We start from the raw sequence: 110,326 nt of genomic DNA, 5'->3' as shown, positions 1-110,326 counted from the left end.
AAAAAAAAGGCATAATATTTATACTGCAGCCTGGATTGGCTTCAATCATGTGCATAATACATTTATTTGAAAACATCCTAATTATGTGTTTACCTGACAGAAGGAACCATTACAATCACCCTGGCACATAAACCCATTTTATAAATCTGCCTGCTTTTTCCTTTACCCAAGAGACATACACCAACTGCACATTTATGATTATTTATTTTAATCTGTGAAATATATAAATAGTAGTATTCTTAAAGGATATCATTAAAACATTCTGGATTTCTTTTTTTTCTTCTTTCTATATTGCTGGGCTTTTTTCTTAGAGCTTTTCTGAGCAGGGATGTTGCATTTCATAGGCAGGGAATAAATGCATTCCTAACACTCTAGAAATAATAACAAGCCCCTTGAAAGATTTAAATTAGTTTGTTCCCTGAATTAAATGTCCCATCTGCTTCCCTTCCCTCCCCAAACCTCTTCTCGCCACCCCCTGGTGCGCGTGCACATGGGTTTGCGGTTTGGTTTTTTTTCTGGCGTTGCTTCTGAATTCCATCAAATGCACAGCTATTCCAGCCTGCTGGGGTTGTGCCTTGAAAACCAGGTTTGGAGTCTGTGCTGGGTGTTGAGTGCAGGCACTGAACCCCCTGCTCAGGGGCTGTGCAGTCTGGGGTGGGAACAGGTGTGCTTGTGGCTGCTGGAGTGAGAGAAACACCGGGGCTTGGGTTGTGTGTTTAGTTTAAACTAAGAGCATTGGAGCCTTTTGTAGGGAGGAAAGTGAGTATCAAGAATCCTAACAAGTTTGCAAACAGACATAAGGGGGAAGGGCAGTGAGGCAGGAGCTCAGCAACCTTGACAATATCTTTCTGAATAATGCTGGTTGTCTAATGTACTCACAAGCTAAAGGAAATTCTAATTTAAGACTAACTCCATTCTATACTCATAGGGCTCTCTCTCAGTCTCTGTTTCTCTCTTCCCCACCCTCTGTCTCTTATTTCCCTCTTTGTAAGGAGAATACTTCAGTCATATTACAGAATGGCCTGGCAGCCTTAACTGCACATCATCTCCCTCATTAGAGACGAAATTGAACATGTAAATATTTTCAAACATAATGTTTTGTTGAATATTTTCTTGTAACTCATGCTGATCATTAGCTTGTATTTTAGGTATTTATAATGAAAATTAATTCATTTAAATTTATCCATGTTTTTGGGAAATATCTGATTTTAATTTTAAGAAAAAGGGCAGTAGACGTGGTTCTTCTTGCTAGCTGCATGTCCTGCCAGTCTGATTATACAATCTGTTATAATTATGCTGAGCTCTGCAGACCTTTGGGGAGCCAAGTTATACAGTAGAATGACTGCTAATTGCTAGGGGTAAAACCTTGGGCCCATTGAAGTCAATAGCAAAATTTCTACTAATTTCATAGAGAGTATTTCTAAGACCATCTTCAGAATTATAAACATCAATATTATTTGATGTACTAACTTAAATGAAAGGAAACCTAAATCTACCATTAATGTTATATGGAGGCTAATAAACTCAATTTCTTGAACACTTAAGTTACATGAAATTTAAAATTTAGGTCATCATTATTGAGGAAAACAGAGTTTCTTAATTTAAACTGACCAAGATCATTCCTTCTAATACAATTTGTTATGCCTCTGCAAAATTTATGATGGAAAGCTCTATGTCTGTGTGGTTTTTATGCCTGGGCAAAATGCAAAATGTCAGGATGGATTTTCTGAAAGACTTAAAAATGCAATTTGAGCCAAGATTCGTCATCCAACAGAGTTTGGTTAAAGTCAATTACAAACTCTTGAAAGGGGTGAGTGAGGTGTAAAATGTATTTCAGTGACAGCAGCTGGCTTCCCTTTGCCATAGTGTGAGGGGTGACACTGTACTTTTGGGATAGTTGAGACGTGTGGCTGGTGCCCAGTTCCCACCTCCTCAGAGAGCCACGAGGTGGGAACTTCCATCTCCAGCTCTTCCAGCAACTCCTGGCCATGCCCATCTGCCTCCATCCCACTGCTGAGCTCCCTTCTGCATGGCCTCCCTGTGACTAAATTCAGAGAGCTAATTTACAGAGCTAACTGATGAATTTATTAAACTTCATATACAGTTTCTAATCAGGTAGGGAGAATTTGACAGAGGAATTGAAAATCAGAACCATGCTCAGAAGTGGGAGAAAGCTCTTACCAGTACTGACCCATTTGCATTCTTTCTTCCAGTTCATATGTATTTCAAATTATCATGTAAGTTTGCATTGAGCAGTATTTTTTTGTTGCTGGAACATAATATTAAGCCAAACAAATTTAAGAATCAGCATAGAAGACTTCATATTCTTAGAAGAACATGAAATCCTGACTAATCTTCATAATTTTTTAAACAGAGAATCAGTCAGGATGAAACTGTAAAACTATGCCTAAGATAATTAATTTTTAAAGCCTTTTTTTTTTTTTTTTTGAGAAATGTATTTGGAATGAAAACAATCCTAATGGTAATATTGGTCTATTACTAGAAATGATGAAATTGTAAAAGCACAATTTTTTATAAAACATCATCCTCTGTCTTCAGAGGAAAAGATAGATCACACTGTCATGTAAAATGATGGTGGGACATAATTAACTGTCGTTGATCATGGAAGGCAATGCACAGCACCATTTTTAAACCGGTAGCTTAGATAATTTCCATCAAGAATCTTTTAGAAGCCAGTCAGGAAGCTGTCTGTATGATTACCCTTGGTTTTCAAGAGGTTTTAGAACTAAGGAGAGTTCAGGATCTGTTAAAAAACGAATACTATTTGAGTATTTAGGAAAATACACATTTGTACACCCTTCATCTTGACAACTAACCACAGCAAAAGAATTAAATACAGCACTCTGGTGAAGAATTAAAACTGGCAAATATAACTCACCCACACTGGATTTATGTAAAATACCAAGCTAATTTGATATACTTTTGAATAGCTGACAAATTCAATTTTAAAAAGCAATAGTCTATTAATACCATCTACAGCTAGACTTCTAATTGCCTAATACCAAACATTCTCCTTAATAAATTAGAAACATGCAAGCAAACATGCTAAAGATTAAGTGAGTCTGAGGGTGGCTCCTCAACAGTTCTGGCACATGTTTGGCACTGTAATGGCAAATGAGGAATGCTCACAGGAGATGTGACTAAAGAGTCCAAAGCAATCAGTTCCTGCCCATGCACGTTTTGAACATTTTAGCAGTGAAGAAAACAGAAAATATGAATTGTTAATCATTAGTTTGTCGATGGCACAAAAATTGTGGAAGTGTTGAAATGCAGAAAGCCATGATAGAAGATGAAAGAAGACAGTCTGCACCAAAGGCTTATCTTGGCAACATGCCTTCTTCACAGTATGCCCTAAAATAGTATTTTCATTTTCCATCAAAGGCTATGAATATACCAGAAACCATAAGCTTACACTTAATACTTTTTATAATATGTATGCAGAACATTATAGAGTTTATAGAAACCTAAGAACATGTATTCAGCCACTCAGGTGAGGGAGGAATTATCTAGAGTTGTAACACATCCTCACTTTTCAGTTTCTAAAAGAAAACTTGCAACCACAGGACTGTGTTCCATAGCCACAAATGTGCCTATCCTTCATGAATTTGTCTAATCCCATTCTATGCCCATTTATACTCTGCAGTATCTCATGACAATGAATTCTACAAAATTTAATATATATATATCTTGTGTGGAAAAGTGCTTCCTTTTGTTGGTTTTACACCTGTGACCCATTTCAGCTGGGAGCTTGCCAGTTCCTGTGTAGCAAGAAAGAATGAGTAGTTCATTTTGGATCACTCTCTCCACATAATTTTTGATTTTACAGACTTCTATGGCATCTCCTCAGCTCTGTCTTTTACAGGGTGCATGATCCTAATTGTTCCTTGCATAGGCATTGTTCCATGACTTGCTGCCCTCAGAGGCCTCAAGAAAGTTATGGGGAGTCAAGTTTGTGGAGACCAAGCAGGGGACAACAGCAGTATGTACCTTCCTGGTCTATTCTCCCTCATCCCACCATTCACAACTCAGGCTTTTCCTAATCCAGAAAAGATAAGCATTATTCTGCTCAGTTGCTTCTTGAATGCTGTGACCCTTCATCATGCTCAGCATCCTCTGGCAGCAAAGTTCCTCATCTCATTTGCTTCTCCTCTGAAGGGGCATCTCCTCTGCTTGGTTTTGTACCTCCATCTGGTTGCTTGGCTCATGCCCCAACCTCTGGTATTGAAAAAGTCGTTGGAGGGTAAATTCCAATTCATCTTTTCTGGCCTGTAAAGGACCTTATAAACATTCAGCATGGTTTGTGTCAGTTCAGGTCAGGAGTCCTAACTGCTCAGCCATTCCTGTACCCCTGTGTCCTTGGGGTTCTGAACTGCCCTTGGTACTCTACTCCCATCTTTTCCAGCTCTGCTCTCTGCTTTTCCCAATGTGGAACCAGAGCTGCACCTAGCATCCGCAGTGCTGCTGACCTGCTGCTGTTCAGTGGTTTGGTCTGTATTCCTTTCTCAGTTTTCTATCGCTTTTCTGATCTCTGCTAACACTGCGATGACATTTCCAGGCATTTCTCTGTGATAACCTCGAAATCTTTTCTCTGTGTGGTAACAGTCAACTCACAGACCAACGCATGTACTTGAAATTAGATTTGTATATTCTCATTACAACACTTTGCAGATATCTACATTGGTTTTAGTGACATTTTATTGTCCAGTCATTTTGAATTGTAAGATCCTTTCTAATCTCTTCCTGGTAAATTCTTGTCCTTTAACCTTGAATAACTACTGTCAACAAATTTTTCACTGTTAAACCTTTCTTTTCCAAATGTCTGGTGACTCTGCTGATAGCACAGGCTTTTGTAACTCTCCCATGATCTTGAAGTAGGGAGGGAAAGGAAAAGAAGAAGAAATAAAAAGAAGGAATCAGTTCTGGTTGGAGCATTCAAAATATGGCTGTAAGGTGGATTCGTCTGAAAGGTAGACTTAGAGAATGACAGTGATTTCCTAAATAATTAATAATCTCAGATTTCCTTTTCAGACTGGTGCTAAGTGGTGAGGTATTGTTTTCATGGAGCCATCTGCAGTGACTCCACAGTCCCTTACAAACAGCTCATTCAGGGCCCATGATGTGTTAAGGTTGCTTTTTCCGTGTATAATTTTGCAGCTACAAATACTGAATTTCATTTTTAAACTCACTCACTTGCTCAATATTATGAGATCACTCTCTACTCTTTGCAATCATCTTTGGTTGTGTTTAGCTTCATTTCAGTAACCTGAATAATCTTGTATCATCTTCAGACTGTGCCACCTCACTACTCACCCTCGGCTTCCAGACTCCTTCGAAGACGCCTCGAGAAGCCTGCGTGCCCGTGACAAAGTGAGGGAACCTAGCAAATGCTGTTTGCCAGCCTGCCAGGGGTAAGTGGGTGGTGAAGGAGGAAAGCGAGCGCTCACGTTGCCAGTTTCCTGCTTTGGGAAAGAAGGTCCCTCCAACTGGCATGAACTGCTGTGCTGCCTGCCAGGAGCGGCGGCTGCCACGCCACAGCTACTCTTCCAGCCATCACAGGTGATGAACAGCAAAGAAACATTTACTGAGCCAGCCAGAATGCAGTGTATAACACAGGAGCAGGCAAACAGTATCTGTTTCAGTATAAGCAATTATTTGTCTAAAAACAAAGGATGCCTACAAGTAAGGAATGAGGACTTTGGAAGAGGTGACTCTGAGATGGACTCATGGGTCTCAGCAGGGAATCACTTACAGATGAGCTGCCAGTGTGGTTTGGGGCCAAAAGAGCAGGGGAAACTTGGGTATGTAGAAATAGAGCAAGCAAGTGCTGGCCAGGAGTTCCCATTGTCTCTGTGCTTGGCTGTAGTGTGGCCTCTTTATTACTTATATAATAATATCTACATTGCTTTATTATATAAAGCTTACATTATTAATACATATTACATAAAACTTTATTCTTTTCCTTGATATCATTATTCCTTCTGGTCAAATTTCATAGCCCCTGGATGATGTGCTCAACTAAATCTCAGCTACTGTCATACCTCAAAAGTTAATTGAGACTGGTGGAACAGGGGAAGTGGGACCCCAGTGGGGTGAATGATGAGCAACAGTAAACTACGGCCTGCAGATTACATGGAGCTTCCAGCAGGTTGCCACAGGCTTAGTACTTAGGGAAAGTATTAATTAACTTCTATAGTAATGATCTGCAATGGAGTATTAATAGCACATGGTGTGCATGCAGATCATCCCAAAGCTGGGAGTGTTGTACACACCAGTGAAAAAACATAAATAATACAAAAGGATCATGAACCTCTGCAGTACAGACAGGAGCTACCACAACAATCTGCACCTAGGAAAGATGGGGCGAGTTGTTCAGACCATGGGGAAATGAGGTCCTGTGTTAGATCCATCCCTGTTCAGTGTTTCAAAGCTGAATAGAATCTGCCTGTTTTAGACATCCTGTTTTAAAGGTAAATCTTTGCAGGGGCACTGCTCCTGTTGGTGGGCTCTGAGCCTTGCAAGGAGGTGTGTGTTGGGCACCTGGATATCTTGGGAATTTTCCATGGCTCCTTTCTGGATATTTGAGTACCAACATTTAAAAACTCACTTTATGAACCTGCTGTGTTGGTACAGTATCACTTTTCAGAGTCATTGCCAAAGCAGGACAAACTGTTTGTCTATGAATCTGTGAAGTCTGTGGAGCCCAGCATGGGAGGCTGTTTGGTTTGGATGATGTAAGGATATAAACAGGAAGTCTGGGCTGAAATCTAATGGAAAAACATTGATAATAACATGGCGGTATAACTACAACAAAGGACACCCAATGCCAATGATGGAAAGGTAGTTATGCCTTTGGGAGCACCTTGCAGGGAATCATGTCCACAGGGGAAGAATTGAGTTGGTCACCGAAGAGCTTTAAATTGGGCCTATGCCTGCAAGCTCTTGTCACACCTGCCCAAATGTCCCCTGAGGCCAACCTAGAGCTGTCTCAGGCTCCAACCAAAACTCCTCCAAGGGGTGGCTTTGCAGATGTTACTTTCTGAAATGCCTCTTCACCACTGTGTGGCAGCACTGGATACCGGATTTCAACTCACCTTCCTCCGAGCCGGAGTAAACCCTGGCTTTATGGAAGCGGTCACAGGACTCAACCCTCCAAGCAGCTGCTGACACAGTCATGGGGATGGATGGCAATGCTCGCAGGTCTTGCTGGAGCCTCTGTCCTGCCTTGTGCCCCAGCTGGAGTGGGAAGGTACCCTGTGTGGTCAGCACCCACCCTGGCAGCTCCACGAGGAGTGGCTGCTCTGCAAGGAGACACTGACCCAACTCACATGTCCCACTGGGACCCTGGAACCCTGTGCCCTCGCTACCTCGGCATGGGACAGGACAGAGATCCCCCTCCAGGGCCACCAGCACAGCTTCTTGCTACAGCAAACACACAAACCCTGCAACTCACATTGTGTCTCTGCTCTGCCAGGTATTTTTTTGGTTGGTGAGCCAGAGCTCCAAACTTCTTTCTTAGTTTTTATCTGCCAGCCCACCAGGCACGTGGACTGCTCCTCGCCATCATCCTGCTGCTGCATCACTCCAGCCTTGTGTGCCATGGGGAGCTGAGTGCCCTGCCTGGGAATGCTCACTGCTTAGAAAATCTTACATCCAGCCTCAGCTTCTCCTTTTTAACTTCAGGCTCCTTGTCCTACCATCTTCTGAGACTCTGAACTAATTCCCTTCCTTCATTTATATTGTTACCTTGAAGGTATTTATAGATCCAGACTGCATCCCCTCTGACTCTTTGCACTGCTAATTTATAAAACCTTGGTTCCTTCAGTCTTTAATAACCACATGCCTTAATCTGGCCATCATTCCTATTACTTCTATTTCTCAAAGTGGAGGGACGTTTTTTATATTTTAAACTTGCAACAACCTGCATTCAGGCAAGTGGACAGGCACTATGACTGTCCACAGGCTGCTCACCCCTTGGCCACTTGGGTTCTTCTTCCCATGAGGAGGCAGGCAAGAAGAGCCCAGTGCAGGAGGTATCCATCCCCAGGTGTGGTGCACAGCTGGCAAGCACTCAAATGTGGCTGGCAGAAAGGATTGGGGTGAGGGACCACACTGACAGCGCTGCCAAGCTGTGACACTGGAGCAGGCACTGGCATGGCAGGTACCATACAGCACTCTTCCCAACCCTCCATCCTGAACTGGCATCAGCTCTGTTCAGGGCTGCTAAACTGCAGGATTATACAGTGTTAGCCTGGCTCTCACCCATTAGCCTTGATCTCACTGCTTTCCAGTACCTGAGCCATTCCTTGTACTGGGCTTGCGTGGCAAGGTTTGGGTAGCGGGGGGGCTACAGGAGTGACTTTTGTGAGAAGCTCCTGGACACTTCCTCCATGTGCACAACCTGTCCCTGGCCAGGGCTGAGCTCATCAGAGACAGTGGTAACACCTCTGGGATAACAAATTTAAGAAGGGGGAAAAAATGTGGCAGCTGCAGCCAGAAAGAGGAATGAGAGTATGTGAGAGAAACTCCTGTGCAGACACCAAGGCCAGTGAAGAAGGAGGGGAGGAGGTGCTCCAGTGCCAGAACAGAGACTCCCCTGCAGCCTGTGGTGCTGCCCATGGTGAGGCAGCCGTGCCCCTGCAGCACTTGGAGATCCACAATGGAGCAGAGATCCACCTGCAACTCATGGATGACCCAGTGCCAGAGCAGGGGGATGTCTCAAGGAGGCTGTGACCCCATGGGAATCCTGAGCTGGAGAAGGTCCTCCTGGCAGGACCTGTGAAGAGGGAGCCCACCCTGGAGCAGCTTTGCTGGCAGGACTTGCAAGCCCATGGGGAATCCACACTTAGAGGAGGGAAGAGTGTGAGGATCTCCCCTCTGCAGAGGAAGAGGAGCAGAGACAATGTGATGAACTGACCACAGCCCCCATTCCTTGTCCCTCTGTGCCACTGCAGGGGAGGAGGAAGAGGAAATCAGGAGCAAAGTTAAGCCTGGGAGGCAGGAATGGGTGGAGGGAAAGTGTTTTAAGATTTAGCTGTATTTCTCATTATCCAGTTCTGATTTAATTGTTAGCAAATTAAGCTAATTTCCCCAAGTCAAGCCTGTTTTGATGAGACAGTAACTGGTGAGTGATCACTCCCTGCCATCACCTCAACCAATAAGGCTTTTGTTCTATTTTATCTCCCTTGTCCAGCTGAGGAGAGGAGTGATGGAGCAAGTTTTTTGTGCTCCTGGTGTCCAGCCAGGGTCACCCCATCACATTCCTCACTCTATGAGGTTCCAGATTGCTGTGTGTTAGTGCTGGACCTTGTCTTGTTGCATCCAGCCCTTGAATGTAATATTCCCAGACAGATTTGGATGCATCCCAGGCTGTACTGCGTGCCCACTGGTGATGCTGATATAAATGGTGCTACCTCATTCTCTGTTTAATGAAACTTTAAAATGCAAGTGCCGGTCCTGTCTCCGGTGGTAACGTAACTAAAATTGTTCCCAGTTTTGAAGTCTCATTTTTATGGTTATCTGAGTCTATGACTCATCAACCAATTTCTAGCCCACACCAAATTCTTTACTGAGTTTTCATTCAGTCTTTAAGAAAACTCAGTTATAGCGACTCTGAGAGGACTGGCCACAGAAGGAATGGAGGAGCAGGCTGCTAATGGGGGCAATCAGTTCAGATGGAGGAGGAATTAGTTGTAAGACATGGGGATGGATGGGGCTGGAGGCAGTGCAGTCCCACCTCTGGATGTGCCCGTGGGTTGAAGGGAGCATGTGGCTGGGTCCCGGCAGTAACTGATTGCAAAGCAGCTTCGGTTACTGCAGAACTCCCAAAACCACAAGCTGCTTGAAGGGCTCGAGGTGCATCCCACATCAGCTTCCTCATTACCACAGTTAAGTGCACTCGGCTGGAGAGCTTTGTGATTCATCCACAGTGTGAGCTGTGTGCCGGGAGGAGCTGGGTGAAGGGCAGATTCCCCAGCCTCAAGAAACTTCATACCACTCTCTCATACCAGCTTTCTCACATCTTAGTCCTTTCCCAAAACGTGAAAGAGCTGGGGAGGAAAGCAAAACATCTGCTTCCTGGTGAGGGAGAGATGTGGCTGCTCAGCAGGTTATCTGAGAATAGGGGTTATTGAAATTCTTATTTTCTAGGGACTGCACTTAAAAAGGCTGCTGGTTATGTGAGCTGCTGGACTTTGAAAGTAAGATATAGAGTTAGCTTTCCCTCCCCACTGACATTCAGTTCCCTTTGGATTGTAGAAAAAAAAATGTCTCCATGCGCAAAAGCAAAGGCAGAGTGCAAACATTGCCTCCTGCCACATGGGAAGGAGTGAAACAAGGAAGGCTGTGTACACAGGCAAGAGGTGAGCCCTGCAGGCAGGCTGCCTCACCTCTAAGCTCCCAGCTGTGCTGTGGAGCCCTGGGCAGAGGCTGTAGGTTAGGTAAAGCAATAACAAGGAGAAGCAGGAAAGAAGATGGAGGGATGAAACCCAGTTTGAAACTCTCTTGCCAGAGAGCTGCAGGCAAGAGGGCAACAGATTCTGGTCCTGTCTTTTCAACCTTTTTTTGTAATGGGATGCACATTGTTCTCTCCCAGGGCCCAGGTAATCCCTCTGATGAAGGGAAGATTATTTTTCAAGATTTTCTTCAGAGATTTCTTTTAAAATTCCCAGGTGCACTGTGTTTGGACCTGCAGATTTACAGTATGTAAGTTGAGTTTTGTCAGATATTCTTTTACCCTCTCTGTGTTTATCCTTTGCTCTTGGCCTCTCCAGCTGCTCTATCATAAATTCTCTGCTTCCTGAAGTAGAATCCCCAATTTCTTCATTACCATTACTGAAGGTAGGTGAACACGGTTTTCTCCACCCCAAACCACTCTGGAGTCAGCCCAACTCAGCCTTCAGTTGCTGAAAAACTGGGATTTATTCCCTAATTCCTCTGTCCTTCTGTTCTTGTTTTTGAATTGAAAACTTTAATACACAAACACCACAGTGTGATAGAGCAAAGCTGTCCAAATGGAGGGTGCTTAAAATGCACAGTTCAAACATATGCTGCTACAGGTATGCATCGTTTTGGCACTTGCTTACCTTCACATGGACCTGGTGTGTTCATACATTTGATAGATTAAATGAGTATGTCACAGCTCTGTCCACATGTATGGGCTGTTTTCTTTTTTCTTGTTTCCTAACCATCTTCCGTAATTTTGTTGCTGTTTTCTATCCTTTCCTAGCTACGCATTCCTTGTCTGACATTTTATGCCAGTGGATTATCTTTGAATTGCTTCTCTCACCACCCTACCACTCACACTGCATTTCTCCCTTGCAGAACCGCTCACTGCAATTTTCCCTGCTCCTGGCTGCCGTTGCCCATGGGTGGCAGAACCGTCCATCAGCCACTTACAGCTACAAGAGAGAGGACAAAGGCCCTGGCACCAACCCACTAGCTCTGTCTAGTGAGTGGACTGCTGAAAGTGCAGCAGCATCTCTAGGGAACTGGGTAAGTCATTGTTGAGCACCCGTGCTGTCCCTCTGCCTTTGGGAGGTGTGGGGCTCACCATCTCGGTTTGCTCCCACTCCTCAGCAAAGTGATGGTGAAAACCCTGGATGGCTTCAATCTGCTACAGACCAAAGGGACTGCAGGCCATGAGGAAAGGATATTCAACCTGGAGCTTCATGTTAGTAGCCATTTCCTTTTGATCACCATGGGCATGATTCTGCAAGATGCTGAGCATTGGAACGTGAATGCAGCAGGGCATCTGACACATCCACACATCCAATTTATGTGTGTCAGGACTCCAGAGCTGTTTAAGACACTTGCCTGTTGTGTTTTGCTCAGTGCTTAGCACCTCATGAGGCTGAGCATTTCAAGTGAACCCCCAAGTGTGACATGCTTCCTTATGGTACTTGGTAGCCCAAATTTAGATGCTAACAGCAGCAGTTGTATATTAGTGTGGTTACAGAGACTGAAGGGAAAAGACCAGTCGGGGCATCCCACGCTCCCACAGAACCGGAGCAAGGCTCTTCCCCCAGGACCCTTGGCTGCCCCTCTCGGATTTAAGCAATTGCAGGCTTTTCCAAGGAAGGAGGAGTCCGCAGCCTATTTTAATCCTTTTTGCTGTGCTGGAGCTGGCAGGACAAGGCTCTGCAAAGCCTCCTCCTTCTGTTCCAGACCCTGGGTGGCTTTGTGTTTAGCCATGCTCAAGTGTTCACATGCTGGGTAGCACAGGTTTCAGGGGGGGGCAGGAGCCTGCTACAGAGCCTGCTGCCCTCCTTCTGTAGGAAATGCAGTGATGCCCCACCTGCCCGGCGGGCGCCAGGGAGTGACCCCGCAGAGGCTCCGGCGATGACCCTGCCGTGCTGAACGCCTGCCTGGCATCCCAAGGCAAGCCCAGAACGGCTCGCTGGGGCCCCTGCCCGCTGCCCTCGGGCAGGCAGGACCCCACGGCACGGGAAAGGCTCTCCATCATCACGCCTTTAGCCTTTCCAGCACTCACTTCCCTGCCTGCCCAGTGCCAGGCAATTTCAGACTGCAGCACTTCTCTCCTGAGGAAATACTGGCCATAGATTTAGGAATAGATATTGCCAAATAGTATATTGTTTTCATAAATCTCTGTAGTTCCGCTTTATATCCTAGAGGCTAGACATTCTAATTATTGCTTCTATTTTATCTAAATTGGCAACAAAGCCATCATAGCTCAGCTCAGAGACAGTGCAGGTAATTCTGCTAGACCAAATTTTGACCTTTTAAAGTTCATTCTGAAGTGTCTTTGCTCTCTCCAGTTCTTGCCTGGCTCTTCGGTTCTGCTTTTTTAGAACCATCGCCCAATTTAAAATAGCAATCACCATAGCTTCAATACATTGTACCTTAAAGATGTAGGCAATTACTGTGTGAAATATCTCAGAAGCAGGACTAATATCAAAGGGCATTCTCATACCCTTACAACATCCAAATAGCATATTAAAGATCTTGTTGGAAGTTAGATTTAGGCTTGTCTCTTCACAGTTTATTTGCTGAAGCAAATGCCCTTCATTTCACAGTGATTTTTTCCCCTTTTGCTGGGAACCTGCCTGTCACATAGTGGTTTCACAGAGCAGTGTTCATGTGTTGCAGCTGCATTTAAATAGTGTAAACCAAAGCTTCTCCCTACTTAAGCTGCCTTGTCAGTGACAGATACAGAATTAGCTCCATCTGATATTTTTTCTTCTTTCAACAGCTCCCAGATTTTCTATAAGATGTTACATTCTTTCTTTACCCTTTAAGAGTGGGGGGTTTCTTGGTTTTTTTCTTTGGTTTGGAGAGATCATCAAAGTAACCGACCTTTGGAGTTCAATGTGGTGTTCCCTTTCCAGACAGCCTCAGTCCAACCAGATATCTGAGAATCCTCCCGGGCTAAGCCTATTATAGCAAATGTTTCTCCTTCTTTGCAGATGATTTTTTTAATGTAAACGACATTCTGTGCACCAGCTTTTAAACTAAAGTGGGACTCGACTGTCACAAAGAGTGTGGAGTGGCACAGGGTGAATATCTCCCTATATGTCATCCTGTGGCATTTACAATAAAAATATTTCTAAGTTCATAATCAGGAGAGGTTCTCAAGTGGTGCCTCTGGATAGAATTGTTGGAAATTCATTATCTGGTGCTTGTTTAAAGATAAACAGTGTTGTGTGTTATTGTTATTTTTTATATTCTAAATGCAAAGCAGTCTTTGTTACAGGCTCTTGATTAATTCCCATTGCTGCAGCACCTTGTACTGCTTTCAAACAGTGATTTCCAAAGTGGCCTGTGCCTTTGCTCAGTCCCAAGGGAGGTGTCTGCTGCCTGCCCTTCAGGAAGCTCTCAGCCCATCTCCCCACGTCCATCACCCACTGCCCTCACCTGTGCCTCAGGGCAGGGCTGGCTCAGCACAGCATTGCCCAGGGCTCCAGTTTCAAGGATACTTCCATAAATACATCTATTCCCTAGTTCCGGCCAATTTATTTTATCTTGTAGGGGAGGGAAATAAGTTACTATCCCACAAAGCTTCAGAGAAGGGCATGAAAACTTGATGCAACTGCCTTCTCAGAAGCTGGAATACAAATAATGACAAATATGTGATATTTTGGGTGGATGGAGGAAAGGGTTTCTGTGCTTGGCAACATTGCCAGTTTCTGGTGGCTGCACACTCGTTTCTCCTTCTTTTCACTGTAAAGTTTGACCATTCATTTGAACATATTTGCCCCTGTACAAGGGTTTGCTCTGCTGGCATTCACTGCATGTGCAATCTTGTCTCTACCCTCTATGCCAGAAAGCGCCCTGGCACAGCTCTGCCACTACCACAGAGAATTATTTTCTGCATCATTTGTGACATATTTGACTAGATAAGATATGATTTGTGTTTCCAACAAAACTCAGCAAACAGGGACTCCCGCCTGTCAGAAAATGTCTCATTACTCCTTTATTTTCTTCACTTTTAGCCTTTTGTTTTGGAAACGATGCAGCGTAAATAGCTGCTTATTCTGAGAGAGGGATTTAGAGCCCTGCTGGTGCCTGCCAGGCTTTTCTCCCCATCTCTAGGCAAGAGCAGTGTACAGCCCAGCAGCTGACCTGCTGCCCATGCTGAATTTCACCCCAAAAGCCTCTGGCTGAGGTTCAGGTTATTGCAAGTTCTCACAGCCTTCTGTAACTCATTTACTTAATGATCCTCTCCATACAAATCTGTCTGTTATTAATGAGTCACTAAATTTTCAACAATCCTATGTTTGAGCTTTAAGGTTTAAGCCCATCACATGTGCATCCACTAATCTGCATTGCAATTAATTATGAATAAAAATGAGCTTTTCTTCTAAACAACGTCAGAGCCTCCCATGTGCCCTGTGATCAGCACCAAGGCTCCATGCTGGTGTAAAAGGGCTCCATGGCTGCAGTGGTGGCAGCTGCCTTTGCTGTCTTCCCCAGGATTCTGCTAATTCCCCCTCTCAGGCATGCCTGCTCGTGAGGGTTGGCAGGCCAGTGCTACTCCCTGTGGTTCCTCTGCACAGTGTCCCACCGGTATTTCAGTCACATACCCTCCCCCCAGACCTCTGCAATGCCAGCCAAATCACAACTGACTTCATGCATGAGAACTTCTCATTCCTCCTGCCTATTCCCTTGGTTTCCAGCCTCAATGCAGAGACAGCTCTGACATATTTTGCTTATTCCCTCTCTAATTCTCCCTCTAAATTTCCAAATCTCATCACAGCCACATTTTCTTGGCCGTGCAGACTCAGGAATCCACATGCAGACATGGAAGGAGACACTTCCTTTGGGCCCCTCAAACCCTCTTCTAGCTTAGGGCTGCCTGGTGCAGGGCCTCTCCAGGAGATGTTCCTAGCAAAGGATATAAGCTCATTCCCTGAAGGGATGTGACTGTGCCCCTGACAGGGAGCTGTTGCCCAAAGAGAGAAAAATGGAAAAGCAACTTAATGGAAAATCTTATTTCTCTTCTGCTTGGTTCCAATGAAATCTTTTCCTTAATTTGTTTCTGTTTTCAAAATCTGACACCTCTGTGCATCCTCCCTCATTTGTGTCACATTCTCTCCACCTGTGTGTTTATGGATTTCAGTTTACCCACTCTCGTTTTCTTCTTCAGGAAAAAAACCAACCCACTCCAAACCCATTTTTCGTATTCTGCCATTTCAGATCACCAGAATTAGTGCTTCTTTTTTTTTGTTTCTCTCTTGTCACTTTTCCAAAGTTGAAGAAGTTTGGCATTGTTCCAGCTAGAAAGGGAAAAGTCATGAGGCAGTCCCCACCCACTATCCTTCTGCTCCACTCCAGAGCGGGAACAACTAACAGGAAAGAGATGGGAGAAGAGGCAAGGGAAATAAAATAACACACCAAACTTCCAAACTTTTTATTTCAAAGAAATAGATACATTTTTGTAATTAAAAGGGAAAAAAAATTGAAATCCAACCCAAAATCACTAAGGAAGAGGCACTGCTTTATACCCACAGCATTTTCCCCCCACATGAGACACTTCTATCTTTCAGAAAGGAACAGGATCCTTGCAGAGGTGCTTGGGTAGGGGCACTCACAAAGTGTGCTGCTATGGGCTCAAGGCTCAGCTTAGCACGGGGTGACACCTCCACAGGGTGTCCAACCCCTGTGTCCTGAGAGCTGCCCAGTCCTGCTGAGCTGGACTCAGCATCCTGAGAAAGAAGGGAGAGAGGGAAACAAAACCAGTCCTGAACCACCTCCTGCCCCTGTGCCATGCAGGCCATGAACATGTTGAGGCCAGCACAGGCAGTCCTGGTGTCCCTGGGACAGCTGAAGCACCCCTGGGTACAGAAGGGCTTGTGCACAACAAGGCTATGGAGCCTCCTCAGAATCTGGATTTACCTGTCTCACATACAGGAATTGGTTGTAAAATTGGTAAAACTGCTGCCTTCTGGGCGGCTGATCCAACGTCTCCTGCCTTCCTGCTAGCATCTTGTATTTCCTTTCCAGACTGAATTTTTCTAACTGCTGCTTCAGCCTTCAGATCTTGTTGCTCCTCTGTGAGATGGAGACTGCTGAACTGTCAGGAACATTTCTGGCTGAGATTGGAGCATCCCTCAATCCTCTTACCAGCAAACTGAGCAGTTTGTACCATTCCTCTCTTGTACCAGAGCTGTTTTCTGATGCCTGCATAGTATGTATGGCTTCCCTCTCCTGAACTTTGGTGACCTTTTCATTTCTAGACACCCAAGTTGCCAATAACATCCATAGTAATCATTTCAACAGTAACATGAAGAGTCAAGATGCTCCCCTGCTTTTGTTTGATATTCTCCTGTTATATATTCAAGGAAGATGTTGGATGCTTTCAGCATGCTGTTGAAATGAGAGCTCATGTGGAGTCAGTTACCCAAAATCATTCCTGAGCTGCCTTCTGTCACGCCTTTCCAAGCCTCATCCTGGAGATAAAGACCGCAATCTTTGTTCCCAGTTGCCTTCGCTTGCATTCACCCATATTAAAATGCATTTAGTTGGATTATGGCCATTTTACCAGGCAATTTAGAAGATACTAAAGCAGCACCATGGCCTGCTCATTATTAACATCCCTACCAGTCACTGCATCACCTGCAGACTTCACCATCACAGCTTTTTTATGGTCAGGTTGACCTTTGGATGAAACCATACACATTGTTGCAACAAGAACAGATTCCTCCAAGAGACCTCGCTGAAGACACCTCCATCCTCTGAAGTGTCTCCAGCAGCCACCACATGGTGAGATCTGAGATGGGTTTTGGTCCACTTAGTTCATGCCCCGATAATTCCTTCTGTAGCATGGGTTTTTGCATTCCAAATGTCATAAAGTAATAGGCAAAATGCTTTGAGGAATTCCAGTTTGCTATAATGGTACACTTGTCTTTATCAATCAGACCTATAAGGTTGTCCAAAAAAAGACCCCACAAAAAGACATGAACCAAACAGTTTATGTGGAGGTCTCTGGGCTGTGCCTTTAAACTTTTCCAAACACTGGAACTACACTGACATTTCTCTAATCTTTTGGAATTTGACCATTTTTCTAAGATCTGTTAAGCTGTGGCGTTGGCTTGAGTTAGCTCCTTCTAGACTCTTGAGCATCAGCTGTCTGGATGATCTGCAAATGCTGAATTCGAGGAGATCATGCCTCACATCCCCCATTGTTACAGATGGCAGGATTTATATTCCATCCACAGTATCATCTGGAGATGAATATATCCTCCTGCTTCATTCCAAATACAGAACAGAAATATCTACTAAACATTTCTGCCTTTCTGCACCAGCCACCATCTGGCACGAGCAGGGAAGAAGCAGTGCTCCGAGCCAAGCTCCAGCGGTCCCGCCAGGAGGCTCGTGCCATGAACATGCCTCACACACCCCGGAGTGCTGGGGGGGCCCTGGGGCTCTCCACAGCCCACTACCAGGGCTCTCCCTGTGCCTTCCCCTGCACCCACCAGCCTGGTTCCTTGCTGAACCTTGCTGCTGGCAGGGTGCTGAGGCAGACCCCTGGCCCTCGCCCTCTGCCTCAAGGCCAAGCCGGCAGTCTGGCTCCAGTGAAATTCCCCATCTGACCCTGGGATGAAGAGGCCATTACCATGTAAATCACTGAGCCTGGAAGGCAGAGAATGTGGAGCAGCCTTGATGGAGAGGGATGAGATAAGCGGGGTTTTATTGAAATTCAGAAATCTTTTATTCTTTTCCTACCAGCCACTCAAACAGCAGCTGAAAGCCAAACTGGGGCTTGTATGAGACTTGTTAGAGGAAAACAAACATGCCAACAATGCTTTGGATATGTGTCTTAGAGTGGAAGTCACCCCTTGAGCCTCTCCAAGTCACCCCTCTCCTGTAGTTCCCATCTGGCCTGGAGTGACATCCCCATGCTGTCCCACCAGCTGGGCTTGATGGTGCTTTCCTGGCTCTCTCTGGTCCCTCCTGGCTGCAGCATTAAGGGCTTAGAGCAGGCAGTCCCTCAGCCCTGTAAACCACAGATTCAAGGAATACCACAGTCCCAGGACTGGTGTGAGTGAGATCGCAAGGAAAGGATTCCCAGCCTTTCCCTGAATTTTTTTTTTTTTTTTTTTTTTTTTTTTTTTTACATCAGTGTTCTTTATTTACTCCTTATTGCATATGGCAAAACCAGGAGGAGAGAAGAAGAGAAAAAAAGGCACAAGTCTGCAGGGGAGAAAAGAGAGGCGTTATTGTGAACGTGTGTTGTCCCTGGCTGGTGGCACAGCAATTCTGTGGGATGTGGGATTCCCTGCTCCAAGGGCTGCCTTGCTGCTATGTCACAGTCAGTGGGGGCTGCTGCAGGAAAGGCTGTGCTTGGGTTGGAGGATGACTTCTGGCAGCAGTTGCTGCACAGAGCGGTGCCGGGCTGGCCTGGCTGTGTCCCCCTGAGCAGCAGCACGGACTGGTTAATAATTAACCAGGTGCGGAGACAGGCGTCCGCTGTGTAATGGCATCGCTGACATCTGACACTCCTAATGGCCTCCTCACTCTGCCTCCCGCAGCAGCGCTGCCAGCCGATCCTGCCACTGCACCTGAAGGTCATCCCTGTGGTGCCATCCCCTCCCGAGGGCTGTGCCAGAGCCCCTGCTGTCTGCATGCCTCACCCCACGTCCTGCCTCCGGGTGCTGTGCGGGGTCACAGCTTCACCCCTGGGATGGCTCTTGAGGAGCCACTTTCTCTACAGCCCCCGGTGCCTGCAGGAGGTCAAGGCCAAACCAAGCTGGGATCCACCAACCAGCCTTACTGCTGGGGTTTCTGGCAAGAAGCCATCCTACCTTTCATCCAGATTTGTTTTCCCAGCTGGGAGAAGCCCTCTGGCACGGGCCAGCAGTCCCTGTGCTGGGGCTATGATGTGCTGCATCAGCACCGATGCACGTACTGGCTTTGCAGACCCACACCTGGGGCTTGCACCTGGGGCTTGCATCCCTGGTTCCTTGAGTGCTCTCAAGCTGCCAGAACATGTCTGAGGCTGGTGTAACATCGGGCACAGCAGGCCATGGGGAATCAGAAAACAAGTCCATGTGGAGGGAAAGCCTTTGGCCGCAGCTCAAGCTTCGCTGCAGAGGCTGGGGCTGCTCTGGGACTTGGGCACACAGCCCTGTCCCCCCATGCCAGAGAGAAACACCGCAGTGGTGTTCACACCTGCTCTGGCCCTAACAAAAGGCACTGCTGGAGGCACCAGCCTTCAGGGGGTCCCTCTGAAGAGACCACCCTGCTGTGATAAGGCACCAAAGTCCCTGGAAAATGAAGGTAAAAGTTCAGGTAGGGGATTAGTAAGTAGGATTAAAGGCTCAGCAGCTCTTGAAATGGATCTGAATCACACTCTAAAACAGCCCACTGCAGCTCTGCAGTGAGGAATTGCTCCTTGTCTGGCTTAATTACATCTCATAGCAATTCTCTGCTTGCTGTCTGTGCTCACCTTTCCCAGGGGTCACAGGGTGCCCTTTGCATTCCTGAAGGCAGCTTGGCCATCACCATGTGTGAGGCTGACACACAGTGAGGGTAAGGAGACCAGTGGCAGAGCTGCCACCAAAAAAATCTCTTGGAAATGTGGAGAAATGCCTTTCATCCATCAAATTTCCGTCACCAGCATAGAGATTTAATTTTAAGCACCGTTTGATTTTAAAGAACCAGAATTCATAGTCAGCAGTGACTCCCACCTTTTCCAAAGGCAGACCTGAGAGCTGGTGGTGCCACCGGGCTGTCCCTCTGCACCAGAGCAGCCAGACCCATCCAGCATCAGTCTTGGCAGCTGAAAAATTGATGTCTGACATGCCCAGCAATGTTTGTCACCTTGTGAATGTTCCCAAATGCCAGTGGTGGGTGCTGTGGGGATGCTTATGCCTCCCCAGAACCCCCAAATATTGGCAGAGCAGGACGGGGGGGATTTCACTGTGCCATGACATTTCACAGTCAGGAAAACTCTCCCATTTCCAAAGACAAGTGGGGGGATGGAAAGGGCTCTGCCCAACAGTGCCCATATCACATGGGTAGCCCTGGGAAAAGGCCTGACCTGTAACTGGGTCCAGTGTTGGATATCTGGAAGAGTGTGGATGAGAAAGCAGCCAAATGGGGCTGGGTGAAGCCAGTGGGTACTGCCAGTGCTGTCACATACAGAAAAAGGGTCAACACAGGGGAGGTGGGGACTGATCCCCTTCTGCCCCCACCAGACCCATGAGTCTGCAGTTTCAATCTGTGTCATGAGAAAGTATTTCCTTGGTTTTAAAAATGCCAAGCCAACTAATTTGGGTGCTCTCCTTGTTTTGAGAAGACACAGTGAATATTGAGGACTTCCAGGCTACTGAATTTCTTCTCAACCAAAACTTACAGCTTGTCACCCCACCTGGATAGTGCTCAGTCCCTAACTGGGACTACCGTAACTGAGCCAGGGTAGCCAACAGCTGCACTGCTCATCCCATGGCTCTGCTGCACTAGCACCCCTTTTTGGAGTGGTTTCTGTTCTTTTTCCAGTATCCATCCATCCCTCTCGTTGTAGTTTTTGTGAGCATCGCTGGCACTGCAGAGAGGAGCCCACGGGGACATTGGGGTCTCCTATCCAAAAGGCAATTGAAAGCCGTGCATTGTCTGAGAATGCTGGGATGATTTTTCCACTGTGTGCAGCATTTTGCTTTATCTGACTGTATTTCACCCCCTCAAGTATGAGTTGTGTGGCCCCCAGGGACCATGCTGGCTGGGGACACTGCAGGGCTCCGGGCTGTGAGGTGCAGAGGGGCCCGGGAGGGGATGTGGAGGTGAGTGGGACGGGCACTCTCCTGTGCAGGGTTGCCATATCAACAGGTTCTCTGCGAGTCTCTCGCTGCAGATGCAGCATTCTGGGATGCTGTGGTGCGAGCTTGAGCACTCCTGGCTTCTGCAGCCCTGCATCCCTTCAAGTGCCCTCTCTCTCTGCTTCCTGGGGGCTCTGCCACACGTGTATTTTGCTTCTCACCGTGCTGCCAGTTTGCAGCCTGCTGTCAGCATCCCTGCCTGCATCCATCCCTGTGGAGCAAAGGCCCTGGCCATGGTCACAAGGCAGCAGCTTGAGCAGCTGCAGCTGATGCTGAGGGGGACCAGAGGGACACCGAGCCCACAGACAGGTGAGAAAGGAAGCAGCGAGCACCAGTGGCTCCTCCCAACACCCTGCAGCACCCCCCAGGATCACAGCAGGACTGCCCCCTCAGCCCACAAAATGCAGGAAGGGAGCAAACAGCAGCTGCATTTCATTTCAGAGGGGGGAGGAGAGTTTTATTGTCTGATAACAGCCAAAGCACCAAGCAGCAATGCTGAGTGCCCCATAGTGGGGTGACCTGAAACATCCCGAGCCTCTTCCAAGGCCTCTGTTTCCTCAGCATGGTTGTTCTCCAGCTGCCAAAATTGGTGAGAAATGCTGAAATCAGTGAGAAATGCTCTTTGACTGCTGGCAGGGTCACATGGCAGAGATATTTCATCTGGCAAAACCAGTCTGAGCAGGAGGCTGAGGCTGCCAGAGGAGGGGGGACCACCACCACTCTTCATCCTCCTGGAGTGATGGAGTGATGGTGTAGGGTGGTCCAGAAAGCTTCCAGGGAGCCAGGGAAGTGTCAGGTAGAGGTGAAGGGGGCAAACAGGTGTGTGGGGTGAATGAAAATGAGGGGCTGCAGCAGAGCAAGAGGTGGACATGTCTCTGCAGATCTTGAGGCCCCCACAGTTGATGCAGGAGGCAGAGTGGGAGGAATTTGCTCTGGAGGCATTTGCTGCTTCAGATAGCTGGGATGCCGGAGCTGGGAGGGTGTTTGCATTCCCTCCCTTATCTGCACATAGGCACTCTGGGGCCCCTTTCCTGCTGAACAGGTTCTCCTCGGCGGGGGAGAAGCAGGGGCTCGGCGCCAGTGCTGACCCTGCACAGTCCTTGGTTGCCAGGGTTGCCTGCGAGGATGGGAGGATGGGATGGGGCAGCCACGTGCCAAAACCCTATTGAACTTCTGTCTGCATGGGGTGGGTGGGCTGGGCACCCCCCAGAGCACACCCCACCTCTCCTCCTGTGTATGCACCTCTCTGGAAACCTCATCTGGGGGTGTGTGTGACTCAGATTCACCCATCATCATGTTCTTGCTTGTATGGCTTGGTTTTGCCTGTCAGGGTGTCAATCCCCTTTGCTCCTTGCATCTGGGAGCCACATGTGCAAGAGGGTCCTATGGAGCAGCTGAGGCTCATGGCCTCCCTAGGTGTGTCCCCCTACACAGACAGAGGTGTGCCCTGAGCCTGGGGGCTCTGCTCCATGGGCAGCAGCTCTGGGTGCCCAGCCTCTCCCCCCTGGACACTGCCAGGGCAGAGGGTGATTCCAGGGACAAGACAGCACTGCTGGAAGCATGGCACTGCCAGCCTGTCTGCTCAGTAAACTGACCCTCAACCATCTCCCCAGGAAATCACCAGCTCTGGGAGTGTGTCCTTCAGCAGTCCAGGAGCTGGGAGAAGCTGGATGCTGCTGCTGCTGCTGCTGTGCCTGGGCTGTGCCCCAAGCACCAGCAGGGCTGGGCAGGCAAGGCAGTGAGTGCTGCATCTCAGCCCAGCAGCGCTGCCATGACCTGCCTGCCACACTGCACCTCCCACATGCAGCAGCCTCAAACCCTTCTAGAGCTCCGTGGTGTCTCTCAAAGTGCTGCTGCTTCTCCCCGACACCCCACAGATATGTTAAGTGACACAGGGCCACGGCAGAGCCTGCAAGCCCCTGCAGCTGCCCTGTGCTGGGATGACAGCTGCCCGTTTATTCCTCCTCTGTTTTCTCTCTCTTGGTGAGCCTTTGATCCATGGCAATACTTTGCCTCTCGCTCCACGACAATTTAATTTCTATAGTAACCTCCTGTGCTGGATCTTGTCAAAAGGCTTTTTGAAAATCTGAATAAACTATCGAGTGGTTTTTCCTCTGCTCACTCTTTACTGAAGTATTAGAAGAACTCTAATACAAGAAATGACGCTGGATAGTCCTGCTTCAAGCCAAACACGTTGCAATCATCCAGCCATTCAGGGTTTGATAACTGTGTCTTCCAATTTGCCAAACACACAGGATTTTTCCTTGCAATGCTCCTATGGCACCAGCAAGGCTACCCCTGCCATGGTGGTCTCTGGGGACAACCTGGGGAAATGAGAGTCCCAAGCCTGCCCTAGGCTAGTCATGAGGGGGATTGCCACAAACCACTTCAGCTTGTTACAAATTTTTAATTAATTTATGAAAATTTCCTATCTGCAAATAATTCAGACCTTATGAAATTCCAATAAAACCATTTATCACAGCTGGCAATTTGATGCTGGCAGTGGAGCTCTTGGACGCTTGGGGAGTAATTGATAGCCTAATATAATTTTAAATTAGGGTTTGTGTTATTAATTTCAGCCTTCTGAAAACACCTCTTTGTTTGGACTAAAACCGACTTCTGTGACACTGCAGGCAGCAGGCACACACCCAGGGCAGCAGCAGCCCTGCCTGTTCCTGCTGCCCTGCCTGCAGGGACCAGGGACACCCAGCATCCCGTCTGACCCCAGGAGCAGGGCTGGCTGCTGACACAGCCGCGCGTCCCTCGGGAGCAGGGGTGGCTCCCGCGGCGGGAGGGCTGGGGAGGAGCACAGAGCTGAGAGCAGCATGCACCCACAGCGGGGGCTGAGCACGACCCCCGTGCCCCAGCTCACCACTTTTGCAGGTAAATACTCGGATGGAGTAATTTACACTTACGCATCCATCACCTTTCAGGGACGTGGGATCCTTCTCCCCCTGCTGAGTAACATCCCTGCATGTTGCTAAACAGCTATTACACCCTGTTGCAGGGTGACTGAGTTTTGGAGGCGGCAGAAGGAAAATGATCCCTGTACTTACGTGGTCTCAATTCTGTAACACGCTCAAAAGCTTGAAAAAGATATTGAGTAAGGAATATATAATGTCAGCCTAAGTGTGACAGTCTCACCATCCCTCCACCACAGCGCCCACCATAATCCCAGTGACAACAGGAGCAGCAAAGGACAGGACAGGGGGATGTCATGGGAAGCCTGCGGGCACCTCAGTGCTGCACTGGGAATGTCTGTCCAGGCCAGGGCTTCCACCACAGAGCCCCAGGTTGGGATGGGGTTGTTGGTGACATGCCAGGGGACCTGGGAAGGGTTAGGGACAGCAGGGACAGCAAGACCAGGAGAGATACAAGGCGAGAGTGTTTGATGTGATTCATTAATTAACGGCACAACGGGCCTTGAAAGTGCAAAGCATTAAAGAGGTGCAAAGGATTTCATGTTTTAAATTATTTATCATTTTTTTCTCTCTTTTTCTAACTAGACACTGAGGAGCAGCCTATGCATGGCCGACTGGGAGCAGCATGGCCATGCCCAGGGCTGGTGGGAGAGAAACTAATGCAGGACTGGGCTTCATCTGCTGCTGCCCAGCCCTGGGATTAGCACCAGGAGCCAGATCCATGGGGCAGGGGCCACGTGTGAGGCAGCATAGGCAGCATTTCCAAGCCAGGAATCACTGGGGACCCTGTGGGGCTACTGCCACCAAAGGGCAGCTCTGGGGACCTTTGGGCATCATGATGGGGCTCCCATAAACAACCCCTGTTCTCCCCATCTCTGCCTCCTGAGCAGGCAGAGTGCAGCTGCTTAACCCTTTCTTGGGGACCATCAGGACACTGAGCCAGAGGCATAATTGAGCAGGGGAGCTATTATCATGTTAAAAATCTGGACACAACCCCATAACAAGATTTGCAATTTGTACCAGGCGGGCAGGCAGGCTACAGGGTACTTTCCCTATTAGGGGCCACATGCTGTTAGCAATCACGTTAGTGGGGCTGGGATTTAGCATCAGGAAATCAAAGTGGTCCCTGAAGACCCCAGCCTATTGCCAAAGCAGCCGGGCAGCCAAGGGGCAGGGAGGGGCTGCTCATCCCCGCAGCTGCCTGCTCACAGCTGGACCAAGCTATGCTGGGCTCCTGCCAGCACTGGGAGCCACAAGGTCCTCCCACTTGGTGACCTGGTGGCTGATCCCCCTTGGATGTCAGAACACAGTTTGCTCTTCTCCCAGCTGTGCTGAAGCCCCAGCGGAGTCCCAGCCCTTGCAGCCACTCTGCTCTCATTTACTATTTTATTCTTCAGATCTATTGGTTAAACAGATTTTAATCCACACAGTCTGGAGCTATTGATACCATGCCGTGCTAATTTGTTAGCTGGCTGTCAAGTAAATGAAGTGAAATGCCAAATATTAAATGAAATGTATTGTGTGAAACGGGCCAGTGCTGAGCTCCTCATTTCCCATGTGGCATTCTGCTCCCACACAGGACTCAGGGAGATTTATAGGTCTCATGGACCTGGACTCTGGGCAATGGGTGCTCTTGGGGTGTACATTGGCATGTGGGATACCTGCAGGGCTCCCCTGGCCCCATGGCTTTGGAGGGTCCAGGAGCTGTGCTGATCTGCACAAGAGCTGGGACATGTAGCTGTCTACAGCCAGTCCTTGGTGTCTCACCCCTCTGCCCTCAGTGGGGAGGATTGCACTGCTGCATCCCAGCACCCATGACACCACTCAGCTCACTGGGCACCCTCTCTGCCCCTCAGTGTGTGTGTCCTAAGGGGTTCTGCCAGCCCCCAGGGGATGATGGAGGATGCTCTGTGCTGGGCCAGCTGCATGAGTGCAAGAGGGCACCTGCTCCCTGAGTGCTGCGCCAGGGAGATTATTTATTTGGTGAGTTATGACTTTGTTTTCCCCTGTGTAAATATCTGGGAAGCACAGCTAATGTTCTGTGCACAGCTGAGGCAATTACAGCCCTCAGCACAGCTCTGCACCCCTGGCCCCCCCATGGAGATCAGCCCAGCCATGCCCCTGCCCCGTGCAAAGGGAGAAATTCCCATTAAAGCACCACAGTGAAACACAGCCAGCTCTGCCCACAGCCCTCAGCAACCTCACTCCAGGCCCTTGGGACTGGATGTGCTCTTGGGCAGCCCCACAAGGGCTAGCTGTGCTGAGATTTCCCTTCCAGCTGTACCCTGGGTGGTCTTTACAGCTGTTCCAGGGGCTGAAGATGTGCAGAGGTGATTTTTCTGCTGTGCCTGGGGCGCCTCTCCAGCTGTGCAGGGGTGGAAGGGGGCTCCAGCTGAGCAGGGCTGGTTTTTCCAGCTGTTGCAAGGAGATTTCAAGCTGCCCTCAAAAATGTTGAGGAAGAGCCCACAGCCCCCCACACAGATCAGGTACAGCCCCAGATGACTCTCCTGCAGACAGGAGTGGGGCTGATGCTCTGGTCCCGAGGGCTGCTCATTTCTCTAAGGAGGGCGGGTGCCTGGGCCATGGAGCCTGGGCAGCAGCTGTGTCTCCCAGGTCCTGGCCCCTCGACGACAGGCAGCCCCCGAATCAGCTTCATTAAGAACCATTGATCTGTTTCCTGCTTAATATATTTTTCATTTCCAAATGTTTTTTTTCCAGGCTCCACAGCGTTTGCAGCTTGTACCAATTAAGGCAGCACAGAATGAGTGCTGCAGCCCATTAATTAAACTTACAGGGGGAGATTAAGTGCCCACTCCATTCTCCGTGGCAGGTCTCTCTGAGCAACAGGGAGCAAGGCTGAGCACTCACGTGCTGGTCACCTGCCCTCTGTCCCTCCCTACCTGTCATGTTCCCAGCTGGCCATGAAGCCCCTGCCATGCTCAGCTCCAGCCCATGGCCCCTGGAGGCTCACCCTGGGCGCAGTGTGGGCTGCAGAATGGCAGGAGCAGAGGGAGTGGGAGCTGCCAGACCCCCACGGACCAGGGCTTGGAGCTGGCTCCCGCTGGCTCTGCTCAGAGCAGGGGTGCTGTGCTCAGTGTCTGCATGTCATGCATGTCTGCATGTCATGCATGTCTGCGTGTTGGTGCCTTCATTTGGGAAAGGGTGCAGGGCACACGGAGATGCTGCCTTGTCCTGTGCCTGCCAGGGATAGGAGTTCATGCTGGTGGCAGAGCTGTGGCACCCACTTTGTTGTCGTGCTCCTGAGTGGCTTCTGCCCTCCCTGCAGAGCAAGGGGACCTGGGCAAGGGCATCCCTGGCTTCCACATGCCTCCACTGAGCCAGCTGTGGGCACAGCTCTGCCCCACGTTCACAGAGGTGGTCAGGGACCAGCTGTGGGTTTGCTCAGGTGGGTCTCGGGCTCATGGCAGCCCTCTGCACCCTGCCTTTGGCAGAAGGTGCCCGTGCCGTGCTGCTCCCTCCAGGAGAACACACCGAGGGGCCACCCAAGCTCCAGGCGCCGGCACCAACACCCGGGAGCAGCAAACGGTGCTGTCATAGACTGTTGCCATGGAAATGATCACACTGTCACATGCTGACATCCTCCCACCCAGGGCACCTGTGCAGCCCCGCTGGCACTCACTTTGGAGCTGATAATGCCAATGGGCAGGTGACCCACAGCCCTGCAGCAGGAGGGAACCCGGCAAGACCTGCAGGTGCAGCAGGGGCAGTTCTGTGGGTGCAGGTAGATCACCCCATTGCAGAGGGGTCATCTCGATGAGTCCTCCAGACATTAATTTAGACAAAAGAGGGGAAAATAGAGCTGTGCCCAAAACCTCGAGTGTGGCCCAAACCCCGTGTTGGAGGCAGAGCTGCTTTCCCCTGGACAAAGATGGCAAAGAAAAAGGGATGGTGCAAAAAGCAAAGACCAAGTGGAGACACGTTGAACTCAGTGAAAAGGTGGAGAGTTCATCTGGGGTCATGTCAAGGGGCCAAGAGGGAACCCACTACGTGTTCCCCATCAGCTCTGTACAACAGACCCACTGCTTCTTTGGGCAGGAGCAGAGCTTGGCAGGCACAGACAGCTCCACCAGCAAAGCACCATGGATTTCCCTTCAGCATTTCACTTATTGCCACATGACATTTTGATTAAAAACTTACTTTATGAGGAATTAAGAGGACAGAGTAGATGGATTAAAAACCTGCCCATGGACAGATTCCCTACCTGGTCTTGTTAATGGGGAAACATCAGAGAAAGGCTATGCCAAGGAGAGGCCCTGGGGACTAAAATTATTTACTGTTTGCAGCAACAGGTAATGTGAGATTTTGAAAACTTCCCTGGTGTGTGGAAGATTTGAAAAATGACTGTGAGGAAGAAGATGGTTTGCTGCAGCATCACAGCCTGAGGTGCCAGGAAAAGCACAGCAGAGCAAGCTGCAACATGAGGTGATGTACTTAGGTATAGGTTTAACGAGAAATGGGGTGTCTTCCTTCCTGAAACACATTTCAACACAACTCTGTGGGCAGAGCACATTAATCTCTGAGTTTTCTATTTGTTTAGGTTTTTTGCCTTCCTTTGAGCAGTTGGTTCTGTGGAAAACCAGCCCCCATCTCTGCTTTGGGACACCCTGTCTGGCCGTGGGCTCTCCACTCACCTGACACCACTGTGAACACAGGGCAAGGGCAGACTGCACAGGCCTGCTGGGGGCTAGTGGGGCCGAGGAAATCTGCAGCAGATGCTGGGCTTGGAGCAGGTGACAAGGAATAAATCCAGCCTTGCTGGGGGCTGAGCCCCTCCTGCCCATGGGCTGCAGGGAACTGCATTGTGTGAAGCAGGGGGAGGGCAGGATGCTGCCTGCTGGCCCCTGTGGGCTCAGCCCCATCCAGCTTGGGACACCCACCAACTCTGTTCCCAGCAGCTAGGCTGGAAATGCCACAGGAGGCTGTGGGGTGTGGTTGGGGTGTGCCAGAGCAGGACCAGCATCCCCTGCCTGCACTGACATGGTGGCACCCACAGCATCACTTGGTGTTTCCCTGCCTCATTGCTTTCGATTTAGCAGTTACTAGAGAATCTAAAAGTTGCAGTTTGGGGAGCATCTGCATTTTAATTAGTAATTACCAACAGTGCTGCTCCAGCCCAGCTGTTGCCTGCAAGGTCCCTGCTGCCACGTGGGGCTGCCCTGCTGGGGTAGCTGGAGATGTCCTCAGCCTGCCTGCCCTGCCCTCCTCCCTGTGCCTGCAGGAGAGCAGAGGGTTTGGCACTGATGGTCCCCAGCCAGGGAGGAGGATTTGCTGAGCAGAGCTCTGTGCAAATGCTGGGGGTCCCAGTGTCCCAGCTGCAGCCCTGCGGGAGGAGAGCATCACTGTGGCATCTGTGGCCACAGCTGTCTTGGATTGTGCTGCAGCAGCTCCCTCTGCTAATGCCTGCACTTGTCCCTGTTCCTCCACCTGATTAATTCCTCATGTGGCTCCATAAATGCTGCCGTGATGCCCAGAGCAGGGAGATCTGCATATCCCTTCTGCCTGAGAAGAGCAGCTTGTCCAGGAGAGAGCCTGAGGGAGTGTCCCCAGGCACTGCAATCACCTTCCTTGCTCCCCTCCCGGGTGATGCCTGCCATCCCCATGCCAACCCTCCACCCCATGCCAGGTCCTCTCCTGCAATTTCTACCCGTGGCTCCAGGACCTGTGAGGTGGGTGCAGAGGCCAAGGGCAGGATCCCCTTTCAGAGCTCTGCTCCTGGTTGCTTCCATCCCCTCCCCAGCTCACTAGGCCAGTGGTTCATTTTAACAAGGCTTTTAGGCTTAAGTGCTGCTTGACATGACTGGGAGAAATTGATATTTTGAGAATGAGCCTGTGAGGGGCCATGAATAATTCACGCTGGGGCGGTTCCATTCCCATAAACAGGCTGCTAAAAAAGCCAAACCCAGCTCTTAACAGGGAAACAAATTCCCATCCTCCATAACCCCAGACCCCAGCTCAGCCACTGCTGAATCTTTCACCTCCAGAAAGGGGTTTCTACATGGTAGTGGCAGGGAGGGAAGATGTTCCCTGTGCCCTTTCGAGAGCATCCTGTGATGATAGCAGCTCCTCACACCAGGATGAGCAGCACAGCCCTGGGGAACCCCGCTGGAGTCACTGGTGGCTGTGGCACTGAGGCCATGTGAGCCACAGTCAGCAGCATGTCACCAGCCCCATGGGCCTGGTTTAACCCCTTTATTTCATCAGGTCCCTTGTTAAAGGCTACCTGTGGGGCTGAGGGCAGTGAGCCCCACTGCAGTGAGCACAAGTGGTGAAGCCTGTCACACCAGGGGTGGCTCTGGGAGCAGGGTACACACACCACGGACTGCCAGGGCAGGGAGCAGGGCACAACCTGGGGACACAGGGCAAGGGCACAGGACAAGGAGCTGTGGAGGGAAACTGGGCTCAGACCCCCTGCAAGCATCCAACTGTCCACCTGCGGGTGTCCCCATGGAGACTTCCAGGACCTGGAGGGCTTAGGCTCCTTCTCTGAGCACACATGAGGATGAGCACACAGGAGGGCACAGCATTGCCAGGCTGGAGCACAGCATTGGCATAGGAATGATGGGTTTGAACTGGCTGTGGAAGAATTTGAGCTGGAAATTAGAAGCAGTGTCCTCCCTGCCAGAGCAGCCAGCCCCAGTGTGACCCAAGATGGACAGTCCAGGACATGAGCTCAAGCCTGTCTGGAAAGAGAGAGCCAAGGGAGGAAGAAAGGGAGGGAGGAATAGATAGATGAAAGGATGGATGGATGGATGGATGGATGGATGGATGGATGGATGGATGGATTTCATCAAGATTGCAGCAGCCAGGCATGGAGTCATTCCCAGTTCCACATGCCCTTCCTTTGGGGTATGCCCATCCCATGCCAGCAAGGTTCTGGCATCCAGCTGCCAAGAACTTTGTCCTCTGCACCATGGCTGGGGGACCTCTGTGCAACCCAGGAGCATCCCCCACCTGTCTCAGTGCTGCTGTTGGGAGGCTGGGACCCCCTTCCCCCCCACAGAGGGAGCAGGACAGGACCACTTGCTGCTCCCATCCCTTGCATGGGTCCATTGGGAAGTGCCTCCATGGTCCCTCTGCCAGCACAGAGCTGGTAGCCCTGGTGTGCCAGAGGCACTGCATGGTGACAGCAGTGTCTGTTTGCTGCCACTGAGGATCCCTCTCTTTCTGGTTGCTCATTATTGGACACCTTCCAAGTGACAGGGCTGGATGACACTAATCTGGCTGTTTTCACAGCAAGAGCCCATGTGGCTGCCCCACAGTATCTCCATCAGGGAACTGGAGGCTGCCCAGGTTTTCACAGGGATCCTGGAGCAGCCTGGGGAGGAGGGATCCAGGGAAATGAACATGGGACCAGAGCCAAGCTATCATGACAGTGACCAGGATTACTGAGGGCTCCCTGGAATGAGCTCAGGAAGAGTTTCCCCCCCAACTTCAGACTGCAGGAAACATGGACACCATACAGACCAGCTGTCCTCCATCCCTGGGCTACACATCAGCTGTACAGGATTCCTTGGCGGTGCTGCTGTTCTCACAGATGCTGGTCCTGTCTCCTGTCCAGCTGAGGCCCTCGGTGACCAGGATGCATTCCCCGGGGCCAGAGAGTGCTCAGCGAGAGGTGAGGGGGACAGCGTGGGCATCTGTCCCCTCCACAGACACCCCTGCCTGTGGCTGCACCAGAGCTTTGCAGTCCCTCCACCATCGCATCCGGGCTGGCAGTAACTTGGCAGGGGCTCAGCCGCCCTCGGGTGGGGAATATGTGGATATGTGGTGAGGGGGCAGAGAAAACCCCCAGCTCTCCAACAATACCCCGCGCCCTGGGGACAAGGACTCCCAAAGGCAGCGAGGACCGAAGCGGGAGCCCGGGGGTTACACAGCACCCTGTCTGTCCCCCGGGAGCGCGGGGAGAAGCTCCCGCCGGCGCCTCGGCGCGGAGCCGGGCAGCGATTAGCGAGGAAGAGCCCTGCAGCCCTGCCGCTGCGCGGGGAGAATTAGCAGTAATAAGTCATGATCATCCCCTGATGACGAGCACTTAATGTGTGCCGGTTCTGCTATCAAAGTGCCTCTTAAACCCCAATCGCCCTGTCGATAGCGATGGCAGCGGCTGATGGATCCCCAGTCGCCCGGCCGCCCGGCCAGGTCGCTCCCGGCATGCCACAGGCAGGAGCATCGATTTCCCACAACTGCAAAGAGGCAAATATTTGAAAAGTGATAAATAAGGGGAGCTGCCGTCTCTGCTGCGCACGTCAGTGCCCGGGATTAAGGCAACGAGGTGAGACTGCCCAATTAAATCCCAATGAAAATGGCTGCAAATCCAATCTTTCCCTTTGCCCATATCCATCCCAAGGGCCGAGGGGGGGGGGGGCGGAGGCTGATAACACGGGGTTCATCGATTGGCACTGCTGGGAAGAAATCTCTCTGAATTCAGTTAGTTGGGAAAACACAAGGGGCATCACAGGGAGCAGGGCTGTGACTGTGCCTTTGTCATATCCCAGGGAATAGAACACCAAGCACCTGCTGCAAATCACTAGAGGACCACTGGACACAGTGGTGACAGCACCCATGGGTGGCCCACACTTGGTTTAAAACCTTTGAGGGTCACCCCAGGACTGATACCCCACCAGCATCTGCAGGACATGGTGGCAGCTGTGTGGGGGAATCAAACATTGTGCTCCCTCCCTGGCCCTGATGGTGACTGACAGGGAACAGCTTGTGTGAAGTAAACTGTGCCCCTGAGCAGTGCTCAGCTAGTGCTGACCTGCACGGAGCAGAGCTGGCTCCGGCCGGGACAAGGCTGTGAGTGCTCAGCACATCCCAACAGGATGGGGAGCTGGAATGCCAAGGCTGGGGGCTGCAGCTGATCCTCAGCCCCTTCTTCCAGCTCCAGTGCAGAGGGATGACCCTGCCGGGATGAACAGCCATTACGTCTCATCGCCTTGGAAACCAAGAGGCAGCTCTGAGGAGCCTCTCAATCTCCTCCTTCTTCTTCTTCCTAGCTGAGCCCCATGGTAAGAGGCCAGAGAGATTTGGGGACGTGGGGCTGGGGACAAGCCCAGGCTGTGCCATTGGCTGCAGGCATGGGGGCTGCCTGTCCCTGCCAGCCACTGGGCACCCTGCTGCCTGCTGCCTTGCTTGGTTTCTCCTCCCTGTGTGTGATCAGTCCTCCAGTAAGGCACATGGTGCTCAAACTAGCATGAGTAATGGGGGAGTCTCGCTTCATCCCCACATCAGAGGCACAGGGGGAAAAAAATGTGTATTCCAACCAGTCCTTGCCACTGTGGAAAAGAGACTTGTGGTGGTGGGTGAAGAAAAGGCTCCCCAGCCTCAGAGCCATCAGTCTCGCTGGCTATGGAAATGGGCTTGCTGGGACTGTGGGAAGCAGGCACTAGGGTCGTTGCAGGGATGGCAGTGTCCTTACAGCCCTATTCCTCTGCCACCTTCCCTGGGTGGGGCAGCCTGCACCAGTAGGGACAGGAGACCAAAGGCTGCAGTGGGGGGCTGGAGTGACGGAATGAGAGCTATTGGGAAAGGAGGTCTCCCCAGCCAGCACATCCCTCCTCTGTGGCACAACAAAGCCCCTGCACGGAGCACAGCCAGTGGCCAGCACGCTTCATCCGGGACGGGCAGGGACCGCTCCTGCTCTCCGCGAGTCCGGGGCCGTTGTGACGGCTGGGATGGGGCGCTTGGCCGGACAGGGATGGCAGGACCGGGCTGGGAGATGCTGGGGCAGATGTGGGCTGCTCTGCCTCGGGAAAGATGCTTTTGCCAGCTGCAGGCACAGCTGGGACCGGCTCCAAGCACAGCTGGGACTGGCTCGGGGCTGCCCCGTGCAGAGGCCGGGACAGGCTGAGCGCTGGGGCGAGAGGCGGCGGCACGGCCGGTGCGCAGTGCCCTGCCCCGGCATTTCCCTGCGTGACTTCCGAGTGCTGTGGGGAGCAGGAGCACAGCCTGCTGGCTGCCGGCTGCACGGCCCGGGCCCCGACTGCTGCCTGCCCGCCTTCCGGCGGGAGGAGACCCACGCAGGGCATCCCTATGGTCCCAAACAGAACATCCCGTGGCCTCACGCAGGAAATGGCCACAGCCCTCTTGCTGCAGCCTTGCCAGAGCACCTGTGATGTGCTGACTGCCCCCACCCCCAGCCCCACCATGCCCAAAGCACCCCAGGACATGCCAAACCCCCAACTAAATGGTGAGTGAAGGGCTAGAGGGCTCAGCTGGCTCAGAGGACAGGATCCCTTTATGGCAAGGGTGACAGTGGCTCCATCCTGAGATTGCAGCAGAACCAGCGACACACAGCTGGGACTTACTAAAAGCAGTGGCATTGGGTGTGGGCATGGGGCCGGCATTGCCTCAGCTGGCAGGGAGCAGGGTCAGGACACATGTCTGCCTCCATTTGCTGCCATTTGCCTCCAGCCCTCCTGGTAGCCTTCTTCCTCCTCTGCCTTCTCCTCCCTGCAGCCCAGTGACTGTAATGTGAGTCTGAACAGAAGTGGGAGTGGAGGGACAGTGTTGTTGGGGACAGGCTTACCTGGCAGAGGAGTTAGGGGTCATGATGCAGTGTGGAGCCTTTCCTGGCGCGCTGGGGGGTGGGTAGAAGGAGCCCATGCAGGATTCATGACACAGGCAGGTAGTGGCTGACGTATGTCCCTGCTGCCTGTGCCCTCCCACACACTTCTGCTGAGTCCACAGGAGCAGGTAGAGCCCCTCTAGCTGGGCTTCCCTCTCCTGCCTGAAACATCCTGGAGTGACTCTGCACCCCAAAGCTCCTGGGCCCTGGTCTGAGACTTGATATTCTGCCCACTCCCTTACACACGTTGGCAATTAGAGCATAATTGTAATATTTGCATATTCATAACAGCTGAAATTAATCGCATTTGCATAATGGTAATGAAAGGGACTTCATTAATTACCACTTTTTTCTGGGGATTTTGCATGTAAGTGGATTCCATTAGGCAGGTTGAGCTGTGGTGGGTGCAGCGGTGGGATGGGAGCCGAGTCACCGGACTGGAGATGGAGCTGTGAGGAACAAACTGCCATCCTGCCTGCCCCAATTCACTGTGCCCCACTGCCAGGCTCAGCTGTGCTGTGGGGACTCGGGCAGTGACCTCCTACCTGTGCACAAACCCGGTCACATCCCCTTGTCCTGCTGACACCACACTTGCCTCAGGGATCCTGCTACAAACAAGGGATTGTGGGTGGGAACAGGGATGGGCACCACGGGCTGTGGAGACACAGAATCTCTCCTGGGGACACTGCAGGGATGACATCCTGCTCCATGTGTTCAGGAGTGACTGCTGACTGCTAGGGTGACTGCTGCCACCAGCCCCTACACCCGGGGTCCCCTGTGTATGGAGAGAGATGGGCGGCTGCTCACAGTACTCAGGAGACCCCTCTCCGGGCCCAGAGTGATGCCCAGGGAGACCTGGGCAGTGGGGCCAGCCAGTGTGAGCAGATGGCTCCCACTGCATCACCTGTCACTGCAGGGCCCTTCCCAAGGGATGCACCACCTTGGAGCCCCACAGCACAGCCCCGCTCGCCTGGTGCCCGGCCAGCACGGCTCCCTCCTGGAAGGGATGGAGATGTGGACAGAGGAGCAGGAGGGGAGAGCAGGGCTTTGCTGGCACGAGCACGCCAGGGCCAGGCAGGAGCGATAACCCCGCCCGGGGAGCTCTGGCACCCGCACGCAGTGGCCCCTGGCTACCTGTCCACCACCCTCCTCTGCTTCCCAGCCCACCTGTGTGTGCACGGCCAGTTCAGCCCCGTGTGTGCTGGTGCCAGCAGCAACTGAAATCATCAACACGCACCAGGTTTGGGGGAAACGGCTCCGCAATGGTGCTGGGAAGTGACAGGTTTCGGTTCGGTCCCGGCCATGTATTGCGTGTGGACAGCCCTGCTCTGCTCCGGGAGGACAGTCCAGCCCCAGGGCACTGCTGCTCAGCTCCGGATGGGAAGAGGCTTTCCCGGGAGACGGAGCTCGTTGACTCCTTATTGATGACTCTTTCCCTCCTGCACGTCTGGGGAAGAGACCTGCGGAATAAATCAGTGCAAGAGACAGATTATGGCAGCTAAAGACTCCAAATGAGATGATAATTGCTGTAGTAATGACAACGAAGACCTGATGCTGCCGATAAGGAAACATCTCTTCTGCTCTTGCCTGGTGCCCGGACAGGGGTTTGGCACAGGTGCACAGATGAGGCTGTCCCCAAGGATGCCAGGGCCAGGCAGCGCTGCCCTCCCTGTGCCCAGGGCAGGGGTTGGGTGCCCACGGCGAGGGTGGTCGGTGCTGGTCCCCACAGCGGCAGGAATGAGGGTATTGGGGCGAGGCAAGGGGCCCGAGGTGGGCAGCCCTGGCGGGGCTGTTTGTCTGGTTCTCCCGCCGGCTGCATGTCAACTCTAATTAGGCAAACTTCTGTATTCATTGCGAGCCCAGCCAGTGGAGAATTCCACAATTGAATTTTAATGCCCTAAAAACACATTACAATCAGCCTGATTAATTAAGAGATGGCCTAACATGGTGACTGGGCTGCAGTGGGCTGTGCTGGGGAGGAGGGCCACAAGGACGGGCTCCTGTGCCCCACGGTGTCGGGGACAGGGCTGAGTGTGCTGGGCCAGTATTGCTGGGGCTGGTCACTGAGTCTCATGGGGCTGTGGGAGGGAGTGAGAGCCAGGGGCTGGCTGTGCCCTGGAGATGCTGGGCTGTATAGTATCTCTGCAGGCAGGGTAGGGCTGAACTTAGATGCCCGGGCATCTGGTCAGCCTCGGCTCAGCCAGGCACGCAGTGGGAGCATCCCCTTCCTTCCCTGGGCCCTGCTTTCCCCTATCAGCTTGGCCACTAGGGCCCTGCTGAGTGCCTGTTCCGTGTCCCCACTATGACCCCACTCTGGGCATGGGGACAGACACTGTGCCATGAGCAAGGCACTCCTGGGGGGAACCCACTTGCTTTTGTTTGTGAGTGAACTGCTGGTAAGCTGGCAGGCTCCTATTAATAACTAATAGCTAATAACTAATATGTACTATTAATAACTAATGATGAGCTGGGAGGTTCCGATTAATTTGTATTTGCAGTGATTCCCTGGGGTGCCAGCGATGCTGGCTAATGGGCTGCCACTTCTCTCAAGGCAGCTCTGTCCTGCTCCCAAGCCACTGCTGGATGCCACCATGCTGTGCCCAGCCCAACCCAGGCTGTGTCCCCACATATGTCATTGCTTGGGGTGGCCTCACCAGCCTACCCGGACACTGTGGGGTGAAGCACCCCCAGGGGAGCCCTTCCTCTGCATCCCACCATGGGTGCTGGGTAGTGGGAGTGATCCCTGCAGACCCTTTCTGGGTTGAATTCCACAGGGTGCCCTGGTCAGGGAGATGGTTTGGCCAAAGCCCATCCTCCTGCTATGTAATGAATGGAAAAGGGAGGAATCCATAATTATGATGTAAAGGAGAGGGTGCAACCAGCAGGACATCAATCAGAGGGAAAGTGATAAAGGAAGCCTCTTGACAGGAGGGGCCAGCAGTGGAGGGAGGGATGGTGGCAGCATCATGAGGCTAAAAGAAATTTTGGCACGGCAATAAATCCTGGAGCGGCTGGAGCCGCTCGAGCACTAATGATGAGGCGAAAATACCAGCCACGTTTAACAAATATTTCTGCTCTGTATTTGGAGAGAAGCAGGACAACATGCTTGAATTGTACAAGAGTGATGAAACCGTCTATTAATTACTGCCGGGAATGTTAAACAACATCTGCCAGCTCAGCGGGCCCAGGCACCGCCCGCCCCGGCCTCCTCCAAGAGCTGGAGGAGAATTTGGCCTACGAATTAATTTCCTATGAAATCTTGGAATGGCAAGAAAATCCTGGCCAGCTGATGGAAAGCCCACCCATGCTGGGAGCTGCAGGGAGGCAGGGGTGCTCAGTCCTTAATTTGGCTCTGCTGGGATTTATATCATGTTTGCACCCAGTTCAATCCTTCTTGATGAAGCATAGCTGTAAGTTGGCAAAGGTTGGGCTTTTGTTTCCCATAACTTCGTATATAGGTTTTCTGTATATTCATGTGTTTTTGGAGGTTGCAAGAAAGTGAGGCTTGAGCTGGACAATGTGCTCATTAAGGCATCCTGCAGGAATCTTTGTCACAGCTTTGGGAGGGACTGCCATCTTTCCCCGCATCTCTCATGTGCTGTGCAGTGCCTGCAACCAGAAAAATGGAGGGGACAGAAGGGCAGAGGGGATAGGGGAACAGGGGAATGGAGGAGATATGGGGGGGCTGGAGGGATGGAGGGGAAGGAGCAGAGGAGGAAGAAGAAATAGAATAAGAAGGCAAAGATGAAGAAAAGGAAGAGGAGGAGGAGAAAGGGGGTCTGGGAAGATGAAGAATAGGAATAGGAGGAGGAGAAAGGGGGTCCAGGAGGGAGGACCCCACAGGACCAGTGCAAGCCCCAGCTGTGGCACAGTCGTGCTGCACCCCATCATTAGCAGCAGAAGGTAGCTTCTTCATTTTAGGAGGTGGAAACTGAGCAAGTAAGGTGGCTGAAGGGCACAGCAGACTTCAACGGCAGAAAGCAGGTGGCTCAGCAGCAGAAAGACACTAATTAACAAATTAACTCTGTACAGTATGCACTGACCAGGGTAAGCAGAGGAGGACTTGACAGAGTGACAATCCCACCAAGGAGTCCCCAGCAGGAACCAGGACTGACACCTCTCTTCAGTTCCAGGTTCTTGAGTCAAACCACTGCTGGTGCCCACAGCCATGAAAACAAGGAGGTCCAAGAAATTCAGGTGGGATTCTGGGTAAGGAGGAGAGCTGGGCATATACATGCAGCCAGCCACGTCACATCACTCTGCAAAGCCTGCCCCAACACCGGCGAGCTGGGAGGGACACCCAGCAGGGGTGATGGGGCTCAGGTCACAGCCGTCATGGGCTTACACTGGTCTTGGTGTAAAGGTGGGGAGGTGGGGCTGGGTTGGTGCTGGATCCTGTGGAGAGGCTTTTTCTCTCTTGGCCCCTTTGCATCCCATCTTTGGTGAAAAATCATGAGATTTAATACAAGCAAAACTCCCGCAGCTGCCTCCACAAGATGCCAGGTCACATGTAGATTATTTTTCCCAGCCCTTTTGTACACGTAAAGAGGTTAGAATATACTCCCTATAAAAGCCAAAATCCAAACATGGCTGCAAAATATTGGGGTGTTTAGAGGAGAGAAGAAAGCTTGGGGGGAAAGGATGCCTGGGATGCCCTCTTCCAGCCTGAGCCCTGGATTCCCTTGCACAGCCACAGAGTGCAGGGCGGAATGGGACAGGTCTGGGGGTGCCCAGGAGGAACAGGGTAAGAAGTGTCAGTGGGATGGCACCATCCAGACACCTCAGCCCACAGCACCTCATCCCTCATGGCCCCCGGGGGGCCAGCTGAGCCACCTAGGAGCCTGGGATAAGCAGTTACAATACAGAAATGTCAATTTAAATTAAAACATCTTTCATAAAGGAGAAAGATAAAACCTGCCCTGTAGCAAAATGAGATGAGAGATTTATGGGGTACTGCGAGGACTGGTGTCCCCACTTCAGTGGGCTCAGGGTGGGGGGCTGGCTTGGCTTCTGCTGTTGGCACCGCAGGGCACCCCAAAGCACTGCCACCCCCCTGTCCCAGCCATCACAGAGGCCAGAGCTGGGTCTGCAACAAAATGTCAGCTCGACAATAAAATGTGCAGAAGCTATGTTTTCTTCAGGCTAATAAAACTCCTGGGCAGCAGCAGAGATGCTTGGTACAGAGCTGCCCTCCCTCTCCAGCACCCCACTCGGCCCCCTCCTCATCTTCCTTGGGGATATGGAGCCCATCTGACCCCATGCTCATTGTGCCGGCTCCTCACACAGAGGCAGCTGAGCACAGGCCCCAGCAGCAGCGTGAGACACAGCTCCAGAGCTGTGTGTGCCACGGCAGGGAGTAAATCCTCAGCGTCCTGTCAAGGCAAAGTGACAAAACACTGGCCTGCAATGCAGGAACTGAAGTTATAACATGAGAAAATCAATGCAATATATTACTAGAGACATAAAGATGCTATTAATGCTTCAGCACAGAGCCCTCAGTTTCGCCTGCCATCGCAGGGCAGGTTTACACGAGGGCTCTGTGCATTCCCATCTGGTTGCTCAGGTCACTCACATGCTGGGGCTCAGTTCTGTGTTATTCACTGACACCCCCATGCAGCAAAGCTTTCCTGCTCCCACACACTGACTCCTGGGCTTTGACCCTGCCAGGGGCTCCAGCTGGAGATACAACCAGGGCTGCCAGGGCAATGCATGGCCTCAGTGAATGCCTTTCTGAGGTAGAAGGACCCAGTGAGGCTGCAGCCCCAGGCCAGGCAGGTACCAGCTCTCTTTCTAGGGATTCCAATGACTGTGCAGCTCTGTGATCCACCCACCTGCACTCAGGTACCTCCTGGAAAACACTGAAGAGGATGACAACCCCTGTGCACCACAGAGTGAGGCCACAATAAGGTGCAGCACTCCCCTGGCATGGCGGCTGCAGGGAGCAGTCTGTGTCCTGGGACATGTGTGCTGGATAAGGAGGAGAGCTGGGCATATACATGCAGCCAGCCACGTCACATCACTCTGCAAAGCCTGCCCCAACACCGGCGAGCTGGGAGGGACACCCAGCAGGGGTGATGGGGCTCAGGGCACAGCCGTCATGGGCTTACACTGGTCTTGGTGTACAGGTGGGGAGGCGGGGCTGGGTTGGTGCTGGATCCTATGGACAGGGTTTTTGTCTTTTGGCCCCTTTGCATCCCGAGGACATGGATGCCACTCCCTGCAATTGACAGTTTGTACTATTACTGAGAAGTTGAGTCAAGCCTCTTCTAATTGATTAATCAATAGCTTTAATTGAGTTGAGACTCCTTAGTGGGTAGCTTCACCACTGTTATCCCCTTCGCCGGCACTACCCCGGCACTGACCCCCCACCAAAAACCTGTTGCTGTGGCTGGCCTCTGCCCAGGCTGTGCTCCCACAGCACAGCGAATTCCTGGGGCTTGCAGTTGCCTGGGGCTGCAGAGGGTTACTGCAGCAGTGACAGAGGAGTCGAACCATGGGGGGCTTCCCCGGCACGGGGCAGGAGCCCCCAGGAACAAGCTGAAACACAAGGGGCTGCAAAATGTCCACGGCTCATGGTACCCGTTCTGTCAGCGACGGCAGAGCCCCCGGGCATGGGCAGAACAGGACACGCACCCCACCCGTGCAGCCTGCGAGCGTGCCTGGGGACACACAGAGCGCGGGGAATGGGGACTGGGAGCGCGGGGCTGCCTCCGGGCACCGCCGGGGTCACACTGCTGCACGCCTGAGCCACAGCTCTGCAGAAAGTGGAGATGAACATTTTATGGTAAAATATGCAGAGCATGGGACAAAAGGAGAGAGCGTTTCTCGCATAATGAGACGCTGTCAGAGACAAGCTCCCCAGGAAACCAATTAAGAGGGCACTTCGCGTGTGTCAGGCCAACCCCTGGCAAAACCTCCTTTCCCAGAGTGAATTCCAGCCGCGCGGCTCCACGCGCCCCCAGCACGGACCCGTCCCGCAGACCCTCAGGCGCAGCCGGGAACCCCACGCGTGTCACAGGCGGCACGGAGCCGCCTCTGCCCGCGGGGCCGCGGCCTGGGGCCGCTCACTCACGGCCGCGGGCACGTCCCGGAGCCCTCGGCGCGCCGCTCGCCCGCAGGGCTGAGCCCAGCACCGCCGCCGCCGACGGGGGCTCGCTGCGCTCCGCGGGCGGGCCGGGGCTGCCCAGGCGGGACGCGCTGCCCGGAGTGGCCGCGGGAGCACCGCCCAGGCTCGCCCCGCCCCGCCGCCATGGCGCTGCGCTTCTCCGCCAACCTCTCATGGCTCTTCCCGGAGCTCCCGGCGCTGCCGGCGCGGCTGGAGGCGGCGGCGGCCGCCGGGTTCGGAGCGGTGGAGGCAGCTTGGCCGGCGGGCTGCTCGGCCCAGGAGCTGCGGGCCGCGGCGGAGCGGGCGCGGGTGCAGATCGCGCTCCTCAACATCCCCCCCGGTACGGCCGCGTCCCGCCGCTCCCCCCGTGCATGGGGTAGCGAGGACCCTCCGCCGACCCTGCCACTCTCTCCCAGGGGACCAGGAGGCGGGTGAGCTGGGGCTGGCGGCCGTGCCAGGGCGGCAGGCAGCCTTCCGGCAGGGCCTAGAGGCGGCCGTGCACTACGCCAGGGCTGTGGGCTGCCCCAGGTAGGTGCGAGGCGGGACCCCCGCTCCGGCCGCGCCCCCGGCCCCGCGGCTGCCATGTGCGGCTTCCTCTGCTACCCTCCTGCTCCAGCGCTGCGCCCGAGCAGAGCCTGCCCTTTGCCCCGCGGTGCCTGCCGCCGCCGGGTCACGGAGCCTCTCCCGGGCAGCATCTCCTGCTCGGCTGTGTCGGGAAGGAGCCAGCTCGGGGCAGACCCCGCTGTGCGGGGCCGCGGCCTCAGCGTGCTCGCTGGGAGCGCGCCCAGAGCTGCCAGGCACGAACATGACCCCGCCCTTCGCAGTAGAGGATCTTGTTCCCACCTCCACACAACAGTCCTCAGGATAATCCTCCCTTTTTTCCTCCTCAACTGCACCAATCGTTTCCACCAGGACACCACAACAGTTGCTTTATTGAGGCCACGCTGACTCCAGCACAGCAGAGACACCATAAAAGATGCAATTAGCCTGGCACAGCTCCCTTCAGCAAACCAACAGGGCCCTTTTATTCCACTTACTTTGCACCATTCTTTCCTGTTGCAACTCAGTCCAAAGCCCTGTGGAGGGCATAGGCTAGGCAGCCCAGAGGCTGCCCAGCACCATTTGCACACTGGTACAGGCACATTGAAAAGGTTTTTGTTTCTACTGTGTGCCTTCCCCCCGTAGTGGCTGAAGATGGCCTGGCACTTGAGGTCTTCATGGCAGGGCAGTCTAGCATGCAGCACTGTCCCCTGCTGCTTGCAACCAGCAAGCAGTGACACCACACATAGGGCAGGCCCCTGGCAGAAGTAGCATGCCAGTTGCCCAGCATGCTGGTTTGGGGCTCCCCAAGGAGCAAGAGCCCAAGAAACCTCCAGAGTCAGGGTGAAAGAGCTGAAGGCAGTTAACAAAAGAGAGAAGAAGCAAGGTCTGTGATTTGTCAGGCAAAAAGTTCAAAGTCATTCCTCTGTGCATTGAGGTGGAATGGTGCATATTTGTGTCCTGGCTGGCAGCTCACTGGCTGCTGTTGTGCCTTCTGCAGGAGAGATGGCTCTTCTTACCCCTTTCTGTGTCTGTTCCCCCAGCCTGGCCCCCTTTTCCATCAGCAGAGGAAGGTGTATTAGATCAGGCCAGCTGCTCGCAGTTGTTGCCTGTGATTATCTTTCTGTGCCTGTAGGATTCATGTGATGGCTGGGCGGGTTCCCTTGGGCACAGACCGGGCTGCAGTGGCAGGTGAGATGGAAACCACCTTCATTGAGAATCTCAGATACACTGCTGACCTCCTGTCCCAAGTAAGTGGGGAATGGGTCCTGCTTTGAGTGTGCAGCTCTTAGGATACCCAGCCTGGCATGGGGAAGTTATGCTTCCTGCTGCAGAGATGACAGAGATGACCCCATCTGCAGGGTGATGTTACTGTGTTACAGGAAGACATGATTGGACTGTTGGAGCCTATTAACAACCGTATCACTGACCCTCGCTACTATCTGAACACCCCACAGCAAGGTAAACCAGACAACAAGAGTCTCCTTCAGAGGAGAAGGATCTCCACAGTTAAAGATAAAGGGGGTCCTGGGGCTTCTCTGCAAAGCTTCCACCTTGGGGGCAATGGTTTCTCATTTCTTGCCCCCTTAGCTGCTGCCATCCTGGAGAAAGTGGGACGGCCCAACCTGAAGCTGCAGCTGGTGAGTCAGCATTGAAGCTCTCCATGAGAGAAACTTGCACAGGTCCACAAAGGAGTTCTGGTGGCCATGGGCTTGTTACACCCTCCTGGGGACACTGGACAGGGACCATAGCACAGCTGTCATTAATTGCTCACTGCTGAGCAGCTGCACCCACCATTTTCCTCTCTCGCCCCCAGGACCTTTTTCACTGCCAGATCATGGATGGCAATTTGTCACGCAACCTGGAGACATACCTCCCACTCATCGGTAACACCCTGCACCTGGACCACTGGGGAGTGGCTTTGAGAGGGGGCCCTCCTACTCCAGGCTCTGCAGTAGCTGGCTGGGGGTGTGGGGCTGCTCTTGGCTCACCTTGTCTCATGGCCAAAGAAGGCTGCAGGCAGGGCTGCCTTGGGCATGGCCCCTCCTCTTCCCTTCCTAGGTCATATCCAGATTGCACAGGTACCAGGGCGGCACGAGCCCGATAGCCCTGGGGAGCTGAACTTCCCCTACATCTTCGAGCTCCTGGAGTCCCTCGGCTACACTGGCTATGTGGGGTGCGAGTATGCTCCCAAGGGTGAGTAGGCCTGCAGGTCCAAGCACAGGCCAGCTGGCTGCATACTGTGCAAAGACAGGCAGGTCCTGGGAGGCACAGGGTGTCATCCCTACCTGGGGATGAAGGCTGTGTCCTGAACAGAAGCTGCTCCAGCTTCTCCAGCTGCAGCAGGAGACCTTGTCTGTCACTGCAGGAGACACCCTGGAAGGTCTGGGCTGGCTGCGATCCTACTGGGAAAGCCGAGGGCTGCAGCACGGTGGGACCAGCAAGGCAGCCAAGTAAAACTAGAAAATCATGAGAATAAAAGACAAAGCAATGGCTTAACAGAGGAGCATGTGTCTTCTTTAGGACTAGGGGAGTGTGGTGGGTGGGATGATTTCCTAGAATGAGATTAGGAGCATCTATATCATTCCTCTTCCCCAGGCTCTACTGGGCCAGCCCAAGCTGTTGGACCCTCATCTACAGGAGTACCACCTGTAGTGTGTTCAATTTAGTGATGGCTCAGGCACCACTGTAGGTGACTTCAGGTACAGAGAAAACTTTCGCTTCCAGTCTGCAGGGGTGTCCAGGGAGAGGTTTCCAGTCTCCCCAATAAGGGGAGCTTTCCAGCTGGTGCCTGAAGTTGTGGAAAGAACACTTTGGACTTCCAGATACTGAAGTTCCCAAGGCTGTTGCCAATGTCCAGCACTGGCAGCAGGGTTGTGACTCTGCAGCAGGACTGCAAGTGAAGCAAGCAGTCTCCTGGCTGTCTGATCCAAGGTTACAGGCTGCCTGCACATGGATATTCAAGGCTGACTGTCCTGCTGCTCCTGCTCTGGAGCAAGTGTAAGATTCCAGAGCAAACCCAGCCAGCCCAGTAGCCAGGGCTGCTCTGCATCCTCCACAGGCAGCCTTCCACAGCCTACAGCAACTGAGCAGGGATCTGGTTCAGTTTATTTCACAGATAGACCAATGGCTCAAATGTACACCTCCATAAAACCTTCCTGTGATCCAGTTTACCCTTCCTGTCCCATTCATGCTCTCCCAAGGAAAGCAAAAGGCCAGAAGCAGTTGTCCTCACTGCCAGTCAGGCAGTCCTGCACTCAGCAGCCTTTCCTCCTAAAGCCAGAGCACTGTGCAGTGCTGCCCTGGGCACAAGATGGTGCCGTGCACACTCCTCAGTGCCTTCCAGCAGAACTCACCTATGGATGCCGAAGCCACGTCCCTGAGAGTTGTTCTGCTGCAGCCAAGTTCCTGCCCTTGCTGTTTGGTTCAAGGCCATTCAGTATCAAACCCACTGAAAACAGCACACAAGGGCCACACCACTCAGGCAGCGATGAGCTGCACATCCCCAGGCTCCTCAGGCCAGTAGCCATGTGTGCTACTGGCAGCACTGCCTGCAGTGCCCACGCACAGGTCCCCCCAGAGACCCGCTCTTCCCCATGGTCACCAATGGCACGGCTGTGCCGAGGTCGGAATAGGCGTTGCTCCAGGACTTGGGTGCCGGTGCTAGAGCAGGCCTGTCCACAGGTTGAAGCAGGCAGTGTTGATCACTGACTCCAGGTGATGGTATGTAGACACCAGCTGTGGCAGAGGACTCTCGCTGTTCTGGGGCTGCACTGGGAACGGCTCCCGGAAAACCACAGTGAGGCTCTGCCAAGAGGGAGGAGAGGGTCAGGGAACAGGCTGCAGACAAGCACTGTGCAGTCCCTAGCCCAGGTGTGTGGACACTTTTTTGGCAGTGTTAGGCAAATACTGGGAGAAGTCCTAAAATGTCAAAGGGACTAAGCTAGTGCCTCTTCCTGTGACAGAGCATGTTTGAGCTTCCTCCCAATTTTTCTGCTGGAAATTCAGTGCAAGGACTTGCCCACTCTGTCCCAGCTCTCATGCATCTGCAGTTACACCAGTCCTGGCAGCAGCCACAGGAGAGGAGGGGATCCTACTGCCTCCACAATAACAGGAGCTTCCAGGGAAATTAAGAGGGAAATTTCTTCTTCTAAAGGAAAGAGTAGGAGTGCAACAAATGGGGATGGGGAGGAGATTAAATGTAATTACTGCAATCCTAAAAATAAATGCTGCCTGCTCCACTCTGACTAGTGACTGTACTGAAAAGAGAGGAATGGGGAGCAGACAAAGGTTGCAGGAGCTGAAGCAGAACAAAAATGTGACTCAGTGTACTCAGATCAGTGTCACAGAGGCAAGACACAGGGACAGGATGTTCTCCAGAGTTGAAATGCAGCACATCCAGTAGCCAGGGTCCTTTACAAACTGGTAAAGCCATGAGAAGAGCTGTGTAACTACAAAACAGCAAATGTACCACCATCATTTAGGAGGAGAAAGGAAGTTATTTGTGAGCCCAGCTCCAGCAGCATGCAAGGCTTTGGAGCAGACTGGGGGAGACAGAACCATGAGGGAAATGCAGCTCAGTGTTACCAAAGTGATGTGCTAATGCTAAAATTCTCTTTGATAAGGTAATATTTCTAGACAAAGGAATCATGGTACATCTTATCTGAGATTCAGGATGGATTTGATGTGGTGTCACATGGGAAATTTAGGTAAACTGAAAAGATAGGAATTAACTCAAAAATTATAAGATTAGAACACAGCAGTGCTGAAAAGGTACATGGAGAGAGGTTACAGATAGAGTTCCTTCAGGACAGGCTTTGGAACTCACACCGCCTAGTACTTTAACAAGTCTGGTATAAAGATGAGGAGTATGCTGATAAAATTTGAGGCACTAATACAAAAGGGGATTGAGATAATGCAAAAAAAAAGCTCTGAGAGAGTTTTGAGAGGCCACAAGAATGGGATGAATGCTAAGCACAAAATACAATGTTATGAAAACAAAGGATTTCGGTTACAAAATGAAAGTCATTGGGAGAGGGGTTGGAGGTTCTGGGTTTATCATATCAATGACCACAAGGTGACACTATGACCATCAGGTGGCCGGAGGCTCTGAGCAGCCTTCCAGCAAACACCACCTCTTCTGTCTCCCCTACCTGCTTTTCAGATGGAGCATGATTTATTTTATATGGCATCAGTTACTCTGCAGTCTCTGCAGAAGCCTTATTGTGCACTGAAGCCTCTTGTAGATCCCTACTCTCACATGGAGCTGCATTTCCTCTGACCCATCCTGTACCCTGCCTGGGAGCACAGCTGAAAGCAAAGTATTTTTGCCCTCAAGTTCAGTGAAGGCAAAGGCCCTTGCAGGTTTGCTAGGACCCTGACAGTGCAGGTCCCCTTTCTTTCTGCCCAGGTAGGAGCAGCCCACAGCATTGGTGACCCCTCCCAGCCAGACCCAGAGGGATCTGACTTTGGACTGAATACAGAAGGACTGCTTAGCCTGGATAGAGAGACAGCTGAGAAAATGATCCAAAAGCAATCCTGTGAAGGAAAAGAGGATCAAGTGTTCACTCTTTCCTAATACAAGAACAAAGGGACATCACATGGAAAGAACAGTAAGAGTTTCAAAAATAAGCCAAGGGAGTTCTTCACCTAGACTGCAACTGCCTGACGGAGCTGCAAATCAGGGGAAATCAAGAATACCAGAAATTACCCAAAGGAAATAAAGCTGTGGAGGGCTATTAAATAAATGCAAAGGCCACTTCTAGTCCAATATGGGCCTAAGCTACAGATTTTCACATGCTGGGACAGTATTTAGGAGAAGCATTACAAGCTTCTTGACCTGGTCATGTTCTCATGCACACCTGCCCTTGGCCACTGCTGGGTCAATCTAGACAGATTCTTGGCCTGAGCCAACATAGATGTTGTTCTGCTCCCAAGGACTCACCGTTTTTCCTGAATGAGAATCAAGAAACACAAGAACAAAGCAATCTGTGAACTTCTGGTTGAGCACAACCTGTCAGGAGAGTCACAGAGCACGTTAGAAAGGAGCCAGTACAGAACTCAGGACAGGGACACAGGGACAGAGGCTGCAGGTGGGCAGTGGGCTGTGTCTTACCAGATACTGGGTGCCGGTTTCAGCATTGTGGAAGTGCCGACAGCTCTGGGGAAAGCGGCTCAACAGCACCTTGATGAGGCTCTGGTACCAGGAGACTGTCATGGTGAGGAAGCATTCCTGAAGGCACAGAAAAGGCCTGATCTTCAGCCTCCCTCTAGCCATAGCACCAGCAGCCATAATGCTACAGCAGCCTTCAGACCCCAAATCAGATGCAACCTTCACAGCCCACTGACGATGCTGACTGACGGCTGTTCATTCCCTATAGACAGGTCCATGCAGTCTCCCCCTTCCCCTGCCAGCTAGGAGCTGTGTTCCTGCCTCTACCTTCCCACCAAGCAGGAAGAGATGTACATTGCAGGCCCCTTCACCTGGCACCCCATTCTATCTCCAGAAGAGAACAGCAGCTGCTGTGCTGTGCTCCCATCCCTGCTGCTCACCAGCTGAGGGTCGACATCTGCAATGGATTTCCCATGCACAGCATCGAGCAGCTCCTCCAGCTCCACCAATGAGAGCTTGCCCAGCTTCAGCTTGTCAGAAGCCAGAGGCTCCAGAAGGAAAAGGCGCTTCCAGAGGTTGTCCCTGCGGCAGTGGCACTTGGCCAGCTGCACCATGCTGCTGAGCTGCTTCTGGGCTGAGGCCACCTCAGAGGCCAGCAAGGGGAAGAGCGGAGAGGTGTAGAAGAGCCCTGGCCCCAGTTTGACCTGCGTGCCCCCTGCATAGAACTCGCTGCTGTCCTCCACGTCCTGCCACAGCTCCCGCTCTGCTGCCGGCTGCCGGCCCAGGCTCGGCTCCGGCTCCGCTGCCTCCCAGGCCGCCCGGCCTACCACAGGCTCCAGCACTTCCCGCTGCAAGCGCGGCAGCTTCTTGAAGCGGCGCATGTCGGCCGTGAGCCGCGGAAAGAGCTCCCGCTGGCTTGTCATGATGACGTAGAAACGCAACCTGGGAGCAACGAGACACTTGTGACCTGGGGAAGGGCTGCTCCCCTCTCAGCTGCACTGCAAATGAGCCACAGGCCCCTCTGTCCCTGCCAGAAAGGATGGTTCTCTGCCCAGGTTCTCACAATGATCCTCCCCAGACACCAACAACTCTGCCTGTGCTATTCCAGACAGAACCAGTCCCTCCCAGAGCCCTCCTCACCAGCCAGGAAGCTTTGCTGTCACTGGCCCCCAGTGCTCACCGGAGCATGCGTCTCTCTGCCTCGCTCTGCTCCTCAAATGGTGCAGCACTGTGACAAACCAGGAGGGACACATCGAAGTCATCGTGATGACGCAGACCTTCAGAATCCTTGTAGGAGCCCGAGCTGGGATAAAAAAGCACATCAGTATGAAGGAAGCTTCACTTTGTTCTCCCAGGGCTCCCGATCACAACAGAACTGTTGGACATGGGGAATTCCACACAGCAGGACTCCTCAGAAGTGCCATGGGAAATGTCAAATGCAGCTGCACACATATACACCACCCCTGTTGGCCATCTCAGAAGGATTGTCCAGAACTGCTGTTTGGCACTGTAAAGAACAGTCAGCTTTGCTGGCACCTTAGGGCAGTGTCCCCAGGACTGGCAGGTTGCCACCAATCTCCAGCAGCTCCAGGAACCTGCAGCAGATGCACTCACCTGTTCCAAATAGAGACCAGTGCATATTCATTCTGCTCTGTGCCTGGTGTTCCCTTCTTGCTGTCATTGCCCATGGCCGGTCGGGCCATGCGCAGGGGTTTCATGTGGTAGGTGTTGGCGTGGTCAGCGATGTAGTTGTACAGCTGGTGTGCAGTGATCATGTTGGTGGGCAGGGCCAGCGTGCCTAGTGGAAAAATATATTGCTATCACAGGAGACACTGCAACCAACCTGCCCCTTCCATAAGAGGGCAACAAGGACTTTCCCTGGAGCTCAGACTCTCCTATCACCCTCACCCTGTCATCTCCCTGAATACTCCAAAGGTCAGGAAGATTTATTTGTAAAGGACTTTTGCCAAGTTGTGCTGGTGATCAATCCCAGACTGATCATATATTGACCTACATACCTTGGAAAACATGATTACGGCCAAATTTGGGGATGTCAGAGTGATGGGCAATGAAATCCTCCAGGAAGCTGGTGAGATGGTAGCCTTGGCGGAGAGTCATGTGGGAGCCCAGCAGATACTGGTGGACTATGCGCAAGTGGAAGTCGTAGCTGAAGGAATGCACGTGCATGAGGTCCCGCACCTTGTCACACTCCTCCGTGAAGAGCATAGAGAGCTGTGGAGGGACAGGCAGTCAAGGCAGGAGTGCTACCAGGCACCTCACACGCTCCTGCAAAGCCCTGCTGACAAGGCATGGCACAGCCAGTGCAGCTGCCCCAGCATCAGAGCAGGATGCAGCCACATAACACTGCCCTGTGCATGTGCAAGCTTTCCAGGAAAGAAAGCTCAGCAAATCTGCAGACAAGGTCCTGTAAGGCTCTAAGCTTAGGAGAGACACTCCTGGCATATCTAAGATGCAGCCTTGCTACAGAACTCCCTTGGAAAGGACAGTATGGTCATGCATGCCTCCTGTCTCAGACAGCCTGGAGCTGGCCAGCCTCTACACAGACAGCCAGTGCCCTTGAGAAAGGCAGCAAACACCCTGACCCTACAAAGGAGAAGGGAGAAGGCAGCCCCAGAGTGTTGTAGAGCAAGGCACAGAGGTATAAAAGAACCTTTCTGGTGCAGAAAGTAATCTCCTTTAGCAAAGGGCAGGAATCAAGTTCACAGATACCTGTTCCGATTCCACTTCCTTCTTGTTCCAAGGGAAGCAGAGACCCATGCACTGACTTTCCTTGGAGTAGGCATCTTTGCCAGAATTATTCCTATTCCTCCCCAGTCTACTCTGTCTTACTCCCCAAGCTACGACATGAGTCATCCTCTTGCCAAACCTCCCCCCTCCTCTTAGTGCAATCCAGCTCTGCTCAAGCAGTGCCATGGAGGGCATGTGGCTGCAGAAAGCTCTATGAGGCTCTGCTTTTCCATGAGGAAGGATAAGAGGCTTCCAGAACTTGCTATACCTGAAATACCCACTATGTTCAGATGATCACTCCTCCCCACAAAGCATCCCCTGATCCTGAGGAGCACCAGCTGTGCCTGCAAAGCCATTACCTGAGAGTTCACAGACTGGCCCATGGGGATGCGTGAGCACTCCAGCGCGTATTGCTTCACACAGAAATAACAGCCCTGGAGGAGAGAGCATGTGAGCAGAGCACAGCACAGCCTTGGGCCCCTCCAGGGAAGGAGCACAGCCCCCACACTTCACACTTGGGCTGGGGCCCAGACACTCTCACCCCAAGTGCTGTCTCACCTCTTGTCTGAACCAAGCCAGACCAGCCAACAGGTGGCTGAGCACAGAGCACCCTAACTGGTGCTGAGCTCTTCATTATCATTCCTCCAGGCAACTCTTGCTGCTCTGAGCCCTGCAGAATCATCTCCAGCTGATCCCAATCTTTCAGGACCACGGAATAAGCAGGACAGGACAAATGAAGAATCACATGTCCCTGCTGCGCTCCTCATCACTCCCTTTGTCACCTCTGAGCACTGTCCTTGAAGATTCCCCAGAGATAGTACTTTGTTTCTTGTTCTTTCTTACCTGGAAGGCCAACTCCATCAGCACAATCCCACCTGGAAGAGCTCTCTGTAGATGGTAGGTGGCAACAGCAGGGCTTGTGCTCTGGGAAGAGAAGGACAAAGCTGAAGAGGTTCTCTGGCTCACAAGGGTGTGAAGCTGCCACAATGCTCTGTGGCAGTGGTGGAAATAGAGGTCTCATCAACTGAGCAATCTCACTGGAGAGAAGAGAGGAGATATGGCAGAGCTGACAGTGAAAAGAAGCCTAACAAACCTAATAAACAGCCTTTGAGAGAATACACCAGGCACATTGATCCCTTCACCTCCTGCTTGCTCAAGACAAGGTGTCTCTAGAGTGTGGGACACTGAGCCAAGGAACGAGTGTCCATGGAACCTCACTCCCTGCTTTGGTGTTCCCAGACCGTTGTGCCTGCCTGATACAGCAGCTATCAGAGACATCCTGTCTCAATTCTGAGTTTAGCTGCCAGCAAATTCATTTGCTCCCTCTTAACTTGCTCAGCAGTTTGCTCTCTTCTCGTTTTATCTGCAAGGTGTTGTCTTACCCACAGTCCTGCACCAACATCAGGCAAAGGCAGGTGCCAATAAAGTGTCAGAAAAGGGTGAGTAAATGCTACATGCTCCCATCATCCCTGGGTGATTCCACAAGCCATGGGTAGTTTCTACTTAGCTAGAGATTCCAGTGGATTCACAAAACTCATGTATTCACAAAACCTTTTATGTTCACAAAACCCGCTGCTCAAAGAAACACTCTCCTTAGTTTTAAAACTGGCTCCAAATACTTTCATTTGATGGTCTCTAGGTGTTGTATTGAATAAGACAGGAAAGGGTCAATCCCTTTCCAAGTTAGCTGCAATATTGTAGAGCTCTGACTTGTTCCTCCCTAGCTGCCACTTCTTTATACATGAGGAACCTCAGCCTGCTCTCACAGTAGAGCTATTCCAGGCTTATCTTCTCTAACCTCTTTAACTTCTGCATTCATCTCATGCTAACTAAAGACCCTTCTGCCCTAGAGTTGCCCTTAAGCATAGATGCTGAAGATTCTCTGACAGGTAATCCTTCAGAATCTCACCCAAAAGCAGCTATCCTTGCCCTAGGTCATCTTCTTCTGAGCCCCTCCAAGCTGTTACCAGTCTTTTGATATTTGCCCTGGTTCCACCTAGTGCCAGGAAAGGGCTCTGAGGCCTGCAGGAGGTCATGCAGGAGGGCAAAGAGATCTCATTGCATTCAAACTCTCAAAGATGGTGCTGGTCTAGACAGGCTGGCTTTGATGCTTTCTCTGCCCTCCCACCTCCTTTCTGCCTGAAACAATTTCAAAAGCCAACCAGAATTGGCCCACTCCACAGCCTGACTTCCATCTCAGTTCCACCCTTGGAACAGAAATGCACTCACCTTTGGACTTCCCTCTGGTTTTGGCTTTGTGTAGGAAAAGGACCCTCTACCCTCCACTCCCATTGCTGCCAGAGCTCGGATCCGGCTTGTGCTACTGGAAATGAGAGCAGGGACAGCCCTAAGCAGGGAGCCAAGACCTATTGTGTCAAACCAGGGCACAGCTCAGCGTGTTGGCTCTTCTCCAACACCAGGGTCCCCAGCACATCACTGACCTGCGAGTGGTAGGTGAGGGTGGCCGCACCTGGACCAGAATGAAGCCCATGCTCTGCAGGTACTGGATGTACTGCTGCAGGAAGGCATTGCACATCTCCTGCAGCCACGGCTCCTCCTTCACCTTGCAGGGCAGTGCATCTGCCGAGTCACAGCTGTGGCTGCGGTCCCTCCCCGAAGCTGTAGAGTCATTGGAGCGGTGGCGCTTCTGCAAGAGAAAGGAGATCTGCTCTGACTGGCCCCAGCAGAGGACACCAGGTGCCCTGGTCAAGCAAAAGGTAGATCTCTCTCTGCCAGAGAGCACTAAGATCTGGTTGTCCAAGCGCTGTCCCGGTGCATGCACCAAAATGCAAAATCCAAGATCTCCCCAGCCATGCACTGACCTAACAGCGCTGCAATAACCTGCAGGAACCTGCTGCCTCCCCCAGAACAGCTTCCACAAAGTGTTAGTGGCTCACAACTGGTTCATGCAAAGCTCAGAGCTTTAGCTCCTATTGCCATGGTAAGAGTCCAATCCCCTTATGAATCCTGCTGACTTCTCAGGATTTCCTAGCAGTTCAGTAGCACTGAAAAAGTGTTTCCTTCTAAACAGTCAGTTCTCCTTCTGATGTCTTGAATACTCCTTTTCTATGTGCTGAGAGAGACTAAGGTTTCTTTTTTTGATCTCTCTACTTTAAGCCTGCAGTTCTGTTATAAGTTTCTACCTGGCTTTCTGCCTATCTGCTCCACCAACCACAAGAGATGTCTCTTTACCTGGCATCTCTCCAGCTACTCTCTGACCTTCTCCAAGTCTCTCCACTTCAGTGCTTTTGCCACTTACTGGCCAGATGAAGACATTAATACACTAGTATTTTAGAAATTTATTAGAATATTACCCATTATACTAACACCCTTTTCTGATGTACTCTAACCAGTGTCTGCTGCACCCAGCTGTTCACAAATTGAAGAAACCACTGAGATGTGTGCTCTGTACAGGCTCTGCAGTGAGTGTACAATACAAGAGGGTTCAAATTTCTCTCCACATTGTTGTGTTTTACTGTGAACCAGGTCCCAGCTCCCACAAAAGCTCTCATTTCACAGGCTACTCAGGTGCCTCTTGAGTTCCTTGCATCCTTTTTCTGTTCTGACCAATCTGAACAGCCCTCCAGCACTGCAAAGTCTGGCAACTCATATGTCCCAATAAATAACCTGCAGATATAGAAACCAATACAGCACCTTGAAACCCCTGCTGCGAGGCTCTTCAAATTCAATAACCAATTTCCATTTTGCTCTGTTCCAAAAACAAAGTGAAGTTTCATTCTGCGATGATGCCTTACCTTTCATCTGTGAGTGTTCAATTTCTGTAGCAACTTCTGCTTAAAGACTGTCAAAACCCTTTTGACATTCTGATACATTACAATAGCCTGTTCTTCCCTTCTGACACACATACAGACTGTGAACAGCCAGTATGGGATCTGCACTGGTTAGTCTGTAAGGTTGCAACCTGCTCAGGATTCAGCTGGTTTGCCTTCAATTGTTTTGGCTATTTGTTGGGTCCAGAAAAGGCTTACCAGGACTGGCTGCTGAATGCATAAGGGAAGTTTTGCTTCCTTAACAGACCAGTACCAGACAGTGCCCTTGATGGCTTCTCCAGACTCAGCCCTGAATTCCCTGGGTAGAAAAGGAAATCAGTCTTCTCCAGGGATAGTGTGGCTGCAGGAGAAAAGCTTTGAGGACCCAAGGATTTTCTCAGTCTCCAACCTACAGCATTCAAATTCATCCTTTATTTTAGGAGTAAGGCCAGAGCAGCCCTGTCTTGGGAAAAGGCAGCTCCTTTGTCCCTGTGCACAAAGCCCAACCCCACTGGTGCTTGCTGACACTCACCTTCCCCTCCACCTTGCCTAGCTGGTCAGTCTGGATTTGCTGCCGGAAGGCCGGGTCAAAGAGCAAGGGGGTGGCACAGTAGTGAACCAGGCGTGAGGACTGCTTCAGAGTCTCCAGGTCTGCCAGCTGCACAACATGAGAGGAGCATAGTTACAGCACACACCCCTCACCGAGGCTGGTAACAAGCTGTTCATGACACTGCAATGCTGCTCAAATGGAGATAACCGGGGGAATCTCCTGCTTTACAGCCTTTCCAGTGCTGGGCAGTGAGGCCACATGCCCAAACATGGTTCAGAGCCCTGCAACCCCAAAAGTTCAAGCAGAGACCACTACTCCACTGCCTGGCACCATCCCCACCACACACCCTGCTCAGAGCTGCAGTGCTCCCCTTTGCTGCTGCTCCCAGCGTGCTGTAAGAAGGCCCAGCCCACCACCTGTCCAGGCTGCACTCACACTGATAGGCATGTTGGACTGAGCCGATCTCTGCTGCCAGGTGACAAAGAGGTTTTCAATCTTCATCTGTTTCTCCAGTTCTGAAGGAAAGAAAGCAATCACAAGAGCATCAAGCCACAGCCCCAAGTATTGCTACTCTCCTTCACTCCCACCCCGAAGAGACCATAACCCATTCCCACAGAGAACTGTCCCCTGACAAAACTCTTGTTCTGCTCTGATTAGGCAGGCTCCCATGATACCAGCCCCCTTGCTTTACCTTTCCTCTCCATGCTTTTAATTTCCAGGAACTGGGCCCCATGCCGAGCCACAGGGTCAAAAGGTCCCAAGTCAGGCCCATGGGGTAAGCGCCTGATGGTGGTGACATCCCGCAGAGCTTCATCAAAGGGCACCACGTCGGGATGGAAGTGCAGGGATGGGAGACTGCGGGCAGAGCTGCTCAGCCGGCCTTGCTCCTTGCTGGGTGGGGGACATGGGCTCCGGATCAGAGCATCCACCTCCAAAGTGGAGTTCAGGAAAGGATTTGGCTCCTAAGCAAACAGACACAGCCATGAAAGCCTCCTTACTGCCAGCTCTGGAGCAAGAACCCCCAGAGTAAATCCAGTTCTGGCTATCTGCTGAGATCTGTGTTAGCCTTTTCCACTACCAGTTCCAAAAAGAGCATGCCTGGGCCCACTATGGCTCTAATGTGAAGTGGGAAGCCCATTCGTCAGCCTCCACCCTAAGTAATTCAGTCACCAATAAGAGCTGCCAGCAAAAGGACCTGGCTTCTCTTTCCACCTGTCTCCAAGAGCAGGGCAACAGTCTGGATGGAAATGGTCAAGTTGGACATGTGAATGTCTGAGGATGCCCTGCCAATCAGCACACAAAAGGTGCTTGCAAGCTTCCTCAGACCACCAGAATGCCAAGGCCCTTCCTGAAGAAAGGACTGCCCTGCCTGGAGTGGTGCCCTACCTGCTTGCTCTCCTCATGCCATGGTGTGTCCATGAAGCAGTGGTGGTGGAAGAGTCCCATCTTTTGGCTGATCAGGCAGTGCACAATGTGGGACCGGGCATTCTGCCACTGCAGCAGGCGTGTCAGAGAGCAGTTCAAGTTGGCCCCCAGGTCTGGGGACCAGTTGTAAGTGTAGAGCGTCAGCTGGAGAGAGAGGAACGAGAGGAAGATTTAAGGACATGCTCAGAGAGAGCCTGCATGGTGGCACAGGCTGCCCCAGGCGTTCTGGTGGTACTTGCTGCAGCCAGTTTCAGATGAAAGGCTGGAACAGGGAGAACGGCAACAGCTCAGTTACAGTCCCCTGTTAACAGCCACAACCATTACTACCTTTTTGTCAATGATCTCCATGAAGAGGAACCTTTGCCGGGGCACCAGGCCTCGACCAACAAGGCTGGGATCAGAGCCTCTCTCTGCTGAGCTGAATTCCATGGCCTCAAAGCGCTGGAGCCCTTTGTGAACTGGAAGAAGCCACAGTTACGACCCTCAGTACTGGTTCATCCCACTTTTATGTCCCACCATCCAGTTAAGATGTCATGACAGGATGTTTTGCCACAGTACTGCTCAGTTCATCTTGAAATAAGCTGTCACAAGCACATTCAAAAGTAAGGTCTCAGAAGGCAAAACCAGACAACCCACTGCCCACCTCTGGGCACAAGCAGTCTCTCCCAGTAAAGAGGGGATCCACATTCATTGATGTCCCCCCCAAAAGACCCCAGTACAGTCCCAGGGACCATGGCCAGGCACTCACCCTGTTCTGTGCTGCAACGCCACTGCTGGAAGTTGCGTCCCAGCAGGACAAAGTGCCTGATGACTCCAGGGCAAGGGCTGGCACTCTGACCAGACTTATAGGGCAGGAAGGCGGTGCCCCGATGGTAGCTGCAAAGAAAAGCCCAAAAGGTGGCTGCCAAGCAGACCTGTGGCAGTAGAAGTACAGCTGAGCAACACCTGCTGGTGCTAAACAGCCACCCGCGAATCGCGTAACTCACCAGATCTGCTCAAACACTTTGACAGTGGTGTCACTTGCCAGGGCAGTGACCAGGTTCACCACTTCCACTAGGATGGAGGACAGGAGGAAACGAGAAACCATCTCCAAGGAGCATTGCTGCACCGAAGGGCACCCTGCATGGAAGATGTACTGTAGGACAAGGTGCCAAGCTGCCCCAGAGCCACATCCTGCCCACATGAGCAGTGGAGACGGCTAAGGGCCTGAGGCAGGCAGAGTTGGAGAACAAGAACTTTACATGGACGAGAAGATGAAGCCTGAAATAACCCCTGGTTTCAGGTTCTGGCCCAAAGTGGGACCTGGACCAAACACCCTGTATGCTCTGAGCACACCACTTTATTCCCCCACTTATTCCTTGTTCCCTGGCTTACTCCTCACCAGAGGAAGAGGAGAGTTCTACCTTGCCAATAGGAATGTGGGAGGATGTACAAACACCAAAGTGAAAGGTAACCAGAAAGTAGCAACATGGCAGCCATACAGCCCCAAATCCCTGCATCTGAAGGGTGATCCTCCTCTCCCTCCCTGCCTGCAAGAGGGTCACCCATGCAACTTCACAGTCCCAGAGCATGTTGCAGAGGCTCAGATCCTCCATCCCTGCTACATCTGGGAGCTAAAGCACAGCTGGTTGCTGGAGTCCAAGTCTGTCCAAAGCAGCTGCAGGCAAGTTCAGCAAGCCCTGGCCTTGGAGCATGGCAGACATAACCACAGGACATAGAAGGTTCGTTCTGATACACAGGCACATGCCAGGCCTCCTGCCACAGCTTTCTAATGCTGATGCTGGCCCAGAGACCAATGTGACTCTGGCGAGGTTTGGGGAGAGACAGGGTGTGTAACTAGGACCAGCAAGGAATGAGAATGAATGCTGCTATAAGAGGACTTGTCCTGAGCGTATCTGGGTACAAAGGCCCACTCCCAGCCCATGTGGAGGAGCTGGGACTTGAAAGACATACCCAGGTGGTTCATGAATGCCATCCACTGCTGGCAGGTTTGACTGAAGAGTGGGTGCATGGTACCTACATCTCCTTCTTCCAACTGGCAGGCTCGGCGCCTGAGGAGAGGGAAGAGAAGCACAGTTACACTAGATCAGTCAGCTGCAGTGAAGGTAGAAAAGTGCAACAGTCCCCTCACAGCTCCACAGCAGAGCTCTGGGAGCCTCCTTTTTGGGCTGATACAATCCTTGAGCTGAGTCACTCTTGGTCAGTAGCCATATGAGTGTCAGGTGTTGCACAGGGCCCCACAGTGCAGAGAAGGGATCTCTGGCAGGGAGAAACAGCTGTGCTCCCACAACACTCCAGCAATAAGGGGTAAGGCTTTGCATGTGGAAGGCAGCTTCCCTAAACTGCCTGTGTAAGGGAGAAACTACAAGGAAAAGGAATGTGGTCCAGAGGCCATCAGGATGCAGAGCAATGTACAACGGATTGGGGGGAACAACATCCTGGCCATCCAGCCTGCAGGCTGTGCTTGCCTCTGTGCCTGCTCCAGCTCAGCTGTGGTCGTGGCCCGATCCTGGCTCAGGTGCTGCTTGACATTCTCTGTCTTATGCCGCCGTCTCGTGCGAGCCTCTTCTGGCCTCTCCAGCACAATGTCATCAGTAGTCTTGGGGCTGCCCAGCTCCGAGGACTCTGTCTTGCTCTAAGGAAGAAAGGGATAAGTTCACATTGTGTACATACACAGCCCAGTCAGTGCCCTGATTTCAAAGTCCCTGCTGCAAGCCTGGCTTCCCACTCCCAGACAGATCCCTACTGTCCATTCCTTGTGGCCTGGCACATCACAAGGACCTTACAGGCCCTGTTCCTTCAGCAATGTTACCAGCATGTCCCAGAAGCTGCGGCGTCCCAGCTTGTTTGTGGGTGTCACTGGCTCTCCAGAGCTTGGTGAAGGTGCAGAGGTGAAGTGCAGGGGTGGAGGACAGCTTCTGCCAGCCCCCCCACTGGCCAGGGCCAGGCCCTTGGTCTCTGACATGGTCCTCCTTAGGCCTCCTGGGGAGACAAAGCAAATCAGACTCTGCAGAGGCTCCCCCTGGAAAGCTGCTGGGTACCCCATTGTGTCTGGCCAGAGCCTGGCTGGAGAGAAGGGAAAGAGCTATCAGTAACATCCAGCAAAGTGGATTCAGTCTCAGGGAACAGACAGACCCTTAAATATCTCTGCAACACCAACGTCTATGATGCTTCTTCCCCAAGACACCACACAACACATACTGCAGAGGGTAGAGCAGCTTCCTCCCTCCTTGCCCACGCAACCAGATTCCCCCCAGCACAGGCAAGCTCCTGCAGGCCAGGCAGGAGGAGCAAGGCTGGGTGGAGGCTCAAGGTGGCCATCCTGGCCAGGCTCTCACCAGCAGAGCTCAGGTCCTCCAGGTCTGCAGCACTCAGGGGGCAGGCAGCTTCCACGCACAGCGGGGCTGGCAGCACAAGGAACTCCATGACGGCATCGCAGAGCGCGTGACGCAGGGCCCCGCGCAGCTTCTCCGACAGCTGCAGCAGGCTGATGTTGCCCTTCTCCCAGATATCCAGGCGCACCCGCACGCAAGGCTCTGTGGGGAAAGGGTAGATCTGCAGGGCTCTTCAACCCTGCCTTCACCAGCCCTCCGAGGTGCCCCAGGGGATGTGGAGGCTGCGGGCAATTGGCAGCTGCTGGCCAGCTCCCCACCTGAAGGCAGGGCGTCAGCCCCTGGCTGGTGCCTGCTGACGGCTGTGAGGCTTTCGAAGTCGCTGTCCTGCAGCAGGCCCATGATGGGTGAGGGGGAAGGCAGCTTCAGAGGGTCAGGCCTCTCCCCATGGGGCAGCAAGGTGGGGCTGCCGTGCTCATCCACAAATGTCAGTGCAATGCATGCGATTCCTGCGGGGCAGAATCCGAGACAGCCTCCATCAATACAGCACCAAGTGCACCCCCACAGTGTCTGCCTGCACCTTGCCACCCCACAGCTGGGACCATCATGTCACCACTTGAGTTGCACGGTGTCACTTGGCAGGCAGGGCCCACAGGAGGGGAGGCAGCCAGGGGAGCAGAGGCTAGCTGTGCCTGTGGGGAGCCAGGGTAAGAAGCATGTTTGGCACAGGGTATCCCCACCATTCCAATAATCTCTCTCCTGTAAAGTCACAGATTTCACCTTGCCCTGCAAGAGCTTCCTGGGTTGTCCAGCACCACATGCAAGAGAAAAGTATCTCCATTTGCACCAGGAGAGCCTTTATGCAGATTGATCCAGGATGGGGCTCACCATTCCTGTCCTCTTAAGGGACAGAGTACAGGGCCCAGATACTCTTCAGCATCCCCCTCCAGGCTGTGAAGGATGTAGAGTCCCTGCAGATAGGATACCTTGTTGCAAATTACACTCACAGCCCCCTCCTCACTGTACACCTGAACAAGATCAGGTGCCTTCCCCATGCACTCCAACCAGACAGGACTGGGGACAAGGCAGATTTACACCCAGCCTGGAGTCACTGCAGAGAAAAATTCAGACCCTGCCTGTTGGCTCTCTATACTGAGCCCTACGCACACACAACAGGACAGTTCAGAGCTGCAGAGCAGCTGTGTAGTTCCTGCCTCACAGCCCACGTGCTGTGAGAAGCCCTCACAGGAGGGCACACAGGAGAAGCCCTGCTATGGACCAGAGCAGAAACAAGAGCTGACTCTCCATGGCCCAGCTCAATGGCCAGTAATGCTTTTTCTCTTTGAGCTAGGTCTTATAAGCTCTCAGAGATAAGCATTACACTCTTGATAGCTCAGCTACCTCAAGTGGCATAAAAGAATTAGGATGGCTCCTGTGACAGTGTTAGAAACAAAAAGTTTTAATAAAAGGCAAAATAAAAAACCTCTTTACAGAAAAAAAAAAAACGAGCTAGGGCAAGAGGTTCTTGCTCCTGCTAAAACACTTTACCAAAGCGATTACTTCTTTTGTTCTCTTCTTTTTCTAATGAATTGCTTAGGTGAGACTTTTTGGCTTCTGTCTAATTAGCTATCCTTAAGTTTGAAGTAAAGTCCCCAAAGTCTTATGAGGTGTCTTTTAACCAAATTGAAGAGAGAAACTTGTAGGCTTTTTTTCCTTTTTAAGGAGACAAAGAGTAACTTGTTTACTCCGTCAACAGAGAGCACATTCCTACAGGCCAGGGCAGGAGGGAAGCATCTGCAAGGTCCAAAACTCACACTGCAACCTTAGATGTTTCCACTCCCTTTGAAGGCTCCCTAAGCCACCTCAGGTGGCTGGATGGCAAAGCTGCCCCAACACTGCCTAAAGGTGATGTGCCCCGATACGAATAACCTCAGCTCTACAACACTGCTGAGCCTGTACTCTCTCCTTCTCCATCCCAGCAAGGATGGCAGTGACACCAGACTCCACTGCCCCAGAGTAACCAGTGTCCCTGACCAGATCCCCAGCTCTGCACTGAGGACAGGTGCCCTCTCTGCATTGAGACAACCCCAGCCCAAGCAGGCTGTGCCCAGTCTAATCAACAGCAGCACAACCACCCAGTCTCCATCATTCCTTGTGAAGCATAAGCTCGGCAGCAACCTTTCCTCCAAGGCATAGCAGACACAAGGGAGAGTGCACTGGGATGGAGAGAGATGCTCACAAAGGAGAGAGGTAGGCATTCAAATCAGGGGGCAGCTCATGTGCACCCATGCTGAGGAAATTACAAGCAAGCCCCACAGGGCCTCTTGCTGCAGCAGGGCAGCTCTCCAGGCCATGGGTGTCAATACAGGGGTATCAAGAGCAGGAAATCTGCCCCACATGACAGTGAATATTAGCTCTACCAACCAGACTTTCTTTCTTTAAACAGTAAAGGGCACAAACTCCTCAACAGTCTGGCTTGGCAGTCAGCCCCAGGCCCACCGAAATGGCTGAATGATCATGTGGTAATTATAGACCATTCCCTTTTTCTTCTCCTGGATAAATTCCCACACTCAGCCTCTGGCACATTTCCCTATCACACATCCATTCCTGTACCTCTGCTCTGCTTCAGTCTGTCTGAGCTGAGGACATGAGAACAACTGACCACAATCCAAGCAGGCCAGGTCAGCAGCCTGCCCCTGCCCAATGAGCAGAAAGGCTCTCCTCCATGTCACAGGGAAGAAGCCTTCCAGGAGCATGGAGAAGCTGAAATCAAACCACTAAACTACAGGTTAAAAAAAAAACAAAACAAAACAAAACAAACAGCTTAGAAGCTCAAAATCTGAGTTCTGGAGCTATAGAATGAGGTACATCAGCAAAAACTGCTAAGGGTCTTACTGCCTGGTGCACTGGAAGTGGGGTGCTGGTGAACTGTTATCTTCCATCTGTGGGGGACTCTGAGCCCCCTCTGGCCCAGGCTCACTGAATTACAAAGCACACATCTAATAGTGCCTGGCCACCCCAGCTCTTTGCTAAGCAAGGGAACACCTCACTCCATGACACAGTTACTGGGAGAGTGATGATGCTACACCCTGGAGCATCAATGACATTTGAAACATCAGGACTCCTGTTTTCCTCAGGGAAGAGATGCCTGTTTGGACCTGTGGAAAAAAAGATGCAGGATTCTGGAGTTCACTGCTTGCAAGCTAAGAGGGCATCAAATGGACCCTCAGCAGCTGAAAATCACTGAGCTGCCACCTCAGGGCAACAGGTTCTGTTTGCTCCTTTATCCAGCTAGCAAGAAACAGGGCTCAGCTCAATAGACATACATACACACACACAAACACACAGAGGAGTCAGAGCAGAAGCCACAACACAAGGAAAACAAGAACAGCTGGGACCAGAGAGCTGCATGGGAAAAGGAGCTGGAGTAATACTTGGAGCCACAGGTGCTACCTTGGAAGTGAGAGAGTGGAAAGAGGTGCTGCACGAGGTCCGACATGGTACCTACATAACAGAAGAACATTCAAACAGTGCACGAGGGGCACAAGACACCATGGCCAGGTGACAGACCACATGGCCTGGACAAAACATGGACATGACAACCTGCTGCAGGGTGGGCCCTATTCAATCCCCTTTCCAGCAGTCTAGAGAAAAAAGCAAGGACATTGCCCACACAGCCCACACTCAGTTACATGCACCCAGATTTCCCTCTGCAGCAAGGCTTCTGCCACAACTGCTCCCACCTCCAGCCCCATGGAGCCTCTGTGCCCACACTGAGGTCTCGTGTCGAGAGCTGCTTCCTGCAGCAATAGATCAAGCTTAGCAAGTTGCTCTGTGGGAGGACTTAGTTTGCACTGCCACACATGCAGAGGTGTGCAGTCCCTCAGGCACACACCTTACCCACCTTCCAGCCATGGAGGAACACACTCCCCAGCACTGACCCTGCTCAGTCACTCATAGCTCTCTAGCATGGGGAACACCTCCCCACCACACAGCCCCATACCCTGTTTCAGAAGAAGTGAGCACAATACCTTTTCCACCAGTGCCTTGGCCACCTGGCTTGTTGTACAAATAGAGATCCTGGTCAGGGATGCTCCCGTTGTGGTTGAAGTAGTGCTAAGGAGAACAAGGAAGAATACTGACAAAGATTAGAGAACTTGCCTTAAGTGGAAGGAGACTCGTGTATATGCAGAGCTCATCCCCAAACCTCTAGAATCAAATCCAAATCTCCTCAAAATACTTGCCAACACAGCCTTCACAACTGCTGGGGTGAAGGAACCCCTTACAGTTCACACAGAGTTATGTGGCACTACATATCTGTCTTTACTACGGCCATGCTAAGGAGTGGGTAGCTACTCCCAAATTTTTATTAATACTGATGTTTCAGTCCTTAGATCTGAGGGAGCCATGCAAGGAGCCAAGTTCAGCTTTGAAAAGGAGTCTTCTTCCATGCTCCTGGGAGATGACTGTGGGTACGAGCTTTATAGTTGCTGCTTTTTGCACAGCAACTGCCTGTCATGAAGGCATGGCCTGTCTGGGTATGTCTGGATGCGCTCAGACCTGTAGAACTCCTCCAGGCCTTAGGAGTTGGTGTCAGTTTCTCCCTCACCCTCCATGGCAGAGCTGGCAACATGGTGTCAGAGCTGCCCCAACAAACGCCCCCAGCAGCAGCTAGAAGCTGGGCAGACCTCTGTCCCATCCCCAGCCCTCCTCACCTTGAAGTGGTGCTCCACGTTGCTGTCGGTGTACTTGGGGGTGTGCAGGAAGATGAGCAGGTTCTGGCGCAGGTAATAGGCCACGGCGTGCAGCCAGGGCAGGGCTGAGGGCGGCAGGGAGAACTGCAGGACCTCTGTGGGCGGCGTCCCGGGGGGCTGGATAAACTGCACACAGGAGGCTTTAAAACCCAACTGGGACTAGCAGGCTGCCCTGGGGCTCTAATACTGATAAAAATTATGCCAGTTGGCTCTGGAAAGGGGGAAGTGTGATGGGCAGAACCCTAGACAGTGCCCTGAGACAGATTATAGAATATCCTGAATTAGATGGGACAAGGATCATCAAAGTCCAACTCCTGGCCCTGCCCAGGACAGCCCCAAGATGCAGGCAGACATTCATTCCAAGGTGTGGGAAGGAGGCACAGGGAAGTCCCACCGTGCTGCAAACCCAGCAGAGGGAATCTCCCAGCTACCCTGGTACCCACATGGTATATACCTCAGTGAATGCTAGCCTGACCAAGCACTGGAGCAGGGAACAGGATGTAACAAACTGCCCTGGTTTTCCTTGGGGCAGGAGCAGCCAAGACAGGTCAAAATGTAGGAAAGTGCTCTGGGATGAAGAGAGCAGATTAGCCAGTGAGGTACCTCCACATCTGCTGGGGTCAGCTTGCAGTTCCGCACCAGCATGACGGTGATGATATCCAGGGTGGCCTCATCCAGGCGTCTGCGCAGCACCTTCACCAGCTCATCTGTGATCTCAGGCCCTGACAAATGAGCAGAGGTAAAAGCAGCTTTTTCACCCCATCCAGTAAGAATGACTACAGCCACCTCTCCCTCCCTGTTCAGCATGTACCATCCTCACACTCACTTCCCACAGGGAACCTGACTTTCCCCACCATCAATTTCTTCAGACATATTTTTCTATGGGTTTATGATCACAGGAGACTGTTGGTGCAGTAGGCAAAGACAAATGCACTCCTGCACAAGGTCTGCAGGAGGTTTCATTGTGGGCTATGGATCCTTTCCTTATATTCTCACCCACACAGAACAGAGAGCAGCTCTGGGCTAAGGAAGAACTATTTGCTCAGGAAGGAGATTCCTCTCTTCAAGCGAAGAGGGCAGGAAGCCCAGCTTTGTTCCTCTGCTTTACATCAGCACAGCTCTGCTGCCAGGTGCTATAACACATACCTGCTGGGGCAACACCATGGACCATCAGCTGGATGTGTCTGTCTATCTGTCCCACAGGGCGGGCAGAGTCCACACTACGGCATGAGGCAGTGTCCAGAGAGGAACGAGAACCCTGGAGAAACAAAAACAGCCATGTGGAAGTAGTTTCATATGAATTCTAGATCCACCATTGTCCCAGGCTGTCAGCAGGGTCAGGCAGACCCCACCCACTGCTGCCCCACTCCACAAATCTACAGTGTAAGTTTTACCCCACATAAAATCCAGGTTGCTGGAACTACTGAGTTCTCTCCATTCCTGTGACCATGAGCACCCACATCCACTCACAGAGAGCAGCAGACTCACCATTAGATCCTCAGTGTAAATGGGCTCCTGGCTGCGTGTCAGTGCCAGTGAGCGACATGATGCACTAAGGCTGCTCTCTGCTTCCCACACCTTCCCACTGTGGGTGGTTTCAGTCAGCCTGAATACAGAAAGACATGTCAGCCTCCAGTCCCAAGGATGACAGCATCGTACAACCACATGAGATCCATATCTTCCTTGCTCTCCCCTGCACACTTTGTGGGGACTAGTCCTTAGAATATGGAATTTGTGCAGAAACTGCTCTCTGGCTCCCTCAAAAAAGCCATCATTTTTCCTCCCATGTAAAGGCTTAGCACCAGGAGAGCAAGATGGGCCTTGCTTGATGTGACTGACTCATCAGAAATCAGATATTTGCTGCATGGGTCACAACACGGTCCCTGAGGCTGGGCAGACACTTTCTCTCCCAAGGAACTCTCAGTCTGTGTAATACACATAGCAAGGCCAACAGGCCAACAAGTCACGCTGGCTTCTTACCGGAGGTAGAAAACAGATTTAGTGGCACGTTCCTGGTAGACAAACATATTCTTCCTGTTCACCACAGAGAAGGCGTTGAGCACCGAGCGAAGCGCCTGGATAGCTGTGGGGAATGTGGGACATTAGCTATCCCACATACCCTTCTGTGGAGTGCCAATCCAGCCAGCAGCTGGACTCCCCACACGCCAAACGGGAGGAACCTGGGCTGTACATACCTCGTGAGACCCCCATGTTGGGGCCCATCTTGAGGCGTGAATGCACGTGGATGAGTGTGCTCCACACCACCCCACAAGCAAAGTGCCCTGGCATGAACTGCATGGTGGCAGCCAGGTAGTCCCGGGGCTGGTAGCTCTCCTCTACAGAGTAATCTGTAAAGAACACAGGACATAGCTGGGGCCATAGCATGGAAGTTAACATCTTAGGCATCTCTGTAGCACTGCAGCTGAGGCATGGCTAAGGGAATATCCATACCATCTGTGGGCATCACACGCTGCCTGTACGAAGTATAGGGTGTTTCACTCTTCCAGATGTCCTCCTCACTTTCTGCCACCAGTAATGAGTTGCATATGTGGCTGTCATGCAGGTCCTGCAGCAGCAAGCGCTGCAAAGGATGAAGAAAGATTGGTTCTGTTGCTTGCACAGCCACAGAAGACAGCAAGAAGTGTTCAGGGACAGACTGAGTCCCTTTTCCTGTGACTCCCCAAGCTGGGACTCCACCAGCTGAACTGGGTCCCCAGGCCCTCCTCTGAGCTGAGCCCAGACTAGACAACCTCCAGAGGTCCCTTCGGATCTAAGCCATCTAATCACTGGCAGCTCTGTTAGTGCCCTCTTAAGATTTATTACCTGATTGACAACCCTGCAGATTTCACTGATCTTCTTCACTACCACCTGGTTGAGACTCTGGCACTCCCCTGGCTGCTCCTCTTCTGTCTCTGCTGATGCTGCCTTCTCCACACTCAGGCTGCTTTATGAATAAAGGGAGGATGGGGTCAGCAGAGCACGTGGACAGTGCCCGTCACTGGGAGCTGGGAGCAGGAACACAGTGGGAAAGGATGGCAGCTTCCCCCTTATAGAGCACCAATCTAGTCCTGCAATTTCCCATTCACTGGGCAGGGAGGAGATTCTATCCAGAGATGAGTGAGTGGCAACAAGGTCAGAGTGCAGAGAGGCAGTGGTCAGGGAGGGGACCCTCCTTACCGTGTGTGGTAATAGACCTCCACTCGGTCCTGATGGATTTTTATGATGAGCCAGAAATCCGGCATAAGGGGACACCTGGGCTCCTGGTCGCTCATTAACGCCTCCTCATACTCCGAGTCACTGCTTCCCCCATCATAACCTGCAACGGAGCCTCTCTTCAGCCCTAGGCCTGGCAAAACACCTCCTCCCTGGGCAGGGCAGCCACTCACAAACCCTGCCCTCAGGACTCACCCAGCCCAGGCACACAGACCCACCCTGTGTGTCACTATCCATGCCACCACACACTGTCATCCCCCCTGCCCCGGCAGACTCACCCAGATGGTCAGAGTCCATGCTGCCCTGGCTTGACACGAGGCTCTGCACACGGCTGGGACGCTGCCTGCTGGAGCCTGAAAAAAGAGGCGTTTGGCCATGAAAGCACTTGCTAAGCCCCATCACATGCCCCATCCACTGGAGAAACATCATGCCACAGGACAATCAGGCTGTGCTGGCCACGGGGAGGCAGTGCTGGGGAATGGGGCTCTCACAGCCATTACTGAAGTCACCAGGAACTGCATGTCATTAGAGATATCAGCACAGCAGCACTGTATAGTATCTTGGGTACTATTAAGCACTGAATTGCCAGCACCCTGGCAAGGAAGAGCCAAAGTCCTAGGTACCAATGCAGGTATTTAGGGACAGGAACAGGAGTAGCAGTTATATTATGTATGTCACAGCCAGAACTGGCCTCTTCCCTTAAAATTTTCTGATGTCAAGGTACATCCTGCCCACACTGCAGCTCCTACCTTCCCTGCCCTGTGTTACTGACTCAGACAGGCTTGCTGCAGATGGTGTCACCAGTGGTGATTTCTCGCTGTTTCCCTTTTCAGAGGATGATGATGGCAACGACTGTATGGTTGTCTCTGGAACTGCCTCTTCCATGGAGTCCTGGCCTGGTGCTCTGCTTTGATCGAGTCTCAGCATATCTCCTGGAGTCTGCATAAAGCCAAGGTCACAAAAATGACCAGAAAAACAGGCACTGAAAAAAAATCCCATCATCCTTCTACATTCTGTTATCAGTGTCACACAGCTTTTCACCAACAGATAGTTCAGTGCTTCTCACCTCATTCTGTGTGTGGCTGCCTCCACCTGCAGGGTTTCCTGTGTCCGGCACAATGCGTGTCTCACTCTCTGGCCACTCCCAGAGACCCTGGCCTTCTTCTGGGAGGACACAGCTTGTGTTGTGTGACAGCTCGGAGCCTTCTGCTTCTGTTTCACTGGTCCCCTCCTGGCCTGCCTGGCCCAGGCCTGTCCTGGTGCCCCCTCCAGCTGGCTGCTGCAAGCAGGGTGTCCCTGAAGGGTCTGGAGCAGTCCTCCTGGAGTGCAGGCGGCTGATGGAGATATAGTGGTAGTCGTTGCCTTCTGCATTCAGCATGTAGCCCGGCAGAGCCATTCTTCTGAACTCCTAAAACACAGAGAAGAATAAGCATCCTGCTAGCAAAACATGATGCTGCCTCTGGGCTTTCTCTTTACCTCCTTGAACTTCTCCAGAGAGTGCTCAGGCCCAAAGACAAACTGGAGCAGCACCACCTCGCTGTGGCAGCTGGGCCGGCCCTTGGAGTTATAGATGTGGGTGGCCACCCTGTGCAGGATGGAGGTGCTGATGACCTGCGAGTGACGCAGCGCTGACACAATCTCATCATCCAGGAGCCAGCGAATCTGAGCAGAGCAAGGACACAGAGCAACATCCAGGTGACCCACATTTGCAAGCCTCCCCCAGGTCTCACCCAAGCCCCAACAGGATGAAGGCAGTCTCTCTCATCACCCACATCCCTCATCTCCTGAATGTACCTAATAAAAGGCCTTTAGAAGACAGCTCTGTCTGACCCACTCCAACTGCAGCAAGAGTTTTCTCAGGGTAATCCCACACTTTTGGGAACCACAAGGCTAACAGCCTATGTGACACCAGTAAAGCCTAACAGTCAGTTCAGCTGACAGGTTGCAGCTTGGAGCAGGCTAGGAAGTGTGGAACAGCAGTTGAGTGCTCTAGCTAGAAGCAGGGAGGCAAATCTGGCTTACCTCATTCATGGTGGCTTCAATAGCCTGCCTGTGCACTCCAGGGAGGTTGGAAAGGGCAGGGTGCCTAGGAGAGAGGAGACAAAGAATCAAACAGTCCTTCTCATTGGTGCAGCTACTGCAGTGCAGCTCGCAGGCAGTAAAAGGAGCCAGTGAGGGGCTTGGTACCCGTGCAGTGCCATACCTCTCATCTCCAGTGGATGGGAGCCGTTCCAGGTTGTGCATGATATCCTCATCCGAGCGGAAAGAGGACGGCTGCCCTGGAGAGCGCGTGAAGGACACACTGCTCTCCGAGGTGCATCTGTCACAGGAGAGAGAGCAGCCTGAGTGTTGGAGCCAGAGAGGATAAACAGACACAGACAGCAGAAAAGGGATCTCTATAGAAGGTGAGCCTATCTAAGAAACATTTCAGTTTTCTTAAGGCTGTGATGGGCTCTGTGAGAAGAAGAATCGTAAGTTTCAGTACCTGGAGATGAGCCAAGAATGACTGTCCAGCTAGGGCAGGCAGAGGGTGGGTGACTGGGCCTCTTTCCACCTACCTGTTGTGGAGGATGTCTGTGTTCACAACTTCTATCTCCAGGGGCAGTGTCAACACAAAGATGTCCAGGGTCACACAGAGGTCCCCCAAGTCAATGGTGTTCAAGCCCTGACAGCTTTCCAGGCAGCCCAGAACTTCCCCTGCAGAGAGATCACAAAGGGACTCAAGCAACAAATATCTCTGCTTGCACACATACCCAGCCTGGTGGCAAGTACAGAGACTGCAAGAGGTGGCTGTCACACACACCTGGACAGGCTTAAAAAGGCCACCATCATCTTCCATGATCCTTTCAACCTTCCATGACCAATCCCACAGCAAGTGGGAGACCTGGTGAAAAAGCCCTTGTCTCATGATGGCATACCCTGGGTGTTTACAGGGAAGGCTGGCCCAGGGAGATCATTTAAGACACAGCATGCTTGTTCCAGGGGCTGCTCACCCAGCAGGGACCTGACAGAAGCCCTACTGCCGTTTAACCTCCCAGCAAGAATTGTTCTTACCTAGACAAGTTGGCAGGGACTGCACGGGCATGGAGCTGTGCTGGCTGCGCAGCTTCACTGAGCAGGTCAGGTGCACAAAGAGCGGTGGCATCTCCTGCTCCAGGAACTCCTGCTCATTGAGTGAGTCCCCTCCCAGCACGCTGAAGGAGTCATCATCCTGGTTCACTGTGTTGGAGTCTGAGAGGGAATCTGTGTCTGGGAACTCATGCTCCAGCTTCTCACGGTACTCCACCTCCAGCTCTGGGTCACTCTCTGTGGCAATGCAGCATCCAGACACAGTTCCTGTTGATACAGGTTCCCTGTCAGCAAACCAGGTCCACATCTCCAGAGACCCAACAAGACACACCTAGCTCTGAAAGGCATCACCACATGGACAGACATTTTCTTTTCCAAGACGGAGCAAGCAAATTTTACCTTCTTCAGCTGCCATTTCTGCCTCTGATCCTTCCATGTCCTCACTGCCTTTTCTGTCTGCCTGATCCCGAGATGCCTCTTCCTGAGATGGAGAGAGAAAGGGCACATAGAAGAACCATGCCAGGCAATACATCAGGTTGTTGATGGGAGCTCCAGGGACTAAGTCTATCCATGGGTCTGCCAGCCCCAAATCCATATTTGACACCAAGAAAAGTTACTCCACAAGGATCAGGTGCCTGCCAGGACAGCCCCATGCCTACCTCTTTCTTGGCTGATGGTGGGCAGTAGAAGAAATAGTGAGGATTTGATGGCACTGGCTTGAAATGTAAACTTCCAATTTCCAGGAATTTTTCCTAAAAGAGAAATCCCAAGTATGAAGCAGACACCCTACTCTACACCCTCCTGTTGAAGCTAGGTCAAGCTTGCACATTCCTCACCTGGATAATTTTATGCAAGTCTGGGTGTGCCTGGCAGGGCTGTCCAATTTCCAGCAGTGAGAGGGGAAATTCTGAACAGCAGCTGGTGCCCACACTGCTCTTTGGCTCCTCCGTGGGGCTGGAAATGTTATGGGAGTCCTGCTCGCTGTAGTCTTCCATTTCAGCACTGACAGGATTGTGGACAGGTCAGACAGGCAGATCGAGAAACAAGACAAGTTTTATGTGTTATCCATCACAGTATCCCATCTCCCAGCTCCCCAAACCTCATCTGTGTCAACACAATCTGAACACCCACAGCTCCACAGCCCAGCAGCCACCCATGTGCCCAGATAAGGGCTCATGCTGTCTGAAGCCAGGCCTGAGGTAGTTTCACTATGCTGATCATATTGCCATGTCTGTACACCACACTACAAACCCTGCCTGGGAAACAGACACACAGACTACAGGGACAGGCCTGCAGCAACCTGAACTACCAGCAGTCAGTCCAGGCCACCTCACAGCAAGTACCACCATGTCAGTTCCCCAGTGTCTGGGCAGCAAAACTCAGGCCCATGCTCACTCAGCAATTCCATGACAGAATTAGTCCCTAAAACTCAGGAAGAGCAATCTAGGGAGTGGCATGTTGACTGGTCAAAGCACTCCCCTGGTACTCGAATTAGTGATACAGGTGGCAGTTCTGGGTGCAATGTGTTACAAGCTATACTTTCTTCAGTAAAAGTTTATGCAACTTGCATTCAGATAGGTGTTTTATAACATCCCATAAAAAAAAAAAAAGTTGTCACAGTTTTTCTTGGGGAAAGTAGCACATGAAGTCACCTGACTTTTTAAACACTGAATGTTCTTCAAAGTCACAGTCTCACCTCAATGATTTACAATATAAGATGACATAGCACTGGAGATTCCCAACAAATGCTAGTGAATTCATATAAAGGAACTGTGCAGAAGACCTAAGTGTTTCTTTGACAGACACTAAGGCAGAGCACTTCTTTCTCCCTTAAGTTTTCAAAGGAGATACAAACCTCATAAATACCCTAAGGAACAGGACAGAAGTTTAGCATATTTCAATTCTGCCTTGGTGCTTCTCTTGTGCATTTTTTCAAGAGTTTTAATTTTAAAAAGTGACACTTTATTCATTAGAAAAGGATAACAAAGCTGTCATTTACACCAGAGTCAACAGCAAATTCAAATGAGTCAAGCAGCAGGAGATGCATAATTTCTCCAGAAACTAGTCTTGCAGGCTTGCAGACAAACTGCCCTCCAGCTCAGGCCAGATGGGACAGTAATGAGCCAAGACTACAAGAGAAAGAAAGGATGGATGTCATCAGAGACTGTAAAAAATACAGGGTCCTGGTGGACACCATACGAGGTGGGTATCTCACTGTAAGTATCTGCTCCTCTGTGTGGCTCTGTCCCACAGCATTCCTTCTAGCAGGCACAAAAAGTTGCTTGAAAAAAGATTTGTCCTGGCACGATGCTAAGAACAGAAGCAAGACTGAGGTGGGTCCCTACCTTGACTCCGAAACCAAGACACCTCGTTCCCTAGAGCTCTGTTCCTCTTCCTGGTCTGTGCTGCCCACTTGGAAGCTGGCTGGCTTGGAGTGTGTATGGAAATGCTGATGGCTCTCTCGGAACGAACGGACATGGCTGCACACTGTCAGCAGGAAGTTGGTGATATCAATCTCTTGGAGCAGCTCCTCACAGTAGTCCATGGCAGTAAGCAGGTCCTGGGAGCTGATGCTGTGTGACTGCTGAAGGCTCTTGAACAGCCCTAGAGATAAACACAGCATCCCATGGCATCCCAAGGATGTGAGGCTGTGGGAGTCAGGCAGTGGCTACATATGGATCTCCACCAAGTCCCAGCAGAGAGCTGGAGTCAGCGCTGGTGCTGGGAGACTGAAGGCAGCCAGGGCACCTAACGCTATATGTTAGCCTGGGCTTGGGTGACACCAGAGTGCCCATGGCATCTGTCACCCTGAAGGTGAGAGGAAGGCATGAAAGAATGAATGCTCCTTCACAGCACTTCACAGGTTTGAGAACAGCCTCTGTAAGACCCATAGGGAATGCACAGAGGCATCTTTAAATCCCTCTTGGTGCTACATCAGTCCCACAGCTCCTCCCTTTGCTTGGAGTAAGATCACAAGGAAAATGAGACATTGCTTTCTTAGAAGAAGATCCAGGGTCCAACCCCAACCCTGCCACAGGTCCCACTGTGCTGCTGCTCACCTTTCACATAGCACTGGTGGGAGTGCTCCTGCAGCAGCGTGCAGTAAGTCACCAACTCCTTGTGCTTGTGGTCTAGCCAGGCAGCAGTTGGAGGACGTTCCAGAGACTGGGACCTTGAAAAGAGGAACCACAGCCTTTAGCACCAATGAAGCACATTTTAGACTGTAAATGGCTCTGGTGCCAGTAAAGCAGAGCCTAGGGCATGCACAGGCAGTGGCTGCTATAAGGCAGAGAGGCCAAGCCAAGCCAAGAAGACAGGGCTAGAGCCAGCCTCCTGTCAAGGAAACTCTTCTGTTTTTTGTCTAGGTACCAAGTATGGTTGGCATTACCTGAAAAAGATGTCCCGAGGAGGACGGTGTGCCCGTGGGCTGACGAGCTGCTCTCGTAACAGCTCCAGAGAGCAGCTGTAGATGTAAATGGGGCAGCGAAATCGGCGGCACTCGCCCAGCTCAGACTGCGAGTTCTGGCGGCAGAAGGAGATGTGCACATCTCTCCGGGAGGGGCCACTCTGCTCACCAGGGTCCTGGCTCACTTCTGCAAAAGTGACAATTCTAAGATAAAGGCCTCTGATGGCTCCTACTTCTTGGTCTGAGACATCACAGCTCCCACAGAAGCACCAGAGTTAGATATTTTTTTTTAAAGCTTCTCACCACTCATCCTCACCCAGCACCCAACCACTCAGCTCAGTGCTTTGGCCACCTTGATCCCCTTTACAGCCATGACTGCTCATCACCACCATCACTACCTCCTGCAGCAGCACAACCCTTCATTCTCACTGCGAGCATGTCTGATCTGCCCTAGGGGCTGTGCAATCAAATCCCATATACCTCAAGACCTGTGCCCTTCTCCCTAAGACAATGTGCTGCTGACAGTGCCGGTCTGGATCATGAAATGAGAGTCACTGACTTTGCAGTGCAGCCCACTACTGCCATTCCTAGTAGCTTCTATCTTACCTGCAACCTCCTTGCCCACAAGGAATCAACCTTAGGCCACGGGCACCCGACTCGCATTACAATCCTTCATGCCCCCATGAACATCACTGTGCCTCTTGTCCTGACTCTTCTGACTGCCAGGCAGGAGCTGACAGGCTGCAGCAGCCTGTTACTTCTCCTGCTTTAATCTGCTCAACAGAATAGTAATGCTCAAGAATAGCAAGGATACCAATACTTTAACAAGGTGCTGTCAGTACCATGAGCTGGTGTTATGCTGAGGGTTGGCAATGGCACTGCAGCATCCTCCTCTTCAGCCCTGACTCGCTCTGCACAGACAGGTCCCATGGTATCTTCTCCAGATTGACTCTCATCTTTTGGAGATTTGTCCAACCCACAAGCCACCAGCTTCTGTACATCTGGAGGAAAAGGAAATAAAATCATCCTTTGTCCAGCAAAAACAGCTTAACCTCTCAATCTACATTCCCAAGAGAGCAGATTTCCTGCTACCTCTGTGTGTAGAAGCAGCTTCACCTGAGCCTAGCAGCCTTCACCAGTGGCTCAGTGGAAGCCAGACCAGTGCCAATGCCCAGAAGCAGGGACTCTCCCAGACCATCCCATTAACAATCTCCTTCATCCATTCATTAACAACCCCACTGGGAAAACAGTCCAAATAGATGCAGCTAGCAAACAACTCAACACCACATCCCCCACCTGAAAACCCTATGTGGGCAGCACCACATGCTGAGAGAAAAGGCACTATTCTATTCCTGGCCATGTGGTGCAAAAAGACTGTGCATGAACTCTGCTATTCAATTTTCTCTCCACTCTACAAGAGCTGATTCTGGTTTTTCTGTTTCCCTGAGGAGGTGTGTAGGACTGCTGCCTCCTCTTGCTCCCCACAACAGAACCTCTCACCTGAGAAGGTGGCTGGCAGGAAGGTCAGGAACACATGCTGTGGGTTGACCAGTTTGGCATAACATCGCCATTGAGGGGGAAAGGGCCCCATCGTGTCACTCAGCATCACATCATCCTCAGGCAGCTCTGTGTTGCCAAGGCTCTGATGGAAGAGCAGAAGTTGGATAAATGCATGGCATATGGCAAAGGCTCAACTTGAGGCAGGTAGCAACCACACAGAGCAAGTTTTTCCAGGCCTGCTGGCTGGCACAGCACTGAAACCACCCCGGTCACCTCCAGACATTCTCAGAGCAGCCTGGCTCTAGAAGTCACCATTCTGGGAGCGGCAGCAGGAAGTACAGCACCACAGTTAGGAGATGCTTAGCCAGCTTTGCTGGAGCTGATTCTCACCTCTAGGCAGTGAGTGCCCATGGTTTCAGAACAATCTGCAGCACAGTACCAGTGCTGCTGTAACAGGTTTGGCCCACAGTGAATGCAACTATCCACACACCTTCTAGATTCCTGCTTGATTTCAGCCACACAATACAGCCTAAACTGCTGTCAAAGGTGGGGAAGAACAGCTGCCTTACAGCCTTTCTCAGCCCTTTTAACTCTCCTGCTCTTTAACAACTGCTGCCTTGGTTTCTGAGGAGGCTCAGGAGAAGAACAGCAGCACAGCAGTACCTGCAGAGTACTTGTGGAGCCAGTGATATCCCTGGTGCCATTACTGCCAACAAGATGATAGGATGCAGAAGCATCCTGCTGCTCCAGGGTCCCAGAAGCTTTTAGGATTTCTTCTGAAATAGAGCACAGAGAAACCAATCTGAGAAACCCCAACTGAGGATGAGACTTGAAAGCAAGGCTCCTGAAAAACCTCACTGCTCCTGGTGTGACTACTGCCACACTCCTGGTCCGTACCTCTGATCACAGGGAGTGTGAAGGGGGGTTGATGGCCATCACGATCCCGTTGCAGAACCTGCTCCATGAAAGCCACATGATCAGCATCAGCCATGGGGATCTCCCGGTCACTGAGGTCATGCTGAAGGCAGCCATGGAAGAGGTTTAGCAGCATTTCATTGGGCACAAATGAAGAGTCCTTGGTCACCTCCTCATTCTCTGTTTCAAAACAGAACCATAGCAGCTTCAGAGACAGCATCTCCGTAGCCACCATCTGCCCAGGACCCCAGCAGACAGCCCTTTGTAAAGCAACTCTTCCACATAGCCAGGAATTTCCCCAGCACCTCTGCAAGACTGACTTGGATAGTATTGAGGAGGCCCTGGAGTTTTGGCAGCATTAGTTACCCTGCATTGACCCACCCTGCTACTCTAACTGTTGTGGAGATGCTGGGGGTACACACAAGAAACCACCACCACAAAGCTACTATCTAGGTTTAACAATTTTAAAAGCAGCTCTTGCAAATTATCATCCCAGGAAAGGCAGCAATATAGCTGGACAGCCCTGGGGCTGCAGAGCTGGGAAGAACAACACCGAGCTACTAAAAGCAGCATGGCAGTGCTCACATGCTGCTGCCCAGGGAGACAAGCATGTGGAGCAGGCTGTCCACAGCCATGGAGGGAGGACAAGGGGAGGCAGGTGGTGAAGAGGCACCTACCTTTTGTCAGCATTAGAAAGAACATTTCCACCTGCTGGCACCTGGGCAAGAGTTTCATGAGGTTGAACTGGAATGGGATCTCATGCACTCGAAAGCCAGGCCCCATGTCTGGATCTGCAATAGAGATGAACAGGACCACTAGCATTCCACAAACTGCTCTAGGAACTGTGACTTGAAACTGAGAACAGAGGAGCTCCTCCTTACATCCTTTACAACTTCTATGAAATGACTTGCACAGGCACACCAGGCCTGTCGCTGAAGAGATGAGCTCATCTTCCACCTGCTCCTGAAGTCAGCTCCTCTTACACAATTACAGAATGGTTGATGTTGGAAAGCTCACCTGGACCAACCCTCCGCTCAAGCAAGGTCACCTTGTCACCTCTCCAGCCTAGGCAGAAAGCCTCAATGCTTTTTTGGCCTTCCCAGGATGAAGCCATTTCCCTGCCAACTTAGCATAAGTGCAACGAAGTGACCCACAGCCATCAAAGTCTATAAAGTTGTCAAAATACCTGCTCTGCCTTCTATGGGCCCTGAGATGCTCAAGACCTAGATTCTTCTTTTTTGCATCAAGCTTGCTAGGACATAGATGGTGGACTCACCTTCAGCAGCTTTGGTGTCTGAAGGAGGGCAGACCCACTCCTTGTTCTGGCACAGCTGGCTGATGTACTCGAAGGTCAGCATGGTGGCGATGCACGCAAGGTCCCGGGGATAGAGCTGCAGTAAGCAGTTAAGGCTCAGTTTATGCAGCAGAATTATCACCCACAAATGCAGAAGAAAAGAGTCTAAAAGCAAGGAGAGGGAACACCTATAATCCTGTTCCCTGAGCTGCCCTATTCTCACTCATTGTTCCCTCCTTCTCCACCAGCCCTTTAGCCTGTTTTCACCTTGCTCAGGAGGACTGCTGGTAGCACTACCTGCAGTCCCCACTCTGGTCCAGCTTGCTCTCCTCCAATGGAATGACTATTCACAAAACAATTAGTATTTTCCCAGCTATCTCAAAGCAGCATTGCATCTACCACACTGCAATCAAGAAACCTGTCGTGGCCAGTGGCCAGTTCCTCTTTTAGAAATCTCAGATGCTTCTGTGACTAGCATTCCCACCTCTTCTGGCCCTTGGTATTTACCTGCAGTTCTGTGGTGCACTTACACTGAACCCTTCTCCCTCCACAAAAGAGCCCATGCCCCTCCCCTTTCAGGGACTCACCGCTTTAGGTATTTTCTGGTAGGGCAAGCCATGGAGGTGCTTCCAGTTCTCAGCAGTACTGTGGACATGGCCACTCTGTGGCTCTACCCAGCACTCTGTGACCAAGTTCAGTTCTGTGTCTACTTCAATGGCCTCTACCTCTGTATCATTGTCATCATCTGTGGAAAAGCTGGAGGGAAGTCAAAAGAAAAGTCCTGTGAGGTGGCACAGAGCCAGCAGCTCACTGCAGTTTCTCTCAGAGCTGTGAGAGGAGCCACAGGAACCCAAGAGTGGCAGGTGAAGCCCCAGTGACCTGGTGATCAATCCATGATAACTGGTTATGTGTACCAGATGGTGGAGGTCTCCCTCCTTTCCACACTGACTGCAAAAGTCTGGAGCTGTGACTCCACTGCCACCCCTACCAGGAGCAGAACAGCAGCCTCACCTGTCCTTGGTGGAGGTAGAGTGGGGCGGGAAGAGGATGTACTGGACGACACAGGTGTGCTTCTCCCTGTCACTGCTGCTCTCACTTGAGCCATCAATCTGGAGGGGAGACATTGCATGAGCCCTAGCCAGTACCCCCTTACACAGCACAGCCCCATCACACAGCACCACTAGCAGTGATGAAAAGAGGAAGCCTGTCCCAACCCCAAGAAGTCCTCCAGCACAGCACAAAGCAGCTCTCTAACTGCAGATGAAGGCAGAAAAATGCCCAACCCACAAGCTGCTTTACTTTCTCCCTATACGTGTCAAGGATGTGTGCTAGAAGCAGATGATAAATCCTATCACAGGAAGGTGAATCCACCCCAGGACCAGCAATGAGGGACTGTGTCCACAAGAGGACAGCATCCAGGCTCACCTGTATGGGCAGCTCCAGCACCATGTTGATAATGCCGTCCCCGCTGGATGCAAAGTGGAAACCCTCTGACAGACGAACCCTTGCAACAGAGAGGAAGTCAGACCTGCAGTACTTCTCCACTCATACTGTAAGCTTTAAATGCAAGAATGACTGTACCCTTCACCCCAAAACACTGTCCTTCTCAAGACAGGGAGCTGCACACAGAGAATGGGGAGATACGACACTGCCAGAACAGCCTGTGTGAAGATCAGCACAGGCCAGGTACAGTAACACCTCTTGCCCTTTTGCATGTTTTCCAGGACATTTTCTCTCATTTCCTCCAACTACAGCTGCAGAACTGGGTAGAGCACTGACCCAAGTGGTTCTAGAAGCTGTGTATGGGACCAAAACCCTCTGCAAAGCAGCTTTAACTCTTACCTATTATAAGGCCTCATAAATGTAATAAGCAAGGTTATTGCTTTCCCTGTATCCCCAGGACTAGCTTGAAGAGAGGATCCCTGTCAGGTGTGCAACTTACTCTGTGAGTGTGGAAAGGAGCTGGGCCACAGCAGTGATGGGCACAGCCGGTGCCAGCCCTGACTGGACACTCCAGATCCAGCGCTGGTGATAGAAGTAGCGGGACAGCGAAGCCAGGGTGGAAGAGGCAGTGCGATTGGCCACCATGGTGAGGGGACCAGACACGGGGGGATGCTCCAGGTTCAGAATGAAGGGGGCTCGATAGTCAGAAGGCAGCTTCTCATACCTAGGAGAGGGCAGAAGTGTGTCATGCTGACATTGAAAAAATCCATATTTTTTTTGTTTAGGGCCAGAGCTGTCTGGATTCACAACCCACTTGTTGGACCCAGGACAGAGTCTTCCAGCAGCAAAATGTGGCTGGCCCAGCACAGGATCCTGCTCAGACAGCAGTACCTAAATTTACTTCCACACTGTATTTCATTAGGAGTGACAAATCTGCCTGTCCACCAGGAATCCCTGCTGCAACTCACAGCCATGCAACCCAAACCCATCCCAACAAGCACCAGTTTCACTCACAGCACTCTCATCCTACAGCTGACAGCACCATCCACAGATCTTCCTTCTTCCCACTTTGCAGGGCCAGGTGGTGACAGCCTGGTGCTCCATCCCTACCTGATAAGCAGCTTCTCCAACGGTTTGTGCAGCACAACAAGGCAGGGTCTGTCTGAGAGGGCCGACTGGGCCCCGGCCACAGGTGGGGACTTGGAGGGAGAACTACTGCCCAACATTTTCCTCTTTGCTTTTGGAGTTGCCTCCTTGCTCTGGACCCTGTGAGGAAAGCGCAGCTGCAAGATTCGGTCCCGTAACTCTTCCACTATCTGTCATGGAAAAAGCAAAAGGTAAACGTGACCAACTTTGTTTGGAGACATAAACTACTCAAAACAAGTGTCTAGAACAAGAGCTTGACCAAAAGGAACAGAACTCTCCTTGAATACACAGAACAGCAGGAGTTAAAGGTAATTTTACTTCTGAGGCACTAGCAAGACCAAGATCAAGATGACACAAGGCTCTTTGGTTCCTATTTTAAGTATTTTTAAAATCAAAAGGAAGATTAAAAAACCCCCAAAGACTATTTCAAGGCTGAAGAAGTTGTCTTCCAAAACTCAGCTTAAAAACAAATTAATTGCATGCCAGCTCCTCCACAGAAGCAGTCCAAGCACGCACCCTCATTTTCCCTCCTCCTCTCCTCAACAGCCTACAGTAAATGTAAACTAGTCCATATCAGCTGTGGGAACAGTTTGGCTCTGTTTTATTTATTCCCCCACTACCACGTTCATTTGTCAAACCTCTATGGCAAAAGGTTTCAGGAGCCTGGGTTATTTTTTAGGTTATTTTTTTTCCAAGATACTTTCACAATGACTTCCTGATTACTCTTTTAAGCTTTTAGTAGCTCTGCATATAGTTCAGCCCACACTTGCATCTGATTCCCACAATAGCCCAGTGTTTTCTTTGAAATTTCTAGAGTTAGGGTTCTTTTCACAATCTTTGTTCAAATTTTTCAATTTTTATTACCATTGTAGGCAAACAGAAGAACAACATCTCTCCATCTTCCTCAACATTAACTATTTCAGTAACTTTTCCCATCATTACTATGTCTTTTTCAAGGAAAGCTATGTCCCCAAACACAAATGTTTAACAAGAGTTCTTTCCTGCATTGTACTGCCACTTGGGTCCCCTTCATGGTTTCATATTGATATCACAGAATCACTAATGGTGTTTAAGCTCCCAAATCCCACTGTTTTGCAGTTATCCATACTGGCTTCCAGTCACCACTGTGCTGCTTAGGTGTCAACAAAGCTCAGAGGCTGAAATAGCTTTGTGCCACAAAGCTTTCCTCAGCTCAGTACACGTTACCTTTCTGCAAATGAGTTCTCTACCCTTTGACTAGAAAAAAGATTGAGAAAATCACAAACAGCTTCTGCTGTGATGAAACAGGCCACTTTTTCAATTCCCTTCCTTTGTTCCCCAAGGCAGTTTGCTTTATGATATCCCATTTCTACAGTTCTACAGTCATGCCCTATACAAAGTCTCACCAAAAAGCTTTCCAAAAGTCAACTGTATGACATGCTTTCCTTCCCTTCAATATTGGAAATTTGAACTGCTCAGCACAAAACTCCCTTTCCATTAAATAAAGCAGGCTAAGTTCTACTGCCATCCTCCACACTGAGTAGTTAATTAGCTCTATGGCAGGCAAAAAAATATATTGTGGATGATACAATTTATGATCTACATAAAGTTCCTGCTGCAATGACCTGGAGCTTGCCTACAGCTGCAGGGTATGGTGCCTGTCTCACACCTTCTTCATAAAAGAGATATTAATTTGCACGTGCCAGAGGGAGCTCCTTCAAAAAAACCTGTCACTTGGCATTACCAAGCCCACATGTTGACCCAGCAACCAGTGCCCAAGTCCTGGATCCCCTAAAGTCATGAAAGGGAAGATCTGCCAGAGTGCCAGAACATTCAGTATTATCTAGGTTCATTATCTCAGAAAGAGATGGCCCTTCCCATGTTTGTTAGCTTCTCCTCAGACTAGTCTCTAACACTAAAGCTAAGCTAGACAAACCAAAGAGTTCTTTCATGAAGATAAAAAAAATCTAGATTTTATGATAAACCTCTTGTTTATATTAAAAAGTTCACACAGTTTAATAGCAGAGCATCTTTCTCATGCTTTACCTAGGAATACTTAGACTTATCTCAGCCATTATAACTGGAGAATCAGTCCACACAGTAACTCCACCTTCTGCATCTAGGGCAGCTTATTTCTTTTAATAACCCTTTCTTACAAAAGGGTTATTAAAGTCTATCTGACAGACTTAATCCTGAAAACATTTCCTAGGTACTATTTTTTTTTCTCTCCCTGTACTGCTTATGTGGGGCATTGTTTGCATTTTAACTATTAACTTCCTCCCTGCCCAACAGATTCAATATCCATGTACTGGAAGAGATAGCCCAGGGAACATGTAGTACATCTATCACAGAGGTTTTTACAGATGAGTCAGACAAGTATCGGCTGTTCTTTACAGATGGTATTGATTGTGCTTTGGTCAGAAGGATACACTAAATAATCTTTAAGTCATTTCATGCCCCACAATTGAATTAAGCAGTGGAAAAAACACCCACGTGACCAGCTATTTTATTGATCTTCAAGTCTTTGGGTTTATATCTTTCATGGACTTAACAAAGAAAGTTTGTCCCAAATTACTCTTTCTCTTACAGCAGATTCAAACCCATCTAAGTCTTAACATGGTAGTTACTTATTAGAGGCTAGCTGCCCACAGTGTTGCCTGTGATCTACCCATCATTTCCACATTTAGAACTTCTTGCTCTGCTCCTACCCCATGAAGCAGACAGCCAGCTCTCACCTTGTTCCTGGCCTGTGCAGGTGTGCCAATGGGGAAGCCCAGCCGGAGAACCATGCAGGGAGCTTTGGAGATGATTCGTACCACATAGAACGAGGAAGGGGTAAGATCTTCAGACCTATGGAGGAGGGATTAGGACAAGGCTGAAATGGCATAGGTCTTGCTGCTCTGACATGCCAGACCAAGCAGAGGTCTGCTCCACATAGCCCAACAGCCCACACAACTTCACAGTAACACGTATCAATTCTAGCATGCAGAAACCCCTCAGCTGGCTTCCCTCTCCCTCTGGGCTGCACCTGAACACATTGGAACAGTTCACAAACTGCAGGATTTCATACCCCCTTGTCTAGCTCTCATCCTCTCCTGTAAACATCTGCTTCAGGCCCATAGCTGCATACTGGTCTAACCAGATCCTTGGTGTGGCCACACGCCCAGTTCCCCACACAGCACTGCTTCAGAGCCACTCACCCGTGGATCAGCTTGACGTAGGAGTAGCCCTCCACCAGCACGAAGCTGCTCCAGTCCCGCAGCAGGGAGGTGAGTGCTGAGTGGGAGATGCGGCACTGGATGGTGCTGTAGCGGCCATTGTTGCCCGGCGTGTGCAGGTGCTTGGGCACAGGCCTGCAGGGTGGGACAGAAAGTCATTTCAGAGCTGCAGTATCTCTTCTTCCCCCAAAACCCACAGAGGCTTTGCTACATCCATCCTACTCTGACTGGTCTATCAGCCTTTTTTCCTCCACAGCAGCCAACGAACAAGCACCTCCCCTAATCAAGCATTGGGGAGGGTCATACTCCTGAGTGCACTGGAATTTCCACACTGCAGAGAGCACATCCCTTGTATCCTATCTCCCTCCATGCAATATATGACTATTATTCACATTACTCTGCAACTAGGACCAGCCTCAGGAAAGCAATGCTTTTGGGAAAGACATTTTCCAGCAGCAAACTGTGGGTTAGCTCCCAAAGGAATGGTCCCATATGCCCTGCAATTAGGAAATCAAAGCCCAAGAGGGACTTGAGAAACAATTTATCATTCCAATCAAAGATGACTTCTCAACCTACTGCCCCTCTCAGATAAACAAACATTTAGCATCCATCAGGCCCCACTAGTGAGACCCTTCCCTGGGCCATAGGCACCTGCAGAAGAGCTGCAAGTCCTGGACAGGCTGCTTTCCCAGCTGGCCCACAGTGTGCCCACGAGCTCAGCCCTGCCCATCACATACGTGTCATGCTCCAGAAGGACGACTATACGGTGCATGTGCAGCCACCTCTGCCAGAAGTTGGCATCCATGGAAAGGATGGGCTTCCAGTAGGAGGCAAACTGGGAATGGCTTGAGTCAGACCCACTGTGCTGCAGAGATAATACCTGAGAAAATGACAGGACAATATTCAGCATGAAAGCTCTCCACCCAGAGAGACCAAGAATTTCTCTAGCAGCTGAGCTGTTGCAGGCTAAGAAGGCCACATCCCTGGCTTTGGGTAATTTCCTCTGAACAGAGTAAGTGTGTTCACATTGAAACAGGCAGTACAGCATAAGCAAAAATAAATTAGGCTCCTGAAATGTCAAGTTAATTAGGAATTTAACTACTTAGCATCAAGTAAATCAACCATGAAAGATAGCATATGTAATGGTGTGCTTTCTGATTGAGAGGGGGATATATGGCTTGTGTCAGCAAAGTAATTAAACAATGAGATTACTCATCTGAAAGTGCTCAGGCAAATAGGGTGCCAGAATGGGTGGCACTGGGCAACTCTAATAGGTCTATATGGTGACATTGATTCTACCAACTATAACTGACAGCTCTACCCACTCTTCTGACATAGAAACACAGTGGTGGTTACCCATAAGATGGGATGTTCCAGCTATACTGTGGCATGCATAGCCCTACATAAGGAAAATGTACTAAGCAAACCTAAAAAAGAGCTTAAACAATAAAATAAAAAGGATAGTTCTCTGAAGGTAAATCTCCCCTAGCTTTAAGATCTGCTAGTCCTCTTCCATCTATGAAAAGGACGCTGGTAGCAGGGAACAGATAATATGCTGGCTCTTCTGCTTAGTGAGTTCCAATGAGGTTGAATTTTGCAGTGGAAACTATTAGCTCATATTTTGTTTATTTTCTGCTGTGCAGATGACAAGCATCTCTCTTGCACCTTCCACATGAGTGCTCAGAGCAACGAGCCTATTAAACAACTATTCAGCACATCGTGTATCTTCACCTGACACTACTGAGCTACATCTCCAGGGCACTGGTTGCACAGCCAGCAGCAACTCCATGCCTATGGGGTATCCACCGAAAAGGCACAGCAAAAGCAAGTGTGTCAGCCTTCCCATCCATCTCTCACATCACAGCACTACAGGAGAAGTTTTCACAGCACACTTAGGAGACTTGCTGTTGGGTTTAGAGGTGTAGCTGCAACAATTAAGACATAGGGCGATGTCTCAGAGGGGAAAATGTATGGCATGGGATGTTCACTGCACCACACCTGAACTCTCTGACTGAGCAGGATAAGATGAAGACAAGATGAGCATGAGATGAAGCCTGAGTACAAGAATAAGCAGGGGAGACAACCTGTCCCACATTAAACAGAGAGAGAGGGAACATACCGGAGTGGTGGATCCTGGGGGGATATAGAAGAGGGGCACCCCATTCTTGGTGCTCTCAGGAATGGTAAAGTGTTCTGGGACTGTGTCAAAAGACTGCAGATGTACCAACATCTGATCTGTTTGGTTGATGCTGGAAAAGAAGAGGCAGTTAGCAAAAGCCCATGCTCTCCCCCTTGCTGCCCCAGTCAGTGCAGGGCTTGCACACACAGCACTCTCTATGTCCTGGGAGCCCACCTACACCAACAGAGCTTTATAGGGAATGCTGCAATTCCATGTCCAAGTGCAAAGTGCATTTTAAAGGGGCTCCAGTGTAGAAGCCTCATACATACAGAGGATGATCAGAGTTGGAAATAAAGTGCTAGAAGAGGAATCTGCCAGATAGCTGGGAGTAACAGTCACCCCAGCCAAGAAACAGTTGTGACCCACAAGCACTTCAGCCCCAGAGACATGTGAGATGTGTTTGCTGCTCCCAGTGTGACCATGCAGCACAGCTGCACAGGTGTGCTATAAGAACACATCACCTCCATGGGATGGCAGTCAGAGGCAAGGTTTGTATCCCAGGATCCGGATCCAGGAGCAGCAATACCATTACCCTGAAGCATTCTTACAAACTAGATCACAGACCAATTCAAATCTTTTCCTTGGCTAGGCAGCAAGCTTGTAATCAGCCATGCCCCTTCCTCAGAGCACACTCCTTTTGAACCCTAGGTTGGGACACCCACCTGCAAAACCCTCATCCTAGCATGCCAAGGAAGGAATTACTTGGTGACACTGGAAACTGCTGGGCATGGTCCAGCTCACCTCTGCAAGGTGTTCCAGAAGCGCCGGATGACGGTGGTGCGGTACAGACTGGTGATAGGCTTCCTCATGGTGCAGCTGATGTCATGCAAAATGTCATAGCTTCCCTCCATTGTCACTTCCACCCAAGTGCTGCGTTTTGATGGGTCCAGGGGCCAGGGTGTCACAGCTAAGTACTCAATCCTCATGTTATGCTTCCAAAGCAGCACTAGTTTCACCTCCAGCTGAGATCCACCTGCATGGGAGCAGAAGAGAAAGTTCAGATGCTTGTTCCGTACACATCTGAGCTTTACCTCTGACCAGGGACTTATGAGTACCATGAGATTGTTTGATTGTTGAGGGGAACGAAGTAATCTAACAACTGTCTGCTTTAGCTGAAGTCACTCTCTCCAGCTGAGGGAGGCTTTGCTCGCACTGAAGCGCTTGGTGAAGGGTTTGCAATTGAAGTGTAAATGTACTACCTACACTAGAGAAGGCAACTGAAACTCAGAGGAGGTGCTGACATTTGCAATGGCCTCTTTTCTTCACAGCCTCATCTTTGTTTCCAAGAAAACTGGTTTTTTTGCACAGATGAGCAGGGTCATTCAACTATAAAGTTTTGTCATCCACACTGCAGTTAATCCATCCCATTCCAGAAACACAGGCATCTGATGGACACAGATCATAAACAACCTGGAAGATGAGGCCTAATTCTTGAATCAATCTCTATTCATCCTGCAGAGATTTTATTTCATGAAATCTAGAACTTAAATCTTCAAAGCTTCTCACCATGTTTACCCTCTCTTCCCAAAGTAAGATGTTAAGAATGAATATTCACCTATTCTTCAAATCATACATTTTTACCTTTCCCTTAAGTGAGCCTGTCTAACAAGATTAAGAGAAAAACCTGACAACAGGCCTTGCTGAGCAAACAGAGCACTCCTGCTGACTGTGCACGTGTATTTGCACTGAAACATCCCAGGGAAACACATGACCACGTTGCGATTCCAACTGCTCGATCATCTATTCTATGTCCAGCCTGCTCTACAGTTTGCCAGACTTGCAGGGTTTGTGTGATAAGTGATTGGATGTGCTGGAAACCTGAACAGATCATCAGCCTGGATGCTCGGTTTCCTGCAGAGTTGCATTTGCTGCTGTCATAGGCACATCATGCCATCCCCCTAATGGGCTGATTGAGCTCCACTTTAAAGCCATCTTGTTGCTCTCATGGTCCCTGCTGGGAGGCACCCTCCGAGTACTCTTCCCCCATCAATGTTTAGAAGAAACCTCCAGAGTCCATGCCAAATTCATGCTTGGTTGTTCTTTTGATTAGATTATTTTTATTCTGAGAAACTTCATTTCCATAACATTGACAAGGAGTGTGCAGTACTAAGAAATCCATACCCAGTTTCAGCTTTTACTGTGACAGAACATTCATTCCCCTTAACACACCCAGACCTTCCTGCACCTTAAGAATTCACCTTTCTTGAACAAAGATGATCAAAAATGTATACTATACTTTGCCTGTACTTAATCTGAGGGATTAGTAGGATTTTATTTAAAGGTCACTAATATTTTCTGCAATGGATAGTTTGTGTTACTACAAATGGACTTGCCAGGACTGCACCATCTGTTGTTTCCTATGAAGATTGTCTTGTGTATCAGAGAGGCTAAACAAGACTTTATAGATTAATCTCTTTTTATTTCATACTGTCACCTCACTCTTACTCCTTTAGGGCTCATCCACTGTTTTCTGCACAATATTTTGGTTCTCATAATAAAGCCTTTCCACTTCATCAACAGCAAACATGATAAGCAAATTCCCACATTTTTGCTTATATCATAAATGAAAATATTTCCAACTTCCACTTCTGTTTCCATTAGTCATCCTGGATTCACTCCCATGATCCCACATGAACGAAACTAAAAACACAGGCAAAATATTTATTTGGCTTGAAGTTACATCTAGATGAATCTTTAGCTTTTTTTTTTTTTTTTTTTTTTTTTACTTCAAAGCAATCTCTTTCTGGTTCCTGAGTTAATAGCATACAAAATTTTTTCTAATTTGATTTTGTTCACAATGTCCAGCTCTGTTTTTTTCAGAAAGCTCACTTTGTTCTCCTGATTCTTGTCACTAGAGAATAGCCATTCTCACTGCTCAGCTAGCTCCCAGCCAGTTTTGATGCTGCACTGATTCACAGAGGAAGATTATGTTTTGAAAACCATCCTCCAGGCCGCCCTCAACACAAAATGGTCAGTGAGATTTTTGGGGTTTTTTTGGTTACAGAGGAAGATCCCCTGACAATGTCCCAGGAAGTAAAAGAACTGGGCTCCATTACACACCATGACCCCATAGATTCTTTCCCTTCCATACCTTCCAATCCTTTCCCCTTCATATGCACTTCTGTATTCCTAAATAACCAAGTTGCCACCTAAATACCTAAATATTTAAAAATCACACAGTGAGTGTAACCAGAGCACTTATAAATATCACAAAAAACCTCTCCAGGCCACTCTGGAGAGCACAAAGCTAGCTTTTTATTCTATTTTGTCTTTGGTAAAGTGAAGGAGAAAAGTGATGGTGTCAAAGTCCACAACTGCACTTTCCCCCTGTTGCTTCACAGCCAGCTGGCTCCTTAACAGCCTTTTGCTGTTTTGGCAAGTTTTGGCAATCCAGGTTAATTAACTGTTCTTTGTTATATACTTCTCTGTAGAATGGCTCAGAGAACCCTGATTAGCCAAACATGCTTTTCCTTAGCAAAGGCAGTGCTGAATGTCTAAATGTCTTGAATCATTTCTCAACTCTACTTTAACCTGTTAGTTCAGCAAATTTTTCACCAACTCCGCAGAGCGTTTAGCCTTTCCAAAGTATGAAGTAACATTATCTGCTACTGGTCTGAAAGCTGCATAGAAATACACTCCATGTTTTTGAAACCTCTGACATTCCATATTTAAATTTCTTCTAAGAAAATACACAGAAAGTATTTCTGGCTCAAGGAGCTCCTGAGCTGCAAAGAGCTAGAGGAAGGAAAGGAAGGAAAAAGGAAAGGAAAATGGAGATTATCATCATGTGTGTTTATCCTGCTCTTACTCCTCCCTGTGCACCTGCCCATAGTTATTCACCACAGAAGGTCATGCTGATCCAGCAGCTGCTCTTCTGCTTTCTCCTCTTGTAAAAATGGGAGACCAATCCATTTAACATTCCAAGGACTAAAAGCCAGCAGGCAAATACCTGGAGGAAAATGCAGGGAGCACGGTAACATGTGGTGATATTTCTAATACATTCCTCCAGAGTGCAGGAATTCACTGCTTTACAATATCCTGAGCCAGAGGTTGTAGCTATACCTTTGTACAGAAAGATACAACATGAACTTGTCTGACTGCTTTTTGAATGATTCATACCTGGTGAATGCTCTTCCAGCATTTCTATATAAGACTACATAGTCACCAAAAGCACTTCAGCATTGCTGCCAGATTAAAGAGAAAGGCTTTTTATCAAGAACTGTTCAAGCTGTAAGTGAACTTGTGCACAGAAGAATAAAAGACTCTGAGGACAGGAATGGACTTGTCACACCGTTTGACAGACACCCCTAGACAAGGAGAATGCAATGGATCTAATCTGCCTGGATTTAAGGGAAGTAATCTCATGCCTCACCTACATTGAAAACAACCTGCAGACATTACTAGAACAGCTGTCTCACCAGGAAAACTTAGCAGATACTTACTTTTAACATAAAATTCCTGAAACAAGAAACCAGAGAGATTCATGTAAAGACCAACTTTAGGAATTATCCCACCTAATATGACTGCTAGCAATCTTGCCCCCAAAAAAGGTGATTCAGATGCATTCAGTTTGTAATATGCATCAAGGCAAATGAACTGAAATTGCCAGGCATTACAGAGGAACAGGTAGGTGAACTGAGCAAGATAAACTTAAGAGTATTATCATGTGAAGGACAGCACATTTAGGGACTACTAAACAAACAAAACCAAATAAAACACCCCCCCAAGGACTCATCAGCTGAAAGAAAAGGTGCATGAAAGACTCAGGGATTTCTGCAATACAATCATGGAGAAAGTCCACGTGATTCCTGATCTATCAGATTTGGTATTTTACTTCAGAAGCAGGGAAATATTAACACTGCTGAACAAGGCACTGATTAAACCACACTTACAACACTTATCAACTGTTTTGAGAAATATGAGATCAAACTGAAAAGAAAATAACTTAAGGGAAAAAAACATAAGAGCTATTAACCTGAATAAACAAACAGCCTGCCCTTACAAAAGAAAGGTGAAATATTGGGTTGCTTAATATTAACCTGCCAAAAGGTAGGTGACAAGGAGAAAGATGTTGTAAAATATGTTCATGCAAGTCAGAGAAGGAGGATAAACTTAATTAAGTATAATAGTAACACAGGTCTAACTTGGTCTCAGGGAGTTTAGAGAGGAAGCTAGAGAAAGAGCAATGAAACTCTGGGATAGTCTTCCAACCAGAGCAGTGGCAGAAGGGATTTATATGATTTTTAGGCAGACCGCAGTAAATTCACAGAAAACATTACATGGCAAGTTTAGAATGGCTTTGGAGTTAGATCACAGACTGACTGTCTGATATAAAACACATTCTAGAGTACTAATAAGCTTGCATTTGGATTTTTTCATCTCCCCTTCAGTTAAAAGTACTACCACTAGTCACAGCTGGAGATGGAAATTTAGATAGGTTTTACTGTCACTCCTAAGGATAACCAAACCCATCAAGGTCCCTGGTCAGCAGCTAGTTCTCACACTCCAGGTGCCATGTCTAATGAGCCAGGTAAGAGAACAGGATCACTGGAAGGTTTTATGGTCTTCTAGAATTAATTATGGTCCTGACTGACCTGACATTTTCACCTAACAATATCCTTCTTTCGCCCAATTTCTTCTTTTGGAAGACTGTAGTTTGGAGGCATTGAGTCTGCTGTACCAAAGGGCCCAACTTCATGTTAGTACTTTGGAGTGCATCTAGCAAAGAACTAGAAGGGGATGAAAAAAAAGAGAACTATAGATGAAATCCCAAAAAAACTCTTCAAACTCGAGTTCTGTCACTAGTTTCTCTGCAACTGTGGGGAATAATTTCCAAGATACAGAGAATCACTGGCTGTCCCTCCCCAGGCACAACCACAGAGGGTGAGCCTGGCAAGTGATTAACTGCACAATTCTGGGCAGCCCTACATCAGGCAATTATTAATGAAAACAGTTTGGAGAAAATTACTCCTTTCTCCACAACACCACCACTGCTGAGATTGCAGTGCTTTCCTCTAAGCAGCTGAGAACAGAGTCCCAGCTGTCTCCAGCCCTCAAGGCAGCAGTCACCTTTTGTGATGTTGACCTCACGGATGCTGTAGCCCTCGCGCAGCCGGACCGAAACGATGCTCACGAGGTCAGCGTGCACCTCCTTCTCTGTGTGCTTCTTCCTCCGCATCGCCAGCGCAGGGTTGCTGCTTGCAGACACCAGGTGCTCATTGAACAGCCTGTGCTGGGACACTGCAAATGGCAGAGATGAGTTTGTGAGGGAGCAGCTCCCCTGAGCCCCATCCTGTAGCAATAGGTCTCCCCAAGAGCTTCATAAAAGCTGCCAGGAACACTTGCTCGCCTGAGGAACAGTACATCCTTCAGGCACCACTTACACCCACTCCAGATTCTGCAATACAGCAAACAGGTTCATTAGTGTGGCCAAGAGGCCTGGGAAAGAGACAGGGTGGGGTGTCAAGCACTTCTTCCTCTCAGACAGCTTTTGTGACAAGGCATGCATTGGAATTCCACATTCAGCCTAGACAGGTAGAAAATGCACATCTGTTTCAACAGTCACACAGCAAGCTTTGGGGCTTTACCAATTTCCCTGAAAAACTCAGAGTTCCCAGGTGCTTTTTAAAAGGTATCGGGATGTGGAGCTTAAACCACTAACAGCTGATCTTTTTAAGATTCAACATTTTCAAGTCCCAAGCCAACTCTCTTCAAACTTGCCAGTTTATGTGGCTTCTGCTGCCAAGTTACAGAAAGAGCAGATGGTACCAGCATATCACTGGGACATGAAAGGGTGTTTCTATGTCTTACTAGTAACTAAACTAATCTCTCTTGGCACATCTCAGTCACTAACAGTCACAAAATAAGAACAACCAGGAGAGGCATTTGGGACCGTTCTCAGGGGTCTAGTTTTTCAATCCAAACTGCCATCTGCAAGCCCTGTTAGGACAAGCTCTCCAGAACATCCCCACCTGTGAGCTAGCCAGTATGCACAGAAGGGTGGGCAAGAGCTTCCAACCCCCTCCATTTCCCAACACAGTGGGCCTAACTGCAAACTGCTGAGCTAGGGGAATGGTGGAAAATGGGACATTTGTTTTCCCTGGTCCATCCAATTACTGGAATCAGAAGGGGATTCACAGGTGAGGCTGTGTGACCAATTGTGCCTACAGAAGGCATGACAAGGGAGAGCATCAGCATAACCAAGCCTGGGGAGTCACCCCAAAGAGAGGTGCTCTAAGACATCCATCTACTGGAACAAGAACATGCACATTCCTCACCACAGTAATATTCTGGATTCAGGGACTCCCCCGTACGCAGAAAGGAGTAGAGCAGAAATGCCTTGTGATACACATTCAGATCCAGGCTCAGGGGATCCAGCTCAGGGCATGTGGAAAGGTAAGCACCAAAAGTGGCCATGGCAATGAATTTCATCAGTTCCACATTGGGAACGTGGCCAAAGCTGCAATCATAGGAGTACACACCGCCCACCTATGGGATGGATAAAGGAGACACCTGAGAGAGAACAGCAGTGCTGAGAACAAGGCAGACAGCTGGTCAACGACCCAAACAGGCAGAGAAGACCCTCACTTCTCCTCTAGAGGTGAATGCCACCCCCACCAATCCACCTGCCTCCCTCTGGTACCCACACTGCCAGGTACCAGCAGACATACCTGCACAAAGGAGCAGGCCACAGTGCCACTGCGCAGCTGGTTGAGTAAAGTCTCGCACACAGCCACGTCGGGGACACTGGTCACACCATCCGTAATTATTATAATACCTGTAAACAAGGCAGCATCTTAGTGCATCTTCATCCCAAACAGCTATCATTCTCCCAGTAAATCCACCAGACAAAGTTTAGGCAGGGTGAAAGTAGAAGGAAAATCCTGAGACTGGTTTAGAGCTTCCAAGGCATTACGGAGCTGGCAAACATCCTGATTAGGTACAGCACAGCACACAGAAAGGGCACAGCTCTTCACACCCCAGGCTGCCCTGAGCAAGAGTCACAGCTGTACTGCCTCACAAACTCCCCAACACTGACACACAGCACTTGGCACAGTGTGGTCCTCCCCACTCCCACCGCCACAATTTGCCCCCAGAATGCAGAGTAAATGTCTCAGCTGAAATTTCATCCCTAACAGAAAGGTCCATGCACACACCAGCCCATATAGAATTAACCTCAGCCTGTGGCAGGAGGAATACAACCCTTTGCAAACAACCAGGCAAACCTTAACCCCGAGGACGCAGCCAACCTGCGCTGGAGTTGGAGGGCAGCAGCTGCAGGGCCAGGATCCCTTGCCGGACCATGCTGACCAGGCCAACGTCAGCAGTGACCACAGACACACTGGGCTTCCTCCCAGATGACTCCTGCACGTCACCAGGGCTCTCTTGGCTCAGGGGGGATAAATCCACCTGGAAAAGTTAAAAAAAAAAAACCCACAAGGCCCCATGGAGCAGATTTCAGCTCAACTCTAGTTCTTGCTCTTCCAAACACCTTCAGTCTGGCAGTCCCATGGTGCTCTGGAGCACCACAGCAGACTCCATCTGTAGCTTTAACTTCCAGGTAGGTGCTCTTAAAATCCTGGTAACTTGGGCCCCTCAGAACAGCTGGGCAAGGCTGCTTGAAGGTGGAGGGACAGCATCTCAGAGCTTTATATTAAGCTGATTTCTAATAGAAGGGGAAATTGGGGTCACTTTGGGGTCACTAAAACTCCTCTGTGGAGCAAAGCAGCTCTCAGTTAAAGAGATGTGAATACCTTTTTCTCCCCATGTCATTCAGAAGCTGCAGCAATTCAGCATCTACTTAATCTACTATATTCAGCCCAGAAACACAGGAGAGGCAGAGGCAGCTACGTCTCACTTGTGAAGTTCTGCAGCAGAGGGTGCAAGGAGCCTCATAAAGACAAAATCTAGTGCCTATGCATTTAACTCAAATGGCCCTCATTATGCAATAATGATATAAACAAATGCAGGTAAGCTTCTGCACCTTCTATGAAAAATATCCCCTAGGCAAAGCCTGAAATTTGTATAATTACACCAGTGAGAAACCTACTGTATTCTTAGTCCCTTAATCCCCACAAGGCTCTGGCAGTGCAACCCTGTAATAAAACATTGCTTTGTTTCTACTGCTAATGCTGAGAATAGCTGAGAACCACCACCCCCCCCCAAAGCTACAGGTGATTGGAGTTGGGAAAATAAAACTAGAACTAACTAAACTTTTTCTATGCACAAATGGGAGCAGTCTGTGCCTGTGAGCGAAAAATATTGACTGTCCGTCACTTTAATTTGCCTTAAATTCAGATACTTGTTAACAATGATACAGCAAGTGCAACTTCAAAAGTGAAAAAAGTTTCAGTCCCTGCCCTTCCCCTGGGGCCTCCCACCTCCACCCCACAGCCTGTGGCAGGACTCGCCAGTCCCTCTGGCCTGCAAGAGCGTCTCTCTCCTCCATTTGCATGGAAGAAGTTACAGGGTAGTTTACCATGAGAGAAATATTGCATCAAGCAGGAATGCATACAAAGCTCTGCAAAAACACCATCTGGACTCGCCAGTTGAGTTATTTACTTCCGGCAATCTACTTTCTGTTTCAGGACCAGCAGTTTTAGCATTGAAACATACAAATTTCAGCTAGAATATGAGATTCCAAGCACTTCAGATATGCAACTGCAATACATCACCAATAGCCTCTTGGTCATCTGATTCTGGGACTTTTTTCTTTCCTTTTTGCCCGAACTCTAATGCTAACTAAGGACTAAATAACCTCAGCCAGACCAGCAATGACTTTGACTGCAAGATCAAAAGCAGCATAGCCAGCAGGTCAAGGGAGGTGATCTTTAAATGTCCCTTCCAACCCACACCATACTTGAGCTCTGTCATTAATTTGCTGATACATATATCCATGGCTACTAAGCAGCATCTGTCATAGATTTCAAGGAGTACTTGAAAAAACTGGCTGTTTATTCAGCTTCATTGCCAATTTTCATGGTAAAAAACGTATTTTCATTCACAAGGGCATATTCACAGCTATTTATATATTAATTATATGGACATAATCACCTCTCCCACCACCTTCTTCAGAGAGAAAGCACATCCTACCATTTCTCCCATAATATATAGTCAGGCCATCCTACTGCACATTAACTTAGGGGAAGGTAACCATCCTCACCAGTCCTTCTCAACACTTAATGGTTCTGCTTCCTCAGTGTTCATGTCTCATTGCTGGATTCCACGTTATCTCACCAACTCCTTAGCTGTTCCTTCTGCAGATGTATGCTGCTTTTCCCCTTGCCACCCTACTTCAGAGGGGCCTCAGAGTGCACATCTCCAGGAAGCCAAGAGGGCCCAGCTACCTCTGCACTCCTTACCTGTGGTTTGGGTTCATACTGTTGCTGAAGCATCTCTGCCACTTTGTTTTCAAAGGCACAGAGCTGTGTGTAAACTTGGTGCAGAAAGGCCTCACGCTTCGTCTCATCCAGTTGACAGCCCTGGAATAGTACCTGGCCCAAGGACACACATGTCAGTCATCAAGTTAATATTTCATAGCACCAGCCCCCAAGATGGTACACAGGAACACAGTTCTGCACAGTAAAGGTCAAACACATCCCTGACAAAGCACAGGTACAGCACAGGCCACTTCTCTCTGTTCCTGCCCAAAAGCAGCTGCCCAAGAGCAGTGGTACCTCATGGCAATTGCTGTGCATCCCACAGTAGATGCCTACATGACACTTTAGGAAATCTCCTTCTTGGGCAAGAAACTTCTACTTCATTTGACTTTCTCCAGGATAAACAGTTATTAGGAGAAAGTGATGTGGGATCATTGTTTGAAACCATTAACTGTAGTCTGATGCTTCTAAGGAAGGCCTGTTTGTTCTAATCTACCTTACCTATAGACTGATTAAATGATCTTCCAAGGGGAACAGTAAATTGAAATAAAGAAAAGAAACAATTAGAGTGGACGTTACAAAAGAGGCTGAGTGATGTGACAGAGTAAGCCTGCCACCACAGCAACTCCCCAGGGTGACAGGCATGACACCTGTGTTTACAGATGCCACCCTGGTACAGGCAATTCCTGTCCACAACCAGACACAAAGAAGATACAACATGCAGACAAAGACCTCAGCTGCATGTTATCCACATTCCTCAGCCTCATACAGGCAAGACCTCACAGTGGCACAGGAGAAATAAATGATTACCACAGAGAGTCTTTCCTGGATGAGTGATACACACATATGTCTTTTCCTCCATAAAAGAATAATTATGCAGTTGTTCCCAAAGATCACAGCTCATGGCCTCATATACAAAGTGGGAATTTAGGGAGGTCCAAAGAAGAAAAATGTAGCAACTTTAGTGTGCTCCATATAGTGTAAATAGGGGAGATACTGAGGCACAGCATGATGGTCTGCAGGACTGCTAGACAAGATGACACATAAAACATCAATGGCAAATGGAGAAATTCCTGCTACACTTACTCCAGTAGAACCTCAGAACAGCTCAAAGTGTTGGCCACACTCCTCAGGTGCAACACAAACCCTGGCAGAAGGCTTAGGCAGGGAGGGAACAAGCACAGACTTACAGGCTCCTCCTGTTACCATGCACTTCCCCTGGTATTAGCAAAGGGATGAAATACACCACCACAAACACATAAGTTATGTGAAAATACTGTAAGGTAGAAGAGATCAAGGATGAACTTCAAAAACAACACTGGCCTCATAAACCAGACTTGAATTTATTAAACAGACCTGCCACAACACAAGTAAAATCTCACTGATAAATCTCAACACTGGGGCTTCCTGTTCCCTCCAGCAAGAAGAAGCATATTCAAACCAGTGCAAAAAGAAGGAGGTTTGTAGGAAGAGGCAATTATTTTTGAATTAACCACTGCTACAGAGCTGGAGACAGGGAGACAAGCTTTTGGTCGTACAAGCTCTTCTTGAGATGCTTCAAGCTAATTAAAACAGGCAAAAAGAATTAATCAACAGAAATTAAAAACAAAAACAACTCCCAAACAACAAAACAAGAACAACAATAAGGACAGATTCGACATGAGGCAAATATTCCTTGTGGCACAATTTTAACAGCATGCCTGAGGGCAGCATTCTCCAGAGAAACCTCTTCTTCCTGATCAGGAAGGAGAAGTTGCTCACAGACACTTCTGCATCGTGCCAGGCCACGTGTTTCAGCGAGACAAGGCTGGAGCATAACAGAGAGCAGAGCCCAGGTGCCACCTGCCCCGCTCTCCTTGTGCTCACAGGACACCCGAGCTGCTCACGCCGCGCCAAGGGACAGCCTGAGCTTTACCTGGTGGGACTGCAGGCCAATGATGGAGGAATACACCTGGATGGTGACAAAGATTTCTGGCTGGTAGATAATGTCTGAACCAGGGATACGAAAGGGTCGTAACAATCCCACCAAGCATCGGGAAAGGGCATGAAACACTTCATCAAAAATTATCTCCCCTGTTGAGTCATCCTACAAAAAGAGAGAAAGGGAACAGCTTTTTCATCTCCTAGGACCTTCAATCGCACTGTTGGGTGTCCCATTGTGCAGAGACAACAGCAAACATCCTTCTGCAGTGGCAGATGGATTATAGTGACAACTCCTGTAAACAGAAGTCACACATTAAGCATCCAATGGAGAAACAGGATTTGCCATTAAGTTCCCAGCCAGGGGCACAGTATGGCTCACTCCCAGGAAAAACAAGACTTCTGCAAAAGTTCAGACTGACACTGAGAGCAATAAACCTTTCCTCAGCAAATAGAAATGGGTTTCTGTTTTAATGCAGAACACCCCAGAGAGATGCAGTTTCTGCTCTTACCACGATCCCCGTGGAAGGGCTCAGATCAAGCTCAATCACAAATCGGTACTGACGGGCCAGGAAGGTGACCCGTGTGGAGGGGACCAGGAGGTAGGGCCTGGGCTGGACCGGCTCGTCTGGCTGCCACCCATTAGGCAGGATGCTGAGAACGTCAAGCTCATTTTCCGACTTTACCTGCCAGAACAAGCAAACGGTACATGAGAGAACATCAAGCCACACCAAAGGAAGAACCAAAGAAAGGAAAGGGGCTCAAATGCTCTGCAGGGTGCAGGTGCTGCCGAGTGGTGCAGCACCAGCGGCGGTGACACCATCCAGCCCCGAGCACCAACTCACCAGCTCGGGCTCGGGCACGGCCCGGATGACCTGGTGCAGGCGGCTGAGGACCCAGGCGAGCCGCACGTTGCGGGAGATGCGATAGTCCTTCTTCATCAGGAGGAACACGTGCCTTGCCTCCTCCACCTGCGGCGGGAGCACAGCGGCCCAGGTCACCCCCGGAGCAGCCCCGGACAGCGCCCGCGCCGCCGCTCACCCCGGGCTGCTCCGGCCGCACTGCTCCCCATGGCGGCCGTGTTCCCTGCGGGCACGGCACGGCACGGCACGGCACGGCACGGCACGGCACGGCACGGCACGGCACGGCCCCCCCAGCCCCGCTCGCCCGGCCCGCACCCACCTCCCCGTCGGGCCGCTCGGCCGCCGCCATGTCCGCGCGGCCCCGCCCCGGAAGTGCGGCTCTCCCGGGACAACGGGGCGGGGCCACCGCCGCCATCGCCGCCGCCGCCGCCGCCGCCATGCAGGTGAGGGCCGGGGGCAGCGGGGCCGGGCTCCGCGGGGGCCGAGCGCACCCGGGGCCGCGGCAGCCTGCGCGGGCGGCCGAGCGCGTCCAGAGCAGCCGCTGCGGTGCTCTGCTGTGCGGCAGCCCCTTGTCGCTGCACGGCTGTGGGGTGAGAGTGTGCGCGGCTGAGCGGCCCGGTCCCGCTTGAATGAAATGTCGTTAATGGGAGAAGAACCTCATTTGTTTATTAAGTGCTATGAATTTGTAGCATCCGTATTGTCCAAAGAAAAGAGTATTAATGACAGGTTAAACGGGCTGAAAAGATCCACCTCCTTTGGTTTGTTTGAAAGCGCAGGCGGCTGGCCTCATACAGATCTCTTGGCTGTCCCGCTGGAAAAGAAAGTGAAAACAGATTGTCCCGCTATTCCTTGTTTATAGGGCTTGTTATATTGTCTCTCCTTGTTTCGGCCACTTAGTCATACCAGTCTTTTCACATCTTTTTCACTGGTTGGTTTTTTATTTGGTGTTTTTGTTTTTGTGTTTTTTTTTTTTTTTCTGGGTTGTTTTGCTTTGGCTTTTTGGGTTTTTTTGGTTTTTTGTTTTGTTTTTGTGGGGGATTTTTGGGGTTTTTTTGGGGGTTTTTTTTGGAACTATGAATATTCATCATTCTCGTTGCCTTTATCAGTACATATTCCTACTCTATTACTCTATTCCTTTTCAGTTGGGGGAACAAGAGTGACACGTAATATTCGAGATGCAAAGGAGGCATGCATTTCTGTGGTGACATAATGATGTTTAGTTTCTGTTGCTGTAACTCCTAATAACTCCTGTGGTCGCTTTTGCTTCCTTGACTGCCTTTCCAGGATTGGGCAGATGTTTTCATGGGTTACCCTCAGATAATCTTGAGATCGTGTTGAGTTACAACGTTATCAGCTCAGATAATGTCATTGTGTACAGAAAGTCATGGGATTTTTTCCCCCTTTGTTTTGCCAGTCAGGATTTCTTTTTCTCCTTTGTTTTGCCGCCTGCACTGTTTTACCTTTACCTACTCTGAATTTCACCTTTATCTCTCAGTTGCTCCGTATCAGGAGGTCCTTCAGAACCCCTACCATAAGCCCTGTCTTTACTACCTCGGGCAAATTTAACATTACTAACAAACTCCTCAAAGTGTCCTCTTGGAGAGGCACAGCATTCCTTGGAATCGCTGGTCAGACTTACTGTGTGCATCTTGCAGTGCTTGCATCTGCTTCCAGCTCCTGATAGCTTTGGGAAGAGCCTAGGGAAGGAGGGTTGGAGTGCGCTGCTGCCGTGAGAGTGCTCCTTGTGCAATGGGATTTATTCATCCTCTTGAGGGCTTCTCGGATAAGCACAGGCAGGGGCCAGGGGAATTGCTGTGGGTGCATATGCCTGGCACCTCTGCAGTAAAACACTGGCTACCAGCCCAGCTTGTAATGCAGGCAGTAGTTAACTTCCTTGCACAAATACAGTGCACACAAACTGTTGCAGGCACATTTCCTAATTGGACAGGAACTGACTAGTCCCGTCACAACATGAAGGAGAGTGCTTTTATCTCTAGGTGGAACAGCCAGCAGCAATCTGTTCCATGAGTCCACTCCATGGACTGGGGATCAAATTTTAGTAAGGTTGATTCAGCTGTTTGTTCTAAGGTGGTTAAAGTGAAATGAAGTCCCATCAGCGATTACCAGCTTGTCAGAGTACAAATAAGATAGAATAATGTTGTGTTCTCATGAACATGGAAGGTGCCTGATAATCTCTCCATGAAGTTTACACTGGGCCAGTGTATTTGAACAGAGCAACAACAAAACCAACAGCAAGCATGCCAACAGTGTGAGTCACTCTATCTGCTTTCCCAATCGGTATTCCCTTTCTATTATTTGATTACTTTGTCCCACCCTCCTCATGGATTATTGTACAGTTCTCGACTTACACGAGCAGTTCCTTAGGGCTGGGACTTTAATTATGTTTTGCACAATACTGTAGTATGAGTAAGTTAGAGTAGATAAGAGCTTAGAGGGATTTTGCAAGAATCCAGGGCATGCCTTGATGTCTTCGGCAGCACATCCCCAGTCTGGACGCTTTGTCTGTCACCATCCTCCCTCACCCGGAAGGGGATGTCAGTGGGGAAGATTTCTTAAACAATGTAATCCCAGCGAAAGGCAGGAGGTGAGGTGTGTGTATGGGTACAGTGCCAGTCTGTGTTACAGCAGGCTGTGTTACAGTCTTGTGCTCCACAGCCCGCAGGGCACAAGGCCAGGAGGAGCTGCGGGTTTCCTTGGCAGCTGGAAGTGTCAAGTGGGCAGAAAGAAAGTAAAGATTGGCACAAACTGGAGCCTTTAGTAGTCCAGGGTCCCTGGTACTTATTTTGCAAAGACTGTTTTGGATGAAGACATCACAGCACCCACAGCTGCTTCAGAAAAGGCTGAGGGAAAGCTAAATTTCTTTGATCTGGGTTAGCTTAAGTGGCTTACAAAGGTGGCATGAGCTAATTTTGGTGACTTTGCCTGATGTGGTGAAAAGCAGGTGTAAGTGATGATGTCTTCAGACACTCACCTAGATCTTTAACAGGACAGCTGGCCAAGCGTTTGTCTCAGGCTCAAGTCTCTTGCCTAAGTAGTCTGACCCAATGGAAAGGGGTCAGTGTGAAATAATAGGATTTTTATCTCCAATGCCCCTACTTCCTTTGAAGAGGAGGCTGTCTGTAGGACAGATTGGATCATGGATGCATGGGTGTGGATTCACAACGTTTTTGTCCTCCTCCCTTGTCTGTCTTGCCTTTTTTTAGAGAGAGGAGAAGCAGCTGGAGCTGACCCTGGAGGCACTCATCAGTCAGGTGGCCGACCTGAAGAACTCCTTGGTCAGTTTTATCTACAAGCTGGAGAATGAGTATGACCGACTTACATGGTAAAGTGTCTCACTGTTGATCGCTGTCCGAGCTCTTCAGACTCGGCTCAAAGGAGATTATCTTCTTGTCAATAGGTTTAAATTTTCTTTTTACATTTGTGCTGGAGGAACAATTACACATCTTCCACAAGAAAACCAGTTGAAATCCATTGGCTTCGTGCTGTAGAGTAATTAGAGTCATACTAACACCTTTTAATCCAGACATTTTATGGGAACTCAACTTGCATCTGCAGCGAGTAGCAGTTCTTAGATGAAAGGCTATAGAGACCCACATACACTATAAAATGAGCAATGGTTCTTTCTGTATTTCTTGACCTTTTCTGGCTTTTTGTGGCTCTGATATAAACTGAGCTTTTGTGTTTTGCTGATTCTGCTTTACCACAGTTTGAGAGCTTTGCAAGATGGCATTCTCTTCCTGGAGAATATGGAGCATAAAGATGTTATAGCTGCAGCTTAATAAACTGTATGGTATCTTAGTGTCTGTCACTGTAGCAAAGGTTCACAGACAAGTTAACATTAATAGTCAATGTTGCAGAAGGCAGGAGAGCTGGTGAATCCAGCACAGAGACCAAGCTGAAAAAGACTTCCTTGAAAAGATTATCAGTTGTTTAGCTTCATTGTTTCTTAGTCTGGATAGCCAAGCTATAAATATTTTCTCCCCTGGCTGTACTGCTTCAGAATGAAATTATTTTTTTGACCTTGCTCCAGAGTTTCACTGGGAGAGGTAGTGAAAAGAAAGAAGTGCTTCTGTCTAAGTTACTGAAATCCCACACAACTGCCACTTTCAGTGGTACTGCTTGTAATGTCCCTGCGGTATTTTCTGCATTTGAGCCTTTTCCAGTTAGGACTGGGGTTTGTCCACACCTGCATATTCAGCCATAGGTTTTACTGTTTACTGTCTGGAGTAGACTGATTTGAGAACTAATAGTGTTGTTTCCTCACTCCTCAGCCATTTGAGTGCAGAAGAGAGAAAAGCCCTATGCAGCATCCCCTTTCCATGTTCTGTCTTCTTTATTTGCTTTTCCAGGCCTTCAGTTCTGGACAGCTTTGCATTGCTCTCAGGACAGCTGAACACCTTGAATAAAATGCTAAAGCATGAGAAGACCCCGCTACTGCGAAACCAGGTGATCATCCCCCTAGTGCTGTCTCCAGACCGCGATGAGGAGATCATGGTAAGACATGTCCCTTGAGTATCAGAAAGTTCTTGAGTGCCTGAGTATTCATCTGAGCATTCCTCAGTTCTGGGTGTGAAGGAAGAAAGGGAAACAAGTACTTCTGTCTGAGAGCTGCTTTGCCCTTGGGTTTTCACCTACAAACACTTGCACTGGATACACTTTACAGGAAGTGTTGCTGTTAATGAATATGTTGCTGTTACTAAACGGGCACAGTGCAAATTCCTAGCCAAGTTGATGAAACCTCCTAATGCTCCCCAGATCAAGGTTTTCCCTGTAGCCTTGTTCAGCACCATGGCCTGTGGCCTGGTCTGGAGCTGCCTGGTGCTGGGCTGGAGGAAGAGGCTCTGAGTGAGGCTTGTCCCACCATTGCAGCGGCAGACAGAGGGGCGTGTGCCGGTGTTCAGCCATGAAGTAGTGCCCGACCATCTTCGAACTAAGCCTGACCCTGAGGTGGAGGAGCAGGAGAAGCAGCTGATCACAGATGCAGCTCGAATTAGCCCTGATGCAGCACAGGTAGGTAAAGAAGAGTTTGATACTTCTGCCTCTTATTGCTAGGGCACAAGATGCCCTTTAACTGCTTCCTCCACCCTTCCATTTGACAATTTTCTTTTTCTCCTGTGTCCTTTCCTGTCTGAGATTTCTCCAGCTGACTGTAGCTGAGGTTTGGTTTCCTCCACAGTTTCAGAAGGGTATCCAACTCTCTGGCTGTTCACAGGAGGTGCCCTCCAGCCAGTCAGAGGCAAAGGCTGTCCCATTTCCACAGTGCCCTCCTGCATTAGGGCTGGGCACTCTAAGCTCAGCTACCAAAACACTTACATTTGGTTATATGGATCCGGGGAAGGGAAGGCTTGTTCATTTATCTTGCTGATTTGTACTGAGTTGGAGGTATCCTGGCAGTTTCTGACAGTTTTAATTTTGCAGAAACAGATCCAAAGTCTGAACAAAATGTGCTCAAATTTGCTGGAGAAAATCAGTAAGGAGGAGCGTGAATCTGAAAGTGGAGGTATGTCACTGAGGTGGAAGTGGGGTATGGGGTTTAAGCAGCAGACTTGAGAGAGTAGCAGCAAAATAAATATATTGGAGAGCCTGAAGTATGGAAAACACAGTTGAGCAGCACAAATTAAAACATTCCAGAAGATGCAAGATTGGCTGTCTTCGAGCCCCCTAATTTGAGAAGGGAGCCTGTGGGTGCAATGTGTCTTTTTTTGTGTGACCTATGCATGGCAGGAAGGTCACTCCAACCCTTTGACATATCTGCCTTTGAGGAAGTGATAAGTATCTGCTGAGAAAACTTCCCAATCAACTTTTATTAATAAAAATAGCTCTGAAAATGCAGCAGCAGTGAATGAGAAACCCTTTAGCTATGTTCTGAAGGAGTCCACATGTTGGCAGGCTCTTGTGTGATCCTGTCTAGATAATGGGTGCTTCAGGCTCATGGCCAACCTTTTCTGGTTGTGGTGTTCACTATTGCTGGGAGTGCCACACACTACTCACAAAGGCAGTGGCATTGTTTTTACTCTCATTTTTGACACAGGACCTGAGCACAGGTTCGGTCTACTACTGGGAATAACAGTATAACTGGGCACGTGTGTAGCAAAAAAAACTTGCAGACACCATGTTGCTTATGAGCTTCCAAAAGGGGGTGTTGCTATTGTTTGTCTGAATGACAGTGCTTGTTACCTGCCATAGGATTCAGCATGCAATAGCCCTTAGTGGCAGCTTCTCATGGGCATGGAGGAGTTAGCTCACTCTATCCTCATTCCATGGGCAGATTATGCCCTGCTCTCAGTGAAAAAGCTCTTGGATCACCAGTGTCCATTGATTTTGCAGCTTCCTTGACCTTGCTGAGACTCTTGTAGGATAGCCTGTAAGAAACTCATCTCTATTGCATGCACTAAAGTAGCTGAAAAGTAAATTCAGGACCAGCTATGCTACTTTTTAGACCTGATTGCCAAGTCTAAAAATAACTGCCAAACGAACTTCTTTTTTTAAAGGTTTAAGACAGAACAAGCAGACCTTCAACCCTGCAGATACCAATGCACTGGTAGCAGCTGTGGCCTTTGGGAAAGGGCTGTCAAACCGGAGACCCCCAGGCTCTGGGGCATCTGTCCAGTCGGGCCAGCCAGGAGCTGGTGCCATCATTGCAGGTGCTTCAGGCATGCAGCAGGTCCCAATGACAGGTGCACCAGCTCAGCAGCAGCCAATGCTGGCAGGAGTGCAGATGGCACCAGCAGGACAGCCAGGTAAAGTTCCATATCCGAGATCAGTTGAAATCCAGGGACCAAGAAGGACAAATGCAGATGTAAAGATTCTTTTCCAGTCACCTTTTAGATGTGACTAAGTATGAGGTTCCTTTCAGGCCTTAATAACATGAGTCAGGTTGTAATAGAGGAGTAATACCTGTTTAAAATTGGCTCAGAGAGTGAGGTGGATCCCAGCCAACCAGCTTCAGCTTCTTAACTCCCACTGAAATGCTATTTTAATAATAGACTTGGTGAACATAGGAATTAATATGGAGAGAGATCACAGTATAGTTTTCACGGATCTGTACTGGGGGTTTTCCTGTGAAATTTAAGTTGTGGGTAGGTAATAAAGCAGAAAAGTTTGATGATAATGAGTTATTTAAGGTAAGAAAAAAAGTTTTCTGTAAAAAGTTAGAAGGATTTCCTCTACAAAGTGACTTTGCTTAATAGCAGTAGATGACATTTGCATTAATGTAAAGCGAAATACATAGGCATAGAAATTTGACTACACATCCAGCACCTGGACTCTAACCTAGTTAGTTGTATTTGTGAAATACATCTATGATAGAAGAGTTCTGTAAAGACAATAATTAGGTGTTCACTTGGGGCAGAAATGCAAACCAAATCCTAGGAATTTCTAGAAAAGGAACAGAGAAACAGGATATCTTTAGGCTATTCTGTAAATCCATTGGGTACCCACGCCTGCAATATCATGGGTGGTTCTGATATCTCCTCTGCTAGTGGGCATAGCTTTGGGCTAAGGAGAAGAAATGGAAGCATATAAAATCCCAAATTATATGCAGCAGGCAAATGAGGAATGATTGTTCATTGTCTCCCATGATACAGAAGGATTGGTGAAAGTGCACCAAATCAAAATGTGGGCTTGTAAATTTAGAATAAAGGGGAGATACTTTTCTGAATACTAAATAATTACACTGTAGAGCACATTGCCTAGTGTGTGATAGGCAGATAATGTTTTTATGAGATGGAAAAATAAGTAAGTACATAGACTTCTGGATGAAAAATCAGTCAACATCTCATCCTGAGGATACCAACTCTGATTCCTTGATCCTGAGCCACAATATGTTAGAAGCAGAATAAGTATTCTGCAGGGATATCACTGCAGGCTTGCCCTGTTCTGGTATTCCTTCTTAAAAATCCTCTGCTGTCAGGAATGGGTTTGGCCTGGGAGACCTGCAGGCTAACCCTGTTCTGTCAGAATGTTTACGTTAATTGTGATTTAGGATATCCGATATCCTAATTGGTGTTTTCTTACCTGTATTTAATGACTGTTGTTCAGATGTGTACTTGAGCAACAGTATTGATCCTAAGTTAGACATGTTTTTATGTAAGAGTTAGAAAGTAATTTCCACTGTAATTTGGTAACAAAGAAGACCTCCTGTGATTCCTGGCTGAATACCCAGAGATACTTTATCCAGGGTGGGAGACAGTCACTTCTGTAGGCCTAGCAGAGTGCACTGCTAAGGAGAACACTTGTCCAGCCTGTGATGGAGAAAGTACCTCTGGATAAGGGCAGATATAGTGGGTTTTGGCAAAGGTCAGTCTCACTGTTCTGCTTTTAATAGTGTCCATAGCTGAGACTGAAAGAATACAAGAACAAAGTATATCTTTACCACAGTTGTTTTTAGGGATTCTAAGCCAGAGTTTGGTTTGATACCATTGGGTCCAGTAGCCATTAATTTTTGCAGTTCCTGTTTGAATTACAGTTTTGACTTCTACAACACCTATGGCAGTATATCCCATAGTTTTATCACATTTTGTTTAAAATATTTTCGATGTTTAAATATTTAGCTTGGTAATTTTATTGCATTTTTCTTTTTTTACCCGTGTTTTGAGAAATGATGAATAATCATTCCTCAGTTACCTTTTCCATACTAGTTTTCCTGTTTTGGAAATCTGTCATGTCTCCTTCCTTTGTCTATTTTTAGGTGTTTTTCCCTTAGATAAGTCCTATTCTCTTTAATATAACTTTGTATGAAAATTATAGCTCGGATCATCCTTTTCACTCTTACATGCACTTTTTCTGGTTGTTCTCAAGACAACCACTCACAGAGTCTCAGATGTAGGTGAACCATACAGTTCAGTTCACTGTTGCTCTTGGAGTGTTATCTAACAGTATTTGTCTCCTGATTGTTAGTGATATCTATCAGTTACCTGTCCATTCAATGCTGGCAATGACCCACTATGGATATGTCTGAGAAAGTTTAATAATCTTTATTGGTTTAGGTTTTTGCTTATCAAATCTTTTCTTGTCCTGCTGCACTATAATTTTAACTTCCAGAAGTCATTATTTTTTTTTCTGGTTCAATTTGAAGACACTGAATGTTTTTTGAATATGCCTCTGTGCTGCTCTTTAATCACTGTTTATTTTTCAAATCATCTCAATTTTGTCTAGCACTCTACACTTACTGTAAGCTGCTAGTAAGATGTCTTTGAGCACATCACACTCCCATGTGAGATTGGTATCAGCAGAGAGTAATAATGCCCAAGAGGTGGATGTGGTTACAAGAAATTAAGAAATCTGAGAGATGCTTAGTAATTTAAATATACACCCTGACTATAAATAATGCTACAGGGAAGGGGATACTGACTCTCTGAAATGGAAGTAGACACAGTCTGGGTTCTTCTGTGTGTGCTGCTCATAGAAGCCAGCAACTTCTATGAGACTAAGTCCAACACTCCTGTAGGAGCCTCCTGACAAAGAGAAAGGCTTGCTGAGGATAAAAAAAAAAATAGAATTGAAGGGGATAGCAGGGGGACACAGGAATTGTCAAGATTTGTCATTAGAGAAAGATGCCAATTTGTAGAAGAGATTGATTGTGTAGGTCAGAAGCTGGAAGGTTCAGTAGCAAATGAGCCTGGAGTGGAACTGGAAAAGCCCAAACAGGGTTGTTGTGAGTCTTGTGTGCTCCTGAGCAAATGTCCTCTCATACTGCTGATTTTGCTCTGCTTTTTCTTTTTTCTCCAGGAAAAATGCCGAGTGGCATAAAAACAAATATAAAATCTGCCTCAATGCATCCATATCAGAGATGAGCTGAGATGAACCAGACCTGAGGAACAGCAACATTTGTTACTGATGCAGGCACCCCACCTGGATTCCTTCTAGGACTTCCAAGTCCCTTCACATATCCACACACCGTATCTGGGAAGACAGGGTTTATAAGGCCTTTCCCTGGATTTTATTTAGTGCTGGGTGGCTTGTGTGGAGCTGCTGCTGGCCATGTCTCCTGGACACAAGTACTTCTCTGTTCAGCCAAAGCAGAGGACTTTGTTTCTGGTATTGATGCCATCTTTTCCAGGTCTGGCCTGGAGGATAACTACCCTTTCCTGATAGAGAACCTGAAGAGCTGCACAGAGCTCCTTCTTTCTGCTTGTTCACTTGGTATGTTTTTTCTTTACTCCATCTTGTACAATAAAGACCTTGTTATGTTCACTGTGAGACACTGGTGTCCATCTCTCGGGTCATAAGGACTCTTATTTCCCTTTGGGTAAGAGCAGCTCCAATCTAAACCGCACTGGAAATGTTGGAGGCCAAGTGCTGGAGCTGCAGGTCTATGTGTAAAAGGGTGTAGCAGAGTGAGTCAGCAGGGTACAAACATAAGCAGCAAACATCTTGTGCATTAAAAACCAATTATGGCTATACCCCAAAAAGGAAAATACTGGGAAGGACTATTTCAAGGCCCACAGCAAGAAGACAGCACTTGAGGAACAGAAGCACAGAGCTTTTGTATTCTCATGCTGCAGCAAATCCCATCTGGATCTGATTTAATTTCCTTGCTTCTCTGCTTCTGTTTTCTATAAAGTTTCTTAGCTGCTTCAGGATTAATTTGTCACTTCAGAAAGGTATTTGAATGTGAGCAGGACTGACACATCTGGATGGGCCAG

General features: G+C 49.9%; 4 protein-coding genes and 1 long non-coding RNA gene across 7 annotated transcripts; 3 read left to right on the top strand and 2 right to left on the bottom strand.

Annotated features, from left to right (window-relative positions):
- The first annotated feature begins 27,843 nt into the window (after positions 1-27,843).
- LOC128811758 (uncharacterized) lies at positions 27,844-28,923 on the top strand. Its single transcript, XR_008438453.1, has 3 exons — positions 27,844-27,927; positions 28,519-28,657; positions 28,773-28,923. It is a non-coding gene; the product is annotated as an uncharacterized LOC128811758 (long non-coding RNA).
- A 13,106-nt stretch (positions 28,924-42,029) lies between these two features.
- Positions 42,030-44,943, top strand: HYI (hydroxypyruvate isomerase (putative)). Of its 2 annotated transcripts, none has more exons than XM_053985709.1 (8): positions 42,030-42,244; positions 42,321-42,432; positions 43,580-43,694; positions 43,827-43,905; positions 44,035-44,084; positions 44,261-44,330; positions 44,506-44,640; positions 44,813-44,943. In XM_053985709.1, exons 1-8 carry the CDS (start codon positions 42,049-42,051, stop codon positions 44,899-44,901), a joined length of 846 nt encoding a protein of 281 aa, XP_053841684.1. In that variant the 5' UTR covers positions 42,030-42,048; the 3' UTR covers positions 44,902-44,943. The 2 variants fall into 2 exon arrangements, with proteins under 2 accessions (XP_053841684.1, XP_053841683.1); XM_053985708.1 differs by having other exon boundaries at positions 43,806-43,905.
- Positions 44,944-45,530: 587 nt separating this feature from the next.
- LOC128811799 (KICSTOR complex protein SZT2-like) lies at positions 45,531-51,927 on the bottom strand. Its single transcript, XM_053985704.1, has 9 exons — positions 51,863-51,927; positions 51,664-51,738; positions 50,575-50,788; positions 50,171-50,354; positions 49,737-49,859; positions 48,997-49,498; positions 48,560-48,676; positions 48,389-48,457; positions 45,531-46,251 (listed from the first exon to the last, which is right to left on the bottom strand). The coding sequence occupies exons 2-9, from the start codon at positions 51,685-51,687 to the stop codon at positions 46,108-46,110; spliced, it is 1,377 nt and encodes a 458-aa protein (XP_053841679.1). The 5' UTR covers positions 51,688-51,738; positions 51,863-51,927; the 3' UTR covers positions 45,531-46,107.
- Positions 51,928-52,044: 117 nt separating this feature from the next.
- Positions 52,045-99,814, bottom strand: SZT2 (SZT2 subunit of KICSTOR complex). The gene is made up of 63 exons (XM_053985788.1): positions 99,642-99,814; positions 99,309-99,482; positions 98,792-98,962; positions 96,859-96,990; positions 94,747-94,906; positions 94,168-94,274; positions 93,775-93,985; positions 92,567-92,737; positions 87,239-87,470; positions 86,438-86,567; positions 85,056-85,198; positions 84,301-84,453; positions 83,836-83,950; positions 81,086-81,291; positions 80,475-80,699; positions 79,958-80,036; positions 79,544-79,641; positions 79,120-79,288; positions 78,515-78,629; positions 77,916-78,029; positions 77,221-77,418; positions 76,987-77,099; positions 76,324-76,465; positions 75,666-75,824; positions 74,806-75,010; positions 74,477-74,589; positions 73,763-74,021; positions 72,254-72,419; positions 72,077-72,169; positions 71,817-71,898; positions 71,403-71,684; positions 70,907-71,045; positions 70,552-70,668; positions 70,371-70,434; positions 69,825-70,010; positions 69,415-69,756; positions 69,098-69,287; positions 68,627-68,701; positions 68,313-68,451; positions 67,959-68,079; positions 67,587-67,716; positions 67,331-67,483; positions 67,116-67,218; positions 66,624-66,741; positions 66,282-66,393; positions 65,739-65,857; positions 65,097-65,261; positions 64,413-64,497; positions 60,702-60,890; positions 60,388-60,585; positions 59,862-60,031; positions 59,518-59,684; positions 59,003-59,100; positions 58,036-58,168; positions 57,798-57,925; positions 57,377-57,507; positions 57,011-57,193; positions 56,316-56,586; positions 56,060-56,139; positions 55,607-55,732; positions 53,746-53,951; positions 53,534-53,627; positions 52,045-52,228 (listed from the first exon to the last, which is right to left on the bottom strand). The coding sequence occupies exons 1-63, from the start codon at positions 99,735-99,737 to the stop codon at positions 52,046-52,048; spliced, it is 9,528 nt and encodes a 3,175-aa protein (XP_053841763.1). The 5' UTR covers positions 99,738-99,814; the 3' UTR covers position 52,045.
- Positions 99,815-99,986: 172 nt separating this feature from the next.
- MED8 (mediator complex subunit 8) lies at positions 99,987-109,880 on the top strand. 2 transcript variants are annotated; one of them, XM_053985705.1, is made up of 7 exons: positions 99,987-100,102; positions 102,884-103,002; positions 104,030-104,174; positions 104,550-104,690; positions 105,099-105,180; positions 106,172-106,420; positions 109,410-109,880. In XM_053985705.1, the coding sequence occupies exons 1-7, from the start codon at positions 100,007-100,009 to the stop codon at positions 109,472-109,474; spliced, it is 897 nt and encodes a 298-aa protein (XP_053841680.1). In that variant the 5' UTR covers positions 99,987-100,006; the 3' UTR covers positions 109,475-109,880. The 2 variants fall into 2 exon arrangements, with proteins under 2 accessions (XP_053841680.1, XP_053841681.1); XM_053985706.1 differs by lacking the exon at positions 99,987-100,102 and having other exon boundaries at positions 102,884-102,955.
- Positions 109,881-110,326: the final 446 nt, after the last annotated feature.

The sequence above is a fragment of the Vidua macroura genome, chromosome 9 (assembly GCF_024509145.1).
Source record: "Vidua macroura isolate BioBank_ID:100142 chromosome 9, ASM2450914v1, whole genome shotgun sequence".
NCBI classification, from domain to species: Eukaryota; Metazoa; Chordata; class Aves; order Passeriformes; family Viduidae; genus Vidua; species Vidua macroura.
Note: the sequence above shows the minus strand (reverse complement) of the source record. Positions and strands in the feature narration are given on the sequence as shown.

Excerpts from the sequence above, each read along its gene's own strand:
- HYI (XM_053985708.1), top strand. The coding sequence starts at position 42,049 with ATGGCGCTGCGCTTCTCCGCCAACCTCTCATGGCTCTTCCCGGAGCTC. Across the intron at positions 42,245-42,320 it reads GCTCCTCAACATCCCCCCCG|GGGACCAGGAGGCGGGTGAG; the intron begins GTACGGCCGCGT and ends ACTCTCTCCCAG. Across the intron at positions 43,906-44,034 it reads TCTGAACACCCCACAGCAAG|CTGCTGCCATCCTGGAGAAA; the intron begins GTAAACCAGACA and ends TTGCCCCCTTAG.
- LOC128811799 (XM_053985704.1), bottom strand. The coding sequence starts at position 51,687 with ATGGGCCAGTCTGTGAACTCTCAG. Across the intron at positions 50,355-50,574 it reads CCGTAATCATGTTTTCCAAG|GCACGCTGGCCCTGCCCACC; the intron begins GTATGTAGGTCA and ends TTTTTCCACTAG. Across the intron at positions 49,860-50,170 it reads CTGGTCTCTATTTGGAACAG|CTCGGGCTCCTACAAGGATT; the intron begins GTGAGTGCATCT and ends TTTTTATCCCAG.
- SZT2 (XM_053985788.1), bottom strand. The coding sequence starts at position 99,737 with ATGAAGAAGGACTATCGCATCTCCCGCAACGTGCGGCTCGCCTGGGTC. Across the intron at positions 80,700-81,085 it reads TTGGAGAAGCTGCTTATCAG|GTATGAGAAGCTGCCTTCTG; the intron begins GTAGGGATGGAG and ends GCCCTCTCCTAG. Across the intron at positions 72,170-72,253 it reads ACTTGCATAAAATTATCCAG|GAAAAATTCCTGGAAATTGG; the intron begins GTGAGGAATGTG and ends TTTCTCTTTTAG.
- MED8 (XM_053985705.1), top strand. The coding sequence starts at position 100,007 with ATGTCCGCGCGGCCCCGCCCCGGAAGTGCGGCTCTCCCGGGACAACGG. Across the intron at positions 104,175-104,549 it reads ACCGCGATGAGGAGATCATG|CGGCAGACAGAGGGGCGTGT; the intron begins GTAAGACATGTC and ends CCACCATTGCAG. Across the intron at positions 105,181-106,171 it reads GCGTGAATCTGAAAGTGGAG|GTTTAAGACAGAACAAGCAG; the intron begins GTATGTCACTGA and ends CTTTTTTTAAAG.